Here is a 144179-nt window from a genome sequence, read left to right on the forward strand (position 1 = left end):
ATAGCCAGTGAGCATGCTGGCCAATCCATTCTTCAGACAGATCCCACATCCTCTGTCAGATGCTCACACACACACACACACACACACACACACACACACACACACTCTCTCTCTCTCTCTCTCTCTCTCTCTCTCTCTCTCTCTGCGAGCAAGATGCGGTCGGGCGTTATCATCCTGTAGAGTGAACCCTTCCCCTACAGTCCCTGCAAAACCACTGACTGTGGGTTGGAGAACGTTGTTTCCTTCACTGCAGTAGTCATGTTGCCTTCAATCGGAATGAGTGACGTGCGGCGGCCATGTATGATACCTGCCCAGAATACGATTGAGCCACTGGATTGTTGTTAATGTTCCACAGTCATCGAGGGATGACTGCATTCTCCTGTTTGGCTCCATATGTGAACAAATTTGTCATCAGGGTGCAAGTTTATTCACACTTAATCTGTGAACAGCATTTTGGTGCATTGGTCTCATGTCCAACGTTCAAGTGCTCTAGCCCATCTTACCTGAGCACCCCTGTGATGTGGACGAAGTGGTGGAGCCTTAAGAGGTCTTCAGCTGTACAACCCCCATCATGAAGTCTGTTGTGAACAGTTTGAGTACTTACGACAACCCCTGTAACTTCTCAAAGCTTGTGGCACAGAGTAGTCTCTGTCTTTGTAGTCTATCTGCATGCAGATATCATTACCCACTGGTCCCGAGCTGCTGTAGTTTTGTGTGGATGGTCTTCAAGATGTCAACTCACTACAGAATGCATTTCCTGGAACTTTTTCCACATTCTGGAGACAACACTTTTATTAATGTGAACAATATTTGGAACATCAACTTGTCTCATGTTTTGTCCCATCAATGTGATGATTTTGATACGGTCTGCCATTGACAGCCTGTTCTGAGGGATTGTGCTGCATTACCAGACACACAGCAACTGTGCATTCAGAAGAACTTAGCTCTGGTGTACTGTATTATTTACAAGCCATGATTGCATGGCCCCTGATGAGTCAGAGGGGCAATGATGACAGAGTTCGCATTATGTACACAGTCACTTAAAACATAAAAGGAATGTCCATGGAGCCTATTCGTGGGTAATTTGGAAATATGATTAACTTTTTTTGATGAGTGTATGTGCAATTGTTGGCAGAATTTTTATTCTGAAATACATACTACAGTTGCTGAAAAATAACAGCTACGAAGAAAACAATAATCAACCTAATACGTTGAAAGTGCTTGTATGGGAATTAGAAACAGTCATTCTGTCCCCACAAATAGTATGGGACATGAATGGCAGCCTACTCCGAACACTAGCCTTCTGCAAAAGCCTAATACAACTGGAGTGGGGCAGTTGGGCCAAAAGTTGCCCACTATTGAGTGTTATCCTCAACAGCCCTTCACAGTTTTGACATGTTACTCAGTATGATTCCTTTACAGAAGTTTGTGTCATCCTCACAATCCAAGTCTTTAAACCACAATCATGTTCCCCATGAAATGTCCTAGTAATATAATAAACAGTATTCACAGAAGTGTTTCCAGAGATTTTGTTTGAGCTTTCTTTAATAGAGAAGTGGTTGTGCTGGTCAGCCCCCATTTTGGGAACCCCTGGTGTGTCAAATATCTACACCACCATCACGTACTATCTTCCCTGAGGTGCTCACCGTTTAGTTCTGCTATAGAGACATGAGAAAACAATGATATTACCTAATTCCCTACCTCCCCCCCCCCCCCCCAAAAAAAACACCTCAATGCAACAGCCCAGCAGCCCTCAGTAAGCCAATTTTTAGAAAATGATGTTGAACAATACACAATCTACTGAAAGATGTACACTCCTGGAAATTGAAATAAGAACACCGTGAATCATTGTCCCAGGAAGGGGAAACGTTATTGACACATTCCTGGGGTCAGATACATCACATGATCACACTGACAGAACCACAGGCACATAGACACAGGCAACAGAGCATGCACAATGTCGGCACTAGTACAGTGTATATCCACCTTTCGCAGCAATGCAGGCTGCTATTCTCCCATGGAGACGATCGTAGAGATGCTGGATGTAGTCCTGTGGAACGGCTTGCCATGCCATTTCCACCTGGCGCCTCAGTTGGACCAGCGTTCGTGCTGGACGTGCAGACCGCGTGAGACGACGCTTCATCCAGTCCCAAACATGCTCAATGGGGGACAGATCCGGAGATCTTGCTGGCCAGGGTAGTTGACTTACACCTTCTAGAGCACGTTGGGTGGCACGGGATACATGCGGACATGCACTGTCCTGTTGGAACAGCAAGTTCCCTTGCCGGTCTAGGAATGGTAGAACGATGGGTTCGATGACGGTTTGGATGTACCGTGCACTATTCAGTGTCCCCTCGACGATCACCAGTGGTGTACGGCCAGTGTAGGAGATCGCTCCCCACACCATGATGCCGGGTGTTGGCCCTGTGTGCCTTGGTCGTATGCAGTCCTGATTGTGGCGCTCACCTGCACGGCGCCAAACACGCATACGACCATCATTGGCACCAAGGCAGAAGCGACTCTCATCGCTGAAGACGACACGTCTCCATTCGTCCCTCCATTCATGCCTGTCGCGACACCACTGGAGGCGGGCTGCACGATGTTGGGGCGTGAGCGGAAGACGGCCTAACGGTGTGCGGGACCGTAGCCCAGCTTCATGGAGACGGTTGCGAATGGTCCTCGCCGATACCCCAGGAGCAACAGTGTCCCTAATTTGCTGGGAAGTGGCGGTGCGGTCCCCTACGGCACTGCGTAGGATCCTACGGTCTTGGCGTGCACCCGTGCGTCGCTGCGGTCCGGTCCCAGGTCGACGGGCACGTGCACCTTCCGCCGACCACTGGCGACAACATCGATGTACTGTGGAGACCTCATGCCCCACGTGTTGAGCAATTCGGAGGTACGTCCACCCGGCCTCCCGCATGCCCACTATACGTCCTCGCTCAAAGTCCGTCAACTGCACATACGGTTCACGTCCACGCTGTCGCGGCATGCTACCAGTGTAAAAGACTGCGATGGAGCTCCGTATGCCACGGCAAACTGGCTGACACTGACGGCGGCGGTGCACAAATGCTGCGCAGCTAGCGCCATTCGACGGCCAACACCGCGGTTCCTGGTGTGTCCGCTGTGCCGTGTGTGTGATCATTGCTTGTACAGCCCTCTCGCAGTGTCCGGAGCAAGTATGGTGGGTCTGACACACCGGTGTCAATGTGTTCTTTTTTCCATTTCCAGGAGTGTATATCATGGGAACAGAGGAAATTTTGCAGTACTACTTTTATGTCACTTTTTTCCCAAATAACTTCATCAAAGTCAGTGGAACTATTTGTTCTCCAAAACCATTCAGTAATCCATTCTTTCCATATTTCTTCTGCCAGTTGGGAAGATTAATTGCCCCGTGCTTACAAAAACTCGTTTAGCCACACCTTCACCAATGTAAACAAAGAAAAATCAAAGAGAGCAGCTAGAGAGAGTGTACTAGAATGTTGGAGCCAACTGCAGCTAAGTAGAACAAATTTTTGACTAATCTGCTGAGGTGTTGTCACAAAGTAGGAACCAATCATCAGGTTTCAGTTGAAGTGTGTGTGAAATTTCAGGCAGCAAATGTTCCCAATACAATTTCTTTTTTATTTCTATTTTGAGAACTAATCACTGTGTAAGTTTCAACATCACCTTTGCAGTAAAGAAAACCATCACCATTCTCTTTTTGAAGGACTAGGATTTAAGACAGTGATAGGTGCACCTTCATTTTCAAATCATTACATCTTTGTTTGAAAATTGGTTAGAATGTCATAGTAACAATGTTTTTAGCCAGGTAGTGATAGGACTTTTTGCCAAAAAACACACTATTATCTCAATGTAGTCCCATTTCACATCAGTGCATTTCATCCAACATTGTTCAGTAAGTAGATGCAATACTTGCAAAGCGATTCTACAAGTCTGCAAAATACAAATCTACTGATGGCATCCATAACATCTTCATTTGATTAAAAAAGTTTTCCAGTTATAAATTTCTTTAGAAATGTGTAATAGGAGGGAAGTCAATGGGTGGAGATTCTGGTGGATATTCTAATTTGTAGTTCAAACTCTTTTTTAACTTCCCCATTCCCAAGGTATGCTTGTGGGTGGAAGACCTGTAACATGTTCAGCTTTTATTTTTGTACCGTTTGCAAGCTACTCAATAAAAAGAATCCTTTTTGTATCCCAAAAATACTCCCCATAACTTGCTTTGTCTTTTTTGGTGCTGCAAATGCAAAACCCTTTGTCCAGCAGCTTCAAGAAGCTATTCTGAGACTAGGTACCTGTTATCTCAAGCAAAGGGCTGCTCCATACAAATAAAATACCTCCCTGATCATTACAGAGCCACTTCCACAATTAACACAGTCACATACAGCCATTCTTTCCATGTTGGAAATAAATTTTTAGTCACAATCCACGACACACACCAACATTCAAAGCTAATCATAAATATATCTTTAAGATATTATATGGTGATGCATCTGAAAGATCCACTACTTCATTTACAAGAGGGGCTTTAATGTATTTATGGCCCACTTCCGCCATTTCATCAGAGATTACGCACACAGGATGAGACAGGCACTAAAGTCTCACTGAACATTAGTCTAGACCCAAACAGTTGCTCTCTTCTGTAACTGAATCCATGTGATTTAGAGGTGCCCAAAGTTACGTTAGCTGTAACATGTAATGTGAGATTGAAATGGTTTTGCCTAGCAAGAAACACCTGTCTGGTGATGTTACAGTGGTGATGCCTACCAACTCAGATAATCAACTTCCTTACATTAAATTCCCAAGTCACTATGAACTTGTTAAAGATTAAAATCATGGTTCTGTTGGGGCTATCAGTTACTTGACAAAAAGCCTAGGAAATGTTGAATTGAGCAAAAATCTACATTCCAGACAAATTATTTAGCAGACAGTGATTAATTTGAAGTGGAAACAAATGAGTTTCTTGCAGTTAGAAAAATAAATTTTATTGGCACATAATTACTTATAGCAGGCCTGTTCAGGTGGTGGCTATGCAAGCAACTGAGCACATGCTTGCTCACTGCCTGGGAAGTGAGTGCTTGAGATAAAATGAGGTGTGAGATGTTACTGCTGTGTAGTGCAGGGGAAGTGTGCTGTCTTCAGAGGACTGGCCACGGGTTAGGTTTGTCGTAGCCTTGAAAAGCGGATATACTTACTGCACAGTGCCCCTAACCCAGACACAGTGGAGAGAAGCTCATTTTAAATTCATTAAAGACAGCATTATGGCTGGTTTAGGAAGTTCAAAGTGAAGGTCAGGTACACCAACATCAACTTACAACCTATCAGGGCAGGATGTCTAGCTACAGACAGAGCTTATAAAGCTACAGGGAGACAGGTAGTTGCTAGATAGGTTTCATGACAAAACAGAACTTCCGGTGTTGTATTGTTGACACTAGTATATACTCAGCAGCTTGCCATCTGCATAGGATGGATGTAAATTTTATTTAATCAATTATTAGCTTTTATAATGTCAGTTCTTCAGTAATTAAAAGTAATGTAAGTTTCATTTCATTGTTATTTCTCATCAATCTCAATAGTTTTATAAAATAATTTTGGCATGAAAGGCATTAATTAGCCACTGTGATGTAATGCATCTCCATAGAACTAACATTAGCAGCTGCAGAACAGATTCGTTAACAACAGTATCTCGTGCTGAGCTGCCTTGTTATGATACCTCCATCCCCTCCCACCACTTTTATTCACCATGAGCCAGTTGGTTGCTCACAGCTGAGTCATAAGGGTGAGTCAGCCTGCAAGTGCAGATTGGTGAACAGGCCTGCCTGATAGCACCGGTATTTGCATAGAAGTACAAAACCTAAAATGAGCAACCCTGTGAGAAGCAAATGTTAAGCTTTAGAAAAAAATTTGTAATACACGAATAAATGCTTTGGGATAATATTCATGGGACTTGGCATGTAACATACTAACAGACTGCCTGTAAACTGAGAGTTACGTTGTACCCGGCATTCTGGTCTCTGGTGTCAGCTACAAAAACACTCTTATTCAAAAACACACAGTCAGTAGGTCATGGATGTTGGAAACAAGTACAACAAAAATGTAAGTGTCTTGGAAATTAATTTTCATTTCCACAGTGACAATAAGCTCACATACATTTACATATGTTGTTGTAGAAACAAAATATTAAAATGTTATTACTAATTGTAATACAAACAAAATTTTTGTATTTATGACAGACCTTGAAACATCACAAAATGCAATGGATTGGTCTTACACAACAAAGTGGGAAATAGAGGTGTGATGCTCTGTGTATGTACACTTTGAGAAGTGGGTATGGCATCTAAATAAAGAAACCCAAATTCTGCTTGACTGGCACTTTATCTTGAATCACTGCCTAGTACTGAATGGTTTGAAATGCATTCTGAGCAAGTGAAGGTTAAGTCTTTCACAGCTTGAATACATCTAACTTGCTGCAGTTCGTCAGTAAATACACACATTTTTTACACATTCCTTGCTACTTATCGAAACCTACAACTGAGCTTTATTCATTTAAACAAAATCCATTTTTTAAGTGAATGCATAAATTTTCTTCATTCCATTATATGACATAAAACTGAAACATAAACTGAACACCGAGCGAGGTGGCGCAGTGGTTAGACACTGGACTCGCATTCGGGAGGACGACGGTTCAATCCCGCGTCCGGCCATCTTGATTTAGGTTTTCCTAAATCACTCCAGGCAAATGCCGGGATGGTTCCTCTGAAAGGGCACGGCCGACTTCCTTCCCTAAACCGATGAGACCGATGACCACGCTGTCTGGTCTCCTTCCCCAAACAACCAACCAACCAACCATAAACTGAACTGCAGTATATTACCTATGTAGCATAAAGTATGAACTGTGCATTAATACAGTACTTCAAGTATCACATACAATTTGATAATTTGTTATTTTCCCTTTTTAGTATTAGCAAAATATTACAGTTTAGGGCAAATACATAACCACATTATGCCACAGCCCTCAAGTCAATGTGCATTGATCATACAGGTATCTGACATTTACTTTATTTTATTTGGATGGCACTATGCATTTAGGGCACATTAAACCACAATTTTCAGTCATGTGAGTTGCTTATGATACTCATTCTTTTGTCCCTTCCCTGAAAAGCAATTCTCGGAAAATTCCAGCACACACAGGAGGGATGAAAAGATTTATGTTTTCCATTTTTAGAATTTCATTTTCAGTTCTGGAAAAATAAGTTTACTGTAGGATTATCATCACACATTTCATTTAAATATAAATTAAAAACATCACAAACACAATCAAATTCAAAAAATAAATAAGACTGTAAGAAACACATTATTTCTACAGAACACTGGACATATTCATAACCCTACGGTTATAATCACATTCAGTAACTGGACACTGGTTTGACACGAACAACAATTATATAGCAAGTGGACACTGGTTTGACACGAACAACAATTGTACAGGCAGGTAACTTTAAATGACTCTTCATGCTTCCTCACATTTATTACTTTCTTTATATATGACAGTAATTTACAACCACTGAAACAATAAATTATCTGATTGTGCTGTTCACTCGAACAATCATGAAAATCCCACTAGTAAGATATTACCTACGTGCAAAAAGTTATAGCATAATTCCAATACATGGGCCTTAAAATAGATCTTCAATACACTTTGGTTTCCTAAAGGCAAGCCTTTCATCTCACTTCATTCACAAATTGGAATGAAAGCTGATGAAATTTGTACTATGTACCCATTTAACATGTACTAGATGGAGACTTTGAAATGGCAGCAAATGGAAACGAGCTAATGTGGGTGAAAATGTTCTAACATACACCAGTAACTTTTTGAACTGCATGCGCCATCCATTTCTGAAGTCTCACTCCAGATTCTACGAGAAATCAAACACTAATCGTGATTACATTATTCAGTCACAAATTGTACAGTCCTTATTCTAGCCAACCACTTCTCACGTTGATGTGATCTGAAATAGTTACCAACACAGGATCATTATCTGATAAGTTATCCATGCATTTTTAAACTTACTCTTCCTCTCAATGATAGAATCTCCTAACCTTTAAATGCTTTCCGAATTTTACTACCAACACTAATTTCTATTGCTCTAAAAATCATTTGCACCCACAAACTGGTTTCCACCAGAATAAGCTTTTTAGCCTCCTGTCATTGCTTCAGTTTCATGCAACAATCAATTTGGCGATTATGTTTTGGCCTGTTTCCTGTCATTCCCAGTTTTTGGCAAAAGCATCTCCTTGATAGTATTATTTTTTTCTCCTAAATACTGAAAGTGTCCCAACAATCTACACATGTAACACATTATGTACACCAAGAGTTTCTTTACAAACAAAATCAGTGTGAACTACTGGAGCTTGAATAACTGTACCGCCTGCGACGAATAGGTGTTCGAGAACGAGATCTGGAGCGGTAAGGTCGCCGACGAGGTGGACTTCTTCGGCGTGGCGGTGGAGGAGGTGAACGACGCCGATACCTGTGACACAGTGATACAATATAACTGTAGCTTTTGTTTTTATTTAGAATAAGTATAATATTAAAGCTCATATAGGGTAGATCAACACATGTTGTAAAAAGATCATCCATTATGGCCTCATTTAAAATTAGAAGGAAGAGGTGGAGAAAAAGAAGAAATTTTCTCAACATGGCATTGCTCACCAAGTACACTCTTGACTCAACAAGATTCGATTTTTTATCTAATCGAATGGAGGCAATGACATCTGCAGTGACTATTTCTTCCTACCGAATCAAATTTTCACGTTAAGGAACAGGAATAAACCATTTGGGACTAAATAAAATAAATAAATTTATGTAAAACAGATTTTAACCTCAATTGATGTATTTGCCCTGTTGTGAAAATGCAAATTCTGGTGTGTGTCTCTCTCTCCCAAAGAAACAACTGCTCTTTCAGACTATCTTATGATGAACCACAGTATAGTCCAGTTACGACTTATTCGCCAACATCATGCCTTGGGAAATCTAGAAAGCAACTCCTTTTTTTCTACTCAACAAACAAGTCTTTTACCATGGTACTGATGTTGTTTGGTTTCTGGGCAGTTAAAATGGATCCAAGTTTCACACATGGTTATGAATTTGCCCAAAATATTGCTAGGAATTGAAGTAAAACGTTACAAATCTTTGTTCTGAAATGTTGTTCTACATCCCAATTTAGGTTGGTCAATCACCAATAATGTGGCATCTGATAAGGACATGATTTTTCCACATCCATTCTTTTCATGAAGAAATCATTCACCTTACCTTTTTTTTACTTCTGTACTCACATTTAAACTGATTAAACCAGAAAAACAAGGTCAGTGAAATAAAAGTGGTCTGAGAAGAGTTTCCAATATTTTGTGGCAATGTAATCTAAATAGCACTATGAGAATTAGAAAACTACATGAAACGAGTACAAACTCCAGAAAAAATGCTTAAATAGAAGATACACTGCACAAAAGTCTAACAAAGTTACAACCACAATTAGCTGTGCCATGGGTATTGAAGAGATTGTTATGTCAAAACACCATCAAAAAGAATCTGCAGCTTTATCATTGCATGTTTTCTGTTGGTGCACAGCTTAAAGCTTCCAGACCAACCTGTGTGTGGCCATTTCTGACAAAAGTTACTGACTGTAATGGTATCAGGACATCTGGTTTGTCAGTTTACATTTCTTCACAAGATTTGGCTTAGACTGTTTGGGTACACTGATTCACAGTACAAGCAACATTCTGCCTCAGAAAATTATAATCAGACTGTTGAGCAGCAACTGCATACCAGTATTGTTAAGACTAGTGTTTGGTATACTATTTGTGTGCCAGCTGTGTTCTGACCACCCCTTAAATAGTCTCAATACCAGGTCTCAGTCCAACTGATTGTATTGATAAGTTAAAATATGTACCAGATTGGGATTCCAACCCAGATCCCTGCTTTTTACAGGTCGTGAGCTACCAATGACAACACCTGAACATGGTTTCAGGACTGACCAAAAGCTTCAACTTGTCACAAGCTCTTCCTCCTGAGGCAGCAGATAAACAAAACTTCCAGCAGATGCTCGTCTCACAGCACTGTTGGAGAGTTTCTGCAGAGTTTGGAAGAAACGGTGAGTGTAAAGAAGCAAGCTGGAACCATTCACTTGTTCTTCTTCCATTCCTAATAATAATAATAATAATAATAATAATAATAACAATAATGTATTTTTCCCTTTACTTCATCCCATTTTTTAATTTTGAATAACGCATATAAGATAATTACTTAAAACAGTTAATCTCTCATTGAAGTTGAAATCCATAGTGTTTTATTGTTCATAAGATGATTTCATGATAGCTGAAGGTATGAACCTGATTTACACAAAAATAATTTTTACGAGTAAATATTCTTAAATTGAAGATCCGTATGAATATATACAGAGAGCTAGAAAGTAACTATGAATGCAGCAATATACCTCATCTGAATGCCCTTCAGTTTCTGTTTTCAGTAAAAACCATTTTTTCTTCAAAAACTTTCTATGTCAAAAGTTGTTCATAGTTATTTTCATCTTCTAGACGGTCCCACTTTTAACAAGTGCAGTTTCCACCTAGTCTTGTAACCCTTATTTTTCTGATAACAAAAATGTCCACTTTCATTAGGAGACCTTGTGGGATCGATCTAGAAAATTACATATTATGGTCCATTTTTGGTGGTAACTGGGAATTCCCTTGGGAGTATACATAGTGTTCAACAAATAGTACATACAATTTTGTCAATTTTACAGTTACCCATTTCATAGTTAAGCCAGATTACTTCCTGCATCACAGCAACTCTATTTCAACTTCTTTTGCTAGCATTCTTGTAATAAAGTAAAACCTAATAGCAAATTTCTATAATTATTCATAAGCTCTTCTAAAAAGTAGGAGTGCTGGACAATTAACCAGGCGTTCCCTGTATAGTTATCAACACGCAAACAATAGAAAGTTAGTCCGCGAGTAAGGTTCATTTTGGTAATACCACTGTGCTGTGAATAGCTACATGAATTTTTCTTTGTGTTGTGTTTTTGTCAGGAGTTTATACAAAAAATATACTAGAAATATGCTGCTGCTATATACATTACCTTAGAAAAGCTTTTCACCAAAATAACACACGTGTCAATACAGGTGTAAAAGCATCAGGTTAATTGGTGCAATGTTGCATCCATCATTTCATACTTATTATTAACCAAAAATTACAGCAAGACACTGGACACTAAAAGTGCAGCTACCGAGGGAAAGCAATCAAAGGTGAAGCACACCACAGAAGCAGCTTGTGAAAAGCTGAATCAGCTTGGGAGGTGTGTCTGGATGGCGTAATTATTACCTTATAACAAAAGAATTAAATTTCTCAGTCTAATTTAGTTTTAATAGATACAGATGTAAAACTCTTGAAATGAAAATGACTGATATTAGCAGAAAACTTGTTTCTCTTCATCTTTCTTCAAGTTTATACTTACTCATGTTAATATTATTATTCTTTTTTTTAAATACAAAAACAGCATAAACTTTTTTAAGCTTGGACACATGCACTATGTCAACAGCGCAGCTCCCAGAAAGCAACTAAAAAATAATTACTGATTGTTGCTCATAGACACAAATGCACTCATCAGAGCATATGCAGAATATGTTGTGCAAGTTTTTGCAGATCCTTCTTTTTTAACATTACTGAAACACTGTCAGTGATGTACGTTTTCCTACGATCAGGCCCAGTTTAAGGCCCAAGCAATACACGCTGTTGCTTGGTGCATCAATCTGAGAGGGAGTCCAGAGGTGCCATAACATTATGATTTCTACACAGCATGTAATTAGTAGTGGCTGCTTGGTGCCCGTCATGTATAAACCATATGATTCATGCAGGGTCACTGAACGAAACCTAGAAAAGTTTATTGTGAATCAAGTCCTTGTAGGCAACAGGGAGAAAAAATGACCCACTTGTCAGTCAACAACAATTTCAACATCCTTACATTTCTGTTGATGTACGGGATGACTCAAAAGTCCGTTAACATTTGAAAATTGAATATGTCATGGAATAATGTAGGTAGGGAGGTAAAAATTGATGCACATGCTTGAAATGACACGGTGTTTTATTGAAATTTTAAAAAAAATGTGCACAAAATGACCAACAGATGGCACTTCATATGATACAAACGCAATAATTAGCATAACAATTGATTTTTAGCAAAGATGATGTTCCTTATAACAAATGCTCCACATGTTGACCACCATTCATCAACAGTACCTTTAGTTGAGGGACAATGTTGTGAACAGCATATCGACAGGTATGGTTAGTAACTGCCATCAAATATTCCCTTTCAGAATGAGGTCGGGTGATCACAGTAAGACTTCAGGTAAACCCACAGCCAATAATCGCACAGATTGAGTTCTGGGGACCTGGGAGGCCAGTATGATGGCAGTGGTGACTCAGCATGTGATCCTCAACAAAAGACGTGGGCAAGAGATCTTTCAACACATGTAGCGATATGGGGTGGAGTGCAATCCTGCATAAAAGTCGTAACTTCCCGCAGGTGTTTATAGGTCAGGCTAGGGATGATGTGATTCTGTAACGTACTGGCATACTACCTTGCACCCTCATGCTGACACTTTGGAAAGCACCACGCCACATTTCACCAAAGAAAGCAACATCTGTTGGCCAGTTTTTCCACTCTTTTTTGGTTTCAATAACATCCCATGTCATTTCAGACATTATTCCGTGAATTAGTGTGTTTTCAAATGTTAACGGACTTTTGAGTCACTCTATATAGCCTGAATTGAACCATGAGGATTTAACCTATGCACAAAATATTGTGGCAGAGCATGCATGTGTAGGAGCAAGCAAAGGGTATTCTGGGCATTTGTTACAAGTTTTCTTCAAGAACAAATAATTTTCAGACATACGTTTACATGGACTTCTCTTACAAGGAACTCAAAGAGTGCAAGGTTCCAAGTTCAGTCTCTAGTAAGGGTCATTTGAAAGTGTTGTGTTAACAATTATGACAGGAGAAATATTAGCTGCTAATGACTCACCACGTGCATCAGGAGGGTGTGACAGAAAATGAGTGTCCGGGAGATGCAGAGATCACCCTCCTATGGGACGTACGTATTACCATTTCATTTCACAAAATGGACATGTGAAACAGGTAAATTTTGTAGCTGATGCATTGAAGCTTTATTTTGGCACAACAAATTTTAGAAACACTTGTGTGTGAAACTAACCATTATCCTGCAGATTTTATTCAGAAACAGACTGATATCCAACAGTGTTCTAGGCTTTGTAACTTGGTAGATGTTGATGCAGATGACCTTTATGTTTTTTCTTGGCACTGCAGATGTTGATAGAAATTATTCAGAAGCCATCCATAAAAATCCCCCCCCATGAACCATGGACCTTGCCGTTGGTGGGGAGGCTTGCGTGCCTCAGCGATACAGATAGCCGTACCGTAGGTGCAACCACAACGGAGGGGTATCTGTTGAGAGGCCAGACAAACGTGTGGTTCCTGAAGAGGGGCAGCAGCCTTTTCAGTAGTTGCAAGGGCAACAGTCTGGATGATTGACTGATCTGGCCTTGTAACAATAACCAAAACGGCCTTGCTGTGCTGGTACTGCGAACGGCTGAAAGCAAGGGGAAACTACAGCCGTAATTTTTCCCGAGGGCATGCAGCTTTACTGTATGATTACATGATGATGGCGTCCTCTTGGGTAAAATATTCCGGAGGTAAAATAGTCCCCCATTCGGATCTCCGGGCGGGGACTACTCAAGAGGATGTCGTTATCAGGAAAAAGAAAACTGGCGTTCTACGGATCGGAGCGTGGAATGTCAGATCCCTTAATCGGGCAGGTAGGTTAGAAAATTTAAAAAGGGAAATGGATAGGTTGAAGTTAGATATAGTGGGAATTAGTGAAGTTCGGTGGCAGGAGGAACAAGACTTCTGGTCAGGTGACTACAGGGTTATAAACACAAAATCAAATAGGGGTAATGCAGGAGTAGGTTTAATAATGAATAGGAAAATAGGAATGCGGGTAAGCTACTACAAACAGCATAGTGAACGCATTATTGGGGCCAAGATAGATACGAAGCCCATGCCTACTACAGTAGTACAAGTTTATATGCCAACTAGCTCTGCAGATGACGAAGAAATTGAAGAAATGTATGATGAAATAAAAGAAATTATACAGATTGTGAAGGGAGACGAAAATTTAATAGTCATGGGTGACTGGAATTCGAGTGTAGGAAATGGGAGAGAAGGAAACATAGTAGGTGAATATGGATTGGGGGACAGAAATGAAAGAGGAAGCCGCCTGGTCGAATTTTGCACAGAGCACAACATAATCATAACTAACACTTGGTTTAAGAATCATGAAAGAAGGTTGTATACATGGAAGAACCCTGGATATACTAAAAGGTATCAGATAGATTATATAATGGTAAGACAGAGATTTAGGAACCAGGTTTTAAATTGTAAGACATTTCCAGGGGCAGATGTGGACTCTGACCACAATCTATTGGTTATGACCTGTAGATTAAAACTGAAGAAACTGCAAAAAGGTGGGAATTTAAGGAGATGGGACCTGGATAAACTAAAAGAACCAGAGGTTGTACAGAGATTCAGGGAGAGCATAAGGGAGCAATTGACAGGGATGGGGGAAATAAATACAGTAGAAGAAGAATGGGTAGCTTTGAGGGATGAAGTAGTGAAGGCAGCAGAGGATCAAGTAGGTAAAAAGACGAGGGCTAGTAGAAATCCTTGGGTAACAGAAGAAATATTGAATTTACTTGATGAAAGGAGAAAATATAAAAATGCAGTAAGTGAAACAGGCAAAAAGGAATACAAACGTCTCAAAAATGAGATCGACAGGAAGTGCAAAATTGCTAAGCAGGGATGGCTAGAGGACAAATGTAAGGATGTAGAGGCCTATCTCACTAGGGGTAAGATAGATACCGCCTATAGGAAAATTAAAGAGACCTTTGGAGATAAGAGAACGACTTGTATGAATATCAAGAGCTCAGATGGAAACCCAGTTCTAAGCAAAGAAGGGAAAGCAGAAAGGTGGAAGGAGTATATAGAGGGTCTATACAAGGGCGATGTACTTGAGGACAATATTATGGAAATGGAAGAGGATGTAGATGAAGATGAAATGGGAGATATGATACTGCGTGAAGAGTTTGACAGAGCACTGAAAGACCTGAGTCGAAACAAGGCCCCCGGAGTAGACAATATTCCATTGGAACTACTGACGGCCGTGGGAGAGCCAGTCCTGACAAAACTCTACCATCTGGTGAGCAAGATGTATGAAACAGGCGAAATACCCTCAGACTTCAAGAAGAATATAATAATTCCAATCCCAAAGAAAGCAGGTGTTGACAGATGTGAAAATTACCGAACTATCAGCTTAATAAGTCACAGCTGCAAAATACTAACACGAATTCTTTACAGACGAATGGAAAAACTAGTAGAAGCCAACCTCGGGGAAGATCAGTTTGGATTCCGTAGAAACACTGGAACACGTGAGGCAATACTGACCTTACGACTTATCTTAGAAGAAAGATTAAGGAAAGGCAAACCTACGTTTCTAGCATTTGTAGACTTAGAGAAAGCTTTTGACAATGTTGACTGGAATACTCTCTTTAAAATTCTAAAGGTGGCAGGGGTAAAATACAGGGAGCGAAAGGCTATTTACAATTTGTACAGAAACCAGATGGCAGTTATAAGAGTCGAGGGACATGAAAGGGAAGCAGTGGTTGGGAAGGGAGTAAGACAGGGTTGTAGCCTCTCCCCGATGTTGTTCAATCTGTATATTGAGCAAGCAGTAAAGGAAACAAAAGAAAAATTCGGAGTAGCTATTAAAATTCATGGAGAAGAAATAAAAACTTTGAGGTTCGCCGATGACATTGTAATTCTGTCAGAGACAGCAAAGGACTTGGAAGAGCAGTTGAATGGAATGGACAGTGTCTTGAAAGGAGGATATAAGATGAACATCAACAAAAGCAAAACAAGGATAATGGAATGTAGTCTAATTAAGTCGGGTGATGCTGAGGGAATTAGATTAGGAAATGAGGCACTTAAAGTAGTAAAGGAGTTTTGCTATTTGGGGAGCAAAATAACTGATGATGGTCGAAGTAGAGAGGATATAAAATGTAGGCTGGCAATGGCAAGGAAAGCGTTTCTGAAGAAGAGAAATTTGTTAACATCCAGTATTGATTTAAGTGTCAGGAAGTCATTTCTGAAAGTATTCGTATGGAGTGTAGCCATGTATGGAAGTGAAACATGGACGATAAATAGTTTGGACAAGAAGAGAATAGAAGCTTTTGAAATGTGGTGCTACAGAAGAATGCTGAAGATTAGATGGGTAGATCACATAACTAATGAGGAAGTATTGAATAGGATTGGGGAGAAGAGAAGTTTGTGGCACAACTCGACCAGAAGAAGGGATCGGTTGGTAGGACATGTTCTGAGGCATCAAGGGATCACCAATTTAGTATTGGAGGGCAGCGTGGAGGGTAAAAATCGTAGAGGGAGACCAAGAGATGAATACACTAAGCAGATTCAGAAGGATGTAGGTTGCAGTAGGTACTGGGAGATGAAAAAGCTTGCACAGGATAGAGTAGCATGGAGAGCTGCATCAAACCAGTCTCAGGACTGAAGACCACAACAACAACATCCATAAAAATATTATTTTAGCATGCATCCACTTTTTAACATGCCACTTTTCACCGGGCTATGCACTAAGACAAATCTGAACTACTTTGTATTTTCCTTCATTTTGTAATGAGGAACTGCATGCATTTGAGGGAAACAAAAGATTGTTCAAGTTGGCTTAATCATTCAGCACTTGAACAATACATTTAAAAATTCATTCGGCATGGGAGAAATCATGTCTGTGGATGAACCTAGAGATCTGTGAATCATCCACAGGATATTTGTGGCAATTTGTTATTTATACAGCAGTTCCACAGAGATGGAAACAAAATTTCTTTCTGTAGTTACCCTGAAAACAAGTCAGGTTGAAATAAAACTTCTTGACATAATTGATGGTTACAACGTCTATGTCTTAAGGACATTTTATTGTGAAGGTTCAGATACTGAATAAACACAGACATTGTAACCATCAATGATGTATCCATGACTCAATGGGCTAAAATGATGATACAATATTTGTCTCCCACTGCAGGAATCACAAATTGTGTGAGCATAAGCGTTGTGTCTATGTGACATACGTAAGTTTGGATTGGTCATGAAATTGGGCTTGAATAGCTGAAGTGGTTAAGGCGACCCCTGGCGTACAGCAGGAAATCTGGATCCAGCACAAATTTTCATGTGTTGCAAACAGCTGACATCAGTGATAGTCGCAGAATATGAATCTGTTTCATAATAAAACTTGTCAAGCCTCTTTTCAACTTAGGCCATATGCTCTGGATGGGCAATTACTACAACAGCATGCAATTGTGTCACTTTATGAAGAAAGAGGTATAAATGTAGCTGACACACTTCGACTGAGTAGTAAGAATGTACCTGGTGTCTTGAAAAATGCAATACTCGATAAAGTTGAACGCATGGGGAGTTCCTATTGACCTGACAGCAAGAGAGATCTTTGCTTTAGAATTTCTTGCTCGCATGGAAGTGGACAATGATTGGCCGTGGAAGATTTTGTGGACAGACAAAGCCCACTTCCATCAGACAGGATAAGTCAATACACAGAATTGTGGAATATGGCAACGAAAAATCCACACGCAAATCAACCAGTAGCACTTCATCCTGACAAGGTCACAGTGTGGTGCGGGTTTACAGCATCATTTATTATAGGGCCAAATTTTTTCGAAGAGAGACGTGCTTCCGGTCCTGTTACGTGTACCATCACTGGTAAGCACAATGAGTGTCTTTTGCGCAACCACGTCATTCGAGCTCTCCAACAGTGCGGAAGTGTGGAGGGGATCATTTTTATGCAAGATGGCGCACTTCCACACATTGCAAATCCAGTTAAGCAGTTGCTAAAGCACCATTTCGGAAATGCTAGAATTATCAGCCACCATTTCCCTACAGCCTGGCCGTCCCGATGATCACCTGATCTTAATTTGTGTGGGGTTGGGTTGTTTGGGAAAGGAGACCAGATAGCGAGGTCATCGGTCTCATCGGATTAGGGAAGGACGGGAAAGGAAGTCGGCCGTGCCCATTGAAAGGAACCATCCCGGCATTTGCCTGGAGCGATTTAGGGAAATCACGGAAAACCTAAATCAGGATGACCGGACGCGGAATTGAACCGTCGTCCTCCCGAATGCGAGTCCAGTGTCTAACCACTGCGCCACCTCGCTCGGTTTAATTTGTGTGACTTCTGGCTGTGGGGCTATCAGAAAGATGTTGTGTTCAGTATTCTGATTGCAAACTTAGCTGCATTGAAGGCACACTATACACAACACAGTCTGAACATGACCCCGGAAACACTTCGATCATGTTGTTTCTCGATTTCACCTTGTTGCAGAAAACGGTGGACAGCATATCGAACATGATTTGCACCAGTCACATGGAAATTAATAATCCAATTTGAGTTTGATTAATATTTCTTATGCGGTTTTTGGCCTCAGGACAATTAAAAACCAACGTCAGTGATGCTTTTTATGCAGTTTTTGGTCTTAGGACAATTAAAAACTGATTTTTCCCATCCGATGTGATATGACCTTGCCATGGTGGATGTGCTTTCGTAACTAAGGCCACATCCTACAAGTGACAGAAACGACCAACAGCGCGCGACAGCTTCAGGCAACAAAACACAACAACAGGTATAGTTACGGAAGTGTCCTACGTGAGCGACATCTATGTCACTGCCTGTCTCCCGCTGCAACTGGCGACATTTGAATTCAAACGTAATTGAACCTTGTTGCTGTAGCACATGTGACTGAGAGCGACAGCCACGGGTCTTCTCGGCAAAGCAATGGAGCGGATGCGACGGCAGCTATGAAATACTTATCATCCGATTTGAAGAAAACAAATTTGAATCTTCCGCATCTTATAGCTTGATATCTTTAAACAATAAAGGGGTGAATTTATTTTCAAATTTGCAGAGGTAAAATCACATTGCGTAGACTTTCTGTATAGTTCATTTAAGGCCATACATTATTGCATATGAAATGTAACTAATACATCTAAATTGTATTTAAAGCTGAGACCAGAATGACATCTCTTTTCATTCTTGAGACATTGGTTGTTGTATCGACAGACCTTTCCTGCACTTCAGGAATCAAGTGGTAGTAAAAATCGTTGCATCTCATAAATGGTTCAAGATACCGAAACAACGATTTTTGAAGATGACAGCATGCAGAAAGGACTATTTTATCATATGATTAACACTTGATACATTTTTGTAAATGCGTGAGTAGAGCAAAAACAAGACTCTTCATAAATTACACCATGAGGTTTTGTCCAAATTTTCATAGCCAAACAAAGGGAGAGAAACAGGTAAACGAGGTACCAAAGTGACCAGTGTGAGGCCTAGTTTTGCATGAAAATATTTAACTGCTTGAAAGTAATCAGGGTAATTAACGAAAGCTTAATTAATGAGTTGAGGAAGAATTGAAATATTTCTCGAAAAGCTGCTGCCAAGCTATGTAAATGAAGTGTCAAAAATTTCATCTGTTCAAGGCAATTAAAAAGATACATTGGTGCGGTATTTAAATGTCAAAAAGGCTTCCTTCGAATCAAGTACATTAGGAAAGCAAACAAGGTGTCAGTAAGATCATGCCTTCTGGGGAAAAAAAAAAGAAAAAAAAAGAAAAAAAAACCATTTTATGAAATGATTTGTGAAAAAGAAATAAGTAGATAAGAGAAACATTATTTGTGTCTTTGAATGATGCTCAAAATCATGAACAGAAAATGACGTGTACCAAATGTTTCCATAATATTTTTCATTTCATACTTTTAGACAAATCATTACACCAAACGTCTGCCTTTCTTTTCTAAAATTTTGTATGCCTTACTTTTACAGACTATTTAGATTAATTGAAACGCTTGGCCTTAATACTGACTGCTGATGAATTAGAGTTCGCAACATCAAATATCTGTAAAATTTCATGGTTCATTGAATTTATTAAGAATTTAATTTGTGTGATATACTGGGATAGGTGTGTAAACACTTAAAGTTCTTTGGCAAGACCTCAAAAATATACTTAGCAATGCAGTGCAAACAGTATCCATAAAACTTAGTATACAGAATTGTAACTGTGTCAGTTAAAATGTATGTAGAACCCAGGATCGAACCGAGGAACCTTTTGGAGCACGTCATCTCCAACTGCGATGCTACCGCTACACCACACCTACACATTATTTTCGATTGTCAATTTGTGTATCTATGTGTATATGTAGGGTAGTTAGTCAAGTAGTCAGTCATTCTTCTGCATTTATTGGCTGATCATGTAAAAAACATTCATATTTAATTTATTGATGAGGTAAGTCAAATGCTCCTCTGCTCATTCATGTGTATTCGAAGAATTTGTCTGGTGATCTTCATAGTTGATGATATTTGCGAAATTCTCCATGGAGATTCCTCCCTTTGTAAATTTCATGAACAGCATTTTCGCTTTATTTTCTTAAGTAAACCTAATTTTGTAGCCTTACTCTCCAGCTACAGTATTCCACAGTTTGGGGGTGCCGTTTTATAGAAACAGCTGGTAGGCTTTAAGCAGCCAGCACGCAGGACACCCAAGCTTTTCACCCGGTGCTGCTGCTTGTCACTGGAGTGTCGCGCATCCAGAAGTTGCTCGCTGTTGGTCGCTTCTGACGCTCGTGTAGGACACGGCCTAACAGTATAACACCTGTACACCCATGCACACTGAGTAATACAGCTTGTTTAACGTCAAACATACACCTTAGGCATTGTTGTACGATTCATTTGTCATTTGTAGTCAACCACTATTAAACTATGATGCTTGCAGCACCATCTATTGCTACATTTTGTAACTATTTATTTTTCTTCTGCCATATGTTTTCCCCCTTCTCCAATGATATTCTGTTGCAATCTGATGTCATTCTACCAGTGGTGTTGCAGTTTGAAAGTTTAACTTTAATTATAATCACCCTGTATACAAATGTGTGAAATATGTCAAATATATTGCAAAGCGTTTGATGTGTGTATGTGGGCAAAAAGTCACAAGAGAAATGATGAAATACGTTTAGGGTTACAAACTTTGATACTTTCTGTGCAAGTCTAAGGTTAAATTGTGGATAGTGTAGGCTATTTTCATTCCTAGTGTTATACTTATGAATGCTACTATTAGTTTCAAACCATACCTGATTCTTCACAACAAGCATAAGAAAGTCAATGTCTTATGAAACTGTCATTTGTACGCCTAATTTTTTAATAGTTGCTTGGACACCCGGTGATGCCCTTACAACACATTTCTGTGCAGTGATTACTTTCTGCACATGTGTGAAATTGTCCCAAAAAATTATTCCATATGACAATGAATGGAATTATGCATAGCAAGCTAATTATCTAACACTTTGATCACATAAATCAGCAATTAAACACAGAGAAAATGTTGACGAAGATCTATAAATTATAGACTATAATAAATGACTTCTATTCAAGTTCTGATCCATATACACACACCCAAAAACTTTGAACAGTCAGTTTTATATATTTCCTTTTCCTCATGCAATATTGTTATTGTTGATTATATATAGTGAGAAGGGTTGAATAAAGAAATCAATACGCAAAGGGGAAAAAGAAAATGAACAGAAAGGGAAAGAGTTGTTTTTTCATGGAAATATTCCATTACATCAGAACCTACAGCTGTGATTTCTGGCACTTGTATAAAACATTAATTGTAAATACTGAATCTCTACATACAATAACACTTCCAGAGAACAATTACAACATTTCAGTAGTTGTTATATACATTACGTCACTGTTCAATGTTCACCTTGGTGGTGTACGAGGCCAACGATGCACAGGTCTGCGGGGAGGAGGACTGCGACGAGGTGGAGGTGGTCTTGGTTTGGGTGGCATCAGCACCAGAGCAGCAGTGATCTCCTGGCCATCTATCTGACCTGTAAATTTTAAAATATAATCCCAAGATGAATTACATAATTTACAAACAAGCACAGAAATGTTATTGATCTGATAACAATCTATGTTTTAAATAGAATTCAGAATGAAAAATGATGAAATAGAGTAGCAGAAATTGAAGCATTATACACAGCAACAATTGCTACAGATGGTTACTGCAATGATAACGATGGAGGAGGAGGAGGAGGAGGAGGAGGAGGAAGAGGACAATAGATATAAGTGAGATGGGACAAAAAAAAAAAAAAAATCACCAAAGAAAAAATGGAGAAGACAAGAAAAGAAAACAGAAACAGAAAAGATGATGAAGACAACAACCGTTCATCTCCATCACCACCATCATCAGCTTCTTCTGCTGCACACAGAGTGCTGCGTTATCACCTTTTGGACAGCAAGCATGTTTGTGATACAGCAATACCAGCTCTTGAGGCATCTGTTCTAATTAGCAGCATAACTTGCAGTAGCTGCACCTGCAAGTCTGGGCCGTACAGTTAGTTGTTCTGCTTGGATCTAAACATCACCTAGCTTTTTACTTGAATATTCTACTTCCTTTTGTCTTTGCAAGAGCTACGTTCACATTTAGTTTTCAAAAGTACACATGGCTATGGCTTGTGACCAGCTGCGGTATCTTGCTGGAGGAGTTAGCTGCTATCTGGAAGCTGAGTTGGCAACTACCTACCAGCTTAATAAGCCCAATGTGAATTGTACTGGTGATGGAGTGGTAGGACTAGCCCTCTCTCGGCATGCCAGTTATTTCTGTTATCAGTTTAGTCTGCAAGAGAACCCCAATTTAACAAGCAGTTGTCTGAAACTTCCTGACAAATTAAAACTCTGTGCTGGACCGAGACTCGAACTCAGGACATGTACTGGCAGAATTGAAGCTGTGAGGACGCGTCATGAGTCATGCTTGGGTAGCTCAGTTGGTAGAGCACTTGTCCGCAAAAGGCAAAGGTCTGAGTTCGATTCTCAGTCTGGCACACAGTTTTAATCTGTCAGGAAGTTTCATATCAGTGCACACTCCACTGCAGAGTGAAAATCTGATTCTTCAAGCAGTTATTTGATGGTGAATGGTGGACTGTGCCAGATCCATGACCATTTCATGGGGAATATTATAAGTGGTAAATAGCTAAAAGAACAGCCTTGTATTTATAATAAAAAATTTCAGGGACTGCCTTCAGTTGAAGGGTCAGAGGAAAAAAAAATCAGGTAAGTCACTTTTTTTTTAAATTGAGTTATTGCTACAGTTCAATTCAGACTAATTATACACTGCTGTTGCGAGGGAAAACAACCTCACATGTTCAGAGATATTAGCATTCAATGTTTTGCTGTAAGGGAAAAGAACCAGGTGAGTCAATTTTTCAGGGGAAAGAAGCAGGCAAGTCAGTTGTGACTCATCCGGCCACAGCAGCGTAGAGCAAACAATTCTTATGTAAAATCTCTCCCATCATCCCCCCTCCCAGTCAATTGGAGGCACAGAAAAAAACAAAAAGGTGGCTACTTGCATAGTTTGCAAAAAATGGAGTCCTGCCAAATATAGCAACCAATGCCATTTACTTTAAGCACCAACATTTGATATATTTGTTCAATAGCCATGTTCTTTTTCACTTCACCACTTGTGCCTTGAATGAGGACACTGAAGAGCTCATACAGGGTGTCATAGGAAGACTGGTCAATATTCAGGGATATGGCAGGAACAATCATTTGAAGTAAAAAGGTCTAGTAAATATGGGCTCTAAAATGCATACTTTAAGGGCTATAAGAACTTGTTCAGTAGAAGAGATTTGTTTTACAATAGCAAAGATGAACAGGTGCTAAATGGCTCTTAAGATATGCCTTTTACAGCTCATGCTTATTGCACTTTCTTGGTGTGAATGTCGTCAGATCCGTGAGTATAGACAATTTCTCCTGGGACATCCTGTATACTTAGTAATTCTGCTGGATGGTCAAAATAAAAATTTCATAATGTTTCCATCCATTCGTTATGTAACTGTCAATAAAATTAATGGCCTGAAGAAGATGACAATTACATCCCCTGTGTGTGGCCCTGGAAACACCTCAAGATTTCTAAGAACAGATAGAAGAATCGAGATGTAAGCCATCTCCTTTGACTGTGGTCATTGTTAATCAAGAAAAGGAAAACACTGTTTGACTCCAAGTTTGGTGCAAAATGCCCTTTCAAAACACATCCTACTACCATAATATCATCTTAATCCAGCCACTGTAAGAATGCTGAAATTTCAAACAACTTATTACAGAAAAATGCAAAATGACATCATAGGGACACTATGACAATGTCAACCAGCAGACAGGCTGTCTGAACTGCCCATATCTCTTTATAATGGTATGTAACTGCAGAATTCCTTACTTACCTATTCTACATCAGCTCTGCAGTTATCTTCTGTTCGAAGTAATCTAATGTCAACAATTCTGATCTTTTTTCCAGATCTCCTTCCAATTTCCAACCTAAAATGTAAAGATTTGCAAAACCTGATGAAGTTTTGCCATCCTGGTGCTATGGAATTCTTCAGTCATCTGCTCCACAGCTACTTATAGGTGATGTGAGTACTATCGCTGCTTTATCACAAGCAAGAATTTCTTTACTCATGATTATTATGGAATTATTGCTTGGTTTACCTGTTTCTTTCCTCCTACAGAGTGACATTGACTGCATTTTGAGAAATTACTTCATTCTAGGAACACTCCAAATGCCAGTAACCCTATTTCCACATTTGATGCCCCCAGGATGTTTAATGTAGGAAACAAAAGTGCCACAAGTTCTTATACAATGATGTAATCACAGTTCAAACATTAAAATTGCCTTTTCTCAAGTTTCATAAAAATTGACTTCCCTGGTTCCTTCAGTGGCCCTTCCATTGGTAATGAGACAGACCTAGCAGGCCTTGCCTCTAAAGGTGCAATACTGAGTACCGCACAATAAATTTGTCTGACTGAGATTGGTATTGACGATTTGCACAATATAATGAAAACGACTGCAGAGCTTTAAAAATATTTATAGAGGGTGCTCTAAAATTCCCATCACAAACTTCTAGGACTTGTAGAGGGAACTAAGGAGATAATATTTTAAATTGGAAACCACATCCAGAAACGTACCATTTCCACACTACGACTATTTGGAAATGTGTTGGTAACGCGGCCACTTTTACAAGTAATTCATTAGTTATGGCCCAGAACATCACTTGTTTTATAATTTCACTCACTGATAATCAAAGAAACAAAAAGGAAACTTAATCAGTTTTCGCAAGCACTATTGTTTACAGCTAAAATTTTTTGGGCATTTTCAAAGGAGAGTTAGCACTCTGATCCACAACGAGGTAGGTTCAATGTGGCAATCACTAAGTTCAATGCACACATTGTATCCATGAATGATAATCTGGTACACACCATCTATCACACCTGGTGTCTGCACAATCTGTCCTGCAGTGACCACAAACTCATGCCACCAGATCTTCTTCTGTCTCTACAGGAGTCTTATAAACCAAACTTTCCATTCAACCCCACAGGAAAAAGTCCAGTGGAGTCAAATCCAGTGATCATGGAGGCTATGCAACTGGGCCACATCAGCCTATCCATCTTTGTCTGAATCGTTGGTTCAGATGTTTCTGAACACGATGTGAAATGCGAGTGGATGCACTGTCATGCTGAAACCACCTGTCTTGACAGACATTCAATAGCACAAAATCCAACAAAATGCTCAGTACTTGTTGTAGGAAGGCCAAGTAGATGTTACCCATAAGCTTAGGTCGAAGCATGTACGGTCCATTACCTAACGATACAGAATACGTGCCTACACAATGATACCAAATCTGTGTGGTAATCAATGGACATGAATGGCATGTGGGTTTTCATCTGCCTAGACCTGGCTGTTTCCAGACTTTAGAACACAATCCCTAGTAAATTTACATTCATGTGTGAAGAGAATGTGTCAAGGAAATACTACAGGCTCATTGAAGCAGCAGCGCAGAAACTGCATACAAAACTCAACACGTGGTGCAAAATCGGATGGCATTAGTGACTGTACCTTTTGGAGGTGGTATGGATGTAATTTTTGCTCATGCAGAACATACCAAATGGTGCTGGGACCAACATCAACTGCACATGTAATTGTTCATGTATCATTGATGCGTTCTCTTCTACTTAATGCAGTACGGCCTCTTCCAATTCAGATGTGGGGGCATCTGCTTGGAGCACCACAGTCACAATTGCTGACAGTGAAGGTATCCCATTCTCAAAGCTGTTGTGTAATTTTGGTGAAAAGAGTACGCAGCAGAGTTTGATGTTGTGGATAATGATCTTGATAAAGGTGACGAGTAGCTCTTCCAATACCATTAGCTTCACCGTATCAAGGGATCATGTTGGTGTAGTGTGCAAATGTGTATTCAACCATGTTGCACTAACACTCACAGACACGTGAATGAGGCTCAAACCAGGTCAGAATGGTACCACAAACATCAAATGACTTCAGCTAATCCACAGTAAGTGACACCCCCACCCCATGACTACCCTGTTTTATTCTTCATACCTACATTGTGAACATGGTTCAAATGGCTCTGAGCACTATGGGACTTAACATCTAAGGTCATCAGTCCCCTAGAACTTAGAACTACTTAAACCTAACTAACCTAAGGACATCACACAACACCCAGTCATCACGAGGCAGAGAAAATCCCTGACCCCACCGGGAATCGAACCCGGGAACCCGGGCGCGGGAAGTGAGAACGCTACCACACGACCACGAGCTGCGGACTTGTGAACATGTTTTGAAATGGCTGTAACACAGAAATTGTACGTTACTGGACATGGGTTCCCAGTCCCCTCTACAAGTCCTAGAAGTTTGTAAGGGGAAATTTAGAGCACCCTGCATAAAAGCACCATGCTGTACTTTGAAAAATGAAATACCTGAGTGATCAGGAAACACCAGATACCTCATTGTCCACAACAGCAGAGGAAACTGAATATCATGGCAGTAAGCAGACATGGTTATTTTACTTCTAAGTTCTCAGAACTGACAAATAACATCAGGTCGGCTACCCATTGAGCGTACATGTTTATTTTTCTTGCAGAAGTTTTCAGAGTACAGACATAAGATCATGCAGGCTTTCTATCACTAATTAGTATATAACAGTTTTATTCCATCTGGAACAGTTGTTACATTAGAGAAATACATAGAACACACCACACATAAATTACACATTTCACTTATTTAGTTTGTAAATAGTTGTTGTCATGATTTGCAAATCTATGCTGCTTGACTTGCATCTTTTCAGATTTGTTTCTTCGCCCATTCTGCATAATTTCTGCTCATGTTTGGCAAGGCAAGCAGTTCAATCATAATACATACAAGTTGCACATTGCTGAGTGCCAATATGTTCACTATGATGGCAGAGTTCTGACTGATGCTTCCAGACATAAGAAGATAATTTCTTTTCAACCTCCAATCAGTCGAGAAATTAAAACTACAGTGAAAATACTGTCAAAGCTTTGTGGAGTTGTGTTGTGCAATAGCTCTAGTATACCTGTCAACCGTGTCACGTCACAGCTTTCAGTTGTGGCTGCAAAGTGAACACATAAAGATACCTAGAAAATAGTCCCTCCTGTCACGTGTGAAGTCTTCTTAAGGTGTTTCGTCTGATTTCATGCAGCCCACATAATGTAACTGTCCTGAGTTTACTGTTTCATGAGCATTTCTAGCAACATATTGCAGGTAAAACAAAGACACTCCTGTAGTGTTTTTGACAAGAAGTGTTTGGTTACCAACCACACAGATTGGATATGGTTTCCTGTGATTTTCATCTCTTTTGCTCACATGAATTGCTGGCTATGAGGACATAATTTTGGCACAGACAGTGAGCTACAGACCAGCAAAGGAAATTGGTGGAAATAACAGGTGGCCGCCAACAAAGACACTCCTGTAGTGTTTTTGACAGGAAGTGTTTGGTTACCAACCACACAGACTGGATATGGCTTCCTGTGATTTTCATCTCTTTTGCTCACATGAACTGCGGGCTATGAGGACATAATTTTGGCACAGACAGTGAGCTACAGACCAGCAAAGGAAATTGGTGGAAATAACAGGTGGCTGCCTTCTATGATAAGTGTATTGGAAAGTTGGTACCACACTACAACAAATGTCCAGATCAGACTGGCAACTGTGTACAGAAGCAGATAGAAGATGTAGCTAAATCTTTCAAATAAAATAAAATAAAATAAAAAAATTATTTTCACTGTGGTTTTCATTTCACAAACAATCAGAAGAAAAAGAAATAGCCCTCATGCAATATTATTGTTGCAATAATATTGAGCATGAAAGAGCCACTTAAGAAACATTTCATGCCTCCTGGCTAAAAACAAGACTACAACTTTAAGAGAGTGTTACCATCTGCATCAGTTAGGATTGATGGAGGGCATAGAAAAAGTGCTAAGAAGGGCAGCTCATTTTGTATTGTCATGAAATAGGGGAGAGAGTGCCATGCATAAGATATGCAAAATGGGATGGCAATCATTAAAACAGAGGCATTTCTCGTCGCAGCAGTGTCTTCTTATGAAATTTCAATCAGCAACTTTCTCCTCAGACCATGAAAATATTTTGTTGGTGGCCTCCTACATAGAGAGAAATGATCTTCATGATAAAATAAGAGAAATTGGCACTCACACAGGAAGATTTAAGTGACTGTCTTCCCCCATGTTCTGTTCGAGAGCGGAACGGTACAAAAATATGAGGGGTGTTCAATAAGTAATGCAACACTTTTTTCTGAAAGCAGGTTGTTTTTATTCAGGATTCCAATACACCATATTATTCTCCACTCTTTTCACTACAAAACCCTATTTTTCAACATAATTTCTGTTCAATGTGACAGCCTTACACCACCTTACTGGGAGGCCCTGTATGTCTGCACGGTAATAATCTATTGGTCAACAACGGAGCCAACAGCTTGCTGCATTAATAACTTGCTTCTGACGGAGTGCATCCTTCATTGGGCCAAACAGATGTAAGTCGGAAGATGTGAGATCTGGGCTGCAGGTTGGATAAGGAAGAACAGTGATATGAAGTTTTGTGAGCTCCTCTCAGTTGCGTAAACTTGTGTGAGCCACTGCACTGTCACAGAGAAGAAGTAGTTTGTTTGCATTTTTGTGAGGACAAACATGCTGAAGCTGTTTCTGCAATTTCCCGAGGGCAGCACAATACACTTCTGAGTTAATTGTTGCTCCAGGAGAGCAAACATCAAATACAATAACCCCTTCAGAGCCCCAGGAGACTGTTGTCACAGCTTTACCAACTGAGGGTGCGGTTTTGAACTTTTTCTTCGGAAGAAAGGTGCTGTGGACGTCACAACACAGACTGCCATTTTGTTTCCGGTTTGAAGTGATGAATCCATGTTTCATCGCCTGTGAAGTTGCTCAGTAAAAAATTGTCATTTTTAGCCTTTTAATGTGCAAGCAATTCTGCACAGATGGTCCTTTGTTGCTCTTTATGGTCTTCTGTTTAAAACCGAGCAAGGTGGCGCAGTGGCTAGCACACTGGACTTGCATTTGGGAGAACGACGGTTCAATCCCGCGTCCGGCCATCCAGATTTAGGTTTTCCGTGATTTCCCTAAATCGTTCCAGACAAATGCCGGGATGGTTCCTTTGAAAGGGCACGGCTGACTTCCTTCCCCGTCCTTCCCTAATCCAATGAGACTGATGACCTTGCTGTCTGGTCTCCTCCTCCAAACAACCCCAACTCTTCTGTTCAGCAGCAAGGAACTCAGCAGGCACACACCTTTGAGTACCCCAATAGGTGGACGAGTGTGTCAGTACTACCAAGAGATGTCCAGCTGTGCAATGAGGGTTTGATTGTGATGCATCGATCGCTTCGAATGAGTGTACCTGCACGTTCCAACATAGCACGAGCCACCCAGCATGCGGAAGATCAGACAGGTTTGCATGATCTTGTTGTGATGATGACAGACTCCTCACACAATGATTCACTGTGCTCTTCTTCACTGCGAGGCCACCATAGACATTCTGCAAGCACCTATGAATATCTGCGATCCTCTGTATTTCCACTGAAAGAAACTCAATGACAGCTCTTTGCTTAGAATGCACCTGCATTACAGATGCCATTTTGAAAAAATACATTTTTCAGTTAATACAAAATATGACTTTTCTCTAACCTACAATAGAAGCACCTGGTCACCTCCCCACTGTAGGAGTCTATGATGTGACACATGGCTGCACCAGACTGTGTATAGCAGTGGTAGTCAACCTGGTCCCTACTGCCCACTAATGGCATTCCAGCTTTCAGGGTATGTGGTAGGCAGTTAAAGATACTTTCTTTACGTTTCCATAAAATTTTGATATAAAGTATTTGGTATGTAGTTATTATATGCTTTAACTAGCGGCAACTTCTCTTTATAAATATTATAATGTAAAGTTACTCCCATACTTTAAAAGACACCATTACTATAGAACTGGTGGGTGGTTAGAAAATTTTAGTACTAACAGAGATACAAAAGTGGACGGTAGGTACGAAAGATTAACTACCCCTAGTGTATAAGCAAAACTGGGAGAACAATTTAAAAAATTATTAAAGACAATGAATGCTATATGTGATTAAAACAAAAAGTATATCTACTGTTGTCAAATACCAACAAGAGCTGCAACCAGGGTCCAGATTTTAATAACGTATGAATGCTTGCTAAAGAATACAACATTTATAGAAGGAAAGTCAGAGATGCAGCTGAGATCTGTAAGAATGAATATAATTTGAATAGAGGTGACAGCTATAGGCTTTCAGATTCATAGAAAGTAATTACCCAGCCACAGTGTGCAAAGAATAACACAGCCACAGTGTGCAAAGAATAACAAACAGTTACCAGGAAGCAATCTTGGTAGCATGACAAAAATATTTTTGTAAACATACCTGCTCTTCTTTACCATGAGTTATAACAACTTATCCAATGATGATGGCTTACCAATAGTAGCTCTTTGGAACAAGTGTAGAAAATATTCTTTTATAAGTGAGCAAAACACTGGTCTTCATCAGTCACAGGCCAACAACTGAAGATTCCTGAGAAAGACCCCAAAAGTGGGGTCAAAACATTGGCTATCGAAGAATTTTGAAGAGGAACATGATGTGGTGTAATGATCCTGAGGACTTTACCTTCATCTATGGTTAAAGCTCAAAGACATCATAACTACATTTGGAGAATGTTTCAAAGACCAAGACAGCTACAAATGAGAATGTAGTGGTACTGACAGAGAAGACTTAATGGAAATTCATGCATCTGTAAGAAAAGCTATGCATGAACCCAATGACTTCCACAGTCAGATCCTGATGAAAGATCTAACAAAAAACACTTAGAAGTTCTATTTCTATATAAAACTAATGAACAGACTGACACTTTCCATCCAGTTTCTTGTGTTAAGTCTGCTGTTGAATATGTGAAATGTAAAGATGAATTATTACAGTATACATTTACATTATATTCACACATGAGGCTATGTGAATACCAATGTGTGTCACACACACACACACACACACACACACACACACACACACACACACACAATATATATAAGAGATATGTAAATAATCATCCTTGGTACTGAAAAACAGTTACGACTACTTTAAGTGAACAAGGCACCAGGTCTTGATGGAATTACTGTTAGATTTTTAATATACTGTGGTATTACCAACACTCTCTCTCTCTCTCTCTCTCTCTCTCTCTCTCTCTGATAGTGTGTGTGTGTGTGTGTGTGTGTGTGTGTGTGTGTGAGAGAGAGAGAGAGAGAGAGAGAGAGAGAGAGAGAGAGAAGTTTACTTACCACCAACCATATGCTTCATTGCACTTTCAGCCTCAGCAGGTGTTGCATATTCAACATATGCAAACCCCCTACCACACCCAGGGTGCAGTCTATCCATTGGAAATTCCACACTTTTTACATTTCCAAATGCCTGAAATATTTCATAGATATGCTCCCTTGTCACATTTCTTGTAAGTCGACCAATATGCAGCTTCGTGGGTTTTGGAGTAGGTGAGCGCTCTCTACGTTTACGTCTTCCTGGTGACCTGCAAAGGCATATAATCTCAAATAGGTAAACAGAAATTGCAAGTGGCCCCTGATTCAATTTCAAAGTTAATCATTAGCAAAATATTATATTTTCATGAAAACAGTTGCTAAAACTGATTACAGGGAGGAAGAATAAAAGAACACACAATGAAAATGGAAGAACTTTGTGGTTTCACTGATTCATTCAATAACATGGTAATACAAAGTTCAAATTTCACTGTAGTATTATACTGCATTTGAGGCTTGTACTCAGAATTACTGTTTCTGTTTTCCTATATGCCTAATTTTTCCACAATCTCATTAGCAATATAATGATCTAAATATAGACCTCAGTGGCCAGAGACAGTGGTCATGTGTTTCTGAGTTGTGCTTATATGAAGATGTGCTTTCTACTTTGGAAGAAGGTCTTTCGACAAAAAGCTCAAATGTATAACAGTCTTTTTGTTGTGCTTTTCTTTGATCAACATCTACTCTATATTGTGAGTAGTGACCTATCCTTTTCATAATATTGTTCTTATTCCATCCTGGATTTTCCATTGTTTGATACACAATTTAATAAAGGAGACTGTGTAAATTTGTGATAAAAATGACAAACATATGGGTGGAAGAAAATCATTTGCATTTTGCAAAAAGTGGATTTATATGTACTGCCGGACAAAAAAAAAGTGAAGCACCCAAATGACATGGTCGAATATCACTGTAACTTTACAGGTAGAACAGCCACACAGTGCCGTTATCACATTTGGTAGCGTATAGAAAGGGCACGAATGGCATCAGATGTCAGGGGAGTGATCACTGTGAAAGACGTGGAGATGCTGCGGATTCGTGCGAGACAGAATATGAAAGGTGCCTCATTATGAGTCTCCGGTTGGCTGACTGGTTGAACTATGCAATATCCAGATTTGTCGAGCTTTCAGATGTGACAGTGGCCCATTGTTGGACTGTATGAAAACATGAGGGCCGACACACTCATTGTCAACATTCTGGTCGATTATGTCTGAGCACCACAAAGGAGGATCACCAGACTGTGCAAAAGCACATTGCAACCCCTTCACACCTGCAAATGCCATCCGAGAACCACTAATGGACTCCCTGCAACATTCTGTGTCATCCCACACAATTGTTCAGAGATTAGCAGCAACCTGACTAGACATGCACAGGCTGCTGTTAATGCCTCTACACAGTGACTGGATATGGAGTTGTGCCATGACCAGAAAGCATGGACTGCTGACAAATGACATCGCACTGTGTTCAGCGATGAATTGCAGTTCTGCCCTACCTCGGATAAACACCTTTGGCAAGCATGGTGGCAACATGGAGAGAAGTCTCATCCTTTCAATGTTTCAGAGAGGCACAGTGAAGTTACTTCTCAAGTCACGGTGTGGGGAGCCTTCAGGTATGACTTCAGGTCACTGCAGTTAGTGACTGAGGGAGTTCTGATGGCACAACAGTATGTCACGAACATCCTGTATCCTCACGTGTTACTTCTTGTGACTGAATTGTGGTGCCATTTTTCAACAGGATAATGTTCGTCTACACATGGCACTTGTCTCAATAGCTAGGTATACACATCAGAGTTGTTCAGTCTCAGAGAGATTTTGCGAGTAATATATGTCATGAAAACAGCACTGAGTCAGCTCACAGACAGTGTCCAAGAGTTGCCGATGAAAAGCAACAAACATGTAAATGGACAAAGGGGGACAAAAAAACCACAGAAACGCAAGAAATGGGATGAGGAGATTAAAACAACAAAGCAGATTACCATGGCTGGCTGACCTTGAGAATAAAAAAGGAGAAGCCAGCACACTATGGGAGGCACCAACTTGGACACGGAAAGTACAGAGCAACAGGAAATTCTGGATAAAATCAGGAGCAGGCATCGGAGACCCCACCCGTATAATGTGCCAAGGACATGATGTCACCAGGTGCTGTCATACGCTTTGCGTAGATAAAAAAAAGACAGCAACCAGGTGTCGGCATCTGGAAAAGGCTGTGCGGGTGGCAGACTTGAGGGACAGAAGATTATCAGTGGTAGAGCGACCCTGGTGGAAGTCGCTCTGACAGGGATCCAGTAGGCCTCGTGACTCCAGGACCCAACCCAACTGCCGACACACCATACGTTTCAGCAGTTTACAAAAAAACGTTTGTGAGGCTGATGGGCCAATAGCTATCCACATCAAGCAGATTTCTGTCAGTTTTGAGCACCGGAACAATGGTGCTCTCCCGCCATTGCAATGGAAAGACACCATCACACCAGACCCAGTTGAAGATGATGAGGAGATGGCGCTTGTAGTCAGATGAGATATGTTTAGTCATCTGACTGTGGATCTGATCCGACCCAGGAGCTGTGTTGGGGCAATGTGCAAGTGCACTGAGGAGCTCCCACTCCATAAATGGTGTGTTATAGGGTTCACTGTGGCATGTAGTGAACGAGAGGACTTTCCTTTCCATCCACCGTTTGTGGGTGCGAAAGGCTGGGGGGTAGTTCTCTGACGCAGAGGTTTGAGCATAGTACTCAGCAAAGTGCTTCGCAATCACGTTTGCATCGGTCCATAGCACACCATTGATGGTAATGACGGGCACACTTGTTGGGATCTGGTAACCAAAAAGATGTCTGATCTTTGTCCAGACTTGGGAAAATGATGTATGGCACCCAATGGTCGACACATACCTCTCCCAACACTCCTCTTTCCATTGTTTTATAACCTGGCGTACACGGACACGGAGACGCTTAGAGGCTATTAGATTCTCTAGGGAAGGGTGTCGCTTATGTCGCTCTAGAACTTGCCGCTGCTCTGTAATTGCCTCAGTGACTTCCGGCAACCACCAATGGACTGTCTTTCACTGGGGGCGCCCTAAACAGTGAAGCGAGAGATTGTGTTTGCTCCCCCAGAAACGATTGTGGTAGTCACCTGCTCAACCATCACATCAATGTTACCATGTGGGGCAGAGTCAGTGGTGACATCAGAAGTGAAAGTTTCCTAGTCCGCATTGTTTAAAGCCCATCTGGGCAGGTGTCCATGGGCCTGACGCCGGGCAGTGACAGGAAGATGGGGAAGTGGTCACTACCACACAGGTCGTCATGTGGCCTCCAGTGGATAGATGGGAGAAGTCCTGGGCTGCAAATTGATAAATCAATGGCCGAGTGACTACCTCGAGCCACACTGAAATGTGTGGCAGCCCCAGTATTTAAGAGGCAGCAGTCGAACTGAGACAATAAAGTTTTGACATTTTTGCCTCGGCCAGTACGCACAGTGTCACCCCACAAGGGGTTATGGGCGTTAAAATCTCCCAAAAGTAGGAAAGGTTTAGGGAGTTGATCAATCAGTGCAGCTAATACATTCAGGGGTACTGCACCTTCTGGAGGAAGATATACATTGCAGACAGTTATTTCCTGTGATGTTCGCATTCTGATATCCACAGCTTCAACGGGGGTTTGAAGGGGCACAGGTTCACTACAAACTGAGTTTAGGACATAAACACAAACTCCACCTGACACTCAATTATACAAGGGTGAGTCAAATGACAACCTTAAATTTGTAATAACAAATCAAAATTTTGTCCAATTATCCTGTAAGTTGGTGTGCGTGCTACAAACAGCATGCAGAATGGCCTGTAGGTGGCAGCATAGTGCAGATGCACACATACCGTCGCAGTATCAGTATAAAGATGGCCACCCCACTTGTCACTTGCACCAGGGAAGAACAGTGTTCTGTTATTTGGTTTTTGCTTAGTGAAGGTGTGAAACCTATTGAAATTCATCGACGAATGAAGGTTCAGTACGGTGATGCATGTTTGTCACAGCAGCAAGCCTATGAATGGAGTAAGAGGTTCGCAAATGGTGTGACTTCAGTGGAAGATGCTCCTCGTCCTGGTCAGGCACAACGAGTTGTGACTCCACAGAACATTGCTGCAGTTGAAGCCATAGTGAAGGAAAACCGCCGAGTGACACTGAATGACATTGCAGCATGTTTACAGATTAGTCATGGGTCACACATTGTGCATTATGTGCTCCAGTTTCACAAAGTGTCTGCAAGATGCATGCCATGGCAGCTGACTCCTGAAATGAGAGAACGATGTGTTGATTCTTGTGAAAAACTTCTTTGGCGCTTTGATCGAGAAGGTGATGGCTTCCTTGTAAGAATTGTTACTGGGGATGAAACCTGGGTTCACTTCCACCAACTGGAAATGAAGTGAGCGAGCAAGGAATGGCACCATTCCTCATCACCAAAACCAAAGGAGTTTCAAACAGAACCATCAGCAGGGTTAGGCTGACACTCTTTTGGGATGAAAAAGGCGTCATTTTGGAGCATTACATGCCTAGAGTGACCACTGTCACCAGTGCATCATACACAGATCTCCTAAAAAATCACCTGCGGCCTGAAATCAAATCAAAGCGACGTGCATCGCTGTCAGCAGGTGTCCTTTTGCAACATGACAATGCAAAGCCTCACACTGCCTGTACAACAGTAGCAACAACCACAAATCTGCATTTTGAGTGTCTTCCTCATCCACCATAGTCACCAGACCTTGCCCCCAAGTGATTTCCATTATGTTTGGACCACTCAAAGACACAATGGGAGGAAAGAAGTTCCGTTCTGATGAAGAGGTATGCCACGCGATGCATGAGTGGTTTCACGGACTACCAAAAGAACTTTTTTCTAAAGAAATTTATGCACTTTGTACGCGCTCGAGGACTTACATTGAGCGTGAGGGAGATTATTTTGAAAAGTGATACATCTTTGTACCACTTCTGCACAATGAATAATATTTAAAAAAATATTTAATGTTTTCATTTGACTCACCCTTGTAGTTGCTATGGTTCCTGTAATATCCCTTATAGCCACAGAGGGCAGAGAACTGCTTTGCTGGGGACCAGGTTTCCTGGAGGGCAATGCAGAAAGCAGGTGTAAAGCTTAACAGTTGCCGTAGCTCAGCCAGGCGGTGGAAAAAACTGCTGCAATTCCACTGGAGAATGACATCATTGAGGGACTAGGAAGGCATGGAACATTCAATGAGGCAGTTTATGCCTCAGGGTCACCTGCTACCAAAGACTTTTTGCCTGAGCAGTCTATATCCATTGTGTCTGAGAGTCCGGCGAGATCCAGGCCCTCAGTGGATGCCAGAATCTACACCCCATCCTCAGATGCAGAGCTTGTAGGTAGTTGTGGTGTGGATGCCACCACAAGTTCCGTGTTCTTAGGGGCCTTCTTTTTCGATTTGTCATGCTGTTCCTTGGGTTTCCCTGGCTTTCACTGAATCAGTCTCCAGGACTGAGGATGAACATGAAGCCCTACAACCTGCTGCTTTTGGGCTCTTCAGCTGCTGGCGGGTGTCATCTTTCCCACTAGCAGAAACCTGGGAAGGGAGTGAACCAAGGGACCCCTTCCTAGCGAGAGAGGGGCTGAAGAAGCCTTACACTTCTCTGGCTCAGAAGTGGGGACTGAAATCCCCAATGGTTGGGGGGCAGGGGGGGGGGGGGTGTTGCTCCCAAAGTAGGTGGTGCGGAAGCAACAGGGACGGAAGTGGCCCCCCATCATCAAGGGGGCAGATGTAGTCTCCCGGTTCTGATAGGTGATAGGAATTCGAGGAACTGATGGGGCGAGAACTGTTCTCGTAGCGCCAGTGTACGAGGTGGTCATACCCACAGGATGTACACACTCAAATTTCCTCTTAGCCTCAGTGTAGGTCAGTCGGTCCAGGGTCTTATATTCCATGATTTTCCTCTCTTTCTGTAAACTCCTGCAGTCTGGCAAGCAAGGTGAATGATGCTCTCCGCAGTTGACACAGATGGGAGGTGGGGCGCATGGAGTATTGGGATGTGATGGACATCCCCAATCTCGACAGGTGGAGCTGGAAGTACAGCGGGAAGACATATCGCCAAACTTTCAGCACTTAAAGCACCACATCGGGGGAGGGATATAAGGCTCGACATCACAGTGGTAGACCATCATCTTGACCTTCTCGAGCAATGTGTCACCCTTGAAGGCCAACATGAAGGCACCAGTGGCAACATGGTTATCCCTCGGATCCCGATGGATGCGCCAGACGAAATGAACACCTCCCCACTCTAAATTGGTGCACAGCTCATCGTCAGACTGCAAAGAAGGTCACTGTGGAATATAATACCCTGGACCATATTTAAGTCTTATGAGGCATGATGGTAACAGAAACAACCCCCAAATTGCCACTAGTGAGTAATGCCTGTGACTGGGCAGCAGATGCTGTTTTTATCAAAACTGATCCAGAGCCATTTTGGACAAGCCCTCCACCTCCTCAAATTTGTCCTCCAAATGCTCCAAAAAAACTGAGGCTTCATGGATATGAAAGATTCCCCATCAACTCTCGTACATATGAGGTACCGGGGCGAATAAGCTTCACAGCCATCCTTAGCCTTGCGTTTCTCCCATGGTGTGGCCAGAAAGCGAACGACTTGGGGGTCATATTTCTTAGCATTAAAGTTAGACTTTTCCCGCTTAGAGACTGCTGGCGGCGGACCACCAGCAAGAGATGATGTATTAGGCTTCATGGCGTGTCATCCGCCCTGGTGCCACCCATTACGACCAGGGGCCCTCCACACGGGTGTCACCTAGCCACAGCAAAGGCGACCTGGGAGGATGCCCATTGCCGGGAGTCCCGATGCCCCAGGGTGATGAGCATCTACTCCTTGGCCTACGTGGGGAGTTAGCAGCAGGCATCAGCACAGTGATCCTTGTGTTGACAGAGGGCTACAACCAACAGGGTACATGGCGGCCCCACCACAATGGACTGGCTACTGTGCTGGATATGAGGTATGAAGAAGTCCATGGTCATCCTCAGCACAGAAAGTGACACTGCATAGTTCGTGGTGGAAAACGCACCCAGGAAGGTGTCCTCGCCCAAGAGATGGAGAATGGGCAGGACTGCAATGCAACGATGAGAAAGTGGGCTAAAGATCTCAATGCACGATGGATACAATGCACCATGTAAGGCATCCTTCCCCAATTGGCTCACTCTTCGGAAAAATTTTGAAAAATGGAGGTCAAACCCTACAGGGAACCATCACATAATGGCCGAAATGTGAGAGACTCCTTTTAGTCGCCTCTTACGACAGGCAGGAATACCTTGGGACTATTCTTACCCCTGGACCCACAGGGGGGAGGGAGGGGGGGTTACTTCAAGTAATACAGCTGTATCTACAATTCTATATGATGTAGTATTTATGGATTATATTATTATATGGGTGTTGAAGAACAGACTTTCAGGAATTTATGGTTCCTTAAATCAATACCAGTAAATACATCCAAATAAATGTATGTCCGGAAATGCTTCATTTATCAGATATCCGTCATATTTGACTTTTGCACAACAGAAAAATCCAGGATGGAATAATGACAATATTATGGAAAGGGTAGAATGCTGCTCAATACATAGTGGAGATGTTGAAATGCAGACAGGCACAACAAAAAGACTGCTAAACAAGTAAGCTTTTGGCCAAAAGGCCCTCTTCTGAAATAGATAGATAAATATAAATATAAATACACACACACACACACACACACACACACACACACACACACACACACACACACACACACACACAAAAAACCAATGTCTCTGCATGCCGAGGCCAGACTGCAAGCAACACAGAAGAAAGCTTTTGGCTGAAAACTTACTTGTTTAGTAGTCTTTTTGTTCTGCCTGTCTGCGACGGAACACCTCCACTACATGGTGAATCTTTTTCATAATATTGTCACTATATGACTTTTGAACGTCTATGGGTATCAAGATAAAACTGATGTCACATTATTTCATCGTAACTGTTATTTTCCAAACATTAAAAAGCATATATGTAGCTGATGCTAGAAATATTATTGTCACAAGCAGTCTGTCTTTAAGATTAACCGATTTACACATAATAGTCAATAGACTGGCAATTTTTGGGCCAATTATAAAGCATATTTCTTCCCTCTTCACTACTGTCATTCTTGTAAAATTTTGATATTGTTGTAGTTTTTCCATCACAAGCTCTACAATGAGATTCTTGCTAGGTCCAAAATCATCCCACCACCTAATCTGCTCTCTTATTCAACATGAATACAGTTACTTTTTTTTTCTCTGCCACGCTAAGTATTAAAAATGCAGCTGCAAGCCGAAGTTCTTCAATCGCTACCTCTCCCTTCACGCACAGAACTATGACAGAGAAATCTCGTGGAGAGTGATATCTCAGCTTTCACAGATACTGTCACCCTGCTGTGTGTAAATGTTTCCAACATCTGCCCTCACAAGACTCTTAGACTCTTACAGAAGTTATTCACAAGGAACTATCACACAGTAACTGTCAGCAAAAATTTACTCCTAGTGTAAAAAATTCTGCAATTAGTGTCTGAGAGTACTAAACTGTCTGAGAGAAAAAAACTTTCACGTATATTCCAGCCCTTTGAACTGTCTGCCTGATGTTGAGGTACTCTCGTGATCAACAAGATACCCAGATTCGTTCCCAGTAGAATGTGGGTTAGGCCAGCTCGGATGCCAACTTCGTCACAGTGCCAATACGCACGATGTCACAGAACAGTTAAAACAGTTGCGTTCAGCTTCAGGAGAGGGTACAATGGCTTTATAACACCCTTCCCAACCACATCAGTGCTTTATCCGGGCCAGAGATGGTGGAACATCACTGATATGTGGACTTGTATTGCCAGGTTCTGCATAAATCTGATCCAATTTTTTAATTGCTGAAATAACATCACACACTCTCTCAACCCGTGAAGTTTCATTCGGTTTCTCCCTCCTCTTCTGCGTGCACCCCCCCCCCCCCCCCCCCCCCCGGCAGTGAATAAAAATTCAAAAACAGAGAAAAATAATGAAAAGTGAAAATCAAAACCAAAGTCTGCTCTTTTTCACTGACAGAAGGGAAACATGACTGAATATAAACATATACATCCATGCACTGACTTGCAGTTTGCGAAAAATCATCAGACTCATTCCAAATTCCCCGGAGCTTTGAGCAGTTTGAGTGTCTGCCTGAATAGCTTCCTGACATTCACAGGGTAGTTTGTATGGCAGTACGACTGACTGACTGACTGACTGACACACACACACACACACACACACACACACACACACACACACACACACACACACAAAAAACATGTGCGCGTGAGAAACAGGATGCACGGAGGGTGGTGCGGTGTGGAACGTGTGTATTCAAAGACAGTAGCAGCCACTTATGTAGAGAACACGACAGGATAATTTTAGAAGGCAGGCAGAGAAGAAAAGTGTAGAAGAAAGGCGGAATAACAGAAAGAGTTAAGGAAAGGTTAAAATGATTAAGCTAAGATGGGTTAAAAGAACTGTTGGAGGCTGAGGTTGGTCTAGGGGCAGGAGGGTATGGAGTAGGATAGGGAATGGAGGAACTGTCAACACCACAGTCTCTACAGCAACTGCTCCAATCCTCCTTATCACTCCACCATTGAATATTACCTCTCCCACTATCTGACGGACTCCAAAGCCACAATCTCCTCCCCATAACCATGATGGCTATATCCCCAACCGCAACTACTTTATTCAAGTTATCACTTATAATTAAAATCCATGATATGATCGCATGCCAACCTGTGCAATGGACATTTTTAGTACCCGTTCTAGTTACTCAGAATATTAAACCCATCATGTGGATCAGATATACTGAAACTACCTTTCTAATCTGGACCCAAGGCAAGGACACAGTATTCTCATTCATTCAGAGCCTTAACATCCCCCATCTTACCCATCTGAACGAATTAATCATCTTGGATCAACACCTCTGTGATGGCTCCACAAGAACATCTGTTCACATCTGACCTGACAAACACCACCAATACTTCCACTGCAACAGTTGCCAACCAATTTACAACAGAAGAATCCCTCAGAAACAATATGGCTACCCGATGGTGACACATTTCCAATCAACTGAATCTCTAATTCCTCCTCCCCTCCCCTTATCACTTTACACTTAATCACTGAAAACAGGTCGACATTAGAAAAACTGAATAACATTCTCTACCATGGCTTTGACAAACTCTTACTGTAACCTGAAATGGGAAATATCCACCCCCACAAGCCTCGCTCTCCTCCCTTCCCAAACTGATATTTAGCCACCTGCCATCTAAATTTCCATCCCAAATACAGGGTTACCTGTGAAACCTGCCACATTATATTCTAACTTTGCTGCGACCACTGCACAGCACTCTATATGATGACCATAAAAGAACTACACATCCAAATGAGTATCCATTACCAGACAGTTGCCAATGGTCAAACAGACCAACCAGTTGCTGAGCATAATTCACAATACAATGCGGCTTAGTTCAATAATGACTTCATATGCTGTGCCTTCTGGATCCTTCCCTGATAATGGCCACTTTTCTTAATTAATCAAATGGGAACTCTCCCCATAACATAACTTCCATTCCAATAATCCTCACAGACTAAATCTGCATTAGTACCCCTTCACTACCTGCTTTCAGCCTCTCTCCTGTTATCACCCCAATCCACATTCTGTCCCCACTCTAGACTCACATTTTAGCTACTAGTTTTGTACTCTGCACTAACTTACTGGTTTTACCCATTACTTAGCACTTTACCTCTCTCTTGTACTTCAGATGTTCCCCCTTTCCAATATACCTTTTCTTCAGTGTGTCTGCTAGTCTTCATTTACTTGCCACACCTATATGTTCCACTCCAGCACAATCTTTCCTATTCCATCCCAAAATTCTCATTCCTTTTCCTACTCGACACCCCTTTTCCTTACTACAGCCACATTATAGTAACCCAATACTTATGTGTTATACAGAGAGTTTAATATCTTGAGTACATTTATAGCTCAAATGGAGTGTTAACATGATGCCCACTGAATCTTAATAACCTAAGGTCAGTTCTTTATCAAATGGAAATGAAATTGTTAACTCACTGAATAAGACTGACATAGATATAGAGTGATATAGAGAGATATAGAGTGATGGCCAAGAATATTGTGTTCCTGTCAACTTTTTGGAGAAAAATCTATGGGTTCCAACCCTGACATGCAGATGCAGAACTGCACACACAGAATGGGACGTACCATAAAAAAGATCGCCAATGGGGATCCTGCATCAGGATGGCTGAGCACTGTAACCATGCTAAATTTGCCTCTTGAAGATGGTTATTCCATGTGATAGGTGTGGATTACAAATTGTGGTGTCACCTACAATTGTGTGGAATAGCATCTGGACTTCAGCAGGATGAGGTATAAGAGACCAATAGAAGTTTATGATGCCTAGGTATTGACACAGTTCTCACAGTCTCATTGGGCCCAGAGATTATCTCAGGGTGACGTTCCATTCAAGAGGTAGGCATGTGTCGGCAGCAGATCTCTTGAATCCAACAAAGATCACTTCTGTAGCACCAATAATGCCTTTGGTGGGACTCAGTAGTATTTTATAGTCAATGATGGGGCAGAAAACTTTTTGAAGATAATTTTGCTGTTCTTCTGGGAATGATACCGGCACATCATCAATGCACTCTACGCCCCTTGGCATGTGCAGTGTTGTGCAACACATACAAAATGTAGAGGAATGCAAACACTCCAAACAGTATTCAGAAGGCCGTTTTGTGTATATTCTCTGGGGTCAATGACATCTGGTTAGAGACCTCGGATGGTTCAGTGCAACTGTAAAGATGTGTGAAATCTTCTGTGTGTCACAATGAGTAGGGGGTTGGAACTGTCTTGAGCACTTAGTACTCTATAATCAGCATGACCGAGAACCAACTGGATTCCTTGTCAACAATGACTGTGCTGTTCTTATCTTAAACTATGTTGAATTACACCGATGTCATCCAAAGTTTGTTGGAATCAAGATGCCACAGTTGAGAGAAGACAGGAATGCTCCATATATGGGGTTCTGTTGAATGGTGTGGGACATCTGACAAGACACAGCTATTCAGGTCATAGAAGAACAGAAAATCTAGGAATAAATGGGTGAGTGATGTCAGTAATGATAAACCATCACTTGAAAGCTCTCCACAAGCTTAGGTTCAGATTTAATGTCACCCAAGCCTCAGATTGCTAAAGGTGCCATGGTCACTTGCCAATTTGCTGTTGTTGGTGGGCATGCCCTTCAGCCACAGCACAGGGTACTGTCACTCACATTTCTGGACCAAGAATATAGCAAGCTACATTGAATGCTTATTGCAGTAACACTTTTCCCAGTCTGGCATGGGTGAGGATTATGCACTGCTGATCAATGAGAAGCACTGCACTCCCTTTCTCTGTGGGCTATGGGTGAGCTTATCCATCATTTACATGCTCCAGAGCTTGTTTAACTCTATTTCATATGATATTGACAATAAGGCATTGCAGGTATCACCTCTGTGGAGCATAGGGATGTGGGGAACTTCTGAACCCACCAACAGGTGAAGGTGAGACAGAAATTAACATGGTTTTCTGTCTCCCAGCTCCTGCTTATTCAGCAGCTTGCAACCATTAAATGTGTGTAGGTGATAGCAACCACACAATCTCTTCCTTCAGTCACTTGCACTGGTCTGTTGTTTGGTGTTTCTCAATCATGTTGCTGCTACTTTAAGGGTGGTGCCACAATGTGACTATATTTGATTGTAGCCTGGAATATGCTGTCAGCAGCAAAATGATTCTAGACGTAACTGGACCATAGGGCTGGCCAGTCAGTCCAGAGCAACTGTACTTTGAAAGCCATCAATGCACCTCTGCACCTGGATGCCATGAACAATGCAGCTGTGGCTGACTGACCTTATCACTACAGGCAGGAACTGGTTGACTCATGCAGCCAGTTGTTACAGTGGCTGATATTGCATCTAGTATATTGTTTTGTTGCTGAGTTAGCTGCAACAAGAACTGCTACCCTGAAGGCAGTTTATCGTCATAATGCTCCAGTGATGCCTGCTTGCTGCCACTTCTCGTAATATTTTTTGTGGAATGCACCAACCTCCACCTGGTGCAGATGCACTTGTTCCAAAAGGAATTCTTGCAGCAGATACAGCAATTATTTCTGCTCTTGCAGCTGGTGATTATACAGCTGATAATGCTATCGCATATGTTATAGCTGTGCTCTCAGCTGCTCCAAATTTGGGGTTCATGATGGCGGGCCACCGACCTTCACATCTCAAAGATTGTTGGTGCTCATGTTGTATGCTTGCAAAGTTATCATTCTTGTATCAGGATCACCACTTGGTGAGGAATAAACACACTTTCAAATGCAGTTTCACTTGCAAAGTAGCACTTACGATTACGGTGTGGCCAGGTGACCAGCAAGGTACAGACTGCTGTTCGTAAAACAGGTAATTTCCATAGTGCCTTGTAAATTCCTGTCTCAATGTTGCTGGTTTGCCAGAGTAGAATTGCGACCAAACACTTGTCACAAAAATAAAAATCAAATATCTACAAAATTTAAAGCAATAAGCATAATCTGCCAAAACTTTTGAAGTCAATTTGAAGTATAACTTCAAAAGCAAATTGCAGTGGGCTCTCACACCCTATTCTGAACTGTCAAAAAGATATACATAAATACTGAATTTATGATTATCAGGAAGAAAGAAGGAAAAATTTGTAAGCAAATAGTAGCTTACCTTGAACGAACAACAGTTCTCATTTTTGGTTGAGGCTTTCTCCTGTCTTCCCTTTGTCTCACCTTGACTCTCTCCTTTACATTTTCTTTTGTCTTCTGTCTCATTTTCAGTCTCTCTTTCATCTTCCGCACAGCCTCAACATTGCGAGGGGCACTCCGATTTCTGAAACAAATTTCACATAAAAGTTGAAGACAGACATACATGTGCTGTTGTAATGGGGAATACTTATCTGCACACCTCCTATCACCACCACTACTCAAATAACAGTACAGTGAAATCCCAAATTAATGAACCCACTTTTAAGGAAATCCCAATTTTAAGGAATATTTCTGTCTATTTCGGCAAAACTCTCATAACAATACAATATTAGTTTTCCCCACTTTTAACAAACCTCGCTTTAAGAAAAATCTGCTTTTAAGGAATAAACATGAAACACTCCACAAACTGAAATCCAAATTTTATGTAATTTCTAACACGTTCAAGTGAGTTTCTGATTCCTTTCCATTTTATTTCACACAGGTCATATTTTTTTGTCATGTGATGCAGCAAATGGCAATCGATTCAACCAGCTGACACATACATACATCATAGTCTATAACTCTACTTCCATTGTAGCAATACTGGGAGACGTATTGAAAGAATCTGAAATCATTGATGTCACAGTCACTGAGTCCAAGAAGCGTGCAAACTGTAGTTGTTTACTAAAGTATTGAAGTTATCAATTTTACTTTTGTCGAGTTATGGCCTGCAAACATTGAAAGCTTACAGTAGAGTAAAAGCTGATGATCATCTGCATCATCAATGACAATCTTAACAAATATTTTCAAGATGGTGAAGAAATAAGATTTAGCACCGTCTAAATGTGCACCATATTCAAAATCAAGGACACGTTCTTAAATGCCAAAGCTAACTATCCCTATGGATCCAAAAAGGAGGAACATTCGTATCTCTACATTCAGTGATGTAGAAAATATTCTTCTAATGTAGTTTCAAGGACTGAGGAGTGGAAGCATTCCTGTAGGCAGAAACATACTGCAAGAGAAGGTTTCTAAAATCGCTCTGAAGATTGACATAGAAACTTTCAGTGCACGAACAGCTGGTTGAATCGTTTTAAAAAACATCATAATCTGTTGTTTCAAAGTGTAAGTGGAGAGAGAGGCTCTGGTCAAAGAAACTGTAAACTGTTGGGATACCATTACATTGCCATCATACAGGGCTATGAGCCAAGATACATTTTCAGCATATATGAAACTGGCGCAAGGCTTTTCATTTGATGCCACTTTGGCACCTTGCATGTCGATGTTGAGGATGCTGATGATGATATCAACACAACACCCAGTCCCTGAGCAGATAAAATCTCCAACCTATCTGGGAATCGAACCTAGGCTCCCTGCATAGCAGTCAGTCAGACTGACCATTCAGCTACGGATGTGGACATGGGAGAAAAATACCACAGAGGTAAAAATTAAAAAAAAAAACAAAAGACAACGACACTATTCTGTGTAAATAGTGATGGAAGTGAAACACTGCCTCACTATTAATTCCCAGATGTTTCCAAACCATAAAAATGCTACTTTGTTCTTATGGGTACAACAGCAGACCCTGGAGATGCCAGAGATCTTTACAACTTCTTCAGGCATTTGGATGCCAAGATTGGTGCAGCATGAAGAAATTGGACTTATTATTCACCCATGTCCTGTACATCCCAAGGAAACATAATTTCTGAGGAATGTAAATATTGAGTTCCTCCAAACTTCACAAGTCATCTGCAGCCTCTGTACCTGTGCTTTATACTCTGTTAAAGCCAAATACAGAGTAGTAGTTGGAAATAAGTCAATTTCGTCCACTGAGAGGAAGGAAGTGATGAGACTTAGCCTTGTACAGATTATGTGTGTGTCTGCTGCTGCCTGGAATTCTATAGCACAACAGACTGTTAAATTGTTTCACAAATGGTGGCGATGGTAAATCGGCTGTTGCAGAAGATATTGTTCCAGGAGAAGCGTGGAGTAGTAAAATAAATATTTCTGAAAACGCAATATTCCAGAACACAGTTGTGATGATGAAGCACTGACTTCTATACCTGAGACTGATACAAATGAAATGTTGATGATGGAACACAGGTAGGAGCTGGAGTTCACAATGAGGAAGAAGAAGAAAAAAAGGAGGGCATTGCATCAAGTTTCACTGTTGCTGAGCATGGAACTGATAGTGTCAGGAATTTTTTTTCCTCTCTTAATGTAGATGTATGAATTCTAATTTACACCAACCACATGGAGCGAAAACTTCTTTCACCACTATATGATATAACGACAGAACAAACAAGATGACTTGATGTTTAAAAAAATAAAGGATGTGTTCTCTGAAGTGTTATAAATGTATATTTACTGCATTTAAATTTGTAGCACAGGATGCTGGTAATTTTGTAATGAAATACCTCTAATATCACCTACACATGTTTGACTTATGACTTTGGGTTGCCCTTTCCATGTACTCTACTGGGCAAAACCCCCTTTTTAAGAAAACCCCTAATTTAGGAAAAAAATATTTTGGTCTCCAGAGATTCATTAAAAAGGGGTTTTACTGTACTTTCATAAAAATGTCTTAACTTTATGTAAGCTGAAGTACAGATAATCAGAGAGAGCTTAATCAATAGGTAACACTCTCAGTTCAGTGCTACATTTAAGTACAGCAAGTTCATGTTTTTTCTACTTTTAGTTACACAACTTTTGTTTCACATAATTCTGCTTTCCTTGCATTAATCCCACAGTGAAGTCTAGTCCACTTATATATTTTTCTTGTGTGAATTTTACATTTATTTTATTTATATGGATGAATGATCTTGTTGCTGTTCCTGTTGCAACACTGTTATCTTAACCTAAGATATCTACATCTACATAGATACTCTGCAACCTACCATACGGTACGTGGTAGGGGCTACCCTGTACCACTATAATCATTTCCTTCCCTGTTCCACTCGCAAATACAGCGAGGGAAAAACAGCTGTCTACATGCCTCCAAATGAGACCCAATCTCTTGTATGTTATCTTCGTGGTCCTTAACGTGCAATGTATATTGGCGACAATAGAATTGTTTGATAGTCAGTTTTAAATTTCGGTTCTCTAAATTTTCTCAGTAGTGTTCCTCGAAAAGAACATCACCTTCCCTCCAGGGATTCCAATCTGAGCTCCCGAAGCATCTCCATAACACTTACGTGTTGTTCAAACTTACCAGTATCAAATTTAGACGCCCACCTCTGAACTGCCTCAATGTCTTCCTTTAATCGAACCTGATACAGATCCCAAACTCTTTAGCAGTCTCACGAGTAGGTCGCACTAGCATCCTATATGAGGTCCCCTTTACAGACGAACCACTCTTTCCTCAAATTCTCCCAATAAACTGAAATCAACCACTCCCCTTCCCTACCACAGTCCTTACATGCTCATTCCATTTCATATCGCTTTACAGCGTCACACCCAGATATTTAAATGACATGACTGAGTCAAGCAGGACACTACTAATCTATATCCTAACATTACGGGTTTGTTTTTCCTACTCATCCACATTAACTTACATTTTTCTACGTTTAGAGCTAGCTGCCACCAACTAGAAATTTTGTCTAAGTCATCTTATATCCTCCTACAGTCACTCAACGATGACACCATCCCACATACCACAGTATCTTCAGCAAACAGTATATTTCTGTGACACTCCTGACGAAACCCTCGTCTCTGATGAACACTCGCCGACAAGGACAACATACTGCATTCTATAACCTAAAAAGTCTTTGAGCCACTCACATACCTGTGAACCTTTTCCATAGGAATGTGCCTTTTTTAACAACCTGCAATGCAGCACTGTGTCAAATGCTTTCTGGAAATCTAGAAATATGGAATCTGCTCATTGCACTACATCTATAGTGTTTGTTTGTGTTTCTATCGACCTGCCAGCGCTTTCGTATGGTAAGTCACATGATCTTTGTTTTTAAATATACATCTATAGTTTGGCGTATATCATGTGAGAAAAGGGCAAGTTGAGTTTCACAAGAGCAATGCTTTCTATAACCACACTTATTTGTGGACATAAGCTTCTCAGTCTCAAGAAAACTTATTATATTCCAACAGAGAACATGTTCATGGATTCTGCAGAAATCCGAAATTAGGGATATTGGTCTGTAATTTCGTGGTTCCATTCTTTTATCCTTCTTATACACAAGAGTCATCTGCTCTTCTTCCCAGTCGCTTGGGACTTTGGCGTTGGGTGAGAGATTCATGATAAATGCAAGCTAAGTAAGGGGTCAATGCTGTAGAGTACTCATTCTAAAACCAAATTGGGATTCCATCTGGACCTCACCTTATTTGCTTTCAAATCTTTCCGTTGTTTCTCTACGCCAGTGATGCTTATTACTATGTCGACCATAAAGGAATCTGTCCGATAGTCAAATGCCAGTATATTTGTATAATTCTTCTGTGTGAACAATTTTTTGAATGTAAAATTTAAAATCTCAGTCCGTTTTGCTACCTTTAACTGCCATACCAGTCTGGTCAACAAGGGAAGGGATGGAAGCGTTGGACTCATTTAGTGATTTTACATAGTATCAGGATTTTCTCAGAGTCTATGCCAGATCTTTTGCTAAGGTACGACGGTGATAGTTGTTGTATGCTTCATCTTTCCACAGAAGCATGAATCTCTACTATCTTTTGCTTGTCATCATTTGTGTGTTCCCTTTTGAACCAATAGCGCTATAGCCCCTGTTTCCTCCACATTTTCCAAATTTCATTATTAAACTATGGTGGGTCTTCCCCATCCTTAATCCACTTACTAAGCAAATAATTCTTCAGACCATGATTTACAACCTGCTTAAACTTTGGCCATATTTCCTCTATGTCAATCTTACTGGAACTAAGTGATGTCAAGTCACTGTCAAAGTGAGATGCTTACAACTGCTTATATGCTCTTTGTAGCAGGAACGCTCTCCTAGCCTTCTTGACTGATTTATTAACTCTTGTAACCATAGTTGTTATAATGACATCACGATTGCTAATTCCCGATCTATACTGACGCTGCCAATAAGGTCTGGCCTATTTGTAACTACAAGTCTAATACATTTCCGTTGTGTGTGAGCTGTTGAATCAGCTGCTCAAGATAGTTTTCAGTAAACATGTCCAAAAGTACTTCACATGAAGGTCTGTTTGTACCCCCTGCAATGAATCCATAGACATCCTAATCTATACCCAGTAGGTTTAAGTCACCTCCAACTAGTACTGCACAATCTGCATATTTATGTGCTACTGACTTTCTTTGAATTACTGTCGAACTGTTGGAGGTATAGGGCGGCCAGTAAAAACATCCAACAATTAACTTGGTTTCACCTACACTTGGTATACACGAGCAGATAATTTCACTGTCACACACAACTTCCGACTTCAATAGAGACAATTTGTTTGTCGACTGCAGTGACCACTACCCCCCTCCCATGGCCTCTAAACTGTTTATCCGATATACGTTCCATGACTCGCTAAATATCTCAGAGCTTTCCACTTCGGGTTTCAGCCAGCACTTGGTCCCAACAATAATCTCAGTGTGAGAACTTTCCTGGAGGGCAATAAATTAGGGAATTTTGTTACGAATACTTCAACAATTTATTGACAAAATTTTGACAGTCGGAGTGTTTTTACTCAGAATACAGTCAGACTTCCCTTGCTGTGCATCAACTGGCATGTGTTCATCAATGTACCTCAAACTACTACCTAGCCTACAAAACCCTCATGTGCACTCCACAAGTACTCTGTTACCCAAGTAGCAGCTTCCTTTGTGTAGTACACCTACCTAGGGGACAGACAAGACCATCGCTGAGTCGATGAAGCCTTTGGTTGAGACCCTCCACACAGCTCCAAACAAAAGGATCCTTATCAATTATGGGAACCATGCTGCAAACTGTAAGCTCTGCTTGCACCCCGCGTGTGAGTCCAGGCACCTGTATGAACTGAGGATGGCCGCAGAACCCATGTGACAGATGTCACTGGTGCCGACATGAGCCAAAACTTGCAAATGACTGCACCCTGCACACTCGATAGCCACAGGTTTGGCTGCCTCCACACCTCGGATGAGGCATTTGTGTCAAGAAGACACTGAAGAAAAATTATGGGATAATATACTTAATGAAAAGATGGAAAGTAAATCAAAATTGTTATTTCCTTACACTAAGATTTTATAAAAACCCATAGCAAGTATTCAAGTGTTCTTGAAGGTTTACCTAAATATAAAATATAATGATCAAAAATTTAAAACAACAGCTGAATTCAACTGTAAGTTCTGTTTGTTAAGCAGGTAACAGCATGCTGTGAGCATCTGAAGCAACATAACCAGTCCTGACAATGTAACTGTGAGACCAACTTCTGTTTGGACTCCCGGTTTCATCAAACACACAAACATTCCTATTGCCTGATTTAATTACTTAACTTACAGAATTTTCCCTCCCATATCAACAAAAATGTTTGGCTGGATTCCCATCTCCATCTCACACACAATGTGCAATACCAGTGAAACACAATAACAGAGAACAAAATTTTTACAAGTTTCTCTGACAGAGGGTGTAAATGACTTTAGTTGCCATTTGAGGTTAAGATGGTTCTGTGACACTGCGAAGAGATCCAGGTCTCAGAAATATAATAGTTACTAACCCTACTTACATTAAATACATGCATCAAGCCCTGCACTATTCTTGGAATGACATTAGTAAGAGACACTGAAATATTATTTAAATATCTTTTCAATCGCATCAACTGTACAATCACCTTCACCATCTCTTCTCTCTGTATATATAAACTGAAGTAGCCTTTTCGCTTCAATCTGTATGTGCTAATCTAGAAGTCCCTGTAGGGATTTTGATTCGGTTTTCACAAATAGATGCACTGATTCAAGAGGTAGGTTTCTGTATGTAATTCATAAATGTTTTGTACAAATCACCTTAATTATGATGAATTAAAGTTGTGTTGTGAAAATGATGCCATTACCACGACGTCATAACTCAAGAGAGCAGCAATGCTTCGAGAACACAGCATGTGGATGTAACTTGGTATCTGATGTGGTGGTCTAGTGGTAGAGCATGTGGGAAACCAAAAGGTTATGGGACTTTATCACAGATGGGTCACTTTTTTTCACTCTGCTTTTTAACTTAGTGTTCCCCTCTTAATGATGCGGAGATTTGTCAGAAATGAAATATGCCTCAGGTTCCACATCACACTGTAGCTCCCCTTTCCCCAGTTGGAAAACTGGTTGGCGGCATGCAAGTCACTTAAGTGATGTCCAAATGATTGCAACTGTTTCAGAACAAATGCATAGGAGAAAAAAAGAAGTGAATTCATAATATGAGGCTGGTTTGAAAAGTTCTCGGAATGGAATAGAAAAAAGTACTTACATCACTGAAACTTTTTTTTATTTTTCAATGTAGTCTCCTTGTAGATTAATGCACTAGTCCAATGTTCCAGTTCCTCGAGCCCATCTCGAAAATGAGTTTCCTCCAGGCCTACAAAACTGCTGTCAACTCCGGCTATCAATTCCTCATTTGAAGTGAATCTTCATCCATCAAGAAAAATTTTCAGTTTTGGGAAGAGATGAAAGTGTGACGGAGCCATATCAGGTGAATAAGGTGGATGTGGCAACAATTCATACCTTAGTTTGTGTAATTTTGCCATGGCGACGGCACATTTTTGCAGGCGTGAATTGTCTTGATGGAAGATGTTCTTCCTTGCTAAACCAGGCCTTTTTTCATGTATCTTTTGTTGCAGTTTGTCCAGGGGATTAGCATAGTATTCTTCAGTAATTTTTTGTGCAGTGGGGAGATAATCTACAAACAGAAGCCCCTTCGCATCTCAGAACACTGATGCCACGACCTTTCCCGCCGAAGGAATTGTCTTTGGTTTCTTTGATGGCAGAGAATCAGCAAGTTTCCACTGTTTTGGCTGTTGTTTTGTCTCTGAGGCTTAGTAGTGCACCCAAGTTTCATATGTGATCACAAACCAGTGCAAACAATCTTGTTCGTTTCTCCTAAACAGGGCCAAACATTGCTCTGATATGTCCATTCTCATGCGTTTTTGATCCAGCATCAAGAGTTGTGGCACCCATCTTGTAGATAAGTTTTTCATTTCTAATTCTTCAGTTAAAATGTGATATACCCTTTCAGATGACATCTGGCAAGCATGAGTAATTTCAAGCACTTTCAACTGGCAATCCTCCATGACCATTTTGTGCAATTTTGCAAAGATTTCTGGAGTAGTGACACATCTTGGTCGACCACTGCACGGATCATCATCTAAGCTCTCCTGACCAAATTTAAATTCATTTGTCCACTTGACAACAGCTGAACATGAAGGAGCAGAGTGCCCAGTGTAATTTGGAAATAGGCATGAATGTCCTTTGCTTTCATACTTTTCTGTACGAAGTGCTCAAATCTCAATTTTTTTCCATTTTCACAAATCACTACACGGGAACAACAACAGGGCCATGTTACCGCCACAGCTCTCCTCCGAGCGCACTGACATGGCACATCTTTACAGGCAACAGTCCAATGAATATCACGTGAAAAATTTGTTGTGCTAGTGTTGACTTCCCGTGGTGATTCCGAGAACTTTTCAAACCACCCTTGTATGTAGTGTTTTATGTTTTACACTTCAAGTAAAGCAATTTCTGAAAAACTACTTAAGCAACTTTGCTTTGTTTACATACATTATGTTCTTTCAGCAGTGCAGGAGGTAACTCAGCTTTCAATTTTCTGTTTTCAATGAATCAAACCTAGATGTGGACACAATTATTTGCTTGGCACAGCGAAGATGTTTACCATAGAGTCCATGACAAAGAATTGTGGCAATGAGTCTCAAGAATGCATCACAGCGATTACTACGCTTCAAAGAGGAGTGCTGTAACTTGACCTAAACACATACATCATGCTAGTTTTTCTCTTATTTTCTTCTCTTATTTGTGCCACCTCAGCCAACCTCCAATACATACAGAATCCCTCACAAAAACATATACCCAGGATTTGCATACAATATTTACAATAGAATGAGATTTTCACTCTGCAGCGGAGTGTGCGCTGATATGAAACTTCCTGGCAGATTAAAACTGTGTGCCCGACCGAGACCCGAACTCGGAACCTTTGCCTTTTGCGGGCAAGTGCTCTACCATCTGAGCTACCGAAGCACGACTCACGCCCGGTACTCACAGCTTTACTTCTGCCAGTATCTTGTCTCCTACCTTCCAAACTTTACAGAAGCTCTCCTGCAAACCTTGCAGAACTAGCACTCCTGAAAGAAAGGATATAGCGGAGACATGGCTTAGCCAAAGCCTGGGGGATGTTTCCAGAATGAGATTTTCACTCTGCAGCGGAGTGTGCGCTGATATGAAACTTCCTGGCAGATTAAAACTGTGTGCCCGACCGAGACCCGAACTCGGGACCGTCTCCGCTATATCCTTTCTTTCAGGAGTGTTAGTTCTGCAAGGTTCGCAGGAGAGCTTCTGTAAAGTTTGGAAGGTAGGAGACGAGATACTGGCAGAAGTAAAGCTGTGAGTACCGGGCGTGAGTCGTGCTTCGGTAGCTCAGATGGTAGAGCACTTGCCCGCGAAAGGCAAAGGTCCCAAGTTCGGGTCTCGGTCGGGCACACAGTTTTAATCTGCCAGGAAGTTTCATATTTACAATGGTTGTAAAAATACTACTTACATCACGATGCGCTCCCATCATTTCCACGAGACGTCACTCCATATGTCAGTTCAATATGGGCACACAACATTCATGTCTCCAGACAACTTTCCTGGCATGCACTGCTTACAGCACATAAGTTATATGAGTGTCGATATTCATTTATTTAATGTTGTTCTCTGAATTCTATTCATAACTTTATGCAGTGGCCTGTAAACAAGTCATCTGGGTGAAGACACTTAATGCTAACTGTGCGAAGCCAGGCCAGGTTGCTAATACTGTGTAAGCTAAGAAATAATCATTCAGTCTCTACCAAAACTAATTAGCCTTATTGGAGTCAACAAACTTCCTAACCACACTGGTCAATTAAAATTTTTTAAGAACAATATACACTGTTTCTGGAACATAATTCGGTCCTGAATCCAGAGCAAATTTCAGAATTTTTGTACTGACCTCAGTTATCATGTAATATTTGTTTTTGTAAATGCTTATGGCAGTCTACATATTATTTGCACGTGGCAAAATGACATGCTAGCATAACAACTGACAAACAAAAACTAAACAGAGCCTGAATTAGTGTAAGGAGTGCTATGGATGAAGAATTCAATGAATTCACAGATAATCAACTTCAAAGAAAATCCTAAGAAGTTTTGGTCTTATGGTAAATCAGTATACACATCAAAGGCATCTGTCCAGACACACTGTGACCATAATGGCACTGAAACAGAGAATGACACAGGGGTGCTGAAATACTGTATGTCTTTTTCCAAAAAGTTTCACAAAAAAAGATTAAATCGTCACACAAATGACAAATAGACAGGTACTGAAATAAGTCACTAAGGGATAAGAAAAGCAACAGAAATCACTCAACAGAGGAAAGTTCACTGGACCTGACGGGATACCAATTCGATTCTACAGAGAGTATGCAAAACAACTTGCCCCTCTTCTAGCAGCAGTTTACCATAGGTCGCTCAAGGGTGAAGCATTCCTAATGATTGGGAAAAAGCACAGCTCAAATGCATTTACAAGTATGGTCATCAAACAGAGGCTCAAAACTATTTGCCTATGTCTTTGACATCGATCTATTGTACAATTTTGGAACATTTTTTTATGCTGGCATATTATGACATTTCTGGAGATGGAAAATCTTCTCTATAGGAATCAACATGAATTCCAAAAACAACCAACATGTGAAATCTAGCTCACTCTGTTCGTCCACAAGGCCCGTGAAGCAGTAGATACAGGCACCCAGGTAGCTGCTGTGTTCTTTGACTTCCAGAAGGCATTCAATACAGTTCTGCACTCTGTATAATGGACAAAATATAATCATACATGATACCACACCAACTGTGTGATTGGACTGAAGAGTTTCTAGCAAACAAAACACAGCATGTCATTCTGAACAGAGAGAAGTCTTCAGAAGTAAAAGTAATTTTGGATGTGCCCCAATGGAGTGTAATAGGACCATTACTTTTCACAATATATATATGCAAATGACCTAGTAGATAACTTTGTATACAAAGAAGTCATAATGCTAGAAATTGTATCAAAACACAGAAAGACCAGCAGAAGATCAACAATTGGTGAAGGGAATGGCAGCTGACCCTCAAAATAATAATAAAAAAAAAAAATGTAACATATTCTGAATACATTGCCAGAAAGATCCTTTACTTTATAATTACAGAACAACAGAACACATGATTTCAAAACAATCACTGGAAGCAGAGAAGATCCAAAGAGCAGCAGCATATTTTGTTACAGGGTCATTAACCCTTTTGCTGCTGTGGGTGTATATACACATCCTGTTATGCAGTTTCCTAGGTGTTGTGGACATGTATACACGAGCCACCCGGGTTTTCCTACAGTGCTATGAATGTCATAATGCAGGGCTTCACAACATACGTGCTCGCGGAGCGAGCTGTGAGCAGCAAGGCACGAGCACGGAGCAGCGTGAGCACGCTACCCCCACTACCGGACCAGAGCGGAGAGTGGGGAGAGTCACATGGGGCACACAACAGCTGCCGCCAGGCAATGTAAATCCGCGGCCACCTGCAGGGATATCACTCACGAATTATTACTGTGACAATTGAAACAAATAAAGGAGAATGTACACGTGCCACATAATTTTATTAGCTTAGTGTATGCCTCTACATTCGTATTAATTTGTGAACTGTTACATAATAAAAGGTGTCACTGAAATGTGGGATTCTCGGTTATCGTGTACTTTTTGCCCTTTACAATTGCATCTATGTTCGGAGTAATTGTTCTTGTGCATTGTAGGTGCAGCGTGCAGTTTAAATTTCGATCAGACAATGCGTTTCTCAGGCGCGTCTTGTTACATTTCATTGCAGAGAACAGTTGTTCACAAACATACGTGGAACCGAACATTGATATTATTGTAGTCGCCAGTTTGTGCAAACGAGGAAATCTATCCTGAGGGAAGTGTCTGTAAAATTCCAAAATGTTTTTCTTGTTCTGAAATTTGTCTCTGTGTTCTCTGTCACACTGCAGGTCAATAATTTCTAGTTGCAGCTCAGGAGGGATCTCTTCAATATTCGCTGAATATGGAGAGGAGAACAGATCAAAATCAGTGTCTGGTGCTGTCAGATCTTGAAAGCATTGATCAAATTCTTCCTTAAGGGCAACTAAACTATGTGAATAATGTTCACAGTCTTTGTGAACATCTTGCATGGAAGATAATTTAGGAAAGTGAGCTAGATTTCCTATTTCCAACTGACTCACCCAAAGTGTCAATTTCATTTTAAAAGCTCGTATTCGATCTATGAAATGAGTAATTAGCAGATCTTTACCTTGTAGTGAAATGTTCAAAGCATGGCTAGTTAAATCTGCTAAGAACGCGGATCACATATCCATGAAGGCTCTTTCAATTCAGGAACACACATGTTATTTATTTCCATGAACATATTTATCTCATCTAATAGGCAAAAAATCGATTTAATAATTCGCCACGACTAAGCCAGCGGACCTCGCTGTAATAAGGCAGGCTACCATACTGCCTTTCTACATCCTCAAGAAAGCTTTTAAATTGCCTGTGTTGTAGCCCATGCTTCCTTATATAACTGGTTGTACAAACAACAACATTCATCACATTTTTTAGAGTGATACTCTTTGCATATAAGTTTTCCTGGTGGATCACACAGTGAACGCCCCTTACTTCATTCGGCACGGTCAGTTTTTGCATTTTCTCCTTCAACAGCGCAACGAAACCTGATTTTTTCCCTGTCATCTCTAGTGCACTGTCTGTAGACACTGAAACTAAAGAATTCCACGACAATCCTATATTTTCAACACTTTCTTCAACACTACTTAAAATATCACCTCCGGTTGTAGTGTTCTTCATGGCTACTACATCGAGGAGCTCCTCCCTCACCTGAAGATCTCTATTAATACCTTTAATAAATATGGCAAGCTGCACTGTTCCAGTGATATCAAAACTTTCGTCCAGAGCTAGAGAATACGCCATAAAATCTTTACAGATATTTGCAAGCTGGCTCTGGACGTCGTATGCCATGTCCTGTATGCGACGCATAATGGTCATGTTAGATAATGGCACAATCTGAAACTGTTCAACTTGAGATGGACACAAATGTTCCGCGGCAACTACCAAACATTCTTTTATTAAATCGCCATCAGTGAAGGGGCGCAGGGATTTTGCTAAAAGCAAAGCAATTTTGTAACTCACTCTGAGAGCTTCCTCAGTTGATTTTTCTTCGTCGTCCAGATTTGCTTCGGATAGCTTCCTTTTAGGTTTAATAACTTCCTGTGCATGATCTGGTCCATCACATTTTCCACTTCCGTAGTCTTTCGCGTGGCATGACATATAATGTCGTTGCAAATTAAATTTCCTAAAAGAATTCAGCGTTTTGTGACATACTAAACATTTTGCAACACCATCTTTTTCTGTAAACAGATACAATTCCTCCCAATGGGGGTTGAACTGCGAAAGCATGGTTCGGGTTACACAACGGCGACTTGACACGATTCTTAACCAGCGAAGTGACTGTTAGAGCTGATCGTAGTACTTTAAACGTACAAAGTCAGCGCGAATTCAATAGGCACGCTGCGGCCCTATTCAAACGTGCGCGCGCATTTCCCCTCCCTCCCTACTCCGTGACCTTGCACCTGCTCGCGAGCACGTGCCTGAGCAGACGCGAGCACTCGCGCTCAAAACCGGCCAGTTGTTAAGCCCTGTCCTAATGCATCCTGAGAAGCTGACCTCTCACTGCTGTGTACGAGCTACTTTCTTATAATGGTGAATAAAAGAGTTTCGAGTATTTTTCATACAATATATGTGCCTCTTGTGTTTCATCATTTAAAAAACAAAAGAATTAAAAAAAATAATTAAGAAACCTCATTTCAATATCTTGAATCATTAAGAGCTATCATTCTACTCTCAATTTTAAATAAAATTTTATGTCTTCTCTACATTTCATTCATTGCGATATATGAGCTGCAATCAACCACACACAAAGTTGACACAATTACTTTTTACCTATTTGGCGTCTTTAAAATTTTGCACTATGTTTTACTGAATTTTACACAACACAGTAACTATGGGATATTACGAAAAGAAATTTAGTCCTTCATCAAGCGAAGATATCAGACAGTAAGATGTGCAAAAATCAATTTTTTTCATCTAATAGTTTTCGAAAAAATGAATGATAAGTATTTTCTATTGGCTGGAACACCATCTCTCCACACAGGCACCAGCAATTGGCGAGCAGTACAGCCATAACGAAAGCTGCCTTAGTGTGGAGTGCAACGAACACGTCTGCAGCAGCAAAATTGTTAATTAAGCAAGAACACATCAAGGAGATGCTCAGTTAGCTTTATTGGCAAACGCTACAAGAGACGTATTCTGCATCACGGTATTGTCTAGTGTTAAAATACCAAGAGCATACATTTCTGGAAGAGTCAACCAATATAATGTTTGCTCTTACAGGCAACTGGCGAAAAGACTACCAACATATAATTAGAGATATTTGAGCCCACAGAGGCTTACCAGCAACCGTTCTTCCTGGAAACCATATACAAGTGAAACAGGAAAAAGGGGAAATGACAGTAGTACATAAAGTACCCTCTGCCACACAACATTAACTTTTAATCAATCTGTCAGAGATACACCAACCTTAAACATGAACTTCAGTTTGTGAGACTTCACTACAAGAGGATTAGTTTTCCATTTCTTTTTTTTCCAATTTCAGTATTAACTCTCCAAATATGCACAAAATGAGCTTCCTGCCAACAAGGTCTTTGTTGTTTTTTACTATTTCTGCAGGTATAAGGTGTTAACTCCTGAATCAACAGACAACACAAAATTCCACAAGAAACAACCCACAGCCACGTGTAGTAACTGTTAAAACTCCCAATGCTGAGATACAAGAGACATGGTGTGATATTGTGTGTTTAAGCATGACTCATGGGCAATGGTGCCAGATTATCTTCATTTCCTGAACTGAAGACCATGTGTGGAAATTCCTTGCGCATATTTTGATGATTTTTCAGTGATTAAATCTGTAGAATATTTAATTACAGCTAAAGAAGAAGAATGAGCATGCAGCATTTTCAAGTATTTCAACTGATACTGAGGAACACATGACAAGAAAACTGAGACCAATAGCCAAAAATTGATTTCATTTTCAAATTCAGCATCCACACCTTAACAAAGAATATCATTCACATTCTTTGCAACAAAAATGTTGCTGATCACTGTAACCTCAAGCTATATTGTATTTTAACTGATGATAATGAACATGCACTTTTGGGAGTGGGACTCTCAATTATTTTCTGCCTCTTTTGATGTGATGTGAGAAACATTATGTCTGTAATCATCATTTTGTAATGACAATGTGGTTGTTCCCACAGCTCATTTTTACACTGGTATGAAGCCAGAAGTATTAATTCACAGGGCTCCCAGCACCCAGCATAAGGAGGCATCAGCTGTTTCAGATATTGTGTGCCTGAGCACCAAGTCATGAAGAGTGTGACTGCTATTACGTGCTCACTGGTAAAAGTCCATTCGAATCAAGTTCTCGGAACCAAGAGCAAAGTGACCCCACAAGTAAACAAACATATGAAAACATCAAAAGTACATAGTATATTGAGTGATTGTGACATGGCGTCTATCATTGTGTACGCAGTCTTCAAAATTCAGTCTGTCCAACTGTTATAAGAAATGGAAATGAATGTTTGGTGTCATTGGCCAGGAGGCCCCTTGCGGGGCAGGTCCAGCTCCCTTGGTGCAGGTCTTATTACATTTGACACCACTTTGGGCGACCTGTGCACCAGATGGGGATGAAATGGTGATGAAGACAACACAACACCCAGTCCGCGAGCGGAGAAAATCTCCGACCCAGCGGGGAATCGAACCCGGGCCCGTAGGTCGGAAATCTGTCACGCTGACCTCTCAGCTATCAGGGTGGATGTTATAAGAAATGTAATGTTATAAGTATTATCCTACTGACTACAGCCATATGACATGGAACATATTATAGAAGGGCATTGGTGCTAAAGGTTGCTATTGTGAAATGTCAGTAAAATTGCAATTTCCAACACAAAGTTCTACCAGCTAGGAATATTAAAATAATTTTGTCCAGAATAAATCTTTCATTCTACAGCAGAATGAATACTAAACTGCCTGAAAGACAGAAGTTCTCTGTCATTGAGACAAACCAAAACCCCCGTCTTTCACAAGTAATGCTGTGACTGACTGGTCTATCCAGACTTACCTCAAGCCTTGACTCAAAACTTCCATCTACCAGTACCTCTCCCCAATGTTCAAAGTTTCATAGCGGTTCTCCTGCTTACCTTGCTGGACTCCTTTTTCCTAGGGGCATTAGTCCAACAACATATCCAGGAGTATGGCACACAGTTTTAAACTTCCAGGAGATGTCAGTTATATTTTTACCTTTGCCTGGTCTTCAAATTCACAAGCAAAGTCCTCTTTCAATACACATAAGAAATTAATCAGCTTGTTATGTGTTATACCGAAACCTCCCATCATTACGGAGGTTAAAGGTTGGTTTGAACACTGCAATAACTAAACATGTATGGTCACACTGGAGGTTATTTATACCCTTGCCTTCCTCAAACCTTTCAACTGACTTACCCAGACAGTTGTACGAAGGACTATAGTTTAATGTTGACTCCAAGTCATGGTGGAAGTTGGTACTTTTCACACACACTAGTGTTTGCCAGAGGTGAATAAAAACAGTAAGTGACAGAAAAAAATCCAAGAACCAACTGAGGACTGAAGAACCAAGGAACTGTAGAATGACACCCACTAAGCCACTGAGCAACACCTGAACAGAAGTAAGCATATGAAATACTCATTACTTACTACATACTGCGAGAATGAGAATCATTATATTATGCTTCATAAATAGCACTACTCTTTCAAAACAATACCTACATACAAAACCTCCACTATAACCAGTAACAATTACATACTTGCGCTTCACTTGCGCTCTTGAATCGGAGCTCGATGATGAACTGGAACTACTTGAAGATGAACTTGATCTTGAAGAAGTACCTGATGTCGAAGTACGAGAATCACTTGAATCACTTGAAGATCCAGAACTACTCTCTGATGAACTTTAAAAAAAAAAGAAAGAAATGTAATTAGTTAACAAAAAATGGTGGCACATGCAAACTTAGAGGAAAACTATAAAAATGTGAGTAATGGAAAAAACTGATAAATTTAATAAGCAAAATATCTTACCCCCTGTAGTATACACAGCAAACAGTATATTTTATAAACAATATGAGATTATTAAGGTGCGAGGGGTGAGAGAAGCAGGAGGGCGGGAGGGCGAGAGGGGCGGGAGGGCCAGAGGGGCGGGAGGGCCAGAGGGGCGGGAGGGCCAGAGGGGCGGGAGGGCGAGAGGGGCGGGAGGGCCAGAGGGGCGGGAGGGCCAGAGGGGCGGGAGGGCCAGAGGGGCGGGAGGGCCAGAGGGGTGGGAGGGCAGGAGGGGAGGGGCGGGAGGGCAGGAGGGGAGGGGCGGGAGGGCAGGAGGGGAGGGGCGGGAGGGCAGGAGGGGAGGGGCGGGAGGGCAGGAGGGCAGGAGGGCAGGAGGGGCGGGAGGGCAGGAGGGGTGGGAGGGCGAGATGGGTGGGAGGGCCAGAGGGGCGGGAGGGCGAGAGTGGCGGGAGGGCGAGAGTGGCGGGAGGGCGAGAGGGGCGGGAAGCCAAGAGATGCGAAAGAGGCGGTTACCGTCGTCGCTGGCGGCGCAGTGTACCTGTGTATCGCAGTTTGATGGCGATTGATATTGACTTGGCTGGTCAGTTTAATAAACAGCAATTGATTGGAGGTCCAAATGTTTTTCGTGGACTCCATCTGAACTTCACGTGTGATGTACAAGCAGTGTTTGGAGGTAGTACCTGGCTTACACTTGCTGTTGTATGGGGCAATCAAGCAGATTATGGTGGCCTTGAAGCATTTCCAGATGCTAATATTTTGGCTTGGAAGACATGGAGTATTGCTGAGACTACAGGACTGTTGGCTAAACGGCCTTATGGTACTCTTGTTCCAAGCATGCCATTTGTTTTGACTACGAGAAGGAAGAAGAAGTTAAATGCTGATGAGTACCTCTTTTTATGGGCGAAAGTCAGCAATGGCAATTGTAAAATAAGGCAGGAGGCCAAGAGATGCGAAAGAGGCGGGAGGCCGAGAGATGTGAAAGAGGCGGGAGGCCGACAGATGCGGAAGAGGCAGGAGGACGAGAGAAGTGGGAGGGCAAGAGAAATGGGAGGGCAAGAGAAATGGGAGGGGGAGAAAAGCGGGAGGGCCAGAAAGAGGGGGGGGGGGGGGGAAGGATGGAAGAGAGAGAGAGAGAGAGAGAGAGAGAGAGAGAGAGAGAGAGAGAGATGGGTGGGCAGGAGAGGGAAGGCAAGAGAGATTGCAGCTGTCAAAGTGTTGGGACTTAATGTTGGGACTTTTGGCAGTCAGAGGGCATGAGGACCATACAGAAGTAAAAGCCAACATATAGGAAGATGGTATGTTGGGCTGAGACAGCCCACAAGAAACAAATGGAAGAGATGGTGTTAAATCTGAGGAAGAATGGAGGACAGGATGCCTGTGGTCATGTTTATTGGGAACAAATGCTGACAACATTGGGAGAGTGAGAGGGTGGAGAGTGAGAGCAATACATGGGGTCGGTGGATGAGAAGGAGATGGTAGGAGGGGGGGGGAGATGTGGGGGAGGGTAGGGGGCAAAGGGTAGGGCATAGTGTGGGAGTACAGAGGAGGGTGGGCGGCAAGAGGAGGGTGGGCGGCAAGAGGAGGGGGGGCGGCAAGAGGAGGGAGGCGGAAAGGGGGGGTGGCAAGAGGAGGGGGGGCGGCAAGAGGAGGGAGGCGGAAAGGGGGGGTGGCAAGAGGAGGGGGGGCAGCAAGAGGAGGGAGGCGGAAAGGGGGGGGTGGCAGGAAGAGGGGTGGCAAGTTGGCGGTGGCAAGTGGGAGGTGGCAAGAGGAGGGGAGGTAAGGCAAGGGGCATGACAAGAGCAAAGGGAAAGCAAGAGGTGGGGGTGGTAAGAGGAAGGGGAGCTGTTCCACATACCGGGTAAAAGTGTCGTGTGTGTGTGTGGTGTGTGTGTGTGTGTGTGTGCGCGCGTGCGTGTGAGAGAGAGAGAGAGAGAGAGAGAGAGAGAGAGAGAGAGAGAGAGAGATGACAGCTCTGAAGATGCCGGCACTGTTGATGTTTAGTGGGTTTGATCTGGCTGATATGAATAGAGGTATAGATGGGGCAATTACACAGGTGGGGGGGACTATAGTTCAAAATAGAAGCCACCTGAAAGCTAGCAAACTTTTCAGTCTTGTTTGTGCACTTTGATGACTCAATGTCTCTACCATTTCACGAGTTGTTAACTTTACTACTACATTAATTAATTTAAATAAGATAGTGAAAGTAAAAGCATTTCACACCAGACATATTGGAAAGGCTGTTAATGACCTTACATTCACTGCTTTGTAATTTCCAGGCATGAAATACCCTGAACTTTTAATGACATGGAATTTGTGTAAATCCAGGTATTTTTATTTCACACACTTTAAGTAGCTCTTCATCACCACATAATACCAAAATGAGTGCACCATCACAGTGACAATCTTGTTGAAGAATTAAATGTACAGTTCTAAAATTCTAGGTTGTAAACAACAGCCTTACATTATCAGTGCAATGAGTGACACAACAAAATCCAAGTATCTGGTAATGTTTTTCATTAACTGCATAAACATACGATTCAATTTTAATGTACAGTAATTTTCTGCTAATGAATGTAAGATAGATGTCACGTCTCAGTATGTGAACACAGGCTTTTTCAGTTTCTTACTTCAATAACAAATTGGGAAATGCTATGGAGCAGGGAACTTCTGAAAGCAATATGGAGAACCAAACTCCACCAAAAAGTTGATACTGATAGCATTAGTCTCTCTTTTGTATTGTGCATAGCGGTGTGGAAGATTAGATGCATCCGTCACCAACTGCTCATTTGCAATTCAACTCCTGTGCATATCTGCAACCTCACAATCTTTTTTTCTGGCTGTGTCTCATGTTCCTGTTCCTAAAAGAAATTTCCTATATCTCTGCAAAGTGATCCTTACAAGGGAACCTCCCCATCGCACCCCCCTCAGATTTAGTTATAAGTTGGCACAGTGGATAGGCCTTGATAAACTGAACACAGATCAATTGAGAACACAGGAAGAAGTTGTGTGGAACTGTGAAAAAATAAGCAAAATATACAAACTGAGTAGTCCATGGGCCACATAAGCAACATCATGGACGAAGTGTGCTTAGAAGCGCCGTGGTCCCGTGGTAGCGTGAGCAGCTGCTGAACGAGAGATCCTTGGTTCAAGTCTTCCCTCGACTGAAAATTTTACTTTCTTTATTTTTGCATAGTTATTATCTGTCCGTTCGTTCATTGACATCTCTGTTCACTGTAATAAGTTTAGTGTCTGTGTTTTGCGACCGCACTGCAAAACCGTGCGATTAGTAGACAAAAGGACGTGCCTCTCCAATGGGAACAGAAAACATTTGATCATAAGGTCATAGGTCAACCGATTCCTCCACAGGAAAACACATCTGATATATTCTATACGACACTGGTGACGGCATGTGCGTCACATGACAGGAATATGTTGTCGACCCACCTAACTTGTACACTTGGCGAATGGGTAATAAGATTCTTCTACCTTGCCCGATTTAGGTTTTCTTGTGGATGTGATAATCACCCCCAAAAAAGTGATGAAAACATAAGAGTTTGTCACATAAACTGAAAATAAAAAATTAAAATTTACACTTGATGGAAGATTTGAACCTAGGACCTTTCGTTCCACAGCTGCTCACGTTACCACGAGACCACGGCGCTCCTGCGTTCCTATCGTCCTTATTGTTGCTTATCTTCCCTTGAACTACTCAGTTTGTATATTTTGCTTATTTTTTCACAGTTCTACACAACTTCTTCCTGTTTTCTCAATTGATCTGTGTTCAGTTTTTCAAGGCCTATCCACTGTGCCAACTTATAACTAAATCTGAGGTGGGTGTGATGGGGAGGTTCCCTTGTTAGAAATTACACCTACAAAAGGAACATTTTAACAGAGATGGCCCAAGATGCCAGTACATTTAAAGGTGCAATTGATCACTGGTTGTCCTTATTTGTGAAACATTTTACGCAATATATTTTGAACTGTTAAACAAAATCATAAGATGCCTAACTTTTCCAGTGTTCTGTACACTCATTAGATGTATATCCACCATTTTCATTGCAGTCAAAGCTATACTTAATCGGCAGTGGACATAGCTGATGAATGATTTCATTGAGTCACATAAGGCATTAAGAGCTTAAATATTCTACATACTTCTGTTAACAACACTGAGTAGTGTGCTCAGATTTTTCTGGAAAAAAATGGTTCAAATGGCTCTGAGCACTATGGGACTTAACATCTGAGGTCATCAGTCCCTTAGAACTACTTAAACCTAACTAACCTAAGGACATCACACACATCCATGCCCCAGGCAGGATTCGAACCTGCGACCGTAGCGGTCGCGCGGTTCCAGACTGAAGCGCCTAGAACCGCATGGCCACACAGACCGGCTAGTTTTTTCTGGACTGCTTCATAATATTAACATTTAGTTAATAAAAGGTCAAAATATCTACAATGAGACATGATACAAACCACATTTACTGGTGCCCAAATAATTGTAAATATTTAACACTATATCATGCTTACAGTAATAAAATAATTTTTCAAACTATTATTTCCTATTATTTAATTTCTCATAAAAATCACTTTTCATCTCTTTCCACAACATACTAAGTCTCATAATAGTATTTTTCATTGTATCAACAGATTACTTTTTGTTTTGTGTACATGCATACGTATTGATCGTGGAATCATTAAATATTTGCTATTATCACAAAAGCAATAATAAAATTTCACTATCACCGTATGTTTTATGCAATGATTAGTCATGAAATACCTCACACAACACACAATCAAAGCACTATGATGATTTGATTAACTCATTTCTGTTATTAAGTTTTTCATTCAATAAATATCAAATCAGAATGCAAATGTCTTATAGTTTAGTGACAGAATGAAATATTAGGTTCCAAGATAAAGTATTTTGTAGATAACAAATGAAAAATATGAGAGGGTATAAATAAAATAGTAATATTATAGTGGCACAAGATTTTTAGAAAGCACTAATGTTAAGTAATTACTGCCATGTGTCATAGTTAGATCACTCTCTCAGTCACTGTGGGGAAATCTCTTACCAACAACATAGCCATATGATTACAATAATCTGTATTCTGGAACATTAAACAGATACATTTGTTCTAATGGCTGGTAAATTTAAACAATACACTTACATCTGAGAAATCAAGAAATTAGGAACATTATACAAATAATAAAAGGCTTACTAAGATAAATTATACTGATTTTCTACCTTCTGCTACTGCTACTACTATCACTTGATGAAGAATCACCTCTCTTTCTTGTATCTCGTACCCTAATAATTTTCTTTCTAATTCTTGCTGTTGCTCGAGCTGGCTCAGGTTCAATTCTCTTTTTGATTCTGGAAGACCTACAATACAAGAGCTATATTAATGTATTGTGAGTGAATGGTACACAAGTATAGTATATACAAGATGTTTTCACATCACTGGAACATAACATAATTGTAGTTCTAAAAACTGGTTGCTGCTTCCTACTATTGTCATTATTTCCACTACATGCACATACACACACACGCACACGTGCAACCCCCCCCCCCCCCCCCCAAACACACGCACACACAAACAAGGGCGTGTGTCCATGCATGTGAATGGATAAGCCATCCAACTTAAAACCGCAACCACACCTCCCACAATGTCATGTAGAGTACAGAACAGCTGGTAAACCAGTTTCTGCACTCTTGTCATGATATAAAACACAGTCAATCGAATTATGGCATACCAAAATTTGTACACTGCAAGCACAACAAATTAGGGGATCCTCTCTTCAGAGAGAAAACCTGTACCCAATCCAGAAGCAAGTAATGGATTCTTTGCCACATCTTTATGGCAGGGAGGAGTTATGCAACAGCCAGATATTCTCAGTTTCACTGAGCAGAAATGTTTGTCCCCCACTTTCGACCATTCTCCTTCCCATCACTGAATGGTTTTGTCCCTGAACAGTTACGTGATTGTAATTAGGAGGTCTTTAAATTGTGCAACTGCAGATAAAATGCAGTCCAACCTAGCTGTTGTTTCTGCCAGTTTGTTGCCCTGAATTTTCCCACATTCTGCTACCCAGTAGAATATCATCTCCTTCCCTATGTGTTGTTCCTGAATAGACTGGACTGGTTTTTCTACAAGTATATGCACTGTATATCTTCCAATATACTCAGGGAGGCTGAGCATATAACAAATTTTGTAGCTCAAATATGTATCATTCGTTTCAGTGCCATCAGGATGTTACACTACATCATATTTGGTTAATTCATTCAGTAAGCTGCCTTGAGAGCATGACTGGGGCAAATTAAAGGCAAATCAAAGATGTCCTTTTGCACAGACCTGTCTGCATAGGACTGTGTGCAGTTGTGATTCTGATATAAAAAGATGTACTTACTTAAAAGTAGTTTCAATTAAAACTAAAGTAATTTGGGGCACTGTACACTGAACAGACTCCTATGTTTTTTTTTTAATACCTATGCCACATGCCTTTATTATTTGTTGAGTGATATTCGCATATGAAATAAATTAACTGCCTCAATGATGATTATAACAACAACAAATATGAGGAATACATAAACATGTGTGTTGAACCAAATTGTTACAGCTAATAAGCACATGACGTTCCTTAAATTCATGCACTAGCAAACAGTTTTTATCTACACAAATTCCTGTTTCTCTCCTTTGTAGTTAGGAAATGAAGTTGTAAAAACTTTTATTACCAATATGTGTGCTCTTCAAATACAAGGTTTTATCAGGCTTATTTCTCTCATGTGCCATAGGGTTGAGAACTGTAGGGTTCCCCTAGATAGGTCACGTGTGCATTACACATCAGAGGCTGCTACTCACGTAGCTGACTCTGTGTGGGATGCACAACTAGATTAAGCAACTCTCCATCCAATCCAGATAACGATAGCTGTAGGAAAGAAATGCCTCCCACAGGTGAGAGTATTAAAATTGCAAAACTGCTGAAGCATTTGCAACAAAATGCCAGAGTTTCGTATTAAAATCGCAAAACTGCTGAAGCATTTGCAACAAAATGCCAGAGTTTCAAGCGCGGATGAAAAGCAGTGAAGCTCATATAATACTAGGTACAGAAAGCTGGTTGAAACCTGAAATTGTCAGCAGTGAGGGTTTTGGTGAAAATTTAGGTGTATATAAAAAGGATAGGCAAATGGGAAATGGAGGTGGCGTATTTGTCGCAACTGACATGAAACTAAAATTCACTGAGGTAGAAATTGAAGCTGCATGTGAGATTGTTTGGGCAAGACACAGTTTCAAGGGTGGGTATAAAATGATAACTGTATCTTCTATCATCCACCAAACCAATCTCCTGATGTACTTTGGAAAAAACCTCAGTTCACTTGTGGATGTGTCAACAATGATTACCAAAGTACAAAGGACAACCAAAACAAGCAGAAAGATATATACGTTCAGTAAACTAAATAAAAAATCAGTAGTGTCATATCTCACTCAGGAATTTGAAACTTCCAGCAGAGGGCAGGAGCATGTAGAGTAACTCTGGCTCAAGTTTAAAAGAATAGTTGACAATGCACTGGATAGGTATGTACCCAGTAGAACATTTCATAATGGGAGGGAACCTCCATGGCATACAGTCACTGTAAAGAAACTTCTATAGAAACAGAGATTACTGCATAATAGGTGTAAAACAAAGCATAGGGCTATAGATAGAAAGATTCTAAATGAAACACATTTGGCTATCAAGAGAGCAATGTGTGATGCCTTCAGTGATTACCATAGCAGAATATTGTCACGTGATCTTTCACAAAGTCCAAAGAAATTCTGGCCATATGAAAAGACTGTCGGTGGTACCAAAGTTAGTGCCTAGCCCTAGTGAATGAGACAGAAACAGAAATTAAGGGTAGCAAAGCAAAAGCTGAAATGCTTAACTCCATTTTCAAATGTTCCTTTACAAAGTAAAACCCAAGAGAATTGCCCAATTTATTCCTCACACCACTAAAAAGATGACTGAAATAAATATTAGTGTCAGTGGTGTTGCGAAATAGCAGACAGCGTTAAAACTGAACAGAGCTCCATGCCCCGAAGGAATCCCTGTCAGATTGTATACTGAATTTGTTGCTGAGTTAGCCCCTCTTCTAACTTATAATCTATTGTAGAACCCTCAAATAAAATACTGTGCCCAGTTCTTGGAAAAAGGTACAGGTCACACCCATCTACAAGAAAGGTAGTAGAAGTGATTCACAAAACTACCGTCCAATATCCCTGATGTCGATTTGTTTTAGAATCTTAGAACATATTCTGAACTGAAACATAATGAAGTATCTTGCACAGAATGATCTCTTCAATGCCAACCATCATGGATTTCAAAAACATCAATCATGTGGAACCCAACTCGCACCATTCTCACATGGCATATTGAAAGCTTTGAATCAAGGCAACCAAGTAGATGCAGTATTTACTCTTGATTTCCAAAAAGCATTTGACTCAGTACTGCACCTATGCTTACTTCTGAAAGTACTATCAGATGGAGTGTCAAGTGAAATTTGTGACTGGATTGAGGACTCTTTGGTACGGAGGAAGAAGCATGTTATCTTGAATGGAGAGTAATCATCGGATGTAGAAGTAACTTCAGATGCGCCCCAAGGAAGTGTGTTAGGACCCTTGCTGTTCATATTGTATATTAATGACCTTGTAGACAATAACAATAATAAAATCAACCTTTTTGCAGATGGTGCAGTTATCTATAATGAAGTACTATCTGAAAGAAGATGCATAAATATTCAGTCAGATATTGATAAGATTTCAAAGTGGTGCAGAGACTGGCAATTTGCTTTAAATGTTCAGAAATGTAAAATTTTGCCCTTCAAAACTTGCTCTAAATGTTCAGAAATGTAAAATTTACCTAAGTGTAATACTCTGTAGGGATATGAAGTCGAATGATAACATAGGTTCAGTCATGGGTAAAGCAGGTGATAAGACTTCGGTTTAATGGTAGAATACTGGGGAAGTGCAATCAGTCTACAAAGGAGATTACTTACAAATTATTCATGCAAGCAGTTCTAGAATACTGCTCAAGTGGGTGGAACCCATACCAAATACGACTAACTGGGGTACTGAACATATACAGACAAGTGCACCACAAATGTTCACATGTTTGTTTAATCCGTGGGAAGTGTCACAGGGATACTGAAGGAACAGAATTGGAAGACTCTTGAAGATAGATGTAAACTATCCCGGGACGATCTAGTAACAAAGTTTCAAGAACCAGCTTTAAATAATTTCCCTAGGAATATACTACAACACCCTATGTATCACTCATATAGGGTTGATGAGGATAACATTACAATAATTACTGCATGCGACAGAGGCATTCAAACAGTCATCCTTCCTGTGCTCCATCTGTGAATGGAACAGGAAGAAACCCTAATAACTGCTACAATAGGACATGCCCTCTGCCATGCTCCTCATGGTGGTTTGCATATTATAGATGCAGATGTAGATGGCTATTCTAGAAGGCTGTGTGGAACATAAAAAAACTGATGTGTTAACACATCAATCAAAAGTTTATGAATTAAGGCAAATGAGATTCATTACTTCTCAGTGTTTTTCTATGGAATAAAAGTTATTAAAGAAACTCAACATGTCTGAAGTAAACTGGACTTATATCTGAGAGGAGTTGGGTTCAAATACCCATCCAGACATGGCAGTTTAGGTTTCCCTAGTTTCTTCAGAATGATAGAATGGTTTCAACAACAAATTATAGCCAATCCTTGCCTTAAATTTTGTTCAAGCAGGTTAAGACTCCTTGTTGTATGAGGATAAGTCAATGATTATCTGCAGTTTTGCTCTAACTGTCTTTAGGTTGGCTCTACGACTTCGTGCACTCACCGGCTACTAGATGGCACTGTTGTTTTGACCTGTGGTAGGTTGTAGCATTACCATATCAGTCCACTTTGTACTGTCACAACCTAAAGATGGCCATGTCACACACTGTTTGCACCAGACAGCATTCTGTATCTGTTCTTTGGGGTCTGAAAGTGTACCAGGAGCAACAAGTCATAGAAGACTTTCAGCACAATACACGGACAAAGTTTTGTCATAGCAAAGTGCTCACCAGTAGACTGAACAGTTCAAAAGTAGCCAAATAAGCATGAAAAATGACAGAAGAGTGGAGCTTCGTGCTACAGCCATAATTGATGGCATTACTGAACAAGTCCGTGCCTTGATTCTGAATAACAGACAAGTGGCTGTTGATGATGTGGCAAACTATATGCAGCTTTGATCCAGTTGTAGATGTACGAAGGGGCCGTTGATTAGGCTCTGAGCAACAGGTGAAGGAAGTGGTGCACACGTGGCTTGCTGAGCAAACACAACTCCCCCCCCCCCCCCCCCCCCCTCCCCAGAGGGTATCGATTCCAGATACTTATTGATTTAAATTCATATAATCACACTGATAAATCAACACAAAATCTCTTGATAATTCCAATAAATTTCAGAACTAAGTGCCTCTGATGACACATTTGATTAAATTTAATGATGGATATATCAGAGAGGCGTATTTACTGTGATATGAATTATTGTTTTGTAAGTAGTTTCTTTTTTCCATCAGGCTCTTCATTCAGAATACTAGAACTTATCAAGAGAAAGCTGTCTAGAGGTCACTTTATCAGCTTTCTCTTTCAAGTGGCCGATGGTCTTGCTCTATCAGTTATTTTTGTATATTTGTGAACTTTGCAATTATGTTACCTTATTTTCTTGTTTTAATAAACACTTAAAAGTTTCTCCTGTAACAGAACGTACAAGATAAATGCAGTAGACATTTCACCCACTTCCCATAACTGTAAATGTCAGTTTTCCCTCATATTCATTACTCGTAAGTCATTGTTCTTCTATCTTGATGACACTGTGTCTCACCATGCAAAACAATAGTGACTGAATATCACAGCTGAATCAAGACAGACTCACTCCTATTTTCCTCCACCCTAGAAATACAGCAAAGAGACCAGAATTAAAACAAAATATTCAAAATAGAACCCACTGAATTTAAAAACAGGAAACTGCATCTTTATACTGTGATTATTCACAGTAATTTAGAAAATTTCAGTTCCCTTTGGATATAAAATACTATACATACGCAACATAATCAAGAAATGAGTCACAAAAAAAAAACTAACAATGAACACTTTTCTGAAATGGTTAAAAAAAGGAAACTCTGATCATGATAACATCATTAAAAAAAAGTGGTGCACTTAGAACAAATAAGTTAATACTGAACTGAGATCAGTTATAATTAACACAATATCTTAAGCATCTATGTTCGTCTAGTTTATTCATTAAAAGAAAAACATTCTGGAACTTACTGTACACATGAATATTGTGGCTCGCTGAAGGTAGCTGCTGTGCTTCAAGCATCAGGATGCAGACTCATCAACATTTTCTGATCCATAATGGGTGAAGTAGCTGCTCAATTACAAGCCTTTAGTACTGCATAACTGATAACGATTGTTTCTGATCAATTTACAAAGTCATCTGTCGTACTACTTCTAGACATGAAGTTACAATAATCTAAGGAAACAACTTCCATAAGTTTTATTTATTTTATTTATTTATTTATTTATTTATTGTTCCGTGGGACCAAATTAAGGAGAAGTCTGCATGGTCATGGAACGAGTCAATACATGAAATTATAACACGATATTAGAAACTGATAAAATGAAATATAAAAAAACATATTCAGGTGACAAGTCGTAAGTTTAAATGAAGAAAATCAACAATGTAGCACTGGAATTTGCTTAATTTTTTAGCTCTTTCAGGAGCTCCTCGACAGAATAGAAGGAGTGAGCCATGAGGAAACTCTTCAGTTTAGACTTAAAAGAGTTTGGGCTACTGCTAAGATTTTTGAGTTCTTGTGGTAGCTTATTGAAAATGGATGCAGCAGAATACTGCACTCCTTTCTGCACAAGAGTCAAGGAAGTGCATTCTACATGCAGATTTGATTTCTGCCTAGTATTAACTGAGTGAAAGCTGCTAACTCTTGGAAATAGGCTAATATTGCTAACAACAAACGACATTAAAGAAAATATATACTGTGAGGGCAATGTCAGAATTCCCAGATTTTTGAATAGGAGTCGACAAGAGGTTCTCGAACTTACACCACATATAGCTTGAACAGCCCGTTTTTGAGCCAAAAATACCCTTTTTGAATCAGAAGAATTACCCCAAAAAATAATACCATACGACATAAGCGTATGAAAATATGCGAAGTAGACTACTTTTCGTGTTGAAGTGTCACTTATTTCAGATACTGTTCTAATGGTAAATAAAGCAGCATTTAGCTTCTGAACAATATCCTGGACATGGGCTTTCCACAACAGCTTACTATCTATCCAAACGCCTAGGAACTTGAACTGTTCTGTCTCGCTTATAATATGCCTATTCTGTCTGATCAAAATATCGGTTCTTGTTGAATTGTGAGTTAGAAACTGTACAAACTGAGTCTTACTGTGATTTAGCATCAAATTATTTTCCACAAGCCACGAACTTATTTCATGAACTACATTATTTGTTACTGTTTCAATATTACACACAAGATCCTTCACTATCAAGCTGGTGTCATCAGCAAACAGAAATATTTTTGAATCACCTGTAATACTAGAAGGCATATCATTTATATAAATAAGAAACAGCAGTGGCCCCAGCACCAACCCTTGGGGAACGCCCCACTTAACAGTGCCCCATTGGCACTGAACATCACAACCACTCTCAATATTGCGGAGAATTACCCTCTGCTTTCTGTTCTTAAAGTAAGAGGCGAACCAATTGTAAGCTACTCCCCTTACTCCATAATGGTCCAACTTCTGCAGTAATATTTTGTGGTCAACACAGTCAAAAGCCTTCGTTAAATCAAAGAAAACACCTAGCATTCGCAACCTTTTATTTAATCCGTCCAAAACCTCACAGAGAAAAGAGAATATAGCATTTTCAGTTGTTAAACCATTTCTAAAACCAAACTGAACATTTGACAGGGAAAATTGTCAACATTATCAATGTCTCCCTTTTTATAAAGTGGCTTCACTACCGAGTACTTTAATCGGTCAGGAAACCGACCACTCCTAAAGGAAAAGTTACAGATATGGCTGAGAACTGGGCTAACATATATAGAACAATACTTCAGTATTCTGCTAGATACCCCATCATATCCATGAGAGTTCTTGGTCTTTAGTGATTTAATTATTAACTCAATCTCCCTCTTGTCAGTATCATGGAGGAGCATTTCAGGTAACAGTCTCGAACACTTTTTTCTAAGAGCGCTATATGATCCCCTGTTGGGACTAGGTTTCTATTTAATTCACCTGCTATATTCAGAAACTGATTATTAGATACTGTACATATATGCGACTTATCAGTAACACGGACATTCCCACTACGCACTGATTCTATATCCTCGATCTGTCTCTGCAGACCAGCAACTTCCTTTACGACTGACCATATGGTTTTAATTTTATCCTGAGACTCAGCTATTCTATCTGCATACCACATACGTTTTGCCTTCCTAATAACATTTTTAAGCACCTTACAATACTGTTTGTAATGGGCTGTTGCATTTAGATTTTGACTGTTTCTAATATTTTGATATAATTGCCACTTTGTTCTACAAGATATTCTTATCCCTCTAGTCAGCCACCCAGGCTGCCTGTTTGTGCTAGTACCCTGTTTTAAACGTTCTAACGGAAAGCAACTTTCAAAGAGCATGAGAAAAGTCTTGAGAAAAGCATTATATTTATCGTCTACTGTACCAGCGCTATAAACATCTTGCCACTCTTGTTCCTTTATAAGGTTTACAAAGGTCTCTACAGCAACTGGATCAGCTTTCCTGAACAGCTGATGACTATATGTAACACGTGTTGCAGCACAAAAATCTTTTAAAGTTAAAATTTGTGCATCATGATCTGAAAGGCCATTCACCTTTTTGCTAACAGAATGCCCTTCTAGTAATGAGGAATGAACAAAACCAAGACCAAGAACTCTCATGGATATGACGGGGTATCTAGCAGAATCCACATTGATAATTTCTCAGGCAACATAAGTGCCAATAATTCTCATGAAGTTAAGAATTATACAAATAACCTGAAACTACAGAACCGAACAAAAAGTTGAGAGTACTAAATAACTGACAGTCTACCATGTGGTATTTTCTGACTTTATATGCTCCTACAAACATTTACTAGATATAATTATTTAGTGCTCTGGTGTGTCTACTTAACTCCCAACAACTATTTACAAATGTACAGGTATGCACAGTAATCACAACAAAGGTACCATAGCAGAGTGAGCTCGTTGGACTTACATGAATCATAGACAAAATACATTTATTGCCATGTCCTACCCTTCCCTAACATGATAACAAAGTGCATGGTAGATCCCAGTCAGTTTCTTACTTATTTACATCTGACATCAGGCTGACTGTGCCAACGTGTTCTCCATTCCATCACCTGGTACTCATTTCCAGAAATAAGTTCCTGCTATTTACAGTTATTTTCTACAAAGATATTTCTATGGGAAAGACTAACAAAGGAAGGAAGGAAGGAAGGAAGGAAAGAGAAAAAGAGAGAGAGAGAGAGAGACTTCAGAGACTTCAGTCCCTCAATGTCACTATGGAAAACTAACCATAACTTACCAAGGTTAGATAATGAGCTTAGATAGCTTAGCTCCTACTACAGGGTGTCCAGTGAAGGAGTCCCCAATTTTAAAATTAAATGTCTCAAAAACAAAAAGTAGTCACAAGCAGTCAGCTTCTGAGGCCAATCCATCCCTGCACCAGTAAATTTACAATAATACTGTGCAATGACTCTATTCCCACAGTATTCATCACCAAAGTGAAGCACATGTTTGGTGCAATGTGGTCTCGTCCATCTTGTATGAACCACTTGGTGTGTGGTAGATCCTCCAGTGCAAGCTGTGGGTCGACAAACTGTTCCAAAATTGCAGCTTCGCATTCATTAGCGATCATTTCTTATACGAGACAAGAGTCAATAAAGCCTCTGCTGCATACCACATTCCAAACCCTAACTTTGGGAGAATACAGTGGTTTCACTTTGCACAAAGGGGGATTTTCAGAACCCCAAAACCGCCAGTTTTATTTATTCACGATTCCATTCAGGTGGAAGTGTGTTTCATCTGTGAACCAGATGCAGCCAACATCAAATCCTTGGTTATCAATCACTGTGAGAAACTGGTTCACACCCTCTGTCACACAGGTTGTACATGTATGGACTGATGGCTTTGGATTTTGAATGGACACACGTGTAGTCTCTGTCTCAGTATTTTATGCACGCTGGAATACTTCAAATAAGTCTCTGCTGCAATTCTTTGAATGGATTTCCTTGGATTTTGCTGAATAATTCCAGAAACCATGTTGACATTTTCAGGAGTAACTACAGTTTGCCTAGGGCCAGCATTCTCCACTAGATCATCAGCCATGCTGTCAGTCTCGTTTGATTTGGCGAAGAGCTTGTGAACCGTTTTTGCTTTGGGTCCTTTTGGAACATTAAATCGTGTTTGAAAACTGCATCTTGTTGCTATAGGGCTGTGTTCTAACTGGAATACCAAGGAAATTGACAAGATGGAATTTCCTACCTGTGAACTGGAATACCATAGGTTAGAACACTGGAGCATGGTGGTGGCCACTCATCTGTAAAGTTAGTTTGTTCACAGCCAAACCCATGCTGTTCTGTGTGTGGTTGCAGTCAAGTCAGTGTACAATGTGGCTACCTTCACAGGTGCCCAACATCACCTTTTCTGAACTGCACACATGGAAACCCTCCCTGCTACGAGGGTAATCCCAAAAGTAAGGTCTCCTATTTTTTTATAAGTACATAGACCTGTTTATTTCTACAATGGTTTACAACAGTTCACAGCTTGAACATTTAGCTATTTTTTGACATAATCACCATTTCTGTCGATGCATTTTTGTAGATGCTGTGGCAGTTTTTGTATGCCCATGTCATATCAGCTCACCATCATGTTGTTCAGAAAGTTATGAACCTCTTCTTTCACCTCATCGTTGGAGAGGGGAGCTGGTATGACATGGGCATACAAAAACTGCCACAGCGTCTACAAAAATGCATCGACATAAATGGTGATTATGTCGAAAAATAGCTGAATGTTCAAGATGTAAACTGATATAAACCATTGTATAAATAAACAGGTCAATGTACTTATAAAAAAAATAGGAGACCTTACTTTTGGGATTACCCTCGTACATATCCCTTATTTCTGTAATACTCTTTGTCTCAATCTGCATTAGTCCCTTCCCCCTATGTACCTCCACACACTCCCATACTCCCTGTTTGGAACCTCTCTATATTTCCTTATCTGTTTCTCCTACTATACATTTTTCTCCTTGTACTCTTCCTTTATCTCTGAAAATTCCTTCCAACAATCCCCTAATCTGCCCCTTCATGCAAGACTATGCTGTCCATGACAGGCTGAAAATTTCTGTTACTCTGAATACATCCACATGGTTACTCTGCAATTCACACTTAAGTGCTGGGCAGAGGGTTCATCAAACCATTTTCATACTTACTTCTCTACCAGTCCACACTCGAATGGTGCATGAGAAAAAGGAACACCTAAATCTTTCTGTTTGAGCTCTGATTTCTCTTATTTTATTATGATGATCAATTCTCCCTATGTAGGTTGGTGTCAACAAAATATTTTCACATTTGGAAGAGAAAGTTGTTGATTAACATTTTGTAAACAGATCTCCTCGCAAAGAAAACCACCTTTGATCCAGTGACTGCCACCCCAACTCGCGTATCATATCAGTGACACTCTCACCCCTAATGCGCGATAACACGAAACAAGCTGCCCTTCTTTGCACTTTTTCGAGGTCCTCTGTCAATCCCTGCCTGGTAAGGATCCCACACCGTGCAGCAATATTCTAGCAGAGGACAGACAAGTGTAATGTAGGCTGTCTCTTTAGTGGGTTTGTCACATCTTCGAGGTGTCCTGCCAACAAAGTGCTGTCTTTGTTTCGCCTTCCCCACAATATTATCTATGTGGCCTTTCCAATTTAAGTTGCTCATAATTGTAATTCCTAGGTATTTAGTCGAATTGACAGCCCTTAGTTTTGTGTGATTTATTGTATACCCAAAATTTATTGGATTTCTTTTAGTACACATGTGGATGACCTCGCACTTTTCTTTGTTTAGTGCCAATTGCCATTTTTCACACCATACAGAAATTCTCTTTAGATCATTTGGTAATTGGAATTGACTGTCTGATGATTTTACTAGACGGTAAATTACAACATTATCTGCAAACAATCTAAGGGAGCTGGTCAGATTATCCTCAATAAATAACAATCTACCTTTTAAACGAAAGAAAAGTGACTAAAATAGCATAAAAATAGTACAAACAACAGCAAATACTGTGAAAGAAAGACTATCCACAAAATATTATAGAAATCCACTAGCTCATGCGAGTTTAATGCAGCAAAAAAAAAAAAAAAAAAAAAAAAAAAAAAAAAAAAAAAAAAAAAAAAAAGAGAGAGAGAGAGAGAGAGAGAGAGAGAGAGAGAGAGAGAGAGAGAGAGAGAGAGATTACAATACATTAATCTCATCTGGAAACTCATTGATTTCACTGCTACAGTTTCACAATGGTCATGTCCATAATAGTGGATAATTTTAAAAACAGCCAAAGTCATAATGTTAACAGATATTATCTGATATAACAGTGCATACTACGCAATTCTTGGGTGAAACACATTGATAGAGTAGTGATGGGCATCACCAATTGTTTTGGCTCTTCTCAGAGTATGCTCTGGCATTGTGCCAAGTGGATTTCAATGTATAAAAAGACTGCAGGCAACACCTGGTTGCCCACTCCTGGTTATACCATCCTTCAACCACTTTACATAGTTGCTCATGGCAGTAGCACACAAACAGCTGACCAGCTTTACCATTTCTAAGATACTTGTTCCCAAGCACCATGCTAACACAATCTGCCCTTTTTCAGGTCACACATGTCAGGGGTTTTCCCCATTTGCGGCCCACAACATCACTAGAATGTTTTTCTCACTCACCTCTGCTCCACTTATACAGGATCTCTCTCTTATGAGTTGCCAGGCACTTTTTCCCTGATGTTTCGGCAGTTGCGCAAAACTATAGACCTATATCTCTGACGTCGATCTGTTGTAGAATTTTAGAACATGTTTTTTGCTCGAGTATCATGTCGTTTCTGGAAACCCAGAATCTACTATGTAGGAATCAACATGGATTCCGGAAACAGCGATCGTGTGAGACCCAACTCGCTTTATTTGTTCATGAGACCCAGAAAATATTAGATACAGGCTCGCAGGTAGATTCTATTTTTCTTGACTTCCGGAAGGCGTTCGATACAGTTCCGCACTGTCGCCTGATAAACAAAGTAAGAGCCTACGGAATATCAGACCAGCTGTGTGGCTGGATTGAAGAGTTTTTAGCAAACAGAACACAGCATGTTGTTATCAATGGAGAGACGTCTACAGACGTTAAAGTAACCTCTGGCGTGCCACAGGGGAGTGTTATGGGACCATTGCTTTTCACAATATATATAAATGACCTAGTAGATAGTGTCGGAAGTTCCATGCGGCTTTTCGCGGATGATGCTGTAGTATACAGAGAAGTTGCAGCATTAGAAAATTGTAGCGAAATGCAGGAAGATCTGCAGCGGATAGGCACTTGGTGCAGGGAGTGGCAGCTGTCCCTTAACATAGACAAATGTAATGTATTGCGAATACATAGAAAGAAGGATCCTTTATTGTATGATTATATGATAGCGGAACAAACACTGGTAGCAGTTACTTCTGTAAAATATCTGGGAGTATGCGTGCGGAACGATTTGAAGTGGAATGATCATATAAAATTAATTGTTGGTAAGGCGGGTACCAGGTTGAGATTCATTGGGAGAGTGCTTAGAAAATGTAGTCCATCAACAAAGGAGGTGGCTTACAAAACTCTCGTTCGACCTATACTTGAGTATTGCTCATCAGTGTGGGATCCGTACCAGATCGGTTTGACGAAGGAGATAGAGAAGATCCAAAGAAGAGCGGCGCGTTTCGTCACAGGGTTATTTGGTAACCGTGATAGCGTTACGGAGATGTTTAATAAACTCAAGTGGCAGACTCTGCAAGAGAGGCGCTCTGCATCGTGGTGTAGATTGCTCACCAGGTTTCGAGAGGGTGCGTTTCTGGATGAGGTATCGAATATATTGCTTCCCCCTACTTATACCTCCCGAGAAGATCACGAATGTAAAATTAGAGAGATTAGAGCGTGCACGGAGGCTTTCAGACAGTCGTTCTTCCCGCGAACCATACGCGACTGGAACAGGAAAGGGAGGTAATGACAGTGGCACATAAAATGCCCTCTGCCACACACCTTTGGGTGGCTTGCGGAGTATAAATGTAGATGTAGATATCTGTGATTTAGGTTTTCATATGTAAAGCTGGAATCATACCAAATAACTACTGCACCGTGTGTACTTTCCTTACTGTCCACATGCCTCCAACACTACCATGTGGCACATTCAGTCTTGCAGTAGGCAGTGGTCATAATGTTTTGGTTCATGCGTGTGTGTGTGTGTGTGTGTGTGTGTGTGTGTGTGTGTGTGTGTGTTTGTATGTGTGTGAGAGAGAGAGAGAGAGAGAGAGAGAGAGAGAGAGAGAGAGTTGATCTGAAGATGAGTAGATCTATTTCTTTTTTTTTTTATTTGAAGAACATGGTACTTTTCTAGGTATAATCCTATTGGGGGTGGTATGTCACTGCTTTCCTCTGACCTCTGACTGACTTACCCTGTCACTTACAGGAGGACCTACAGTTCAATGTGAATCACAGACTGTGCTGCAACTAGACATTTATCACATTAAAAAGTCATTGCCAGACAAAAAAGGGGTGTTAAGTCACACTTAAATTCCAAGAATCAGCTGGGGGTCAAACCCTGGATCTTTGTAATTATAGTTTAGCACTTACCCTTTGAGCCTCAGAGTACAAAAATTGCATGATTACATATGTTGTGTTCAATAATGTAATGCCTGGACAAAAAGTTTACAGAGAAAAACTACAACAAGTACACGATGAGCTTCAAGGAACAATATGAGTATTAAAATAAGCCTATTCATGAAATAATTTATTTATTTTGTATATTGTGTGCCACAATATGCATATACAAAAAAGAGGATATAAAATAATCAGATCAACATTCAACTAAAATTAAAATATTAATGAAAAGTACCAGTAAGTAGAAGTGAAATAGTTGCGCCACAGAAACAGATGAGTGGAACTGCAAAACTTCAGGCAAACAGGGTGTTCCCAATACCTCTTGTTAATAACAATACAAAAAGTGATTCATCTGCCTCTACCCCCTCAAGTCACCATACATATCCTTCCTCCCTGTATACAACATGCCACTATCCCCAGCAGCACCTGTGGGAAATTCTCTTGCTGTTCCTTCTCCCCATCCCAACTCTTCCACATTTATAGCATCCACGACATCTATGACAATTACTCAGCTCAGTTACATCAGGGAAAAATAAAAGAGAGATTAGCTGTGTGCGAGCATGTCCTGGCAAAGAATTTTACTTCGGAAACACAGCTAGTGTCCAGTACCTGGTGTATACATCTGCCTAATGCCCAAAACTTCCTCTCCTCACTGTATTGTGTAAGTAAACACTTCCTAACTTTTGCATTCAGTTTTATTAGTTCAAAACATCGAATGGAAATAAAGAGTGAATGATATGGCACAAAATACCCTATAATTGGGGAAGAAGAATGAGTAAAATGTTTGCACATGATGGCAAACACTATTTTCTTGTTATTACGATACTTTGGTGTGATGATAAATTATGACAACCTACCCAGAACCATATAAGTCTTCCTCTTATCATCCAAATATCAGCAATCCAACATGGCCACACTGTTATGAGATGTCAGCAGCAGTGTTGTTGCATCAGCATAGATGCTGGATGCAATGCACTCTTCAACATTGTTATGAAGGCAGGAAATGTACTGAGGGACTGGATGTCCCATTCCCTGTCTCCCCACAAGTGATCAATGACAGGTCTAGTGACTTTGGTGGCCACTCCAGAAGCTGAAAGTCTGGATTGCATCTGTCAAACCATTCCTGCCCTTTCGAAAGATGTCTTCATCCTTCAGCAGAAAACAATATACTTCCTGTATACAACAGGTCCACAAGAAGATAAAAAAGGAACAGAAAACTGGTGGGTTCCTCTATAACTACGAGAGGACCAAATTGTTAAAATAAAAGCTGGGCACACCACGCAAGCACCAGCGCCAACCTGCACTGTGGACACAGTGTGCAGCAAAACTGTAGCTTCATGCAGATAATAAAAATGATGCACATGGCCATCCACTGTGTCAAAAAGGAAACTGGCTCCTCAGATAACCAACAGAATTCTTGTTGCAGTCAGAAGAATTATCCCAACACTTTTCTTAATTGATTTAGGGAAACCACAGAAAAACTAAATCAGGATGGCCAAATGTATTTTTGAACCACATCTTCCCAAATGTGAATCCAGTGTGCTCACCACCACCTTGGTCAGTCATAATGGATATGTAATGAGGCCACCCACAGTTGTTCAAAAGACTGCACATAACACTTACCAAACATGTCAAGGGTACACCTTGACTATCAACCCTTCACTGTCTTCTACAGTTATGGTGACTACCATTTTTCTGTGTTCACAACAGTGTTTATACATTTAAGCATAGCAACGATCAATCCTATAGGTCTTCAAAATTGTTTATTCATCAGATACTTACACATTCTTTCATGTACCCATCTTGCTCTAACATATTGCTTGCCTTGCTCTTTAGTTATTCACCAAACATTGTTGTCATACAACTAAGTCTGCCGAGGCTGGAAAAATACAATTCACCATTTACTCTGCATATTTCTTTGCGTACGAATGTATACTAGTTTCCCCATTTATACAAAAAAGACCTCTGAAGGTGAAATAAGTGATATTACTTATAATTCTCGGTAGGACCGACAGCTGTAATGTAAATTACAGATGAATGCATAACATACAAATACGCAAGTTATGTATTACAGAATAACTGCAGGAAATAACATAACATTATACCTTTTGCCACTGCTACTGGTACTGCTGCTGCTACTGCTGCTGCTGCTGCTACTACTGCTGCTGCTGCTACTGCTGCTGCTACTGCTTTCACCAGATGAAACATCTTTATCTTTCTTTCCTTCTTGAGCTTTACTAGCTTTATCTTTATCTGAACCAGATGCAGATTCAGAGCCATCATCTTCCCCCTTCCCACCTTCTGCAGTCTTCCTATAACAAAAAAATATTTTCATTAAATGCACAAAACTAAAATCTCCTTCGGCAGCATGTATCAATAAACAAATTACAAAAACTGGATGTACCTGATAATTAAATTGCACGGGCCACAAATGCAAATGACAATGTCACTGCACATTGTAAATAGTGACAGATATAATGGCAGATAGAGCCCAATTAGCAAGTGGAAAAAAGAGCAAAGTCAGCAGAATCAAAACACTGCCAGGAAATATGAGAGAAATATAATTTTTATACAGATGGTAAAGATATATTACACGTATTCCTCCATCAAAATCTGTAAATATGCAGTTGGGCAACAGTGGTTGTGATGATTCATTCTCCACTCAGGTGCATTTGGCATTTCTGCACTGGTTCTTGTGCACATCGTACATGTTATAATGACTTTTACGGTACTGAATTCTTCTAAATGTCCATTACACTCAGTGACAGTTTCTGCAGGAAGAAGAAGAGAGACCGCTGGATATCTATGGTAAGTACTTGTCCATTATGAGACCATCAAAAGGCAATGGTGTTGTGTCAAGTTTTTGTTGTAGGTATGACAGTAGAGTATGGAAAAATACACGGTCAGAGTCTCTCTTTGGTTTGTGATGTCCTGCTCTACACGACTGAAAAACAAATTTGCCAAAAGGAGCACACTGTAACAAGGCAACTACATTTTCATTTGACACAGTATACAGAGGCTAACACTACAATTTGGCATTTGTAGTGTTTCTGTTCAACGGGAGTCCCAAAGGCAACAAAATAATGCATGTGACTAAATAATGATGTTCCAAGTGCCCTCTGCAGGTGCCACTGTAGATGCAGAAGATACATCACACTTACTGGTCTACAAGTCACCAATAATGGAAATGGATGAGCCAGAGTTCTGTCCAGGGACCAAAAAATTTACAACTCAGTGAGACAGAGTCCTCCAAAACCCAGGAATACATCAGAACACTAATCATTACTATGGAATTTTTTAGAGGGAACATTTTTTTCATAACATGGGGAAAGAGACAGTGACTCAAAAGCAACATAGATTTTTAACAAATAATTCAATTGGCAGGACTCAAAATCTAAACTGGCTGTTCAAAAAATAAGAAAATTTCTAGTGCAGATGTTTTTAGAATTCTCAGTAACAGTGTGAGTGAGTGAGTGAGTGTGTGTGTGTGTGTGGGGGGGGGGGGGGGGGGGGGGGAAGAGAGATTTCAGTACCATCAAAGTGGAGGAACACTTTGCTGCTGTGCTGTGCTTCAAGTAAGATACTTAAAATTTTTGCTCGAAGCTTGCTCAAGACTTAAGTCACATGTCTAAACAATGACAACCAAACTCATTGCTGTTAGATGCCTAGTTCACTTTGGCTGCTTACTCCATGTAAGCAACAACCTCCACCCACACACACTACCGTCTCAAACTTGCAGTGTGAGAAATCACAAGAAACCCAATGACAGCACTCCGGTCACTATGCATTAAAGTTTTCCAGTCAAAGTCTGCCTGACAATAATCTGTTTGTTTCAGAGCCATAAATAACTAACACCCAGGAAAGCCATCCTGAACTTAGCATGAACAGAATGATCATATTACTGTTTTAATTTTCATTTGTGGCAGAAAAATGTTAGCTGTTTTAGTTTTAACTAATTTTATAAAGAGTGACTACCATCAATCTAGCCCTGTTCTAAACTGAATAGTTCATTTAGAAATGAAAGCAATTATAATGTACTTTAATTACATTTCTGCAGCTGGTAAACTTAAGCCTAATTCTTAAGCTTCAAGTACTGCAATTTGTTGCACTTAGGTGGACTACTTGTAATTAATAAATGTAAGTTTTAGCAACCCTGTCGACCGCAAAAATGGATAACATGGATGTATCAATATGTATAACGTCGCCCATGTCTAGCAAGGGCACCTAGTGGTTGCCGGTCAGACACTTGAATTTCCATAACAGACAAATATAAGGTTGCCTGACGGTGGTCTCTTCCTCAATTGCTGTTACTCAACTTTCCTTTACCAGTGAGCTCCGACCACCATGACTGTCTACCGGGACTGAATCAACTCTATGTGCATAATGCTTCAACTTTTGAAATCCAACAACACATTAATGGTTTGCCAAATGTTCTCTTAAGAAAACAAAAGCAAAAATTTGCTTGGATATTAGGAGTGGTCATAACAACAAATATAGCACTCTGGAGAGGGAAGAATTAATTTCTAATGTAAGTTTCTAAAGTAAATATTTGGTTTTTACTTTCACACATGCTCCCTAACATGGGGACTGTACGAACTTCTCTCCACCGATTTGATTCATATTGACAGTGTGTGTAGGGCACAACTAGGAGGTGAACATAGGTAAAGGGAACATGCAACTCTCAACTCTTTTTAAGAAAACAGTATTTGAAAATTTTAGGCATTCTTATATACTTTTTATGGTTGCTAGAATTCAAGGAGTCGGTGGCCAGGCAAGTAAGTGCTTTGTTTCACAAGCATGAGGTCTCTGGAAAGAATTTCGCTGCTGACACTTCTAGTTCTTTTTATTTTTTTGTTTTTGTTCATTCTCAGATAATTCTAACAACAGATTTATTATTTTCATAACCGTATCCTAAAACAGATAAATGTTTGGCAAGGAGACTGGAAGTAAGATGACATTACACACTCTGTCAAATCAGTAAAATCATTTTATTTATATTATTGTGTCTACATTTGTGACAAGTATAAAGTGTAACCTACAGCACACTGCTCGAATTAGAATGATACTAATTGTAGAAATGGAAAACAATAATTACTGTGACATACAGTACACATAATAAATTCTTAAATTGTGCATGTGCATGATTCTTTCAATGTCTCTATTGAAAAACTAATTTAGTTTAGATTCATAAACACTTACCACTCATCACACAATTTCACAGCATACCACACACAATGTCTATTGTTTGAATAATATGTGAATGAAAAAAAAAAAAAGTACCAACAGAGAGATTCAATCCAAAGAACTCCAAAGAACAAGATTCTATCCAAAGATTCCTTGAATACTAGCAACAATATAAAGTATACAAGCATGCCTAAAATGTTCAAACTTGATTTTCTCAAAAACAGTTGAGAGTTACATCTTCCTGTTTAAATATGTTGAAGCCCCAGTTGTGCCCTACTCACCCCATCAATATGAATCAAATCAGTGAGTGGATGTTTATACAGTCCCCCTGTAAGCACCAAATACAAATAATGGATACTACCATAGACAGTAATCAAACCAAATAAAAACATTATTAGCCCAAGACGGTATTCAGCAGGGCTCCCAAGAGAATCTACACTATGTGATCAAAAGTATCCGGACACCCCCAAAAACATATGTTTTTCACATTAGGTGCATTCTGCTGCCACCTACTGCCAGTTACTCCATATCAGTGACCTCAGCAGTCATTAGACATCATGAGAGAGCAGAATGGGGCACTCCGCGGAACTCACAGACTTCAAATGTGGTCAGGTGATTGGGTGTCACTTGTGTCATATGTCTGTACACGAAATTTCTACACTCCTAAACATCCCTAGGTCCACTGTTTCTGATGGGATAGTGAAGTGGAAACATGAAGGGACACGTACAGCACAAAAGGGTATAGGCCAAACTCGTCTGTTGACGGACAGAGAGTGCTGACAGTTGAAGAGGGTCGTAATATGTAATAGGCAGACATGTATACAGACCATCACACAGGAATTCCAAACTGCATCAGGACCCACTGCAAGAACTATGACAGTTAGGCGGGAGGTGAGAAAACTTGGATTTCGTGGTTGAGTGGCAGCTCATGAGCCACACATCATGCCAGTAAATGCCAAATGACACCTCACTTAGTGTAAGGAGCATAAACATTGGACAATTGAACAGTGGAAAAACACTGTGTGGAGAGATGAATCACAGTACACAATGTGACAATCCGATGGCAGGGTGTGAGTATGGTGAATGTCCGGTAAACACCACCTGCCAGCGTGTGTAGTACCAACAGTAAAATTTGGAGGCACTGGTGTTAAGGTGTGGTCGTGTTTTTCATGGAGGGAGCTTGCACCACTTGTTGTTTTGCATGGCACTATCACAGCACAGGCCTATATTGATGTTTTAAGTACCTTCTTGCTTCCCACTGATGAAGAGCAATTCGGGGATGGCGATGGCATCTCTGAACATGATTGAGCACCTGTTCATAATGCATGGCCTGTGGCAGAGTGGTTACATGACAATAGCATCCCTGTAATGGACTAGCCTGCACAGAGCAATGACCTGAATCCTATAGAACACCTCTGGGATGTTTTGGAATGCCGATTTTATGCCAGGCCTCACTGAATGACATTGATACCTCTCCTCAGTGCAGCACTCTGTGAAGAATGGGCTGCCATTCCCTAAGAAACCTTCCAGCACCTGATTGAACGTATGCCTGTGAGAGTGGAAACTGTCATCAAGGCTAAGGGTAGGCCAACACCGTATTTAATTCCAGCATTACCGATGGAGGGCATCACGAACTTTTAAGTCATTTTCAGCCTGTTGTCCGGATACTTTTGATCACATAGTGTATGTAGGAATAGAAATTCATTACAATACAACAATAGCTGCAATAATTACTGTTTATAAACAAGAATATATGAATGATGCAAATTTTCTGCATAATTATGAGCGTGGTACTGAATCCATCCACAAAACTGGAAGTCATACTATTAAGTACATTCTGAACTGAAGGCATGCTCATACAGCAAATTGATCTCACATGAGCATGATGAACAAAATATACTTCAATTAGAATGCAATACACATGCATTTTGCTTTCAAATTAATTCATCAATAATTGCATCCTAAATCGAGTCCTGTTGTGAAGGCATTTTTTTCACCCATTTCAATTATAATTTCTCCACTTAACATTTAAAATTACAATATTTAAATTACAGAGCAAAGTACTACTGCTCCTTTTCACTGATAGAGTAGTTCTACTTTCACTGAGTTTTGTTCTAGGAATCAACCACAATGATCAATGGCTGCTAATGATCTTTCATTAATAAGATCCAGACCAAGATACTTAGCAAACTTCAGGTAGTCAATCCTTAACATTTTATAAATGTTTCTGACACTGCACATCAAAATTTGGTGACAGTAGCAAATGATTCATTACTGACTGCTTGAATTGCTCAGCTTTTCCTGGAAGCACCAGATGTATTTGTCTGTACAAGAAACTAGATGTGGAAATGTCATTATTTCCAGTATATGATCATAGAATGTCATTCTTAAACTATCAACTTCAGTCAATAATGAATATACTCAGAACTCAATCATAAAGAATATGCTAAGTGAACTACAGGCATTCTTGAATTACACGACAAGCCCGTCTTTTGGCTTTAACCACACCATGCAGTGGTTTTGGATGCACCTTACCTGTCAAGTTTTTCAATGATGCACAGCTGACCTTGCATATTTTTTTATGGTGGTACCATTTTGACTCAAGTCTGGATTTTATTCAAATTCCATTTTTTCTGAGAATATTCAGATCTGATATTAGTCATTATTGACTTAAGCTGATAGTCTGAGGACAATATTTTGTGGTCACAAACTGGAAATGAAGAAAGACATACACACCTCCTGTCTCAATATAAATAAATGCAACTGTTGCGGCTCATTTAACAAGATCATTTTGTTAATTCTTTAGTTTTTTTTAATAATTTCAGAGATGACAGGAAGATTATTTTGCTGACAAGCCATTATTTTTTCACCTATTTATTGACTTAGTAACAAAGTATATAATGCCCTACACTTGCATTAACCTGTTACTAGTCAGTTTGATGAACATAGTTGTCAAACAAGGTACTTGTTTTAAAATATAGGAATACTAGTGCCTGAAGTTGATTAAGCCTGTGCTTCCTATTACCATACCTCATTAGCCCATTTTTCTATTCATTAATAAATTTCCATTCTCAAACTCTGGAATATATCTTGTAATGATACTCACTTTTATTCATTATCTCTTTTCTGTGAAAATTAAATAATTTTTTTGTTGTAATCAGTAACAGTCACGTCTTCCAAGCTCAATATCTTTCGACGTAATAGCTAATAGTATGTTTCAACTGCTCTAGAAGATTAGCAATGTTACTTGAATGGAACTGACCGCATTACAGAAAGTCACATCATCTTGTCAGTTCCACAGACATTGTAAGAATCACCACCAAATTAAAAGGTCAAATAGCTGCATACAGTAGCAGTGAATCCACACATGGAGAAAACTATTCTGGAAGTTCTTTCAATTAATTTCTCCTTCAGTGTTTTTATACACATCAATGAGAAATGCAAGTTTGATCCTTCAGTAATTGGCCAAGGAGTAATTTTAATTATTAATGTTTGAATATGTTTTCTGTGGCACTAATTAAAGAAACATTTCATTTAAGAGAATAAGTGACTAATTAATAAATTATGATTTGCTATGATGTTTTTTTGCTTGTTGGAAAACTTCCTTTAAAAAAATGAACATTCAAACTTCCTGACACATTAATACTGTATGGTTGAATGATACTGGCTAACAGTTCTGAGTCTGCTTCTGGCACATACACAATGTGATAAAAGGTATCCGAACACCTGGCTGAAAATGACTTACAAGTTTGTGGCACCGTCCATCAGTAACGCTGGAATTCAATATGGTGTTGGCCCACCCTTAGCCTCGATGACAGTTTTCACTCTCGCAGGCATACATTCAATCAGGTGCTGGAAGGTTTCTTGGGGTATGGCAGCCCATTCTTCACGGAGTGCTGCACTGAGGAGAGGTACTGATGTCAGTCAGTGAGGCCTGGCATGAAATCAGCATTCCAAAACATCCCAAAGGTGTTCTATAGGATTTAGGTCAGGACCCTGGGCAGGCCAGTCCATTACAAGGATGTTATTGTCGTGTAATCACTCCGCCACAGGCCGTGCGTTATGAACAGGTGCTCAATCATGGTGGGAGATGCTATCGCCATCCCCAAATTGCTCTTCAACAGTGAGAAGCAAGAAGGTGCTTAAAACATCAATATAGGCCTGTGCTGTGATAGCGCCATGCAAAACAACACGACCAAACATGACCACACCGAAACACCACCGCCTCCGAATTTTACTGTTGTGTGCAACATTGGCTCGGTTTCAAATAGTGCAGTTTATGACCTAAGTCATGGCTTGTAGAAAATAAACTAATGCTAAATCACATTAAGACTTAGTTTTTACAGTTTCTAACACACAATTCAACAAAACCTGACATTTTAATGTCCCAGAATGGGCATATGGTTAGTGAAACAGAACAGTTCAAATTTCTAGGTGTTCGGATACATAGTAAACTGTCGTGGAAAGCCCATGTTTAGGATCTTGTTCAAACACTTAATGCTGCCATTTTTACTATTCAAACGGTATCTGAAGTAAGTAATCATTTGACATGAAAATTAGTCTACTTTGCTTATTTTCATTCGCTTATGTTGTTTGCTATTATATTGAGTCTGGGTATTATGACATTGGCATCTCAATATATTTATTCCTTACTGTCATTTCTTGTTAACAATATTAGCTTATTCCCAAGAACAAGCAGCTTTCACTCAGTTAATAATCGGCGGAAATCAAACCTGCATTTGGATCAGACTTCCTGAACTCTTCTGCAGAAAGGTGTGCAGTATACTGCTGCATCCATTTTCAATAAGCTACCACTAGAATTCAAAAATCTTAGCAGTAATCCATGCACTTTCAAATCAAAACTGAAGAGTTTCCTCATGGGTCACTCCTTCTATTCTGTCGAGGAGTTCCTTGAAAAATTAAGCTGATTCTTGTTGTATTGAAGATTGCATTTACTTAAACATATGGATTGACTTTTTTCGGATTCATAAATATTTTATTTTTACCTGTTACAACTTTTATGTTGTAATATCATGTACTGACATGTTCCATGACCTTGGAGATTTGCTCCTCATTTTGGTCCTACAAGAGTTGACGTATAAATAAATAAATAAATACACACACTGGCAGATGATGTTCACTGTGCATTCTCCATACCCACACCCTGCCATTGGATAGCCACATTGTGTACTGTGATTCATCGCTCCACACAACATTTTTCCACAGTCCAACTGTCCAATATTTACACTCCTTACACCAAGCAAGGCTCGTTTGGCATTTACTGGCATGATGTGTGGTTTATGAGCAGCCGCTCGACCATGAAATCCAAGTTTTCTCACCTCCCACCTAACTTTCATAGTACTTGCAGTGGATCCTGATTCAGTTTGGAATTCGTGTGTGATGGTCTGGATACATGTCTGATTATTACACATTATGACCCTCTTCAACTGTCAGCGGTCTCTGTCAGTCAGCAGACGAGGTCGCCCTGCACGCTTTTGTGCTGTGTGTGTCCCTTTACGTTTTCACTTCACTATCACATCGGAAACAGTGGACCTAGGGATGTTTGGGAGTGTAGAAATCTCGTGTACAGATGTATGACACAAGTGACACCCAATCACCTGACCACATATGCAGTCCGTGAATTCTGCAGAGTGCTCCATTCTGCTATCTCACAATGTCTGATGACTACTGAGATCACTGATATGGAGTACCTGGCAGTAGGTGGCAGCACAATGCACCTAATACGAAAAACACATGTTTTTGGGGGTATCCAGATACTCTTGATCACATAGTGTAGTTTTCATCTCTCAGGGGAGATTGTTACAGCATAAACTCCACTGCAGAGTGAAAGACTCATTCCAGAAGTAAAGAATGCTTTGTAATGTGTTCTGGAACAGGGCTGCATTGTTCAGTTTCTTATCTCTTTAAGATATGCTTTAGAAGTACTATAAGAGTAAATTGTACATATGTTTCATGTGCATTACATGCCTGAAAGGAGTGGTGATTTAAATATTTGACTGCACAAGCTGAGCTAGTGACTGTTATTGTATATATTTTACAACTACACTACACTAGTTTGAAAATCTTACACTTACCTCTTGCTAGATTTACTTTCCTCACTTGAAGAACTTGATTTTTTATTTTCTTGTTCAGGTTTGCTGGTTTTTGTCTTCTGTGGGCTCCCTGAGTCTGACTCTGAATTTCCCTGCTTCTTTTCTGTAGTGCTTGTCCTGTATATCATAAATAAATAAATAAATAAATATACCTATGTAAATAATTGCCATAAACAAGGAGAAATACAAAAATATTTAATTTTATTTTCTTTTGTTTCGGGTCAATGTACAAGGCATGTTATTTTAAGTCTAGTGATGATCCAATTCAACAACCCAGTACTTTGTACAAGTGACACAATTTTACTGGTATTCAAGATGGGTGGGTTAAAACCTTCAGCAGCTGCCCAGATTTAGATTCTCCAAAATAACTTCATGTGACTCAAGTTGCTTGGATGAAAGGTGCTGACTTCAGTTTCATTTGCAGTAAGTTCTATAACTCTGCTGCTGCTGTGGGGCATCCAATACAGGAAATGATATCCTTATAGTGTGGTTTCTGTGGTCTATATGTCTGTGGATTGAGATTTCAGGGTTCCTACATCACCATAACGCAAGAACTTTCTGAAAGCAGTGGACAGAATACCTTTAGTGGAAAGATACAAAAGAAATGAAGCATAAAATGAGCTTTGTCACAGATCATCATTTAATCTGCAAGGTCTTCTCCTCTTTTCAACATGATGTAGTATAATTAGTATTTGCCTAGTATGTTATTGAGCAGGGACACTTGAGTCTACATAGGCCCATTTCCTTTCAGCCATATCTTCAGATCTTTTCAGTCTACAAAACAAAACAATAAGACTTGTTAGGGCCTTCATTGGATTGCAACAATTTCTATTGCATCTGAATCCTGCCTGTTCTATTGGAATGTGTCAAAATGCTGTAGGACATTCTGTTACTGGTCACTCTTTCTAGGGGTAAAATAAATTCATTTTCATTCTTTATTTGGATATTGTCCTAAATCAGGTAGGATTCAACACAGAGTCAAAGAACATATTGTGCCACTCACATACATACTGCATAATGACCATGATGCTCAAACTTTGAATTCATTAAGGTACATAAAAGCTTTACCAAATCCTGAAAAAGTGGACCCCATACTAGACAGGATAAATTATAGGGAAAGGAAAAATGAACATTAAGATCTATAAGGGCAGTTGTTCTTCCTGCAGTCCATCTTTGAATGGAACAGGAAGAAGGGCAACTAATGATATTGGTATACTACAATTTCTCCATAGATGTTTTACTTGACCATGTTATTACATTTTTAATCTGAAAATATCTTTTTCTTTCCAGGTATTTCATCTCTCTCTCTCTCTCTCTCTCTCTCTCTCTCTCTCTCTCTGTGTGTGTGTGTGTGTGTGTGTAGCAGTTTTCTGAAGGAGTGGAGGAGACCAAAAAAAGCTGTATGTAGTTTGTGTGAAAGTCTACGGCATAAGTGGAGAAACATTTAATCTCCACAACTATTTAAAACAATACCACAAAGCTACAGGAGAATGCTGACAATTAGATGGGTTGACTGGATAGCTAATGAGGAGATAACTGAATTGAGTAGATCAGAAAAATTTATTCAACAATTTACACTGAACCCTGATTACAGCAACTAGGTTCAAGTGGATATAAGTTGCAGTAGCAATGCAGAGACAAAGAGGCATGGAGAGCTACATCAAATCAGTATTCAGGCAGAACACTGCAACAACAGGCGTAAAACAACACCCCCAACAGAGAGTATCCAAATGCAAAATCACTGGGCCCATTCAAGAGACTTTCACATTGTTGCATTATCTAAAGCTAAAACACTACAAAATTATATTAAATGGAACAGACATGTAAAATCGGCAGTGGGGACAACTTATAATAACACTTCAATTTGTTGTAGATCAATGCTCTAACATGTTCATGTGGTTTTTTTCCCATTAGAAGTGACTCCTCCCTCCCTCCTTCCCTCACCACACCTCCCCTACACTAACCCGGCGAGTTGATACAGTGGTTAAGACTCTCATTCTACAAAAGCAAATTCAATTCCACATCTAGCCATACCAATTCAAGTTTTGTGAAGTTTCCTTAAATCACTTTTAATGGAATCTGGAAAGGTTCCTCAAAAATTCTGTGGTCATTTCCTTCCCAGATATTTGTCCAATTTGGCTATTGCTTCTACTATAATGACCCCGCTGTCTATGAGATTTTAAACTCTTCTTTTTCTGTTGCCTCGCAGTTTTTCTTCTTTTAATGTCTTCACACATTTGGAACCATGTCAGAGAATTCTCAGTTATCTATTGTGACTGAAAGACTTCAAATGATTATTAATGATGCATTATTTAACTCTATATGCACTGAAAATTCTGTACATGTTCAGTAGTGCTGAACTGTGATGTTGGTTTTGGCTTCTATTACGAGAGTTACAATACACTTGTTTAAACATACTGTTTGTGATTTCCCACAGACTGATTTGTAGACTAAAGAAAAGTTTTTCAAAATGTTTAAAATTTGAGGAAAATTGTATGCTTCCCAGTCTTCTCATGTTACATGCAAGAAATATTTTTTCTTACATTATTTATATTCAACAAAATGTGCTGAAACAGTAACACATTGACATTTTTCAACAAGGTTTTATAAGTAGCACAAGAAGACTACCTACATGTCTCAATATTTCAGAAACTGAGATGGCAAATACCACAAAACAAAATCATGTTTCTCTCTTGCTTCATCACCTTCCCTCTCTCAATTTCATGTCAATGACATACAGGATCTACTGAACTCGTAACAGTGCCATGTGACTTGAGTTTTTAAACTAGTCAAATAAAAGCAGTAACTTGCTTCTGTTAACGCTTTTCACAGCAGCAATCACATTTACACAGACTGGAAAAACAATAGGCATAAATTTCCAGATTTGCTTCTATATTAATGTGAGACTGAAACGAGCAGTGATATGATAACATGCTATATTTCTTTTGAACAAATAGCAACAACTTTTTTTTTAATGGGGAGTTGAAAAAAAAATGGAGCGGATGGGGAGGGAGGGCAGGCTGTTACTTTGGCCACACTGAATGTAATGAGCTTTTGGCATTATGAAGCTTCTCACCGTTCTAGCAGATGTGAGCCAACTTCTCACATCACTAATCAGTGACATGTACACAGTAATATCATTGTGCGCTCATACTAATACAAAGACTTCATATAACTACGCTTTTATGTATGGGATAGTATGACGATGAAGCCTGTAGCATAAAAGTGATTACATGAACTACTGCAGGGAGCCATAGTTGTTCCTGTCCTTGTAAGATAACAGAAACATCTACATATGTTTCCCTACAGTTACAAAAATACACTTCCAATAACAACACAAATGTTCAAAAATGTATTTTGAACTTAAATAAATCCGTTCCCTGATGACTATATAAGCACACAGTACAAAAACTTTTTCACCCCCGGGAGATATCAGCCTAATTCCATGTAATATGGCCTCAATTCAAGGACAAAGAGTTTCCAGAAATCTCTTCCGGTATGCCACAACCAGTTGACAACACTTATTGCCGACTAGATCCTGTACGGCTACCATAGTAGCCACTGAAGTGTTTAATTCACATGCCAAAAAGTAAACCACAGACCAAAGACTCACAGCCATTTGCACTAAAATCACTTCTGTGAGCACCGCAACTCTACCATGATGACCACCAGTATGGGGGCAGCGGGCCACTGCCTGCTATGCCACCAGTCCGCCACATTCCGACAATACTGGGAGATGGAATACGGAGCATGCCATCACAGCACGAGGGGCTCGCGTGGGTGGTCAAGCACAAAGGCTGGCAGGGGAAGGTCTCTTCGTGAAGGCCGTACCTGGCTGACACTGCACTCCGTCAGCAATCCTAGGCATTAACAATACTTGAGGCAGTGGAATTCCTCAGCCAAGTTGCCACCATCATGTACTGGGCTGTGGCAGGTTGCAATAACAAAGAGCACAGAGTATTTGCAGACTGTTTCTCTAGCCCTCCCAGGCATCCATCCAACCACACCCACAACTGGTGTCAACATAACATTCCAAACAGTCCCAGATATTTTCCATGAGACTAAGATCATATGTTTTGTTGGCCCATTTGAAGTGCGATTGGTTGCCCAAATGTTTGTCAGGCCTAAAATGTGTGTGATCTGCCCTATGAACAAGGCTGTTGTAAACTTAGAAGAAGGGGGTGTGCACAGCTCACTCATCATTATTAAAATGTAGAGGAAAGGGCAACACTTGGTAAAAAAGATGTTGAAATAAGACATCCTGGTTCACATCCATGATAACCTAAATAGGTAGGCCCAAGTCACAATACAAAAATAACTCTTAAACTTCACAGTACCACCTCTACATCCAAACACAATAGCTCCATTCTGACATTCTGTAACACTTAACATCAACTCATCTTACTATGTTAAGTTCACACAAGTGACTAGCACATATGCATCACTTCACAGTAATGGGTCACACGAGTGGCTTGTGCGACACATTTGAGTATAAATCACACTGATGAACATTCTCCTTTACTACTATTAAGTTGGACACACCTTGATTACATTTATTGGGCTTCTCTAATGACATTTCTATCAAAATTTGTGATTTGTTCACGCTTTTTCACTTTGCGTATTTCTGCTCCTTGTCTCGGGGACCATTCACTAAGAGACTTTTGCTAAAAGTTATTACGAGCAATCGAACTTTTTATATTTGTTACAAAGAAACATGAATTCAGAACTTTAAAAATTTGTACAACAGGTTTGCCACCACCAATATGAGGAATGTCACAAACAGCAATTTGCACTAACACAGCAAACCTACAATTACAACGCCACATTTTTATAGCAAACAAACTTCAGAGTTTTCACACTATAAAACATCAGAGGACAATGACATTTATTTTGAAGGCTTCTACACCATTCCTCCAATCACAAGATATCAGCCAGAACATTATGACCACCTAGCTAATAGCCAATATTGTCCACCTTTGGCACAGATATCAGTGGTGTCACATCCTGACATGGAAGCAATGAGGTCTTGGTAGATTGCTGGAAGGAGCTGGCACCACATCTGCACACACAAGTCACCTAATTTCCGTAAATTCTGGGAGAAAAAGGGGGGGGGGGGGCATGAGCTCTGATGCCATGTTCAATTACATCCCAGATGTGTTCGATCAGGTTCAGGTCTGACAAGTTGGGGGGCCAACACTTCAATTGGAACTAACCACTGTGTTCCTAAAACCACTCCAATATACTCCTGGCCTTGTGACATGACACATTATCTTATTGAAAAATGCAACTGCCGTCGGGAAACACTATCATCATGAAGGGTTGTACGTCGTCTGCAACCAGTGTACAATACTCCTTGGGTATCATGGTGCCTGGCACAGGGTCCACTAGATCCATGGATGCTCACATAAATGTTCCCCATAACATAATGGAGCCGCCATCAGCTTATCTTCTTCCCACATTAGAAGTGTCAAGAAGCTATTTACCTAGAAGAGAACAGACTCATGACCTCCCACCGGCATGACAAAGAAAGTATCGGGATTCATCAGACAATGCAATGCTCTGCCACTACACCAACATCCACGGCCCATTTCAGTTGTAGGTGGCAATGTTGTGGTGTCAACAGTGGCAATGTATGGGTCGTTGGCTGCAGAGGCCCACTGTTAGGAGTGTTCATTGCACTGTGGTTTCAGACACACTTGTACTCTGCCCAGCATTAAAGTCTGATGTTAGTTCCGCAATATCTCACCACTTGTCCTGTTTTACCAGTTTGCCCAGTCTACGATGTCTGACATCTGTAATGAAGGGTGGCTGCCCAACACCACATCGTCTGGAGGTGGTTGCACCTTGGTTTCGTTATGTGTTGAAGACACTCACCATAGCGCTCCTTGAACACCAAACAATTCGTGCAATTTCCGAAATGCTCACGCAAAGCCACCGGGCCTTCACAATCTGCCCTCAGTCAAATTCAGATAGATCGCACACCTTCCCCATTCTACACATGGACAGCATTCTCATAGACACTACATGCACTGTGCATGTGTCTGACTAGCTGTCATTCCTCACCAGGGGACGCTGCTATCGCCTGAATGGGTTTATATCGATAGTAGGTTGGTGGACATAATATTTATAAATAGGTTGGTGGTCACAATATTTTAATATCCATAATAATATCAGTGTGTCTAGAAGTACTATGCTCTTTGATTTTATCTTGGTCTGATTATCATATTTTCTGCCTTTTTACATGAACTACATGAGCTGGTGGATCCTCTTAGACTGACTTTACACAAAAATATGTGATACATTTTTTGCCTATTATGCCACCACCAAATGCAATGTGGTGGTCACAAACTTGTAGTATAATCATAGACAGAAGCATTACGTTCAGTCTCATCTCCCGTGAGTAGTTGACCTACAGGATTGAGCCAACATTAAATCATACCTAGATATCAAGAGTGCTCAGTTCTGTATGTACTCACTAATTATAGATGTGTTAGACCATTTTGAGCGAGATAATGAAGAACGTAGTATGGCAAACCCAACTTACAGGACAGGGTGGACATTGGAGAATGGCAATCTGACAATCAATCAATGTCACAATACTCATCAAAGTTAGCAGAGCTCATAATGAGCCACAAGGAAGAAACACGGGCACAGTGTAATACACACTACACCCATGTTGCCTTCACATACATGACAGATGTGACTGCCTACACTGAAATAAGGAATTTGGGCAATGGTACCACCAGGTTACCTCCAAAGTGTGCACTATAGTCTCTTGCGGTGGCATTAAATTGGTTCCAGCAGCATTGTTCCATAAATTAATATTATTGGAATTACATGGAGTCCTGAAAAGGACTAAGCACAGAAATTAATAGCAGAACTGATGATAGGTTGGTTATCCCTACCATTCCAAGTGAGCACTGAACATCAGTATCATTGCTGAACTGGAAATCATTCTACCTCATTTCCTATATTTTCAGCCAGTGCAACTAATTTATTAACACACACTAGGCAACAAATTCAAATTAAAGGCTCGTAACCAAATGTTTGACAGACCATCTTCTCTAGTAATACTGTGTTCAGCAAGTTTTTTTAACGATTTGTCAATTTTGTGTACACGAGAACATAAACCTAGTATCATCAGTAATAGTATTTCAAGTATTGCATGTTCAACGTACAGAATTCTATGCTTCATTTTCACCAGAAGTGAGCCAGGCAAATATTCGCAAAGCCAAAATTGTTTCATGGCAACCCTAGTCCATATACATTAAAAGACATAGTAAAAGCCAATTTAGATTAGTTGGTATCCCTAGAAATAACTGAACAAGTGAACTGTCAGTCTCTTGGCCACTTCAACATTACTGATTAAAAAAAAAATCAAATGAGAATTGATATGTGACTGTGTGGTACTTTTATCATCATCATCATCATCATCATCATCATCATCATCAACACACAGGGAGTCTTTGATTAACACGTAATTTCATTTCTCAAGGTAATATAAACTGTTTGTTAAATTAAAAGGGAGAGTGTGTTTTTCTAAAATCAATCTCTTGGATACCTTCACGCAGATGCCAAAAGGATGAACAATCCAAGCAGCTCGCAGTAATTAACACTCCATTTTACCTCTACAGATATTAGTGGTCACCATTTGGAGTGTCCAGTTTTCACAACAGTTCATAGAATTATTCATACAAAATATTCAGTCATGTGTGATTTAGTTAGATGACCTTTTTCTCATGGGAAAAATGTGGCAACACCATGTGAAGAACCAAGGTCTTTTCTTCATTTACACATATAGTTCAATTACTGGAAAAGGTAATGCAAAAACTGCACCACTATGCACTTTGTCATTGTAAAGACAATTATGAAATCACTAAATATGAAATTCACAACAAGCAAACATTCCTGGGCAATAATCTCATTCTCCCAGAAGGATATGGAAGCCATGAACACTTACAACTTCTTGATAGAAGCAGTGGAACTTGCACAAGCCACAGATTATATCTCTTTCTCACACAGTTTTCAAATGCTGATGGCCATATCACATAGCCTCCTCTTATCATAATGTATTTCAAATTCTTTCTTATTATGGCACTATTACTGCTCATTAATGGCATCCATTTATCAAGCACAGAATATGTTTGCTTGCATTTGCTATTCCACTACTTGTGAGCCAACAGGTTTGAACAATACTGCATACTAGTCATTGGCAGATATCACGAACAGAAATTCTGGCCAGACATTGCAAATACTGGAACAAAATACATTCTGAAATTAATAACGTAGTAAAAGCATGCCCAGAATGGACAAGGCAGGCAGGCAGGCAGGCAGGCAGTCTGTGCTGCCCAAGTTTATTTAGTCCTATGATTGACGAGCACCAAACCTTGGAAACATTTACACTGAGGCTTTACCAACATCTTTTTGAAGATCACTTAACTAACTGTAATTAACTTGCTCTTCAACTATTCTTTCATGGTGCAAATGGTGTTCATCATTGCAGAAGCAACAATTGATACTAAAATATTTTTTGTTTCTCTGGAATGTGCACCTCAACCATAGTAACCCACAATGGGTCACAGTTTGCACTGAAACTACCCTCAAAATTTTGGCCTGGAATTGACATTTATTTTGTCCAAAGAGCTGAGTTTCAACCACTGTCAAATAGTGGGGCAAAGATTTTTAAAAATTCAATGTTAAGAGTGGTTCAACCTTCCACCCCAACGTTCTTTCTCAGTGTTCATCAGGTGACACCCAACAGGTGAGAAGACACTAGAAGTAAGTATACCATGGATGGTGCACAGCACTCCATTGCACCTTATACATCCAACTCTGCAACCTCCATAAGATAAAGTCCACACCTGGCATACTAGTCTGGGATTGCAGTGTCCAGGAATACCAGGTGCAACTTCTGTCAGCACCAATGCCTATGGACTGAGACCACCAACACTGTTATTCACTGCTGCAGAAGCTGATTCTCCACACCCTCCAGCACAGCCAAGATCACATCAAGATGGGAGTCTCTGACAACACTAGTTCTAGAAGACAGACACCTGTATGAGCAGGCACTCCAAGTCATCCTCCCCTCTGCATAGAAACAGGCTCAAATTTGAGTTTTTTGCCCATATACAATATATGTAGGGGGTGAAAAAGATGGAACATTGCCTGGTCAGACAACTAAAGAGTGCTCACAGATATTACTGCAGAATGAGGGCTCTTGGGAACTTCTTAGCAACAATTCGAATGAAGAACTATCACAGTGGTTAATGTACTGCCACCCAAGCTGACACACACAGTTACTGAGACACTTGTGTACCAGCTGCTTTCAACGAACATTAGTGTCTGCTGCTATTACACTGCACTTTCCTGGATTGTTTCATGGGTTTCATTCACAGACTGCTCTAAGGACATGTCTGCAGCACTTGTGTGGTGTTCCCCCTTGTTCACTTCGTGTATTCCTGCTTATCGTTACAGGAATCATTTATACAAGGTTATTCGTAAGTACCTATGGGGTTCCAGAAGACAACTGCATGAAAACTACAAAACATACAGAAAAATTGCACATATCAGTGGATAAGGGATCTCTCCACCTTTTAAGTTGTCTACACAGTGTGGTGCAATTGCAGAGTGTACCATTAGGGGCCAGGTGTGTCAGAACATCTAGTTAAATCATCTGCTCCATATTGTCAAAACAAATTAGTTCACACCTGTACATACAGAACCCAAAAAACAAATTTTCAAAAGTGGGCTGCTTTTTTTCCGCCTTCCCAGACACCAGCAGCAGCAACTACAATGGATTGCATGTACATACTGACACTTCCCACATCACAAACAGTGGCCATACTGTGCACCTGTAACATGAGTTAAAAACTTGAAGAGATGCTGTATCTACTGCCATGTGTCTATTTTCTGTATGTGTTGTAGTTTTCATGCAGTCATCTTCTGAAACCCTGGAGGCACTTATGAATAACTCCCTACTTTGTATGGCAAAAGAAGAGCTGTGACAGCTGGCAGGGCCATTGACAGTTTTCAACTGCGTAGCACAAAAGGCTGCTGATGGTACCACAGCTGAAAGACTGAAGATAATGACTGCCTACAGAGCTATGGCAACAATGATGTGTTGTATGGTGTAACTATAGTACATCTCGTCATACTAAATGAATTACTGGTGACTTCAATAATTCACGCTGCTTTCCCTACCATTGAACCTCCTCCACAAGTTCTCAAAAAAGAGCACTGTCCAAATTAGTTTCTTTTCCTGCCATTTAAAACATAATTGAATATTAAATACGGGTATACAAATTTTCTGTAGTATTTTATTCGTGGAAATTTTTGAGCTTGGTATACATACTCAAGTAGTAGTTAAATGGCCACTTAGGGACTTTTATCAGAGTACTTATTTTGCTAAATAGAAACATGCTCAAACGTAAACAACAAGTAATTCATGCAGAAGAGCTCAATCTGTGACAAACATATCTGGAGCTTAATAATAAAAGGTGAATGAATTTACTGTGCTTGCTGTTAAGTTTAATTTTGTTGCTTGTAAGTCACAAACATTGTAACCAATTACCCTATTTGACAGTAGTGTATTACAACATGTAACAGCATTACATTGGTTATATATTAACCTGAAGGAATCTGTCATGCCAATAACCACTTCCTTCAACAAGTTGGCCTAACACTGAATCGCAGATGTTCTTGCAGCTGATCATTCTGGCTCTGCTGTCCTCTACCAAGCAGCAATCATATACTTTGTTTGTGTAGCATATCCAGTGCTGTAGAGAAATTTCCCAGATTGTCCATATTATATTTTTACCAACTATATCCATTACAGCACTTGAATCACTTCCACCTCCAATGAGCTAGACATTGGTGGATAGTCAAATTCTAATCTTCCATCCTTCTGAATCACCCTCGGCTGAGTGAAAGGAACATAGTGCATTACCAATGACAGACTTTCCAGAACATGATTTGGCACATACCCAGTGCATAAAAAAGAGCACAAGGTATTTTCCCAAAACACAGAACATCTTTTCACAGAACTTTCTTTCAAAAAACATTTTTTAAGTTCATATTCCATTCCAAGGATCCACACAATACCTGACACTGAAATGAATCAAACATACACCAATCACCCAATGTTTCAGACAAATAAAGATTATTTGACAAAAATAAAAATATGTTAGTATACACTTACAGCACGGGGTCTCTTCAAACAATAACTGAACTTTTTTCTTCACATGACAACAAAGTCTCGTAATGACATAGTATTGGCAACACTGTCTCAATCTCCTGAATAACTGAACTTTTTCTACACGTGACAACAAAGTCATGTAAAGACATAGTACTGGCAATACTGTATCAATCTCCTGAGTAGTCCTATTGCTCATATCTCACGTAGTTTGCGAGTGAAAGGTAGTACAACATTTATGGTGATTTTTGTAATGTATGATTTAGGACATTTTGCCACACATTCAAGATGGTGAATAAACTGAAGGTAACATCTTTGCAGTAGTGACTGGAATCTTAGTTGGTTCTTATTATGATGTTTTGACTAAAAAATTAAACAGGTAATGAATTGCAGAAGACTGAAGAGCAGAAAGAACATCAAGTGATGTTTCCAATGAACTTCTTCAGCAAACTAAGGATACGAAACATTCACGCAAAACATCGACACAAGACATGAGTGTTAGATTTGCAGTTACATAACAGTGGGTTAGCAAAGAATTTCCAAGTTTGAAACAATCATAATAATCACAATTCAATAGCAAAGTCAATTTTTCTTATGCACATTTCAAATTTTTTCGACAATTTCATACAATCAAAGATCATTAGCATGCAAGTGAGTTGAAAAGGTTACAAAGTGCAATCTGCAAAACGAGACCACCATTGTGGCAAGGCAACTCATTGATTCCTTATCACAACAATATGCCAGCTGGCTCAGCCTTTTATCAGTACTAGTCCCACAAGGATGCCACTTCAACACATTTAAAGATATTCACGAGAGCAAGTCAAGAACACTGAAGGACTTAACCAAAATAAGTTTATAGGACTCCAAGATGAAGTGGAAACATCACTGTGTTAAGTATGCAAAGTAGTAGTAGTAGTAGTAGTAGTAGTAGTAGTAGTAGTATTAAAAAATATCTTTGGTATTTTTATTGATCTCATCAACAATAACAGGTACAAATTCTTAGTCAAATTTAAACATCAATCACATTTTTTTCCAAATTACAGATCCTTAATTTATGCCATATCCTTCTGTTGCAACATACAGTCTGAATACTAGTAAGTAGTGTACTAATGCAGCTGTTGCAAACTGTGAAACCTTATATTGTAACTTTCTTGGTAGCTGTCATTAGTAACATAAGCTAGTGTATTGGTGCTTAAATTGGAGATAGCCGGTTAGAATCATGGTATTGGAAGAAATTTTTGTCACTGTGTGTGGCCAATGTATGCAAGAAAGTTGCAGAAAGGCAATTCCTCATTACTAAAAAATGTGCCACTGTCTTGGATTAACTCTGAAACCTCTCCACAGTATCTCATTCATTATGTAAGAGCACGTGACACTGGATGGTAATCAGACTGCCAGAAGGTGATGTTAAAATCGGTGAAATTCAAGAGTAATACAACACCACACCCTACATATTATAATCTACACAAACAAATTCTACTTAAAGACAACACCCAACATTTGAAAAGCAAAGCTGCCCAACAAATGCAAGTAATGACGTCGTTATTGATTCTGGTCACTTAACCTCTTACAGGATTTTCCAGCCAACAATGCCATGCAACACTTACCTACAATTATTTTGAAAAATTCTAAAACTCATTTTGGTGAAATGTAGACCATAAACAATACCAGATATGTGACTTAAGAAGTACATCTTTTATGTATCTTGCTTGTCAGTTGTAGTATGTACCATGTGATTATTGGCCTCACTTCTAAATTAATATTTTCAATTGATTTGTTAGTCATGAGCCTTATTTTTATTTGACAGCAAGAATAACATGTTGCTCATCTATATTTCTACAATGCACAGATCAAGATCAAAAATAGGAAGGATCTATCTCATTAAAATACGGCTGGGTGTATAGCTGTGTCATCTCACGACATAGTCTTTGCCCCGAGGAAAGCTGCTACAGTCCAACCAAAACATTGGTTACTACAGTGTTTCAGAATTTTATATGATGATGTGACAGTGCAACCAGAAGGGTTTTAATTAGATTGACACTAGCCTAGATATTTATGAAGGAAATCATACTTGTGTGTGCACTTGTCTTGGTTAACACTGCGAAGGGCTGTTCACAAAGATTGAATTGTAGTGCTGGATCCATTAAATGTACGATAATCTTCAAAGTCTTCACATGGATGGTTCTGAATGCAGTCATTATATTGTAAGAAACACTGCACCAAAATAGCTGCAGATCATGGTCACGCATGTGTCAACAGTAACACCTCAGATGTCATTACAACCAAATGCAACACATTTTGTTTCAATTTTGAATTATACTTGTCATGCAATGAAAACACAATGTGATTGCTGACAGAATGTGTATAGTGCTGTTTCCACATGACACTTGATTGACTTAGTGCCAAGAGTGAGCTCAGGGTAACTACTCGTACATCATTCTAGTTTCTTATGTTAGCCATTGTAATTGCTAAGATGATTAGCTAGTGCACATAAAAGCATTTGGCTAAGAACAGCAGGAAAACAAAACAAAATCCAGCCAAGTAAATACATATTCCATTGCAACTGTAGCTATACCCTCTCTCCTCCCCGTTGCACACATTTTCCAGAGGAGCTCCCTGCAGGAGCAGGTTGTGTAGGGCAGTAATTTCATTTTTTTCACAGAAATCGAGTGAAAATGATACAACATTCCCGCAGAATGATTCAATTTTCCAGGCCTGAAACTTGGCAATGAATCAAGTTCATTTATAAGAAACCATGACATCCTCGAGAATGGTCTACAGTTTGAAATATTTACTAAAGCTGTAGCGGAGCTCGGGTCGAATGATATTTCTTCATTTTCCTTGTCAGAAGCTTCAGATTCAGAGGTTGTGTTACTACTATTACTTCCTCTGTTTGTCCTTAAATGATTTGGCAAATCAGGTGAAATAAAATAAAAATATAACTATCACTATAAAAAAAAAGAAGATTCTTGCAAAGTATGAATGCAGTAAATCTTCTCCACTGTCTTGTAGCATCAATCCGCAATGTGTCCACCGCATTTTGGAAGACATGTCATCTCCTTCCACTTTCTGGCCAGAAGACGGATGAAGAACACATGAGTTACAAAATGTCATGGACAAAATGCAGATAGTGCAGCAAGAAATCTGACAAGATTTTATTGCACTGTGTACGATACTCTACACAGTTATTTAGCTAGGTGGTTGTAATGCTATGTATAGCAACTTGCTCATTACAGTCAATGATACAGTGTAATTCAATATCCTCATGCAGTAGCCAGATGACTATCATGATCTATAAATTTGAAACCTATTAATTAGCAACAATTTTGCATGATTAAATGGAAAAATTCTCAAATGTTTTGCACTATTCCATCAATGCCTGACCAATATCTCCCAGTGCTGTCGGGGACCAACTACGGTTCAGTACAGCAGCTACGAAATAGATTGAATTTTCACTCAGCAGTTGAGTGTCCACTGATTTGAAACTTCCTGTCAGAGTGAAACTATGTGCCAGACCGGGACTTGCATCTGAGACCTTTACCTTTCTGGATAAGTGCTCTACCAACTGATATCCAGGAATGACTCGTGACCCGTGATATCCTTTGGCCACTACCTCATATCCTACCTTCCAAACTTCACATAAGTTCTCCTTCACATCTTGGAGGAATAGTACTCCTGGAAGGAAGGATATTGTGGAAACAATTTAGCCACAGGAAGTTACAAATCAGTGCACATTCCACTGTGGACTGAAAATTTATACGTGAAACAGTCCCCCAGACTGTGGCTCCAGCATGTCTCTGCAATAGCCTTTCTTCCAGGAATACTAATCCTGCAAGGCATGTAAGAGAATTTCTGTGAAGTTTGCAAGGTAGGAGATGAGGTACTGGCCAAAGTAAAACTTTGAGGATGCACTGACAGTCATGCTTGGATAGCTCAGTCGGTACAGCACTTACCTGCGAAAGGCAAAGGTCCAAGGTTCAAGCCCCGGACCTGCACAGTTTTAATCTGCTAGGAAATCTCAACCACAGAACATTTACCATGTTTTCTGAATTTCTATTGATATAGTCAAGGAATTTCAGTGACACGCACACATTATTTTTTACCCTCACTAAATGGAACCTAATAAGGTTCTCTGCACTTCATTTTCATCTGAACCTATAAAAATACCTTGCACTCTGTCCTGATGGCAGGTAACTTCTTAAGCTGACCTGAGGTGTTTTGAATAGATACCTCAGCAGTGTGACAAATCCCATTCACAGTGCAAATAAACTTACCATCATCATTCTGCCTATCAATGTTACAATCGTAAGAAGTGTATCTGCTGGTTTAAACTCTCTCTCCTGCCAGAACAAATTCCAGTAATCTGAAGAGCAGACCAGAAGCCGTCTATTCAGGCAGTTTCGTGTGTCCTTGTATTAAAAAAAAAAGGGTTTAGAGTGTTTAGCCAGCATCGATTCTTTTCATATTTATGACATTTACCTGCAATTTAAGTTCAGTGTTATATTGAGAAACAGTTATAATACACTATTCCACTTACAATATGTGATCAAAAGTATCTGGACACCCCCAAAAACACACGTTTTCAAATTAGGTGCGTTGTGTTGCCACCTACTGCCAGGTACACCAAATCAGTAGACATTAGACATCGTGAGAGAGCACAATGGTATGTTCCGCAGAACTCACGGACTTCGAACATGGTCTGGTGATTCGGTGTCACTTGTGTCATACGTCTGCAGGTGAGATTTCCACACTCCTTATCATCTCTAGGTCCACTGCTTCCAATGTGATAGTGAAGTGGAAACGTGAAGGAACAAGTATAGCACAAAAGTGTACAGGCCGACCTCGTCTGTTGACTGACAGACCGCCGACAGTTGAAGTATAATGTGTAATAGGGAGACACCTATCCAGGTCATCACACAGGAATTCCAAACAGCATCAGGATCCACTGCAAGTACTATGACAGTTAGGCAGGACGTGAAAAAACTTGGATTTCATGGTTGAGCAGCTGTTCATAAGGCATAATCACACTGCCAAATGCCAAACGACGCCCTCTTGGTGTAAGGAGTGTAAACATTGGACGATTGAACATTGGAAAACCATTGCATGGAGTGACGAATCATGGTACACAACGTAGTGATCCAATGGCATGGTGTGGGTATGGCGAAAGCCTGGTGAATGTGTATAGTGCCAACAGTAAAATTCGGAGGTGGAGGTGTTCGGTGTGGCCAGGTTTTTATGGAGGGGGCTTACACCCTTTGTTGTTTTGTGTGGCACTATCACAGCACAGGCCTATATTGATGTTTTAAGCTACTTCTTGGTTCTTGAAGGGCAATTCGGGGATGGCAATTGCATCTGTCAACACGATCAAGCACCTGTTCATAATCCATGGCGTGTGGCAGAGTGGTTACATGACAATAACATTCCTGTAATGGACTGACCTGGACAAATTCCTGACCTGAATCCTATACAACACCTTTGGGATGTTTTGGAATGCCAACTTCACGCCAGGCCTCACCGGCCAACATTGATACCTCTCCTCAGTGCAGCACTCCGTGATGAATGGGCTGCCATCCCCCACAAAACATTCCAGCACCTGACTGAATGTATGCCTGTGAGAGTGGAAGCTGTCATCAAGGCTAAGGGTGGGCCAACACCATATTGAATCTCAGCATTACTGATGGAGGGCGCCACGAATTCTTAAGTCATTTTCAGCCAGGTGTCCAGATACTTTTGATCACATAGTGTAGCTATCATGACAGTTTTATGAGATACTACAAATTACTTACAAATGAGTACAAAATCATTTCAGCAGATGCAAATTCTGGCAAATGCTTAAAATAACAGGGATTCTGTCATCAAGGAGGCAGTAGAAATCAGAACGTGAGTTAACAATTTATATGGTACAGGGTATGCATTAAGAATGCATTAACGTGAGGACTTGATAGATATAATAAAGAAAGAATTTGAACTGTGATGCAGGAGACACCATAACATCGTTGGTGCCGGTACAATCTCTGATCACATGGGACACCCCTAAAGCTTTCATAGATAATTCCTGCCATCTCTGTGACAGCAGCGTTTCCTAACAAAGATAATGGAGACAACTGCTGGAAGCTTGAGATTTTATCCTAATTTGATGTGATAAATTAATTGAGTACTTTTTATTCAATAAATCCATTACAAAACACTCAATGATTAGAAAGAATCCATGACAGTCATTAGCATGGAAGAAGTACGATACAGGACAACTGTCAAAGGACTTAGTCTCTGACTTTATTTCACTTTCTTCCTTAATCTGAAGAGATGTTAAGGAGGGTTTAAAGCAACGGTGCATTTTCTCCTTTCACCTTTATCCTGAATTTGAAGGGATGTAAAGCAATAAATGACAGGTGCATTTTCCCCATATTGACCTTCTGAGGCAGTATGGTGAGCTCTGGGAAATGCATACTTACGTGTAGGATACCATTTTCCAAGACTGTCTCTAAAGCATAAATTTCCATGTAAAATTTGGTGCTGCTGTCAACTGTGTCTGACTATAGTAAAGGATATAACTTAGTCATAAACCATTTTAAGGAATAAAAAGTACTGCGACACTAGGGAGAAGTTTTCTTTATTCTGTACATGGTGTACAACCTGCAGCTAATTTTCTTAATTATCCTTTCTTCATAGTGCATCGTAATGTGTCCGATTCTTACATGCAAAGACTGCAATACGAAACTTCTGACACTCTACACACTCCAAAACGTTTAGCTGTAGGGCCTCACACTGAAACATTTTTTTTGTAATAAGATATGATGTATGCACTGATGAGGACATGTTCCCTCCATTGACAGGAACTTTTCATTCTCATTTGTTGTCGAGAAGTTTGATATCAATTTATATTCAGAACAGATATTTTATATGATTTTACTATTTTATATTCAACAACTAGAAAACATGTTGCATAGCTCCTTTAGTTTGTATGAGGAATCATCTCCTCATAGGGGACAGTCACTATCAAGACACGATATTTCCATCTAGTGTTCCTTTTACAAACAAATTATCAACCTTAACACTGATAAACATAATTATTTTGTCAATGATGAAATAATAACAATAATAATCTAGTTCACTTGGTACATGCAAAATGATGTTTTCTATATGTGAACAACCTCTAAGCAGAATCACCTTTGTCAGTGGCAATGGAGCACACGAAAAATGCTGCGAGTAAAACAGTGTAACGACATTACAGTGCAAACAGCATATTTCATATGTACTTTACTTCCTCTTTCACTGCTTCTTTATCTCCATATGCTCTCTAAAATTGTCAAATTAACTAACCTTGTATATTTTCCCCCTAATAATTTCTGATGGTATGTTTTGCCAGCACTTACACAAAGCACATACTGTGCAAAAATATGCAGTAGAGATAAAACCATATTTGTACCCTCCAGAGATCTTAGAGGAAAAAGTTTCTCTTAACTTTGATACTGGCTCACCCTAAGTTGTGTGTTTACTTTTTTCTGAAGCCTGTCATTTTAACAATAGATCACACCTGAAAACCAGAGTATACAGATGTGAAACAAATTTCCAATTCATTTCCATGCAATCTCACATTTTGTGAACAGCAGAGTTAATTAAAAGCAATGACTTCCAGCTAACTTCTGAAGAAAATGGTTGTCAACTGCTTATTTCACTGATTAAAAAATCTCTTATTCTTACATCCCACTTTTGATGCAATTAGTTCTGAAAGGCAGTAAGAATTGTCTGTACCATACACACTCCTACAGTGTAGGCCATACCAAAATTTGAGGGCTCTGTCACAAATAACGCTGTGCCTAATTTTGAAATGAAGCAGCTCGCAAAATTACATCATGTCTCCTTCAGCAACTGAATCACACAAAGTTATTCTACACCAGCCAATATGTAGTTTCCTTTGTCAACACACACTTTGCAGTACTTTACAAAGTTCATACCAGCTACCTCAATTGGTTGAGTATGGCCATATAGTAATGAAATCCGATCTAGAGTTATGATTTTTTAATGTTAAACTCCATTGAAGAACAGCTGTGTAAATTGCCTGAGTGTTGCCACTGAAGCACCATAACAAAGTATCTGAAACACTGGCTTTATCAAGCTTTGCATTTTCCACAATATAATAAATTATTGTGCACATGACCAACAAAGGAGCAGCAAACATACTAAAGCAAGTAAAACAGTGAACATAAACCACAAAAACATTACAAGTTTTCCTCTTGAGACTAATGCCACATTATTTACACCTGGGAGGTAGGTACAATACTACTGATATCTCATTACTGTGGCTACAGATTTTGATTTGGTTTTAGGAAGTCTAACAATATCCTACAATTATAGATTCAAAGAGCATAACAAATTTATTTGGCATCAGGAATAAGGTACCTTAGGGAATACAGAAACTAAAAGACAAAACATTAATTTAAAGAAAGTTAAAATTTGTCATCACTGAAACTTATGAACAGTATGTAAAATACGAAAGAAAGAAAGAAAAAAAAAACAGCATAAAAGTTTGTTTATTCCTACTTTCCGACAAACATTCTACAGTTCACTATCTCCAAAGTGAAAAGGTGATTCTGCCAATATATTTCAATAACAACATGCAAATGAAAACTAGAAATAATGTGCATCCATGTCATCAACTGATCAGTTGAATTCTGGTTCATGGCATCACACACAGCATATCATCATAACAATGACAACTGCATACAACTGTAACACATGAGAATTACAGACCTATGAGATGGTGAAAAAGCTATACACCAACAAAGATCTTATTTACGCACTTTATTTGCGAAACTTTGTACTCGTGTTGGTACATTCGTAACTAGACTTTAAAATGTTGAAAATCTGCTTTAGACAATATCATAGTTTATAATTATTTCCTTCTACATTCTCCACAAAGTATCGTTTAAGTATTTCACACAATCAAATCTCCAGGGTCTGGTGCTTAATGTGAGTCACTACTAATGCGAAGTTCTTAGGTTCTATTCCCAAAAGCTGCCTAAGATTACAGTGTGTTGAAAAAAATCTGAAACTGTGATTAGTATTTCCGTCACGACACAAAACGAGAGTTTGTTTAAGGCAGAAAATCAACGAAACTATCAAACAAACCGGTGAGGTGGCATCAAATACAAAGGGGCATAGTGTGTATCACTTCATTTACTGCTATTACAATTACTCGCGCACTTTCTTACGCTAACACAAACACGCATTACGGTAAATCACTATTTCTCCAGGAAACTGTGTACTTTCTTACATTTCACTTCATTACGTGTTTGGTTGATAACTGAACTATTCGTTGTTGCTTGCCGGGTTGTGGACACCACAAACAATTTCTCTGTGCCTATCTTCTTCCCTTATAAATATCAATTCGAGGATACAGCTAATGTCCACTCGAATTTAACTAAACAACGCCTGGAAACTATAAAAAAAAGAAATAATAGGGCATATTATCTGCCAATTAATGTTACTTTGTCGCTTGTGATATGCATCCAAACAAATCATTTCGCATGTTACTTGTTTACTTCCCTGACATACGATATGTAAACATCAGTTCTAGTAACAAGACAAAGAAAAATACGCTTTCAAATACACACAAATGAATACCAAAACTTCCTAATTCTTTTATCAAAACTATACGACGAGGAAACAGAGATTCCTACACCATCTACTGTGATTTAACGATCAGACAATAACATAAAAACACGCGCGTGCAAAAAAAACCAAAGCAGCTCTAACACCATAGAACATTCCGTACATACACCTAAATACAGAACCAATCCTACATCAACAAGTTATGTCTCTAAACCCATATTCAGACATGAATGACATCATGCATGTCACGATATATACACACTTACATTTTGTTTACGGTATTTGATTCTCCACTCATTGCTTCCCTCCACTTCATGCAACATCAAAGCACTTTTAACCATCCAAAGATCTTCAACATTTTGTAGGAACACCGTGTGATAGATCTCAATAAGTCGCATACTTTTCAAGATTTCCATCTTCTAACTATAATATGACATTCCATCGATGGAAACCTTTATATTTGAAAAGCATTCGATCGTTTTATTCTGATCTTTTTATTTAACAGTGGAGTCCAACCACGCTTTCACATAGCTTGTGACAATGAATAAGATCAACACCTATCTCTTTTCATTTTTCCGGTTATTTCCATGCCTTTTCTCCGATAATGAGATCTGCTGGTAATACTTCACTCGGAGTGGAATGGTTTTTGATGTAGGATTGGAGAGTATTACATTTGCAAATAATATAGGATGTGTCTGCAAACAACACCACTGACATGAATATGAAATGACGAGTGCAATAGCTTCATAAGTAAAATTAAAAATTACGATGGAAAGCGCATAATGTGCGAAAAAGTCAGTACTTATTGTGATAATACTTTTCTGGCGTGCTATATTATTAAAAAAGTTGACAAAAGAAGAAGCGCGAACACTGAAAAATACGAAGATAAACTTGTGTGTGCAGCATCAACGACCAACACGGAACATTTGCAAGAAAATGGGACGTCTTCCCACTGCGATTGTGAAAAACGCGCTGACAAAGGAATAATGTGTCGAAAATGTGAAACAGTTTACCACTATAAATGTGCAAACGTAAGTTCAAAACGAAAGACTTGGTACTGTTTGAATTGCTGCAAAGACGAAACGCACGAAAATGTAAACAGCAAAGACAATAAAGCCGATATTATAGCGTTTCTGTTAGATGAAATTCGTGGGTTAAAACTAAAGCCTGATGAACTTAAACAACAGTGCGTATCTCCATTGTACAGTGATGTGGTAACAGAAAATTTGACTAGTAAAAATACAGGCGACAGGACCAATAAACATCGAAAATCCATGAAAACTGTGAGAAGTTGTGTTGAGTGCACGGAATGTGGAAACATTTTTCATTTTCGATGTGGAAAAGTAGATTCCTCACTAAAGGGACAGGAGATAATCATAGAAAACTGGAACTGTGACGATTGTAGGTTGAAAACCATTCAGCCTAAAATATGTAACATACCCGATTATAATGGACCTGAAGATAGTGAAGTCCACAAAATCACATCTGAAGCCAAACACACGAAGCAGAAAAACATGGACTGTGGCACAAAAAGCGCAGATGTATTTAAATCATCGAAAAAGAAACACAACAAAAAATCTTGCAGCAACGCAGATTTGATGGTGCCTGTTTTGAAATTGAATAAAATAAACAATGTATCAAATCCAACAGCTAAAGAACAAGATGGAGCACAGAGTCAAGAAATACGAAGAGAAAAGGAATCTACTCTGATGGTTTTTGAAGAGGGATGGCTACAAAAACGAAGACCCTGACAACCCAAAAAAAACATTAAAATTGAAGGCATAGTGAAACCTGGAGCAAGATTCAACCAGATCCTCACCAACACTGGAGATTGCAAAACTTTGTCAAGGAGTGACTTTGCAGTTCGTATAGGTGGTTCCAATTATGTATAGCATAATGAAACAGCTGCAGCAACAACAGCTCAGAAGACTACACTAGGCAGGTTAACAAACACAAATGTTATATTATTTAAAATACCTCATCGTTACGATTTAATTCAAGCATCATGTGTAAACAGAGAAATAACCTAAGCTAACAAATATTTTGAAACAATTTGCAAACAGTTTAAGAATGTAATGCTTTTAGATATTAAGGAATGTATCAGTTGTAGCCATGAACCCCCTGGCAATTGTAACTGCTCGAGAACTTGTCATACATGGTCAAGGCCTAAGTGGAATAGGAAAGACACTGCTGGCCCAAAAAATACTTAGCATGGTAAATAACAAATTATCTTGTATCAGCAATTTGGAACATATCTCTCAAAACTCAGAACCAGTTCAGGGAAACGTATATGGCTGACCAAGCCTGAAATGTGTCAGACTTGGTCAAAACCTGAAGGGGACACTAAAGTGAGCTGTGCACCAAATCTAGGTGGCTTGACTTTACTGTATCAGAATGTACAAGGACTAGGCAACAAAATTTGTGAGCTGGAAGTAATTTTAAACAATAACCTTAAGGAGGTTTCTGTGCTGTGTATCAGTGAGCACTGGCTTCGGGACACTCAGATCTGTGCAGCAAATATTCCAGACTTTGATTTAGTAAGTAGCTTTTGCAGGGCAACTTATAAATGTGGAGGTGTATGCATCTATGTTAGAAGTAATGTTAAATCTAAGGAGGTAAATCTTAGCAAGGTAAAGTGCACAGAAAAAGATTTTGAATGTTGTATTTGCGAACTTACAGACTGTCAAACTATCATTGCTTGCATCTATAGTTCCCCATTAGGTGACTTTACCCAATTCTTATATTATATAGATGATCTTTTAAATGAATTGAGAGGTAGGTCAAAATGCACAATAGTTCTTGGTGACTTTAACATTAATTTTAACAAAAATAATAAGAACAAGGTACAATTATTAAATCTGTTTAACACATACAACATGCAACCTACAGTGCAGGAAATTACCAGATATGGGGATGGGTCTGAAACAACACTTGATCAGATATTTACCAACAAACAATACTGTGAGTACAGTGTTGATGTAACAGATACAGGCTTTTCTGACCATATGGCTTTAAAAATAATTATAAGGAATGAGAACAATAAGAAATACACAGTCACTGAAAAGTATGTACAAAGAAGATTTATTAATGCAAACAACATAAGGGTATTTAATAGTATGCTAAAAAGGGTGCAATGGGGCATAGAACAAACTGATGATGCAGGCAAAAAGTATGACAGTTTTCTCACTGATTATAAATATTGCTATGATGTAGCATTCCCATTAAAAAGACTTAAAGTCAGTGAGAAGACAAACACATGGGTAACACAAGGGATTAAAAATCAGCAACCACCCTTAGAAACCTAAGCAAACATGCTAAAATAAATACAACAATAAAACCGTACTACAGGAAATATAGAAGGGTCTATAGGAATGTTTTACAGGCAGCAAAAGAGCTAAGCAATGATTCATACATTAATATTGGAAACAATAAATCAAAATCGATTTGGAAGGTTATAAACAATGGCATAGGAAAATGTAAAACCAAGACCCATAATTTCAAAGTTAAAAGTCAGTGTAAAGTGATAGAAGATGCTCAACATATAGCCAATATATTCAATGAACATTACGTGAACATAGCACCGAACCTAATTAAAAGCCTATGCAATTTAAACAACAAAAACATAAAAGTGCCAACTTACGAAAAGACAATGTTTCTGTACCTAGTAACAGAATTTGATGTTACAAATGCTATTAATAAACTAAAAAATAAAATGTCTTGTAGTATTGCCAGAATTCCAGAGAAGGTAATCAAACACAGTTCTACCAGTATAGATACTCACCCAACTGACATTATTAATATTTCTTTCAGGACAGGGGTGTTCCTATCAAAACTAAAACTCTCCATAATAAATCCACTTCACAAAAAGGATAGTACAGCTCACATAAATAATTATAGGCCAGTGTCATCATTGTCAGGTTTCTCTAAAGTAATTGAAAGAGTAATGTATGAAAGGATAGCTGACTTCCTCAATAAAAATAAAATACTGATGAATGCTCAAAATGGGTTTAGAAAGAACAGATCCACAATAACAGCAGATTTCCAATTCATGAAAATGGTTCTAAATACCTTGGATAAGAACGAATTAAGCTGTGGAATATTCTTAGATTTATCTAAAGCATTTGATTTAATCAACCATGACTTGTTGCTTATGAAACTAGAATGTTATGGGGTCCATGGACTTACCATCATATGTTTCAAGTTTTATCTCTCTGATAGACAACAGAAAGCACAAATATGTCATGAAGGCAAAGAATATCCTTCAGATTAAAAAAAAAAAAAACTAACTATGGAGTGCCCCAGGGTTCCGTGTTAGGCCCTCTGTTGTTCTTGGTGTATATAAACGATTTGCCAAACCATCTGACAGTTGCAGAAACGGTGATGTGATGTTCACTGATGACACTAGTATTTTTATAAAAGGATACACTGAGGATGATATACAGCAGAGTGTCTCTAGGACAATAAATGAGACAGCAAAATGGTTTAGTGATAATGCGTTGATCATAAATAAGGATAAAACGGTATTGTTGAATTTCAGTAATATCAAAAGTAAAGCTAGAAGAAGAGTAAAAGCTGAGTTAGGGAACTGTGTTATTGCACAAGCTCCACACACAAAATTCCTCAGTATCTGGGTGGATGAATACTTGAGATGGGAAAAGCATGTAGAAGTTTTGAGTAAAAAATGAAGTAAATCCCTGCTATGTGCTAAGAATGCTTCGGGAATACTGCAACACTGAATCATTGCTGTGTGCTTATTAGGCTTACATGAACAGTTTGCTTAGATATGGTGTGATCTTCTAGGGAAATACAGGTACAGCAAAACTAGGTTTCAAACTTCATAAAAGGGCTATTACAATAATGAAAGGGGTTCCCTGCAGACTGTCATGCAGGGAAATATTTAAAGAATTTAAAATAATGACTCTTCCTAGCTTATACATCTATGGATGTGATTGCTTTCTGACAACTCACCAGGAAGTTTCAACATTAAATAATCAGGTTCATAACCATGAAACAAGGAACACAGATGATTTTCACAGAGACACCCACAAAGGAGCACTCTACCAAAAAAGTGTAAACTACCAGCACAAAATACGTTTTAGTGCATCGCCTTCTACAATAAAGAAAATTAAAGAATTTCATAAATTCAAGGTAGATGCTAAACAATTTTTACTAACACCTAGTTTTTATAAAATTGAAGAATATTTGAATATGGAAAAGTAATATTATTTATATATACTGATATAAAATATCTGTATTTATTATCCACGTTTTTGAAACAAATTAAAGATAAGGAACTATATTGTAATTGACTACATCCATAAATGTATATTGTTAATGGATGAATAAAGAGATTGATTGATTGATTGATTGATATAAATAAACTAAGTATGGTACAAGATGGTGATGTAATCAATATGTCTCATTATTCAAAAACAAATAGAGTCTGAAGTGATTTCGTACTTTGAATGCCAGCCTTGTAAACCTTGTACAACTAAGTTACAAATGTCTCACACTAAGACCACTACGTAACAAGAGTGGCGCATTCTTAGGAACACTGTTTCCAACTAGCTGCTACCACTTAGCACTCAAAGTGAACCTAAATGTAACCTGAAAAACGAAAACTTTAAATGAGGAAGAGTTAAAAAAGGTGTTAGAATATTTTATAATAATAATGCTTATCAACGATCACTCAGCTACTCGTAGCCAGAAAACATACCTATTTCATCATCTTTTCCTTCTGTCACACCAGCGAGGTCTTCAGTCCCATCGGATTAGGGAAGGACGATGAAGGAAGTTGGCCGTGTCCTTTCGCAGAAACCACTCCGAGATTTGCCTGAAGTGACTTAGGGAAATCAAGGAAAACCTAAATCAGGATGGCCGGACGAGGGTTTGAAGCGTCGTCCTCCCGAATGCGAGTCCAGTGATCTAACCACTGTGCCACCTCGGTCTGTCGCACCCATAGAAGGCTGGTTACTTTTGAAGATACATTCACCAGTATAACCAATTATTTTCACCAATTATTCTGGGAGCTCTCAATCATAGCAACTTCTGTTCGCTTTTTTAACACATTATCCTACAGCCAACACTTCACCTAAAGTGTCAATCGCCATTAGATTCCGCAACTTGGTTTTCACTGTGTTCATAGCACTGAACGTCCTTCCCACTTTTGCATTGTTTGTTGTTGTGGTCTTCAGTCCAGAGACTGGTTTGATGCAGATCTCCATGCTGCTCTATCCTGTGCAAGCTTCTTCACCTCTGAGTAATTACTGCAACCTACATCCTTTTGAATCTGTTTAGTGTATTCATGCTCTCCCTCTACAGCTTTTACTCTCTGCAATTCCCTCCAATACTAAATTGATGATCCCTTGATGCCTCAGAACGTGTCCTACCAACCGATTCCTTCTTCTAGTCAAGTTGTGCCACAAATCCCTCTTCTCCCCAATTCTACTCAGTACCTCCTCATTAGTTACATGATCTACCCATCTAATCTTAAGCATTCTTCTGTATCACCACATTTCGAAAGCTTATATTCTCTTCTTGTCTAAACTATTTATCATCCATGTTTCGTTTCCATACAGCGCTACAATCCATACAAATACTTTCAGAAAAGACTTCCTGACACATAAATCTATACTCGATGTTGGCAAATTTCTCTCCCTCAGAAACGCTTTCCTTGCCATTTCCAGTCTACATTTTGTATTGTCTCTACTTCGACTATCATCAGTCATTTTGCTCCCCAAATAGCAAAACCCATCTACTACTTTAAGTGTCTCATTTCCTAATCTAATTCCCTCAGTATCACCTGATTTAATTCGACTACATTCCATTGTCCCCGTTTTGCTTTTGTTGATGGTCATCTTATATCGTCCTTTCAAGACACTGTCCATTCCGTTCAAGTGCTCCTCCGGATCCTTTGCTATCTCTGACAGAATTGCAATGTCGTCGGCAAAAGGCAAAGTTTTTGTTTCTCCAAGTGGGTTTTAATTCCTACTCCAAATTTTTCTTTTGTTTCCTTTACTGCTTGCTCAATATACAGGTTGAATAACATCAGAGATAAGCTACAATTCTGTCTCACTACCTTCTCAACCACTGCTTCCCTCTCATGCCCTTCGACTCTTATAACTGCCATCTGGTTTCTGTACAAATTGTAAATAGCTTTTAGCTCCCTTTATTTGACCCCTGCCACCTTCAGAATTTGAAATAAAGTATTCCACTCAACACTGTCAAAAGCTTTCTCTACGTCTACAGATGCTAGAAATGTAGGTTTGTCTTTCCTTAATCTATGCCAGCGGTGTTTATGTCGAGCGGTTGGCGCTTCAGTCTGAAACTGCGCGACTGCTACTGTTCCAGGTTCGAATCCTGCCTCAGGCATGGATGTGTGTGATGTCCTTAGGTTAGTTAGGCTTAAGTAGTTCTAAGTTCTACGGGACTGATGACCTCAGATGTTAAGTCCCACAGTGCTCAGAGCCATTTGAACCTTAATCTATCTTCTAAGATAAGTCATAAGGTCAGTGTTGCCTCACGCGTTCCAACATTTCTACTGTATCCAAACTGATCTTCCTCGAGGTCGGCTTCTACCAGTTTTTCCATTCGTCTGTAAAGAATTCGTGTTAGTGTTTTGAAGCGATAACTTATTAGCCTGATAGTTCGGTAATTTTCACACCTGTCAACACGTACTTTCTTTGGGATTGGAATTATTATATTCTTCTTGAAGTCCGAGGTTATTTCGCTTATCTCATACATCTTGCTCACCAGATGGTAGAGTTTTGTCGGGGCTGACCCTCCCAAGGCTATCAGTAGTTCCAATGTAATGTTGTCTACTCCGAGGGACTTGTTTCGACTTAGGCCTTTCAGTGATCTGTCAAACTCTTCACACAGTATCATATCACCCATTTCATCTTCATCTATGTCCTCTTTCATTTCCATAATATTGCCCTCAACTACATCCCTTCTATAGACACTTTACATACACCTTCCACCTTCTACATTACCACTAGGTAAAAATAACACTACCACAGACAAATTGTACAGATCCTTAAATGGATTTAAAACTTCAGCATCTCATAAATGTAATACTTTGGCAAAAATGCCACTTTATTTTCATTGTCGTCTCAAGTTTGGTCAGACATATTTCTCCATTCGGCGACGATTCTGACAGTTTCATCGGATTTAAAACCAAACGCTTTTACAAGTTTCAAGTCTTTCTGTACTTTCAGTGTCTCTTAAACTCTCAATTGAAACATTATCAGGAAGACGTTACTGTAATTGTCTGCATTTTTAATAGTAAAATCAACACATGTATTTGTAAGCGCATGTTCTTCTCATGTGTCAAGGTCCAGTTGCTTTACTGTCTTTTCAACGTTGTGTGATAGATATTGTGAACGATCGATGTGTGCTCGAAAATCACACTTCTAAATGGCTATTCTTTACCCAGACGTCAATATTTTGTTGCAAATAGACCTCAGAAGGTTAAGAGAGTTGTTAGATGGTTAGCTGTATCTACCTAACAACTGCTCGCACATCTCCAAAGAGAAGTTTGCGATATATTAAACACACTCTGTTTTTCTTGTCAACATACATTGAATATAGTAGGTCAGCAGTTATGTTTTGATATTGAGATCAAGAAATGCAAATTACTTTCAACCCATTGTTGCAAAATCCTAGTTGTAGCAGGTTCGATTGAATGCTGCCTAGCTACACCCAGTTGTAGCATTTTTTAAGGAGCCTCTCCACAGTTAATTGTTTCATAGATTTTGCTGTTCTCCACTTGTATATTTGGGGAATAGGTGAACCAATCATAAGTCTCTCTTACCAGGAAATAAATATTTCTTGAAAGAGTTTCCTAGGATGCATGCTACACACTTAACAGGAGGGAACAACATACACACAAAATAAGTATCAAATGTGGTGACTTGTATTCATTTTCTGAAATCGTCACAGATGCATTATCTGTGCTTGTGCCAATAATGATTGCTAGTTTAAGTGCTTTATTCCAAATTAGCACAATCATCCCCATTTTCAAAACCAGTTAATACAAGAAATGCTGATATAAGGTAATTTTATTTTTCGCTGAGACAGTACACCACAACCCGTAAGTGTTTATAAACTCTAATATCTGTAGATTTATCGAGAATTATATTTAACTTATTGTTCACCAACATCTGTATGCCTTTTATCTGTAAAATGTGGTTTCAGAACAGTTTTCATTATTTCTCTGCACTTTGTACGATGCAACCTCAAATCGACAATAGATTTAGAATCACCAGATGTCGTCTTACAAAATTCACTGATATGATCACATGTAATAATGGAACAATGTTCTGTAGTAAATAGGGACAATATTCCCTCTGTCTTGGGTGTAGCTTCTAAGTTTTCGCCAGCAATACATTGTTCAAAATCTAGTAGCTTTTGCGACTCAGGAATAACTGAGGCCTGATAACTCTGAGTGTGTTTTTTTGGAAATATTATTTCTTATAACATCACTTAATCTAACGCAATAAAGGCTTTGATAGCATTGGCTGCAACAGGTTTCAACCAAAACTTTAATTCTCAAATGATTCCCCCTAGTGTTTATATGGCTGAATGTCATTTTTTTTCCAAATGACAAACCATCTTTCACTTTTCACAATCTTACAGATGAAATACTCAGGAGCAAAAGGATATGTGCACTACGAGGGCAGTTGCAGTCGCTTTTTTGTTAGTCCACTTCATCCCACAGTTAGCGTCAGCTAGCCCATATCTATTATCAGTTGGACTAACAAAAAAGTGACTGAGACTGCACACAAGGTGATCACATACTCCTATTAAAACTAGCATGTTAAAGAGTGAGGCATCAATTATTGATATGCTTGAGAAGCCAGTTCTTGAATTAAAATCTGAGGGTTGGAGTATATACTTAAAGCATTCTAGTGTGGTAATTTCATGTGATCTGTATAATGCTTTATAGATCGCTACAGACAAGCTGAGCCAATGGCATTCATATGTGAGAAGGACATACTGTAAATTTCTTTAATATCTGTCCAACAACAGCATACATATAGATCAAATAGAGCAATGCATCAGTGCCAGTATTCCGCTCTCAGCAAAGTGTCTAAGTGTTGAGCCTGTAAATACAAAAACAGTTTAGGCTGGATTTACTAAAGGAATATTCATGTCTGTAGTTTCGCCTATATGCTTGAATACAATTCAGACCAAATTCAAAACAAATAAAAACAATTACTTGGATACTTTTGTAAAGTTGAGTGATTGTGTGTAAATGAAAAATATTATGTAAAAATTGTTCTTATTTGCTTCCACCCTACAATAAATAACACAGATATATCAGTAACAATACATTTTTCAAGTAGAGAGAGCATAAATGCAGAACGATTTTATTTACATAACATCAACTGTTCAACCATACGATATTCACATCACATGTCTAGCTGAGATCCATTATTCCCAGATGATTTTTATTTATAATATTTAGAGTATATAGGGACTAGCAGCAGCAAGTGGAGAAACACACATATACTCATACACATATAAAAGCACATATTGTGCAAGGAAAAAAGTGTACATGGCACACATAAAAATATATAATTCACAAGCAGAAACAGATGATTCCTCTATCTATTCGACACACACACACACACACACACACACACACACACACACACACACACACACACACGCGCACACACACACACACACACACACACACACACACACACACACACACACACACACACACACACACACACACACTCAAGTAAATAGCGTGAAAATCGGAGGGTCTAGATCCCTCCCACACAGATGAAGCATTTCTCATCATGGCGGCTCAGATCGCATTTCAGTTACAGTGCAGTATGCACCTTATTGTCGCATGACCAGAATACTGCTTGTTGTACCATATGAGGAAATTCGGCATCAATGAACAGACACTCCGTACAGTCTTCGATTATGCAAGCCTGTGAAGCCGCACAATGCACACCCTTAACCTGTCTCTATGTGGCACCTGCATCTATATGGTTTGCATACATCTTTGATCTGAGCCCTACAAACTCCACAATCTACAAGCCATTCACCTCATCATTTATCATACCGATAACCTTCTCATTCTGAGGCATTACGTCGTAAGGATTATTACTCACATATCCAAACATGCCGACTTCCATAGGATTGCACCTAAAGACTTCATATGGATTGCAACCTTTCACACAGTAGGTGAAACTGTCTGCATCTGTATAAAGCAACTTGATATCATCGAAGTTTGGTTTTGCAAACTTGTAGCGGAATAAGTACATGTGGACTTTGGAGAGGTCCAGAACATACATACTAATACAGAAAGGCTTCATGAAGTGCACTGAAACCTTAGCCATCTCCACTGTGAATAGTCCTTCATTGAAGATTGTAGCCAGCCTAAAATTGTAATTGGTGTATCTGCAGCCTCATTGTGGATCTTATCCTTCAATACGGCAATTTCATCTCTGGGCAGGCATCAGAACGCACCAAATCGCAGTATTTTTGCATGGTTTGTTCATAGAAATTGTTTACATCCAAGTGAAGGATATCACACAAATCATCACACTATTGTGAATCATTCGTCATGGTGTATCTGTGGACACCACAAATCCCACATTCGGAAAAAAGCAGCATATTCACATCAGTCAACAGTTCAGTATTGATACGTGTCTTCTTTAACAATGCATATCACGAAAGCTGCAGTCCAGTGTAATAGAAGGCAGGATCCAAAGTGTAATGTCCACACATACACTCTGACATGTCTCAAAAACATCTGTGTGCAAGTGCACTTTTATTAGTATGTACAATGCTACATGCAGATGGTAATCTCCTGACAAACATTCACTGCATGCCTATACTCTGTATTCATTGTGGCTGTGCCTGTGATTTTGCTGTTGAATGCAATTATATCGGACAATGTGGTTTTGTGGAGTCTCTCCATCGAATTAAGGTATTTGCAAGGGAAGAGTCCTTTCTTTGCTAAAAGCTAAAACTTTGCACCATTCGGAAATGCATCTCGAGTGATATGCATATCCTATCTATGCATAATCTCAGCTAGCTTCTGATGAGGTGTCTGCATAAGTCGTAAGGAATCCAGAAAGTGAAGCGACATTCTTTGCTTGATTAGCTTGGAGAATGAAATGTCGACTAATCATAAATTCCATGGTAAGTCCCACAACTGCTGTTTTGAGGAAATAGCAAAAAACTTCCAGAAAGCATTCCTTTTTGATATCCTTATTTTTTATAGCCTAAAGAAATGAATACAGTTCACCTTCAAACATTTTTTAGAGTAAAGTTACTGTAAGACATTTAGCAACAACAAAAAAATTGTTGATGGAACAAAACAAGAACAGGGCTATGTGACAACCTCTCTAACATAAAAACAGGGCTAAGTCTACTGCTTATATCTGTAAATAAAGGGGTGTGGGAAGGATAATAATAATAATAATAATTTTACTATTATAAAAATCTGGAAACTACTGTTTACAGTTTTTCTATAACAACTATATTATTATGAAAAGTCTGTTAGACCTACAGAAGTGCTGTATTAGCAAACAAACTAGTTAAAGAACAAAGACAAAATCAACCATGTTACTGTGTTCTTATGAGTTTTATTTCAAAATAAATACCTTTAACAAAGTTTAAAAAGTTACATTTTGTATTAATTTATCACTATTTCATAAACAAAATACTACAATGTTACAGTCTATAAATAGCTACTGTGTTTACTCAGTCAGATTTTGGTAAAACAGTTTGTTTTCTTGTTTGAGATAAGATATCGTCTTTTTTTAAGTCCTCCTTCTTAATTTTCAATCTTATTATGAAAAGTCTGTTAGACCTACAGAAGTGCTGTATTAGCAAACAAACTAGTTAAAGAACAAAGACAAAATCAACCATGTTACTGTGTTCTTATGAGTTTTATTTCAAAATAAATACCTTTAACAAAGTTTAAAAAGTTACATTTTGTATTAATTTATCACTATTTCATAAACAAAATACTACAATGTTACAGTCTATAAATAGCTACTGTGTTTACTCAGTCAGATTTTGGTAAAACAGTTTGTTTTCTTGTTTGAGATAAGATATCGTCTTTTTTTAAGTCCTCCTTCTTAATTTTCAATCTGGCTGTTAGTTCAAGCTGGGCTAGATCTAAGCCTTTTACGGTTTCCATCTTCACACCGTTTTTGAATACATTTGTTTGTGCCCATGTTTCAGCTTCATTGAATTTTTTTGTAAACAATTTTCCTGGTTTGGTTTTGGAAACTTGGAGCCAAACGATCTTAGAAATTTCTAACTTTTTTGTGATGAGGTGTTCTTTAGCTACTTTTGGGAAGTCATAAATATCATCATCGTTCATCATAGTGGTTAGAAAAGGAGTTTTGCTGTTGGCATTAGACAAAACCCTCACAAGATGAAAAGGAACTTCACATTTTTCTACTCGTTTTCTTTTTTTAATTAAAGCAAAGCCTTGGTCGCAGGTTAACTATGAGTGTCCAGAGACGACTTACTTGTGGTGAACTTCGTCAAAGAAATCATTACAGACCAAGTATATCCATAGGAACAATACCATTTGATTTTTGTTTTGGCCGCAGCTGTTGTCAGACCACACTATTAACTTTTTCTCTGTTTAATTTTACTTTTAATCTCCCTTAATGCACAGCTCGGTATTTCACTGCCTCCCCTCTCACTCATGCGCTCATGCCAATGAAACATAATACCTTTATTATTATCTGCCATATGCAATCCCAAATTGTAACAAGAAAGTTGACATAAATAATACATTTGGCGATGTGACAATGTTGGCAAAGAGATAACCTGTTGTTATCTATGGATAATGTGCATGTACCACTTGTAGGAGTGGTAGAATATACATGATCACACTTCATCTCTTCTCTAGCTTTTTCAGAGCATCTATGATGAAATTCTAGTGAAGTAGATTTTACTTTTAAGCAGATCACATATGTTACAGGTACCTCTCCTTGGGTGGTGAAATCTCAGTGTGGGAAAGTGTTCTTTCTATACTTTTTTGTTGTACAAATATCTAATGTTTGTGCTTGGATAAATCATAACAGAAGCCTCATACATTCTGCTCTAACTTAAATCTTGGCTTAAAATAGAAGGGAAATTTTAGCCCTTGTGTAATGGCTTTCGCCCCTGGGCAAACTTTCAACAATGCGTTTTACATCAGCAGCTGTATATTTCCTTCCTTTGTTTTTATTTCCCCTATGTTCAATGTAGTTAGCATCACTACTCTTTTTTGTTTTTGCTAAGGTTTCCACCCTTTGCCTGGTAATTTTGTGAATTTCCAGAAAGTTTTTTTTGCAAACTTGTAAATGTCCGCCTTCGTCATCAGGAACTGTACATAAAAACACTAGCCTATCTGCGACTCTCCGCTGGTTCTTCATAAGAACCATGACGCCTTCTTCTAACATTGCATACACTTATGTTTCCCATCAAATAAGAGTTTTGCGTAACATTATCACCTATTTCGTAGAACTGATTGACTATATTTAATTTGTGTTCCAATGCAATGTCTCTAAATTGATAGTGGCACTGACATGAAACCTACAACAAACAAACACGGGAATTAGAGGCGTTAAATAATTTGTGACTGCCACAAATAGCCCGTTGGTTTGCTTGGCGGTTAGCGCATGCCCGTCCAGACGCGGGAGATTGCTGAGTTGCCAGTTGTACACGCCAAGAGAAGCAGCGCCATAGTATAGTTCGCAAACTTACGTTTAGGGGGGAGGGCGCAGTTTATGAAGTAAAGCCACCACGGCCACATTAACCCTTTCGCTGCTACAGAGACGTGCTCCCCGCATTCCGCGATGTGCGCGATTTTGTCATCATTGCACTCCTCACCTGTGCAGACACATGGTGTTTCGACTGCTTTGACACACTTTATCATTTGATTTCCCAAAAACTATTTGTAATTTGATTTTTACACATCTTCTTGACTAATACCTTCCCCCATAAATGACTTAATTTTGTTTCGATGTTCAACGCAGTTATTGTGCAGCATTAGATGTAGTAAACCATTGCACGAAATTTGGATGAGTTTGCAGAGGTAAAAGTCCATAGCGTATACTTTCCGTATGGTCGATTTTAGTTGCCAATAGAAATTTCAAAAAATTACATTCAAACGAATAAAATTCATGAAGTAAGACACTTCACTATTGTTTTTAAATAAAGAAAATATTAGGCTCTGAACAAGGTTTGAACTTAGAAGCTTTCGCTTAGCAGTCAAACACCTTAACCATAATGCTTTCGCAACAAGTTTTTCTGCAGACTTCCTGGAGAACTCCAAAATGTCAGGCGAAATACCGACAAACACTGTTGGTATGACTATGAATTACTCACGTTTCAATAGGAAATAAACAATTACCACTGCTCTTTATTGCGAAAAAGCGGTTAGTGAGAACGATACAAACACCTTTCCTTGCTATCGCCTAAATTAGGAAGCTTATTGCTTATTTGGTTTAATTAATTAATAGAATATGAAGCGATTGGTATAAAGAATGCTTTTTCCAAACTTTCTATAAAAGAAAGTCTGATATCAAGAAATTGCTTTTGTTCAATTACTTTATTTATGACTGAACGTTTCTAAAACTGAAGACACTCGTCCGTGCTCTGCACTGCAGTCGATCTCTGGCAACGTTGTTCTCTGTTCATTGGCTGACTGTGTTTTGTGACGTCAGATGCGCAGAACGAACCTAAACTCGGCCGCCGTCATAAATGATGCGCACTTTAGTAGGTCTACTATAGTCCAGGTACCAAATCAAACATAACCTAATGTGGTATGCATAACCTAAATATAGGTTAGCTTAAAACGCCACATAATCAACTGAAGTTCTCCAAAAAAGCTTTAGTCCTAAGGCATTAAAGTTATCATATACACTTACGTCATCAGGTAGAGGTTGTTTTAGAGGTAGAGTAACTTTCTTATTGTTCTTATATGGTTTTCCTTTGGCTCTTAGCTTCTTATTTATTTGGGAGACACTACCTTCACCACATTTCCGACGTTTTCTTGTTTCATCCATAGCATAAACCACTATAGTAAACACAGCAGACAGGACTAATCACTACAACATGAACACAACCGAACCAGAAACTAAAAACAACAGCACAGGCACATAGCCCAGATTTTGTTTCAGTACAGGTGGCACTTAGCACCTGGCGCATTCTGGTGACACTGTTTTAAGCCACTTACACACTGATTACTAGATAGTCTGGTTTTTACTGATGAAGGTTAGGCACATAGCCCATATTTTGACAATAAAGCGAAATTTATTATATTTCGCATTTAGACCTGGTTTTATAATTAATTGACAAATGTATTTTTGCACATTGTCAGGTATGATACTAACCTTATCATTCTCCATCCCATACCCACTCAAATTATGGAAGAAGGCGGGTATGTATCATGGCAGTTTGTACTTCAAGTTTTATACATTGTGAACTGCACTAGGGAGCTTCCCCATTAGATGAGAGTGATCTCTATGTGGTGTTTTCACTTTTAGATCCAAAGGCAGGTCACAAATATGCCATTTAACTGCCTGTTTTTATAAGGCATCGTTCTTTTGCGAGTTGATCATTGTAAAATGTTTACTATAAAGGCCATCAACATCCCATACAAGTTTTGGATAAAATAATTTTGGGTATTGGACCACCCTGAAGAGGGCTGCGGAAAGTCGCAAAAACGTCAGCAGTTTAGTTGTTTTAGTAGTTTACAACGACACCGCCAATATCTAAAATTACGACACCAGCCATGGAAGCCTATGAACCTCTATACTTGCAAGTATTTCAGTTTCAGAGAGCAAACATCTGGCAGGATTATCCCTGACATGTGGGTCAAGTTTGTTGCGACTGGAATTATATGAGCATATAATTTGATATTCTGCCACATACAGTGCTTGTCGTTCTGTGAAAGTGATGTGAGAGGCATTGGGATCACCTCCACAATGCACTAGTAAGTACTGAAAGCCAGTGTATACAACAAAGGGCATTCTTCCTGGTGGTGGGCATTCTTAAACTTTAAGAACTTGTTATCCTCAGTGGGTATTTCCATAAGTACCAGTCCCTTGTTCAAGTAATCAATCACATGCCTTTCTAAATACCAACTCGTTGTTAAACAGTTGACACACCTGTAGCAAAAATACCTTGCCCTATGATGTTTTGACATTTGTGTGGAAGTTGGGTGGGACATGTTTTTGATCCAGATGTAGTGATGAAAAGTAGTCGGACCCATCTACTTTTCCAAAGTAGCTGGTCTTTCAAACAGAACAGAAATAAATCTATGTGTATAGGATGCTGACCAGTCTTATGCTTCAGATCTCCTTACTTGCTTCTTTTCTCATCTAGTTTCATATTGTAAATGTGAACTGAATAAGTAGCATTCTGTCTCTTGAATTTTGGCAGGTCTATGATTTTTATGGGGAATTAGATGCCTTTGGAGTTATACAGCCCACAAACATTAGTTCTTTTATATGTATCAGCAAGCTACAAGCGAGCATGTGACACAGTATTCAACCGTTGCATCTAGATTTTAGCGGCAGTATCTGAAGATAGCGGGATGAAACTGGACCTCCACCCCCCCCCCCCCCATTAACTAGATCAAAAACGTGCGAGTACAGCTCAACATGGAATACGTGGCTGAGCACATTATCAGATTTTCTTCCCTTCATATAAGAAAAATGCTTGAGTATGATGTTGTCAGTAAAAGTTCCATAACACTCTGCTATTGACATGTCGTGCATTATCGCTCAATCCCTCCCCCAAAGTTTGACAATGCTGATCTCCACAGCATCTTTGCTGCCATATGTAGGGGGGGGGGGTGCAACAGCTTGCAGTATGGATCTGCTTTGCACCTGATGGTGGGATACCGAATGGTGTTGATAATTTCAAGGAGCTCCCTTTTCAGCGCTGGTTGACATGTGTGAAGGAAGGTAGTTGGATCTCGAAATCCAGCATTGACAAAATCAGTGCTGAACTGCAAGATTCTATTCCTGAAAACACCTACAACCACAGAGTAGTCTAATGTGGCTCTGTGACTTAGCTGGTGTCGGTGAACAAGATGGGCTGTGGGGCTACCACTGCTAGATGCGGAATGGTGTGACATAGATGTTGACAATACACTAGTATACCTTGACACATACAGCCATGGTACTGTCCTGCTGCCGCTAGTTTGGGGTTGGTAGCCAGACAGGTCTAGTGGTGGTGCGACAGGCACACCTTCATAAAGTGTCAATACACAAAAAAAGGATTATTAAGTATCATGCACACACACATTCAACGGACACACAGAGCCATCATTAATAATAGTAATTTTGGACACTTACGTTGTGGTTCACCGATGATAAGTGGTTTCACCCACTCATCATCTACATCGTTTAGTATATACAAGGGTTGACTGAAAAGTAATGCTTCCACCTTCGTAACTCTTCAACAGTTGGTAGCATTGGTATGTGGCAGGTACTGGCTTGTTCCGTAGTCTCTTCTCTACAGCTCCAGTTGACAGGAAGCCTTAAGCATAGTGGATCCAATTCTGAACCCTATTCCTGGCTGTAACGCGTGGTGGATCCACCTTCGAACCTTATCCCCAGTCATAATGCACGGTGGATGCATCCTTAACCTGTATCCCTGACTTAACACTTGGTGGATGCACCTATGAGCTCTATCCCTCCTATCCCGGACCCAAGCTGTGCCATGGGGGCCCCGTGTGAAGCTGATACAGGCACACACCCATAGAAAAAAATAGTGCACTTTCATCAAGTATTGACAACTGTACTACATTGGCAAGCAATTGTAGAATTTGTGGCGAGAAGCTATGCCATGATCGCATGGGTTGAAGTGAAATAAAATCGATAAAATTAAGGAAAATGATATAAAATACGCCGAAATGCAGGGAGATTGAGGGAGTACTAGCATGTCTTCTGCTTGGTGCAGGACAATTCTTTTACATGGGAATGAGTATGTGTCAGCAAGAGGAAAACGTGAAAAAGGTGATATGGAAGCACTGGGAGCCAGGGAAACAGTCATTTTTCGTGGACAGCGACAAGACAGCTGGAACATATTATTTAAAGTGGATGACCACGAAATGTAGAGTACTGCATTTATGTATGTCGGATCACAAGCCCAGGTGTGACCCCAACGTTATTGAAGCCACATTATGGATTTTTGTAAAGTGAACTTAGGTAAAGAACGTTGTGTTACCAGATGGGGGACTGCAATATGCAACTACAGAATGGATCACACATTTGACCCTGTGCAAGACTGTTTACCTGTTTTAAACTCTAACAAACAGTATTTACAAGGTGCATGTACTTCTCTGTACTCTCTACCAGCACAACCATGTGGTGTCAGTCAAGAAATAAATTACAGAATAGTTGCTGTATGGTTTTTTAACAACATTCCACTGTATGTCTATTGAGGTAACAGGAACAGAAGCAACTTTACTGCTGTCTTTGATGCTTTCCTGGAAAAGAGAACCATGTGCCTCTAAACTGTTATAGATCTGCATTAAAGCATGATAGAAAGTTGATGGAGTGATCGGTTGAAAGGAGTTATAACGAGGTACGATTTAATGGTAGACTCATGACACATTCTAGAGAGAGGGAGATGTTGCAGAGGATCATTTATCTTGCAATTAACCATTTCCTTCCATTGTTCTCTAGGGGTACATTAGTTGTGTGGTATTCGAGTAGTATACAATTGTATGTCTGTGTGTGAGTTAGAGAACTATCTACCTGCAATCGTTAACAGCAAACATCTCCATACCACAGCCTGCAGGGGGCTTCCCACACAAGTCTGTTGAATCATGTCCATTGATGGAAAAGGTTATTCAACACTCTCCTATAGATAATCGAAGATGTATGCAAAGTACTCCATTCCTCTGCCACATCTTGGGCGTAACTCGAGTCTTCAGTTTCATAACTACAGTGATTCTAAGTTAGTGACTGGAGTTTGTGAGGTATTGCAAACCCTGTGTATACATGTGCTTGACAGTTGTCTTGATTATGGAGTTAGTGCAGCATGGTATGTAATTTCACATGTCAAACACTGCTACAATGCGTTTGTCTGCTTGCTTGTAAGATGCATTTTGCTTTGCTGACAATCATTTCATAGGTCTGATGCAAGCATAGTATAATTTCTGTAATAATGTGAGCAGTGGGCACTATACACCTCTGGGAAGCTATGCTGTGCATGTATCATGAAGAAGCTATATTTTCTTTGGTGCAAAAGGAAATAGTCGTGTCATCTTAAAGTTTCTCACCGTAGTGAGTGGGATAGAAAACTTGCAGGATGTATGTCACATGTCCAACATCTTTGTCCTGCATTAGAGTATTAGGAACATTGTGAACCACATAACTAAAATTTAGGAAACCACATGGTCTTAACATTATAGGTGTTTAAGTGCAGAACTGTGTAGCCTTAGGAAAATGTGTGTTTATGTTCTATGATCATTTCTCTCCTGCCAATACCTTCTTGGTCCTCACTCCTGACACTGGAACAATACTTTAAATTCATAGCGCAGTTGATTTACATGAAATGGTTCTGTATTTGGAGCTCCTTCTTGCACAAACCACACATTTCTTGTTAACCATCTGCTATTTCACCCCTAGACTCTCATATCTACTATAATGCAATAAGGAGTGCTAACCTCCTCTGCATGTACGCTTCTGGAGAGATCTTGTGCACTTGGATGGGTGCCGTGAGTAAGATTAGTGTGGAACAGTCTTCTCTTAACACCAGTTACAGACTCATCTCACTCTGTTCCTTCACAAGACATGTCAGTTCTTCTTCTGGTCAGTTTCAAATTAAATCAGCGACAGTGTTACAGGAAGGTATGGTCAACGACATTGCAGAGTGATCTATCAATCCCCAGTCTTATCCTAAAAATATGAGAATGCTCTGTGACTCTCATCTATATAGGGAAACATGGGCAGTCGTACTCATAAATTCTTCACTATGATCGAAGTGATAGAAATACACTCCTGGAAATTGAAATAAGAACACCGTGAATTCATTGTCCCAGGAAGGGGAAACTTTATTGACACATTCCTGGGGTCAGATACATCACATGATCACACTGACAGAACCACAGGCACATTGACACAGGCAACAGAGCATGCACAATGTCGGCACTAGTACAGTGTATATCCACCTTTCGCAGCAATGCAGGCTGCTATTCTCCCATGGAGACGATCGTAGAGATGCTGGATGTAGTCCTGTGGAACGGCTTGCCATGCCATTTCCACCTGGCGCCTCAGTTGGACCAGCGTTCGTGCTGGACGTGCAGACCGCATGAGACGACGCTTCATCCAGTCCCAAACATGCTCAAAGGGGGACAGATCCGGAGATCTTGGTGGCCAGGGTAGTTGACGTACACCTTCTAGAGCACGTTGGGTGGCACGGGATACATGCGGACGTGCATTGTCCTGTTGGAACAGCAACTTCCCTTGCCGGTCTAGGTATGATAGAACGATGGGTTCGATGACGGTTTGGATGTACCGTGCACTATTCAGTGTCCCCTCGACGATCACCAGTGGTGTACGGCCAGTGTAGGAGATCGCTCCCCACACCATGATGCCGGGTGTTGGCCCTGTGTGCCTCGGTCGTATGCAGTCCTGATTGTGGCGCTCACCTGCACGGCGCCAAACACGCATACGACCATCATTGGCACCAAGGCAGAAGCTACTCTCATCGCTGAAAACGACACGTCTCCATTCGTCCCTCCATTCACGCCTGTCGCGACACCACTGGAGGCGAGCTGCACGATGTTGGGGCGTGAGCGGAAGACGGCCTAACGGTGTGCGGGACCGTAGCCCAGCTTCATGGAGACGGTTGCGAATGGTCCTCGCCGATACCCCAGGAGCAACAGTGTCCCTAATTTGCTGGGAAGTGGCGGTGCCATCCCCTACGGCACTGCGTAGGATCCTACGGTCTTGGCGTGCATCCGTGCGTCGCTGCGGTCCGGTCCCAGGTCGACGGGCACGTGCACCTTCCGCCGACCACTGGCGACAACATCGATGTACTGTGGAGACCTCACGCCCCACGTGTTGAGCAATTCGGCGGTACGTCCACCCGGCCTCCCGCATGCCCACTATACGCCCTTGCTCAAAGTCCGCCAACTGCACATACGGTTCACGTCCACGCTGTCGCGGCATGCTACCAGTGTTAAAGACTGCGATGGAGCTCCGTATGCCACGGCAAACTGGCTGACACTGACGGCGGCGGTGCACAAATGCTGCGCAGCTAGCGCCATTCGACGGCCAACACCGCGGTTCCTGGTGTGTCCGCTGTGCCGTGCGTGTGATCATTGCTTGTACAGCCCTCTCGCAGTGTCCGGAGCAAGTATGGTGGGTCTGACACACCGGTGTCAATGTGTTCTTTTTTCCATTTCCAGGAGTGTAGATAATAATTCAAGGAATAAAAAGAGAATTAATATGTACTAATGGAAAAAGCATGTATGAAAGTAAATAGGATATAAGTAAATGTACCATTTAATTTTACGAGAGTATCAAGGTGGGGAGTCACCCAGGAAAAACAAAACGGAACAGCCGAGATGGCCATGGGGAGAAAGGACTATGTGCAGTCGAGCTGTGGGGTAGTAACGAGAGGAGCACTGTGGTGTAGTGGTTATGATACTGAACTGTTACATGGAGGGTCATGAGTTCAAATCTCAGTTCCGTTTCAGCCGCGGTCGCGAGTGGCCGCTGTTAACTGTTGCGCTGCACTTCAGTGTTTACATCGCTGTACTTGTGCTTTGCCGAGTGCTGTCCGTCCGTTAATCTCTGTGTTTGTTCCTATTCCTTGTGATCTGATCGCTCTTTCTGGCCTTGCTGCTGCTACTTGGAATTTCGGTTGTTTAACCGAAATTGCTTCGCTGGATTAACCATGGCTACAAACCTAGGAAGAATACTCTGGTATTTGCTTTTGACAAGGAATCCCGTCCTGTGCAGCCGACATCCCTGGAAATAGATGACTGGATTCCACAGGTAATTGGACTAAATTCTGAAACCGTCCATACATGGCAACTGGATCAGGAAAAATACTGTGTTTCTGTCAAGTTAATCAGTGCTTCGACTGTTGATAAAGTGTTACGGAAGTGGGGCTATGAAGTAGATTTTGTGCATAGAAATGGTTATAAAGGTAAAGTTTAAATCGATAGAGCAGACATTCATTACAAAACCGTTCGTGTCTTGAATCTTCCCATTGAAATTGAAAATGATAAGATTAAGGAAGCTCTTTCAAACTACGGAGATGTTAAATCAATTGCAAATGAAAGATGGTCGCCTCGCTTTAAACTGCAGTGTTTTAACGGGGTCCGCTGTGTAGAGATGTACATTAAGACGAATATTCCGTCTCACATAACTGTTTGTGGATATAAGGCACAAATTGTTTATGCAGGTCAGGAAGCTACATGTGATATATGTAACGAAACCGTCACTTGAGACAGGAATATCTGCGGCGAACTGTTGTTCTTAAAAGTAATTTGATACAGCGTCAGAAGCTTACCTTAAATGATCTGTTAGCAGAGAATAGCCTGGAACAACTGGTTTAGGATGTTAATGCAGCGGGCCAAGCTGATATCTCCCTTCACGATAACAGTCAATTTCCCCTGTTAACAACAAAAGGAAACCCAGTTGCCACTACTCGTGAAACTGAAACGCAACCGAAAAAACGACCTCTGGAGATAACTGATAGTTGTTCAGAGGACGAGCTGTCTTGTCCCACTCCCTCACTTCGCAAGCGATGAGGAGACAGAGGAACCTGAAGGCAAAATGCGAATGGAAACTAATGAACAGAAAGATAATACACATACGGTACCAGAAAATGAAGGGGTGTAAGCAGCATTAATTTGCAAGAAACAACAGGTGCAGTAAACGATTGCAAAGATCAGAATCTATCTGTTAATAAACAAATTCAGGGAGAGGTTGCAAAACTGCAGTCTCCATTTGGTTCCCTCGATCAGGAAGTGAGTGAAATTAATAAAGAACGAGGAAGTGGTGGCCAAACTGAAATCACGGTCAACACCTCAGGGCAGGCGACGGCAACTGGTAGGGGCAACCCAAGCCCAAAGAATGTTCAGTCCGAAACGGTCGTACACGAATCACTGGAGGAAAAATCAGACAGTTTACCAGGAAATCAGTCTGCTTGCAGTACAAGAGAAAACCTCAGAAGTAGAAAAAAAACGGGACAGTAACTAATAAACTGATTCAAGTGTTATTCCATGTTCAGCCTTCAGAGAAAACTGATACAGCTTAACTGAACCCTGAACCACAGGAAACTAAATTAGTTCATCAAAACAACTACATAGTGAAAGCACAATTTTGTTAACAACGTTCTTAACAAATTAGGATCCGATTGCATCATAGAGTTCAAGGTACACATGCTGTGTGAGTTCCACAAAATTAGAAGGTATTCGAATCACAAGAAAAAGTTTGGTAATATGTTAAAAATTGTATTTGAAAGACTGGGCATTGGTTAATATAAAAAAGAAGACTGTGTTGACAGTGATGTATTGTAGTTACCTTAAGCACACTATTTAAGATTTTACAGTATATTTATGATGTGTGCTTTTTCTACTTCAGAGAGTAGTTTTTGAAGTTTATAGGCTAATGTACAGAACTTATGTGACATTGAGATTGTGTGTCTAATAGTGTCAAAACACAAAACATTGAAGGTGCATTATTGGCTTATACTAGAAATTTGGAAATAGACAGTTTTTATAGAAATGTCTTATCTATTGGTTAAAACCATAAGATTCTATCTGATAAATGTAATATTCAAAGGCTGGCACATTGCCCTGTTCATTTTTGCACTGTGATGTGTAAGTCAGTTTCGCAGTGAAAAACTGATTATTTAGATCTGATCACTTCAGATACTTAAGATTCAATTAATGTCCAGAAAGTGTATTTGGAAGGCTAGTCAACTTTATTGTATATCTCCTTTCCGCCATTCTCAAGTATTTCAGAAATTGTCTAATATGATTATTAAATTGTTTTACATTTAAAATTATCCCACCAACTTGCTGATATCCTTCATAAAGAACTAATTATGCTTCTATAAAGATTGGAGCTCATGTAATTCAAAGTGCAGATTTTACTTCTTCAGGTTGAAGTTTGCATGTCTTTAAAAAAAATTTTCTTGATGTTTAACTTAATTCTTTCTGGTAATTTAGTCAGTAACACAATCTTCTGTTGTCTTTCCTTAATGTCAGAGTAACTGAAATGATCAAACCGTTTTGTTTAAATAACTTCATGTATGTATAACTTAGTATGTATTTGGAATGTCTAACATTGTTTTTTAATAAATGTTTTTATAAAAAAAAATCTCACATGCACTGTATAATTTTGCCTGCACAGTAGCTTAGCGTGTTCGGTCAGAGGGTCAGCAGCCCTCTGGAATGAAAAACCTGAGTTAATCGATCAACAACGAACTTAAACGGATGTCTTACGACGTCCGCCCCGAGCAGATGCATCGAACGAAAGCCAACAAAATCAGATAAAAAAAAGGGGTCTAAGTCATGGACTGTGCGGCTGGTCCTGGTGGAGGTTCGACTCCTTCCTCGGGCATGGGTGTGTGTGTTTGTCCTTAGGATAATTTAGGTTAAGTAATGTGTAAACTTAGGGACTGCTGACCTTAGCAGTGAAGTCCCATAAGATTTCACACACATTTGAGCATTTTTTTAAAGATACATATCACATAGTAGCAGAACGAGAAGAAGAGCATTTATGGGCAAAGAGTGTTGTTGCGCAATAATGCAATGACTAGTGCAACTGCGTATGACCACATAACTGGAAACGCCAGCACGGTAGCTCAGCGTGTTCAGTCAGAGGGTTACGTGGCCTCTGTAATAAAAAAAACTGAGTTAATCTATCAACGACGTCTGCCCCGAGCAGATGCAACGAACAAAAGCAAACAAAATGAGATTAAAAAAAATAAGGCGCTACAGTCTGCAACCGCGCGACCGCTGCGGTCGCAGGTTCGAATCCTGCCTCGGGCATGGATGTGTGTGATGTCCTTAGGTTTAAGTAGTTCTAAGTTCTAGGGGACTGATGACCTCAGAAGTTAAGTCCCATAGTGCTCAGAGCCATTTGAACCATTTTTTCTATTGGGTATGGCGCCACAACTAGTAAGAAGAACTGTATTAAGTGCACTATTTTGGCCAAGACCATTCAAATAAGACGCTACCCGCAACGTGTTGTGATCGAAAAGTGTAAAACCGCACCTTGTAACAAAGACCAACAAAAGTACTCATGTTCAAGTGTAATGCAGTGTAATTATATTGTGGTACGATGAAAAGTTTACATTAAAACAGTTAACATCAAAGTGCACTACCAGTGAATTTTATAGATAGTTCACCCCTTTCCCCTACCACATGATACGTGGCTTTTGTACGAGTCACGGTGTCAAAAAAATTACGATGGAAGCATGGTCAGTCTTACTGAGGCTGAAAATGGCTATTTAAATATCTACACTGAGTTATAACTGTAGAATTCGAATAGCAGTTGGGAGCAGAAGACAACAAAAAGTCCTGTAATTGCTAGTTTCAGGATACTACTCTGTGGGTGCAAAACTAGGGAGAAGGGTAACAACTAGAAACTGTGAAGTGATAATTGTAGTATTAAAGACAATTGCTTTGATTAAAATCGAGTATGATCACCACAGCATAGTAGACATTTCAGTATTTAATGAAAATAATTTTGTAGATTAGTAATTTTTGGGTACTATTTATTGTTATAGTGTATGTGAAGTGTAACCAATATGACGGGTGACGTATTAAGAGAATCGCCCTTGTGTAGTTGCGCCATACGAAGTCCGATGATTTATTGGGTTGGGTTAGCACTAGTAAGATTATCAATAATGAAGGGGAGTGACCGCCACAAGTGTGGGTGACGAACTTTACACTGATCTGTGCAAGCGAATTCGTTCACTGGATACCTGCTCTAATGAAGCAGTACCTGCATATTTAATAGGATCGCTACATATGCTTGATGTCAGCACATAGACAGTATTCGTTTTCGATATATCAGAAGAGAGGGATGCGGCAGTATCTTCTCAAATTCTCTACCGTGTAAAGTTAGCAAAGTTTTTATAGTTTCTAATTTTTCTCTGTTGGATGGTACAAAATAATGAGGAGGGAGAGAATGGGTGATGAACATGAATGCCCTCTAAAACACGCAGATCTCCTTCAGACTGCAGTACCTGTATGTAGTTAGGAAGCACACCACAATGCGGTAGCAAAATCCTCATCCTTGTTCCAGTTCCCATATGATGTGAAGTCTTACCAATTTTTCCAAAAAGAAACACCACCGTAACTGTTCATACTGTCTTTTCTACTACCTCATCCTGCAGGAGAAAGCTTCGTTTGGTGCTGGCCTTACACACTGAACACTCTTGGTGGAGCTATAACAACATATTCCTATTTCCACCGAGTCGTTAAAATATTGCCCTTTTGCACTAACTCAGCTCACCTTCTTTCTCCACAGGATGCAGTAGGTGGCAGATATAGCGCTCTCGGACATCCACTTAGTTCTGACTTACACTGCAACGATCACACGAACAAAGCTGCAGGAGGGATTGTCTAAAACGATGCAGGATTTTTGCTGTATGGTCTCTTTAGTAGATAGGTCCGAAAAAGGTGACTCGTTTGGAGTTATGGGAGTGCCACGAATATGATTCACCAGTGGCTGTAATCGTTAAAAGACATCTCCATTCGATCTAACGCCAGTATGTGATTCAATGGAGAGTCTTGACTCCAAACCGCAGATAGCATTTCTACCAGAAAGGGTAACACTGTAGATCAGAAAAAGCCATTGTGTTGGTCGTAGGATTTTTTAAATTCCTTACAAATTCAGTCTATAGTTGCATTTTTAAGTAATTCCTCAGATAGCACACCATCTACCGTATGTGTTGATTCTGAATCAACCATCGTCCTCTCTTGCCTATAGCCCTGTGGATGTACCGCAGAACCTCTGTTACACTGTCTATATGTTATCGAGCAAGAATGCATTATAAATACTTTTGTTAGCATGCGAAATATCTACCAGCAGCATCAGAGAGTTGCAAATATCAGCATAATACCATGTTTCTTAACCGAATCACTTTCTAAATTTGGTGATAAGTGTTATTTTGTTACGAGCTCACACCACTTGCGAGATCCACCTGCACTTTCGTCCAGTTAATATATACCCTGCAATTACCATCTATATTCATTGTTGCGATATTTGTGGCGGAAGACCACTTCATTTGGAAGTAGTACCATACCTCGATTTATAGAGCATGTGTAGTTTTTAACACGGATATCGTCATGTATACTTGTGTGTGCCTGTAGAACAAATGGTTCCAATGGCTCTGAGCACTATGGGACTTAACATCTGAGGTCATCAGTCCCCTAGAACTTAGAACTACTTAAACCTAACTAACCTAAGGACATCTCACACATCCATGCCCGATGCAGGATTCGAACCTGCAGAACAAAGACCACTTTTTATGCAGAGTGTTTTTAATAGTTGCTCGCTGATAAGACGATTGTGTCTCTCTTCCTGAGACATGCTGGTACTGCTGGGAAGAAAAACCAATGGAGCATGTACATCGATGGCGGATTTTCGCTCAAAAGTGTTTGGTGTCACCAGCACTCAGTTACTGGTGAAGTATTATACTTAGTAGCGAATATGTGATAGATTCGCTGGGATCAGAAGGATAATAAAGCATGTGTTGGGATGTAAAGTTACTGTGCTCTTTGTTCGGACATGTCCAAATAAAATGATTATGTTCGTTTCTAAGGGAGGTTTGGATTTGCCATAGAAAATTGCGATTCCACGACTCGATAGCCATCATGACGATATAG

General features: G+C 39.8%; 1 protein-coding gene across 1 annotated transcript; it reads right to left on the reverse strand.

Moving 5' to 3' along the window:
- Window positions 1–6097: 6097 nt before the first annotated feature.
- LOC126471069 (RNA-binding protein with serine-rich domain 1-like) lies at window positions 6098–115668 on the reverse strand. Its single transcript, XM_050099141.1, has 9 exons — window positions 115588–115668; window positions 94501–94635; window positions 85327–85533; window positions 68438–68575; window positions 62943–63086; window positions 45779–45940; window positions 31934–32178; window positions 21965–22091; window positions 6098–8531 (listed from the first exon to the last, which is right to left on the reverse strand). The coding sequence occupies exons 1-9, from the start codon at window positions 115635–115637 to the stop codon at window positions 8393–8395; spliced, it is 1347 nt and encodes a 448-aa protein (XP_049955098.1). The 5' UTR covers window positions 115638–115668; the 3' UTR covers window positions 6098–8392.
- Between the last annotated feature and the right edge of the window lie 28511 nt (window positions 115669–144179).

This window comes from Schistocerca serialis, chromosome 3 (assembly GCF_023864345.2).
Source record: "Schistocerca serialis cubense isolate TAMUIC-IGC-003099 chromosome 3, iqSchSeri2.2, whole genome shotgun sequence".
NCBI classification, from domain to species: domain Eukaryota; kingdom Metazoa; phylum Arthropoda; class Insecta; order Orthoptera; family Acrididae; genus Schistocerca; species Schistocerca serialis.

What these genes read in the sequence shown, in the direction of transcription:
- LOC126471069 (XM_050099141.1), bottom strand. Translation starts at nt 115,637, where the DNA reads ATGAAGTGGAGGGAAGCAATGAGTGGAGAATCAAATACCGTAAACAAA. An exon ending in AGAACTGTTGTTCGTTCAAG is followed by an intron (nt 32,179 to 45,778) that starts GTAAGCTACTAT and finishes ATGCCTTTGCAG; the next exon opens with GTCACCAGGAAGACGTAAAC. An exon ending in AATGAAGCATATGGTTGGTG is followed by an intron (nt 22,092 to 31,933) that starts GTAAGTAAACTT and finishes TAAAATTTACAG; the next exon opens with GTCAGATAGATGGCCAGGAG.